The sequence below is a fragment of the Anopheles cruzii genome, chromosome 3 (genome assembly GCF_943734635.1).
Source record: "Anopheles cruzii chromosome 3, idAnoCruzAS_RS32_06, whole genome shotgun sequence".
Lineage (NCBI taxonomy): Eukaryota > Metazoa > Arthropoda > Insecta > Diptera > Culicidae > Anopheles > Anopheles cruzii.
Window position 1 is genome coordinate 19,159,233 of NC_069145.1, and position 138,136 is coordinate 19,297,368.

General features: G+C 48.9%; 16 protein-coding genes across 17 annotated transcripts in view; 7 read left to right on the forward strand and 9 right to left on the reverse strand.

The window, feature by feature from the left end:
• The first annotated feature begins 1,814 nt into the window (after positions 1 to 1,814).
• Positions 1,815 to 4,583, forward strand: LOC128272097 (secernin-3). Its single transcript, XM_053009830.1, has 2 exons — positions 1,815 to 1,883; positions 1,948 to 4,583. The coding sequence occupies exon 2, from the start codon at positions 2,127 to 2,129 to the stop codon at positions 3,231 to 3,233; it is 1,107 nt and encodes a 368-aa protein (XP_052865790.1). The 5' UTR covers positions 1,815 to 1,883; positions 1,948 to 2,126; the 3' UTR covers positions 3,234 to 4,583.
• Positions 4,584 to 18,968: 14,385 nt separating this feature from the next.
• LOC128269996 (procathepsin L-like) lies at positions 18,969 to 21,493 on the reverse strand. The gene is made up of 4 exons (XM_053007399.1): positions 21,050 to 21,493; positions 20,806 to 20,958; positions 19,140 to 19,436; positions 18,969 to 19,076 (listed from the first exon to the last, which is right to left on the reverse strand). Exons 1-4 carry the CDS (start codon positions 21,491 to 21,493, stop codon positions 18,969 to 18,971), a joined length of 1,002 nt encoding a protein of 333 aa, XP_052863359.1.
• An 11,737-nt stretch (positions 21,494 to 33,230) lies between these two features.
• LOC128269997 (cardioacceleratory peptide receptor-like) lies at positions 33,231 to 53,113 on the forward strand. The gene is made up of 8 exons (XM_053007400.1): positions 33,231 to 33,386; positions 33,679 to 33,777; positions 50,333 to 50,468; positions 51,032 to 51,229; positions 51,444 to 51,539; positions 51,618 to 51,878; positions 52,459 to 52,756; positions 52,825 to 53,113. The coding sequence occupies exons 1-8, from the start codon at positions 33,231 to 33,233 to the stop codon at positions 53,111 to 53,113; spliced, it is 1,533 nt and encodes a 510-aa protein (XP_052863360.1).
• Positions 53,114 to 56,395: 3,282 nt separating this feature from the next.
• Positions 56,396 to 76,812, reverse strand: LOC128275669 (cardioacceleratory peptide receptor-like). The gene is made up of 8 exons (XM_053014250.1): positions 76,327 to 76,812; positions 76,114 to 76,233; positions 60,853 to 60,988; positions 57,929 to 58,126; positions 57,751 to 57,846; positions 57,525 to 57,689; positions 57,163 to 57,454; positions 56,396 to 56,645 (listed from the first exon to the last, which is right to left on the reverse strand). Exons 1-8 carry the CDS (start codon positions 76,810 to 76,812, stop codon positions 56,396 to 56,398), a joined length of 1,743 nt encoding a protein of 580 aa, XP_052870210.1.
• A 26,188-nt stretch (positions 76,813 to 103,000) lies between these two features.
• LOC128272221 (phenoloxidase-activating factor 2-like) lies at positions 103,001 to 104,930 on the forward strand. The gene is made up of 5 exons (XM_053009988.1): positions 103,001 to 103,090; positions 103,165 to 103,253; positions 103,346 to 103,433; positions 103,835 to 103,934; positions 104,165 to 104,930. Exons 1-5 carry the CDS (start codon positions 103,001 to 103,003, stop codon positions 104,896 to 104,898), a joined length of 1,101 nt encoding a protein of 366 aa, XP_052865948.1. The 3' UTR covers positions 104,899 to 104,930.
• Positions 104,931 to 105,437: 507 nt separating this feature from the next.
• Positions 105,438 to 107,722, reverse strand: LOC128271611 (sodium-coupled monocarboxylate transporter 1-like). Its single transcript, XM_053009202.1, has 6 exons — positions 107,232 to 107,722; positions 107,109 to 107,174; positions 106,984 to 107,035; positions 106,843 to 106,910; positions 105,976 to 106,761; positions 105,438 to 105,909 (listed from the first exon to the last, which is right to left on the reverse strand). The coding sequence occupies exons 1-6, from the start codon at positions 107,703 to 107,705 to the stop codon at positions 105,475 to 105,477; spliced, it is 1,881 nt and encodes a 626-aa protein (XP_052865162.1). The 5' UTR covers positions 107,706 to 107,722; the 3' UTR covers positions 105,438 to 105,474.
• Positions 107,723 to 108,371: 649 nt separating this feature from the next.
• LOC128275539 (sodium-coupled monocarboxylate transporter 1-like) lies at positions 108,372 to 110,760 on the reverse strand. The gene is made up of 7 exons (XM_053014081.1): positions 110,216 to 110,760; positions 110,070 to 110,135; positions 109,954 to 110,005; positions 109,808 to 109,875; positions 109,589 to 109,743; positions 108,895 to 109,525; positions 108,372 to 108,823 (listed from the first exon to the last, which is right to left on the reverse strand). Exons 1-7 carry the CDS (start codon positions 110,699 to 110,701, stop codon positions 108,410 to 108,412), a joined length of 1,872 nt encoding a protein of 623 aa, XP_052870041.1. The 5' UTR covers positions 110,702 to 110,760; the 3' UTR covers positions 108,372 to 108,409.
• Positions 110,761 to 111,615: 855 nt separating this feature from the next.
• On the reverse strand, positions 111,616 to 113,658 carry LOC128272400 (sodium-coupled monocarboxylate transporter 1-like). Its single transcript, XM_053010200.1, has 5 exons — positions 113,184 to 113,658; positions 112,998 to 113,117; positions 112,773 to 112,927; positions 112,088 to 112,718; positions 111,616 to 112,020 (listed from the first exon to the last, which is right to left on the reverse strand). Exons 1-5 carry the CDS (start codon positions 113,655 to 113,657, stop codon positions 111,616 to 111,618), a joined length of 1,785 nt encoding a protein of 594 aa, XP_052866160.1. The 5' UTR covers position 113,658.
• A 932-nt stretch (positions 113,659 to 114,590) lies between these two features.
• LOC128275212 (ubiquitin-conjugating enzyme E2-17 kDa-like) lies at positions 114,591 to 115,128 on the forward strand. The gene has a single exon (XM_053013626.1). The coding sequence runs from the start codon at positions 114,591 to 114,593 to the stop codon at positions 115,032 to 115,034; it is 444 nt and encodes a 147-aa protein (XP_052869586.1). The 3' UTR covers positions 115,035 to 115,128.
• Positions 115,129 to 115,299: 171 nt separating this feature from the next.
• Positions 115,300 to 118,076, reverse strand: LOC128273314 (DNA repair protein complementing XP-C cells-like). The gene is made up of 3 exons (XM_053011254.1): positions 116,101 to 118,076; positions 115,650 to 116,020; positions 115,300 to 115,586 (listed from the first exon to the last, which is right to left on the reverse strand). The coding sequence occupies exons 1-3, from the start codon at positions 118,074 to 118,076 to the stop codon at positions 115,300 to 115,302; spliced, it is 2,634 nt and encodes an 877-aa protein (XP_052867214.1).
• A 127-nt stretch (positions 118,077 to 118,203) lies between these two features.
• On the reverse strand, positions 118,204 to 119,810 carry LOC128269998 (mitochondrial ribonuclease P catalytic subunit). The gene is made up of 2 exons (XM_053007401.1): positions 118,591 to 119,810; positions 118,204 to 118,531 (listed from the first exon to the last, which is right to left on the reverse strand). Exons 1-2 carry the CDS (start codon positions 119,808 to 119,810, stop codon positions 118,204 to 118,206), a joined length of 1,548 nt encoding a protein of 515 aa, XP_052863361.1.
• A 191-nt stretch (positions 119,811 to 120,001) lies between these two features.
• Positions 120,002 to 121,652, reverse strand: LOC128274662 (polyubiquitin-like). Its single transcript, XM_053012925.1, has 2 exons — positions 121,559 to 121,652; positions 120,002 to 121,492 (listed from the first exon to the last, which is right to left on the reverse strand). The coding sequence occupies exon 2, from the start codon at positions 121,472 to 121,474 to the stop codon at positions 120,326 to 120,328; it is 1,149 nt and encodes a 382-aa protein (XP_052868885.1). The 5' UTR covers positions 121,475 to 121,492; positions 121,559 to 121,652; the 3' UTR covers positions 120,002 to 120,325.
• A 1,478-nt stretch (positions 121,653 to 123,130) lies between these two features.
• On the forward strand, positions 123,131 to 127,936 carry LOC128273747 (polyubiquitin-C-like). 2 transcript variants are annotated; one of them, XM_053011781.1, is made up of 2 exons: positions 123,131 to 123,831; positions 124,904 to 127,936. In XM_053011781.1, the coding sequence occupies exons 1-2, from the start codon at positions 123,146 to 123,148 to the stop codon at positions 127,878 to 127,880; spliced, it is 3,663 nt and encodes a 1,220-aa protein (XP_052867741.1). In that variant the 5' UTR covers positions 123,131 to 123,145; the 3' UTR covers positions 127,881 to 127,936. The 2 variants fall into 2 exon arrangements, with proteins under 2 accessions (XP_052867741.1, XP_052867742.1); XM_053011782.1 differs by having other exon boundaries at positions 123,131 to 123,385; positions 124,917 to 127,934.
• A 45-nt stretch (positions 127,937 to 127,981) lies between these two features.
• On the forward strand, positions 127,982 to 129,508 carry LOC128269999 (uncharacterized). The gene is made up of 4 exons (XM_053007402.1): positions 127,982 to 128,449; positions 128,531 to 129,350; positions 129,416 to 129,445; positions 129,498 to 129,508. The coding sequence occupies exons 1-4, from the start codon at positions 128,342 to 128,344 to the stop codon at positions 129,506 to 129,508; spliced, it is 969 nt and encodes a 322-aa protein (XP_052863362.1). The 5' UTR covers positions 127,982 to 128,341.
• A 5,605-nt stretch (positions 129,509 to 135,113) lies between these two features.
• LOC128271486 (proteasome subunit alpha type-3) lies at positions 135,114 to 136,519 on the forward strand. Its single transcript, XM_053009043.1, has 5 exons — positions 135,114 to 135,239; positions 135,365 to 135,571; positions 135,637 to 135,885; positions 136,017 to 136,129; positions 136,205 to 136,519. Exons 1-5 carry the CDS (start codon positions 135,219 to 135,221, stop codon positions 136,374 to 136,376), a joined length of 762 nt encoding a protein of 253 aa, XP_052865003.1. The 5' UTR covers positions 135,114 to 135,218; the 3' UTR covers positions 136,377 to 136,519.
• A 1-nt stretch (position 136,520) lies between these two features.
• The window catches only part of LOC128271485 (organic solute transporter alpha-like protein), a 1,633-nt gene continuing 17 nt past the window's right edge, over positions 136,521 to 138,136 (reverse strand). The window contains exons 1-8 of the mRNA XM_053009042.1: positions 137,957 to 138,136; positions 137,736 to 137,887; positions 137,564 to 137,670; positions 137,365 to 137,490; positions 137,192 to 137,288; positions 136,995 to 137,120; positions 136,800 to 136,926; positions 136,521 to 136,738 (exon numbers count right to left, since the gene is read on the reverse strand). The exon at positions 137,957 to 138,136 is cut by the window's right edge and continues 17 nt beyond it. Coding sequence (XP_052865002.1) covers positions 136,644 to 136,738; positions 136,800 to 136,926; positions 136,995 to 137,120; positions 137,192 to 137,288; positions 137,365 to 137,490; positions 137,564 to 137,670; positions 137,736 to 137,887; positions 137,957 to 138,065 — 939 coding nt within the window. The 5' untranslated portion in view covers positions 138,066 to 138,136 and the 3' untranslated portion in view covers positions 136,521 to 136,643. The remainder of the gene's footprint in view (positions 136,739 to 136,799; positions 136,927 to 136,994; positions 137,121 to 137,191; positions 137,289 to 137,364; positions 137,491 to 137,563; positions 137,671 to 137,735; positions 137,888 to 137,956) is intronic.

Sequence of the window (138,136 nt, forward strand, 5' to 3'; positions counted from 1 at the left end):
GTCATTTTGTACAATAATAAATCCATATTCTTGCAGGACCGTCGCTCCATCCTGTGTCCGTCGATCGAAACCTGCAACACATTCAACGATTAAGCATAATGCTGCCGTCGCGCCATCTCTCCATTAAGAGGCAGAAGGTGGCGCCGTTTCACTTCACGACGGCACGCGCACTTCCCGTGCTTCATGGATACACACACAGCCGCACACGCAACTGCACCACCGACGCCGCACCGAGTGCCAGAGTGCGCCGCGACGCGCGCCTTCTCGTGAAGCCTCGGAATGGGAGTTTGGTCACTTTTTTCAACTTCCAGCTACTTCCAAGCATCTGCTTCCGCACCGGTTGTTGTCACCGTTAGCGTTGTCGCGCAGGAAGGTGTGTTTTGTGGCCACTTTTCCCTCACTTGACGCTTCCTGGTCCTACGATGAAAACATTCCACACACCCCCGGAACGAGGAAGGAGAGCACCGCCCTATTTAATTTGAGATTCCGAAAAAGGCACGAAGCGCACAATGCCCCACACTTTCTTCCCTCCGCAGGCTCCTCACGCCCGATAATTGCGGACACTCTTCTGGCGGTGTCCTTTGCCCTGTTTCCGAGCGCGTGTAGCGACCCCCGTGTGGTGGCTTCGTGGTGGCGTTTCCACGGCGACACGCTGTACTTTGCGCTCGCGTACGCCAGGCCCAAAGTATCGCAAGCCAATTGGTTTGCAATGCGATAAAAGCATTGGAAAACACACACTTTTGACGTTGATTTTGTTGTGCAAAATAACAATCACACAAAATTCTCCATTTTATTTTTCCGCTTGACATGGTTTGGACAGTGTTGCCAGCAAGGGGTTGCGTGTGATCCGTCAGCAACCGATAGATTCGGGTTCGATAATTTTCACCAAAACAGAGACGGTGAAAGCGGTAGTTTGGAGCATTACAGCCACCAATAATTAGTATTATTTCGTATGGATGCTTAATTTGAGTACTTCGGAAGAGTTTCCTTGAATTTTCGAGTGCCGAAGCATTTGATTGGCAACCTGAATGAGACAAAAAGTCGTCAACGATGAGATGCGTGAGATTTGTCTCTTCCACAAGGTGAGAAGAAACGTCAACTGTTAGCGGTATGAATTGAATTAGGCCGTTTTCGAAAGGATATAAAAGAAAAAATGCATAAATTCAAAACCTCAATATTAGAAGAAATAAACGCGGTTGTTGTTTATTATTGCGTTCAGCATTCGTACCAGGCAGGTCGGAGTTAACCTTAACCCGCTTTTCTCATCTCACGCTCTCTCTCACGCTGCGTGTGCCGGATTTCTCTCTCCAATCGGTGCATTATCTTGTCTGTTTGTAAGTTTGTTTTTTTTCATTTTTCAGAGTCTTTTGCCTTTTCACAGTTCACAGTGAATTTTAAGCTCAAAGTCTATAATAAAGGTAATAACAAGTTCACAGTGCTCGAGTCCGGCCTTTTCGAGCCCTCAACACTCAATTGTAGACGCTGCTGTTTCTCTCTCTCGCCCGGCTCTCCGCTCTTCGTTTCGTGTTCGGATTTGTTCGGGATTTGTTCGGGATTTGTTCGGGATTTTCAAATTCATTCTTACAGGTTTAAAGTTAGGTTCGCAGTGTCTTAGTTAGGTTCAAAAATCGGTCAATTCATAAAAACTACATTCACAACATTTTGACGTTTCTTGTTTAGGACAAATTAACAAAACATTGGTACATTGAGATTGGTACAAGCTTAAAATCTCTACAACTATAACTACAATACAACTAGGATTTGTGCACTGCGGTTGTTGAATACTACTGTGGCCCTGAGTTTCTGCATTGCGTGGTGGGCTTAGAAAACGGTGCCATTGCTCGCAAAGAAAGCGGATACGGTTTCTTCCGCAGCAAGAGTTGGTGGGTATGGTTTTTTCAAATACCGACACGCGAAATTGCATCTAATTTTCCCATTCGTTCGCAGCGATAGTAGACTTTCACCCCGTTATTGATTGGTTGGCAAAGGCCGATATTGGCCGTGTGTTCGCGACGTCAGCGCCGAAAAAGCGAAAGCTTGCGCAAGAAAGAGAGAGAGGCAACCAGGTGCACTGCGGCGAACGTGTCGGAACGAGACAGCGCACGGCTAGACGGCAAGTCGGAAAAATGTCTACCAACGGAGGCGAAACGTTCGTGGTGCTTCCGCCGTGCACTGAGTCCTCCCGGAAGCAGATTATCTTCGGGCGTAATGGTACCGGATCGGGCGACGATGTGAGCGAGGTTGTCTACGTGCCTGCCGACGCCGGCAGCGAGCCAGTGTCCTTGCCGAATGGCTGTGAAATCGAGGGAGCGACCAGCTACGCGGTGATCCTCAATAAACCGGCTGGCAGCTGGGGAGCTGAGAGTGGGTCCAACGAGAAAGCGGTCACTATAGGACTTTCGTACAGCGGCGGAGCCACCCAGGAGGGCAAAGTGTCCGCCCTAGATTTGGTACGTCTGGGACTGGAGCGTAGCGAGAGTGCGTCCGGTGCGATCGACACGATGGTGGGGCTAGTGGAAAAGTATGGCAGTGAGGACCGGAACGCACTGAAGGCAGCGTTCGTGATTTGTGATCCGGAGGCCGTATGGCTGCTGAATGTGGCAGGACACTTTTGGGCGGCGAAACAGGTCCAAGAGACGAGCATAGCGCTGGCAGCGAGTGGCTTCACGATCGGAAGCCCGTTCGATCGTAGCACGGAAGGGTTAGCTGACGGTGCAAAGGATGCCGGTGCGTGGGACGGGTCGGGTGAGTTTAGTTTTAGTGCAGCATTCGGAGGTAGTCCGGATGACGCAACCACGCGATCGTGGCCCGCAAACGAACCGGGTGCCGAGGGAGCTTTCGGGTTAAAGCAAATGTTTGAATGTTTACGAGCGAACGGCTCATCGACCGGTTCCAGTCAGGTGTCGGTGTTAACCGGAGACGGTGAGTTGCCGTGCCACTGGTTCACTGCTACACCGCTGGCCGAAGAATCCGTTTTTAAGCCGTTCATATTTACCGCGGGCGCCAAAATTTCGCCCCTCACACGAGTGCCGGACGGTGAAACGCAAACGCTACTCCACCGTCTGCACAGCAACCGGAAGTGGGAAGCAGTCGGAAGTCTGCTTAGCTCGCTGGAGGACACGTGCGTGGATGAAGTGAACCGGTTCTTGGGCGAACACTCGGGCGAACCGAGTCAGGAACTGGATGAACTGATGAAAGACTGCGTCGAGGCGGAAGTTAAGTTCTACCGTTAGAAAGAGTTAGGCTGTAAACGATCGAACGGTTGACCGCATCAGCACAAATTGACAATGGCACGATATTTTGACAAACCAAACGGTGGGGTGGAAGGATGCGTACTATTTTCTGTCTGTGTTTCAGACAAAAAAAAGAATTCGCCGGGATTCGGAGCCGCCAATGGACAAGCGGTTTGCAACGTACCGCTAAGGGCCGAATGGTTCGGCTGAGACCACATTTCTCCATGGATACCCCGAGAACCCAGGATGGAATGGAATTCTTTTTCATGTGATCTTATTTTTCGTTTGTTCGTAATGTCCCCGTGTGTGTGTTTTGTGTGGATCGTTTGTGTTTATGTATATTTTACACGCTTAAGCAGTTCCTTGTTTCTTTGCAGATCTCTAAGGTTAAGAACGGCACATACTTTTGTTAACTTTCTCATAGCATTAAGAAGAAACGGAAGCAGCGGTGGACATGATATTATCTCTCTCGATTGCGTAGATTAACTTGATCTTTTCGATTTTTTGACCTCGTAGGACTAAAATGAATTCTAAAGTATCAGCTTCTTCCACACACAAATAACTGCTAGCAATAGTTTGACAAAGTCGATTTCATAAGATTTCCTTTAGAACGACATTATTCGTATTTTTTACCATTTTTAATGTTGATTTCATCGCTTCGCTTTCGATGTATTCTCGCCATTTATGTTGGCTGTATTGTGATCTTTCACGAAAGTATTCCAAGTGATCCGTATACTGTTTGGTCTGTTTTGCATTTGTTTACGAAAATGAAATTAATTCTTTTTGGCTTGTTTTCTGGGAAAAATAGCGTTTATCATCCAGTACCGAGTTTCTCATTCCAGTGATAAGTTATAAAGTATACAACGTACTGCATTCCTTCGAACGGAGAACAGGCATTTTTTGTCACACTCACTACGGAAATGACGATAAATCTCTCCCATTAACCGACACGTAGACGAACGGGAAAGCCGTAAGTTATCCTATACGTATTATATCCAAACATTGATAGAAGCAACAAAAGGCTTGGCAGAATAATAGTAATACCGCAAAGCTGCAGGCTCTCGAAAGCATAACCAACCATTACAATATTGTAACCCAATGTTGGGGCTGGGCGCGTTGGCGAACACGATCAATAGAGAACAATAACGACTGGTAGGAAACGCAACGCACGGACCGCCGGTCCGCGCAACCGGTTTTGCTTGGAACCCGCCCAAATCGGGAAAACAAATACAAACCTCCCCAACAAAGCACCCATTTATCTTCATTATTTAAGCTGCCTGCTGTGGACGGTGATCGTGCGAAGCAACAAGATCGTCTTCATAATGAACCAAATAATAATAATACTAGTAATACCAATAAAGCGAAACAATATGTTTACCAACAATGGAGAACCAATGGCAATGGATTGTTTGTTTTGGGACTGGGTTGTGTTTCCGCAGCGACATATCACAACAGCACAGGCAACGCAGCGAAACGGTAAGGTCCTGTAGCGTGCCTTCTTCGGCAGGATTCACGACAGTTGAGAAAGAATTAATCATCCTTTTCACAAAACAAAAACCGGCACCGGCAACTGGCGGTCCGTCCCGCCTGGTCCGGCTTTCCTGTTAAGTAACCCCTTTTTTCAAGCAAACATTCCTCGACGATCATTTATCATCGGATCACGGAACTTGCGCTCCGAGGATCACCCGCTTTGGAGGGGCCAAAAGATTCTGCTCGTAATCGAGGCAAGATTACGAGCGATCAACTTCGGCCTACGGACTCATAAATTTTCGTCAGGTGGCGTGCGTGATGATGTCATCTCCTTTCGCGTCTCGGAGAACGTTTGATCCAATCCGTTGGGCCGGCCGGCCCGTTCTTCTGCAAATCTTCCGGTTTTCATTTTCAAAAAAAATTGTGGCGCCGCTCACTGGTGGTATCGCGTTTCAAGTTTGTAAAGCGTGTTTATGTTTATGCGTTTGGCGAAATAAAAATTTGTTTTATCGTTCGGCCAATGAACCCACGGGCAGTGGGTGCTTTATGCGCCGCCTCACGTAACACGTAACTAACGCACCAGGTAGTGTTCGATGAAAGAAAGTAAGCAAACGCTTCTGAGAATAGTTTTACGATCGACACACTGGATAAACTTTCGACGAGTGCTAGTGACGAAGTTGGAGCAAATCCTTTTTTCGGCCCTTTTGGATGCCTGCCGGCTAGGCGCCCCAAGCTGTGAAGTTATACTTTCCGGTCGATAGAACCGAACCGATGCGTAGATCGGCACTATCAATCCGTGGCTCACGCATCACGCATCGTTTACGCGCGAAAAACTGTAACGGTTGAGCACTTTGAATCGTTGTACCGAAACAACGCCGGCCAACGGGGCGCCGCGTGAAAATAAATCATCTATAAATATAACGAACCGTACCAAGATTCACTTTCAGTCGGATGGATGTCATCTGGGAACGATCGCACGGTGCTTGCTTCGTTACCTTTCTTACCGGGATTGCATATTGTGTAGAAACTCCCGTGGGAGTCAAACGATCGTGTTAACATCGCGCCGGAATGTGGCTCGGTTTAAATTGTGACCACTCATGCTGACATTCACGCACTAGCGGCCACTAACATCTGATTAGGCGGTCGGCTTCTTGTTTTTCTCGGTCGTTTCTTAGCAATCATTGAATGGGCGGTTTTAATGCTGCGCCGCTTGACAAAACAAACCACGTCGTCTCCTATGATCAAGAGAAAACAAGACAAACAATCGCATTAATGTCGGCCGGATGCTAAACAAAAACAATCCTCGCTCATAAAACTGAACGGTGGTTGGTGCCGATGATTTGATGGTTTGCCTGTTTATCGTAAGGGGCTACGCATTTGCTGGGAGTTGAGATCGCTACTATTAATTTATGGCCCGCCGTTTGGCACTTCGGACCACACCTAGCTAAGGAAGGAGCTTTAATCATGTCATGTTTCTCTCATTGTCTTCCTATTGCTTGTTCAAATGCTATCGGTATAGTTTAGACCTTATGTTTTGTTTTGTTACATCTTAAACGTCTTTTAAGACAAATAGTTTCATTTGTCAGGAAGAGGCTTCAATCACTCGGGCCGGAGTCGGCACATATTTTCCGTCGCGAAATCTCTTCAACGCCGATCCATTTTATCTTTCCGAACGCCGTGTTTAATGTCGGAGAAAACTTTATTGCTCCCATAAAGAAAGTAAACTCACGGGCATCGCCGCCACGAGCATTTCGCTTGTAATACGCGTGTATCGTGTGGCGGCCCGTTGAATGCCCAAATCGATCGTTAAAAGCCGGCCGCCTTTGGTGCCCGTTTGTTGTCCCCAGGAAACCAATCGCCGAGACCAAGTGGCCAAAAACAAAGCGCAATCACGGGAATCAGGGAAATTAATACCTTTCAACACCCTGCTTGAGCCTAATTGGAGCCGGTGGGGGACTTCTGCTCCAGGCCAACCGTATAGGCGATCTTCGACAGCGCAGGCAAAATTGTACGCGTCTGATCGCCATAAAACAGCAAACTGGAACGAAATTCCTTCATCAAAGGTGTTTAAATTAATGCGAGCCCCGAGTACGGGCAGGTTCAGTTAACTTTACGATCAATTCACTGATAATGACGCCCGGGCGGCCTACAAACCTTATTGGGGTTTCTTTTTATTGAGTTGCTGGCCGCCTTGCTTTTTAAAATTTGAATTTAAATTCAAACAACTTTACTTGAGCTCAGAACCATCGATCCAATCGCAAAGTTCCACGTGTGTGGAAAGTAGGTGATAATATTTATTATGCTACCTGGACGTCCTTGATTTCAAAAATGGGAAGGAAAATCCTTGTCGTGACCTTGGCCTGGTAGCCCTGTTAAAGTTCATATAAATTTCCATACAATGAAGCAATTACGGATTCCATTCCAACGGACAACGATCCGTTGGACGTACTGTGGCAGCTAGTTTTTTTGGACCTTTGGGAAACTTTTGGGCACTGATCTGAGCAAAAACGTGGTCTTACCATAATTAGTAAAAATCTTACAAACAGGCACACCGCTGCAGACGGATCTATCAAATGATTTCTTTAAATTGAAGGATTCATCTGGCATAAGCGTTTTTAAGGGGAAGTAAACCAAGGAGTATCATATGACACTCCGTTTGCTTATCGCAAGTCTTTATCGAAACACGTAAAGGTATCACATGACACGGTGCATTATCTTGGCGTTTACGAAACATAAATTGGACAATCTCTCTTAACGCCTTACGCCAAAGCACTCACTGTTGTTTCTCGTGTCCAGAACAAATCAACCTGTTGCGGACCGGAGCTGGCCGCCGCTCGTAATTTGCATTCGCATGATGCAAATAAGCAAACGCTTTATCTGCGCTAAATAACAATGTTGTTGTCGCTTTCCCGGCTCTGTTCGTCAGCGCCGCCATGCTGTTGCGGTTCCGCAGCGTTCCGCTGGGACACCACGGCTGATTAAGTGATAGTAATCTTGTCGTAAGCCGTGAAAAATTTCCACAAATCCTTCGAAGTTACGATAACGTGCGTTCCGTGTGGCTGCGGAGGCTTTTTTAATTGAATAAGAAACAACGGCCTACAGCAACCGATCGTGGCGTACGACCTTGCCGGCCTTCTTACCTGCGGTTCGGTTCGATTGGCTTTCGGTATCTTAATTATCCAAAATCAACCCCCTCCCCATCATCCCCGACGTGGATTTCAGATCCCGACCCGAACCGGACCACGGATCTCAGCTGCAAAATTGAACCTTCTTCGGATTGCCCACCTTGTGCCGGGACCCATTTTACGCCGCTCGATCGCTTGGTGGGTGAACTGCAGACTGTGGGGCGGGGGACGGGATTGCTGGATTGGCCAGTTGATTGGACCTTTTAGCGCGCAGAAGAATCATACGGACAAACTAACTTTCACGTAAGTAACATTACCGTTCGGACGGCAATGTTCGAAATATGGCAAACGACCACAAAGTTTTTTTTTTTATGGAATGCGCTTCTTTCTCTCCGATTTTTGCTGATTTAACTTCTTCATCCAATCAATTCCAACCAATAAAGCAATCCGGCGTAGGAATGGCCGCAGAAGAGACACACAAAGTCCAGCTGGGGGGGATTAAAATTTTATTTTCCCCGTATAACAATCAGAAACTAATAATATTTTTGATTATCCCGCTCGCCCGTCACGGTGAAGTGCGCGCTGTTGAGTCAGGCTTTCGGTTTGGTCCCGGGGCCCAACCGGACCGGCAAGTGGAGAGTAGCTGCACTTGTTGCGAGGTTGTTGAGCGATATATTCGCCGCCCCCGACAGGCGGTTCCGTATTTTGGCTCCTCAAAAAATAGCCCCGGCTTTAAGGAATAAATTAGATTGGCTTCGTTTGTACGTAACACGTGCTCTAATTCTAGACCGCCATGGTACCGTTTTGTGTGGTGGTGCATAATTTGTTTCGGAAAATTATAGTTCTTATCGCCCGAATGTTTGTGATAAAAATAGGTAGGAAAGCGGGCCAGCACTGTCGGGCATTGTCGATCCACTGAGCGTCATTCGACGGCGTAAGCATCGGCTGGTGACGCCTTTTTCCCAAAAAAAAACCGCCGAAAAAAGGCCGGTTTCTTCCACAACCCGCAACGGAGTCCACGGAAGCTACTGGAACCACATCGGTTGGTGGAGGCCCGAAGTGAACCGAAGATTGATTAAGCACCAGGCATGCGGTAAAAATGTAAATTTCTGTCAGTCATTTACATAAACTAGTGTATTTTACGATAACAGTCCGGTCCCCGAGGTCCAGGTGGGCCAACCCCAGCGCGATAGCCTGAACCGTAACCGAACTATGTACCGTAGACGCGGGCGCGGCAAGCGCTTCGAGGGGAAACTTTGGTCGCTCGGAACGTTTCGTGTTTTTTTTATCTTGTGGCCAGTTGCCTGTGTTTTTTTTCTGTTGGACTCCTGTGTTTGCGCTCCAGTTTATCCTTCGTGTTTCGCGAACAGCGCTTTTGGCACGCAATCGAAGATAATCGCCCAACGAAACGTGGTCGAGTCCTTTGCGCGTGGGATTGGATGAAATATAATACACCGGTCGGGCTCCCCCGTGGATCCAGTGCAAAGTTTTACGACGTTTTAATTATGGATCAATTGAATCTCGGGGCCATCCGCTTTCCAGTGGATGATCTACGGGAGACCGGTGGTCAATGCAGTATCTGCGCTGCGCACTTCGTTACCTTGTACTGGTATCCTTTTCGCAGCTCCTTCTAGATTATCTGCCAAATGACGCTCCTGTGGGTATTTAGCGAATCTCTGATGGTCGGCAGCGTGACATTCGTTAGCTGCCGGCATCGGACAGTAGCAATCGGGAGCAATACACCTAGAGGCAGAGTTGGATAAGCGAGTTCTTACGATAATTATTTTATTAAGATATATTTTGGTCCATGATACAAGTCTATTTTTTATATCAGTTTTATGGGATTTATTATGCAAACACACGGCTTGCCTTTTATTACACTTTACTAGAAAGTTTGTAGTTTCTGTTTTTGTTTGTTGCTCTGAAACAAAAGCGCTCTCTGACCGCGAGAAACGGATCGCTTAAGACAGATTGTGGTTTCATAAAACTTTAAGCCCCTTCCGCGACATCCAGTCTCGACGCACGTAAAAGGTGGCACTGCGAAGGCGTCCTGTGGCCCCGATAGTATTACATGGAACGCGCGAAGTGGTTTGATTACAATTTATCCGCCTCGGCCGTTTCGGACGTGGCTGAAAAACGAGATCACCACCGCGCGCGCCACACATTGGGACCGATGATCCAGATCCCGTGTTTGGGCACCGCACGGAAATGGGATGAAGTTACGTGGATTTTAAAAGACATAAGCACAAAATATGCGGAACATAAGCGACTTTATGGCTCCCACACGCGAGACGACGCGATGTGGTGGCGTCTTGACGTGGCGCAAAATACGCGCTTTTTGGGATACGATTTGTGGAGCGATTCGATCATCGGTTCGAAATGGCATCGACGAAGACCCGAACTCGAAGGCGAAGGATCTTGTTACGCCGCAGACAAGGCCGAGAGATAGGCTATGAGTTATTTATTGGTGTGTTTTCGGTTTACATTTAAACGAACTGTGCCCGGGAGATGACAAGTAAAATGTGGGCAAGTTCTGTAGTGCTGGGGCAGTTGAAGTACTTGATCGATATTCGGGTCCATCTATAAACTTTTCATTTAAATAATATTTGAATTAACGGCTCTTTAGTAGTTGAGCCATTCTTGGGGTCTAGAGATTCAAATCTGATTCTCCTTTGAAGCCTTTGTTAATATCTAATCTCAACACACGAACAGTAAGACTCTTCCCACAAGTTTGTGACATCGCCATCGAGTAAACTCAGAATCCCCAAATGATCACCGCAATCATGCAATAAGTTAATAAGCGTTGCTCATGCGAAAGCCGATTGCAGTAATTGGCCTTGCGGATTGCAGGTTGCAATTTCCGTCCCCACGATCGGGCGGTGTCTCCTGGGTGTAGTTGGCCGGTTGGGAATTTCGCGTTACAACCTAAGGTGCAGCTTTTTTCCGTCAAAGTCCGATTTTCTCCACTTGCCACCTGAGTTGCTTTGCCGGCCCGGCCCGATGCCGGCAGCACTTGGCGGCCCTGCGTTAATAGAAACTAATGCCGCTCAATTTGCTGCATTAAATGAACACTTGTTTTGGCGGGACGGTTGTGTTTGGTTTGGTGCGTTAGTCCGTTTTCTTTTTCACTCCCATTCGAGAGCTAGCGTTAACTGGCGTAACGAAGAAGCGTGCCGGACGCGAACCGGACCGGTTTTGGCCAAATTTGTCGCTCGATCTCGCTCGCTATTCGCCGATGTAATTGGCCCTGCGGCCCGCACCGCTCGGTAGAGCTGGTAGGTCTCAGGACCTGGACCTGGGCAGGAATTTAACACTCGCCTGACAGAAGTACCTGCCAACCGTGTGACGGTGTGTCGGAGGGTCGAGATAAAAAAGGCAAATTAATGAACCGACCAATTGGCACATGCAACCCGCTGGAGCTACTTGTTTTGGGTAAACAATGTCGTGACTATTAATTTGACGCTCAAGTGTTTGTTATGCATATAATGTGGCGTGACGGGCTCCCCTCCGGCGATAACCAACCTCAGCCCTTCTTATGCTGCGCCGGCGTTCGGTGCCCCATGTGGGTCGGACTTAACGCATAATGGGCTTGTTGGCACCTCTCGAGTGGGTCTGAGACATAATAATAAATCAGTCACCTCCAACGGCCTCTCGGGTCTTCCGCACTCTCTGGCTCGACTTGGCAGGTGCAGCATGGCGGCGAACGCAACATATTCGTGGCATTAGCAGCACGCAGCATAAAGCATGATAGATGCACTGCCGGGCGAGGGACGCAGGGCATCGTTCGCAGGGAAAGCGAATGACAAATTCATTCTAAAGCCTACCCGAGAGAGCGAGATAATGAGTCTTGAGGCTCTTAATTACGATTTGTTATTGTAAACTCGTTGGCAGTCGCTGCACGTGCAACGTCCGGCCCGGTGACGTAAAAGCCGGCTTACCCTCTGATTGCTGCTCATTAAAAAAGTGTTTTGTTTTACGTCGAGACGTGCAGAACTTAAAACACTTGCTTAATTGGTCACTGGTGGTCAGCTGTTTCATTATCGCGTGCCTTGAATTGTACGAAAGTGAGCGATTGTAGGGTCAGTTTTATTGCGAGGGCACTTTAAAGAATTCACATTAAAGAGGCCAATTTAACGTCCTTCATTATGTCTACCACGATTGATTTATTTCACGAAAGTTTCTTTAACATTTGTACAAACTTAACGGAGAGAGTTTAAGTTTGCATATAAAATTAATGAACCACGAACTTACTCGCTTATTATGGGCCAAAGAAACGGCTTTAAGACCTGCGCCCGCAGAAGAAAGCATCTCAACAAACTGCATGAAAATTTATTTCTCTTAATCCGGCAGGTCGCCCGAACAGAAAGAAAAAACCGGCATTCGCCGCCGGAATTCCAATCTCCGGAGTCGAAGCGGAGTCGCTTCGAAAGAGCCGTGTTCTGGGCTGCGTTACAGGTTTTACACTAATCAAGTGCACAGCGCAAGTGCCTCTAATCCGGATTATCTGAAATTTATGTTCCTGTCACTGGGCGCGAGTGCTGGCCCAGACCGCGGCCACCGCGAAAGGAGGGCGCAATAACCGGGCAAATTCGTGGGCAAAGCTCTCCCGCGTCCGTCTCGCGGCCGCCTGGAAGCTCTCATGCCGTCTCGTGCTATCTGTTGGTGACATTTCCTCTTTGCCCGTACGAGATGACTTATTCCTTCCTGGCCATTTCCATCGCTTTTCGCACCGCCATTAAAGCTAACGGGGCAAAAGATGCACCATTAATAAATGCATTATCGATCGAGTAAATAACTAAATTTGGGGGCTTAAAAAGCGGAGGGTAAAAAGAAGCGGCCGACCAAAAATCCGTGACAGGTGGTTGGTGCTCGCATTGCGCAAAAAAAAAGTCTGGGAGTTTTATCGCTTCACACGTGGTGCGGCCAGTTTGTTTATTCGAGTTTAATCAACTGTAACAACAGTGCCTCGGTGAGTGTTGTTTGCCTTCCATCCTTCATCCGGGCGGACAAGCCGTGGTCCATCTGGCCATTTGCCGGCGTCGGTGACACTTGAACTATGGTGCGAACGAGAGCGTGCAGAAGCAATAGCAAACAAATCCGAAAGAAAGCACAACACTCGCACAACACTTGGAATTCGCGTTCCGTGGACGGAACGGTATTTGGTTTTAGGAAGAATCCGACGTTGTTTTTAACGTTTTTGGTTTCTTTGCATGTGGTTTGATTGAACTCAACATTTTATGCGTAATGCACACGTGCAAGTATAATAAATAACCCTTCTCGATATTTTAAAGTATTTAAACGCCGGACACTAAAATGTTTGAATGCATAATGGTCTACAAGTATCGAATTTGTGATCAAATGCCTTATGAGTGTAAAAAGGATATGAAACGATCGAGGAGCTTGCGTTTTTGGGAATATTGGAACAACTAATTATTACCATCCGAAGTATCCAACCAATGATCTATTATTTAAACGTTTGACGAGTTTTTATTAGCCTGTTTCTAAATCCAGACTTAATCAGGAAACTATATCAGGAAACTTAAGTTTATGGTTTATTCGCTGAGTATAATGAAATAGAACTAATTGTTGGGTCACTGCTATGTATTGTCTGAATGAAAATGTCTTCTAAATTGTTTCTCTCTGGACGATTTTTCTGTAAAGCACTAACAGTTTTAGATATGTAACTCTACAGTATGTCTCTAGCTTTGCAGCATTAACCTCTTCCTGACAGCTAATCGTTATTAAGATATTCCCAATCCTTCTTTATCTACGTTAAGAGCAGTACTTGCACGCTCAGGATCGTAAAAAAAATCGTTCATTATAGCAACTACCTTAAAATGCATATGCCCAAAAAGAAACACATATTCAGTCATCCATGATGCAAATCCAAAAGGCATAAAAGTTGCACCAGATGGAATTCTATACAAACGTTTATTCTGAAACAGATACATTTTGATTACCTGGAAAGGGTACATTCGGTTATTCGGAATACAAGAATAGACATTTTACCTATTTTACCTAAATAATAGAAAAGGCATAAAGACCAGGCGCCTCCTTAGGCAACAGGAAGTGTGTTCTTAAAATAAGCCTAGCGGACACGCACGGATTATCACCTAAATTTTAATTGTAAAGTCTAGTCTAGTCTAGTAGGCGAAGAAACGGGAACTTATCTATTTTAGGAAAATATAACCAAAATCCTCACTGTTTAATGTTGGTTTATGACCGCCTTTTCCCCATAGTGGCGCGGTGAGAAGCAACAGGTGAGTGCGAGAAAACGCTGGCAGTGAGACCGGTAGGCGCACACGGGCGGACATGCGGTTCAAAACAAGCCGCGGGTTGCCGGCTTTTATCGGCCGTTTGATTTCCATCACCGAGTGGCCGATAGAGCGAGTGGGAGCGAGAACTTATCCGACGCATCAGAGAAAGTGGCGTGCCAGTGGGGTCAGAGAAAGCGAGAGCAACATAGCAAAGAGCGAGAGAGAGAAAGAAAGAGAGAGAGAGAGAAAGAAAGAGAGAGAGAGAACAAGACCGGCCCCGGAGTACCGGTGTGTAACGTTACTCGCGGTCTTGGTGCCGTCGTCGGTCGGATTCGCGATTCGAGCTCGAAGCGCCAGTCAGTTAGTCAGTTAAAATCCGTTTGTCGGTGGCGTCGGTTCAATATTTGGAGACATCGTAGTAGTTCCCGCGTCAAAGAGTTCGCGTTCTGTCGCTTCCGTTTACGCGAGCCGCGCGCTCGCCCGTGACCCAGTGACGACAAAGTGTTGGAGTTCCGGTGCTTCAAACCGGCCGTTTGGGTGATCGTACATTAATTGATGTAAGCCAATAGGGTGTTTTTTCGGGGTGTCCTTTTTGCCATCGTAGCAAATGTGTGCGTTCACTCCCTCGAGGACCACCGTCAATGACGGTGGCTACAGATCCGGAGTACAGTTCCGAAAAGTTACTATGTGCCCCATGTGAACGCCAGAAAAACACGTGAAGTCGGTGTTTAAATATTTTACATCTAATTTTGGGCTGGAAACTGGAGAAGGGAATTAGTGGCAACCTGCGAAGCACCGAAAAAACAGAGTGACGGCGGAAAATGGCTTCGACCGTCCCAGTCGCGTCGCTGGCACGTTGTGCGTTCTAACATTGTGCGTGAATCGTGTTTTCGGTCTCCGTCCCCTGCATGATTCGTGGTTCCGTAATGTTTGGTTCGTTTGTAAAAGAGTTTTATTTCGTTTAATTTTTTTTCGGTTCGTTTCGGTGGCAATTCGCGAGCTGCAAACGCGTGGGAATCTCCACTTTGACGTGCGAGAATCTCGCGGCGTGACACGGCGGTGGACCGACGGCGGTGAATAGTAAAACAAACACACAAAAAACGGAAAGCCAAAGCCAGATCACGACGCGAGTGATCTGGCCACCGAGCGATGTGAAACAATAAACGACCAAACATCCCTGCTGGACCGAGAGATGAAAGTGAAAGCGCCGACCGACCAACCGACCCGAGGGTGTATCATACTTTATTGGGGCGCGCGCGCGCTTTTTATTGCCTTCGGTGATCTTCGGATTTTGGCCTGATGCTATGATTTCGCTGGGTTTTTCACATTTTCCCTACCCAGCTTTCCTTGGTCCTTGCCTTCGCCTGATGATGATTATGGGGTTCTCGTGTATGCGCGGCGGGACGGCGTCGATGAGAAAGAATTATTTTTAAAAGAAAGCACGCCCGCTCCGGGAACGTCTTGTGCAGCACAACGGTGGTTCGCATTGTTTATTTATATTCCGCTGTACTCACTCACTTTCGCACTCCCTGTTTCTCTCTATCACGCGGGGAAGTGTGAATGGTGTGACATTCCTCGGGGGTCACCCAAATTCCGTGGGCCACCTCGTTACGCACGTTGCGGCCAAAGTTCAGCCGAAACACGTGTTAGCGCGCCAGCTGCACGCCGTGGGAAATCGTTTCCGTGAGCGTTTCAGTTAAGTGAAGTTAAACCGGTGGCAGTCGCGGTGTTCGTTGCGAAACCGGCGTTGGGAGGTGAGAAAATCGCGGTCGGTCGGCGAATCCTGATAATGGAGGCGCCCGGTGAAGCATGTTGGCGCGACCCGGACGAACCGATTTATGGTGCCTTCAAGGAATGTTTCCAAAACGATTTCAAACACATTCTTAATTATACCGGCGGGTCCTCAAAAAGCCCGGTGACGTGCAAATGCGCGCGCGGTGTTCAGTCAATTTGCGTGACTATTTATATTGCGCTCCATATAGCATTTGTCCTCCCGTTGCTGCTGTTGCAGCTTAGCGCCAGATTGCTGCATGTTATTCGTTTATCTGCCTTCCCCAAGTGTGCCTCGGGTGTGGTCGGTGGTCCCAATCAGTTCGTGTTGATGGTTCACGTCGACCAATGGACCCGAAGTGCAATAAAGCGGCGGCGCTTAGCGCGCGAAAAATGATATTTATATTCGAAAGGACCCGCTGCTCGCGCCTCGGGCGGCGGCGACGGCGGTGGGCGCCAGTACGAGTGATTTGCGTTTTTTCTCCGTTAGCATTATTTATAAACAGCCCCAGCGGAATAATGGTGTGCATCTCCGCTGCAGCCGGCTGGACAAAGGTTGGGTATTTTGCGATCTTTGACGTGCAAACAGAGGGACTGTCGGACGGACGGAAATATTTACATTTGGCATCACAGCCAGCCAATTGAGCCGGCAAACGGCGGCCGTGTCTATAGTATCAACCACGGCCACATCTGTACTGGGCGAATATGTTTTTGAACATTTAAACGATGTTGTCAATAAGAAGAGGGCTTCGCTCATCGTCATCGTCGTCACGCTTCGTCACGCGTCTGGTTGTTTATTTGTTTGTTTTGTTGTTTCGGTCGGTCGAAGTAAAATATTCTCTTAACTTTCCACATTATGCTTCAATTGGCCCCCTCCGAACCGTCAATGGTTGGCGCTTCCGGTTGGCTGGTGAGGCATCTTCTTTGCCGAAAGTTTCGCTCAACTTACCGGTGACGAAGGAATTCATTAAATTAATTTTCAAAGACACAAATCTTAATTTTACCTAACAAATCCAAGCTTCTGGCCGTGTCCGAAGTGTCGGATTTCGTTGTTTCAGCTTTGATCATTGGACACGGCGAGTACTGGCCTTTGTGCAAGCCGTCTACCGGCGGCTCTGGCAGCCTTTGAAGGCTGCGTCCTTGAGGGCGAACGAGGGTGCCGGTGCTATCGGAATTTCGATTAATTTCGCAGGAATGCGCTAACCGGCTTAACGTTAAATTTACTTCACACCTGGCATTTCTGGCGTCTGGCACGACGCTCGTGCGTCTGTTTGGCGCTGGAAGCGGATGCCACAAATTTACATCCATTTCCGGTACTGGGTGTCTGCAAGTTAAGGTGCCCACCATTTGTTCGGTAATGAAATTTGTCCTTCATGTTGCGCGGCAGAATACGCATGTTGTTGATAACGCGCCCACATCTTATCTGTTGCGGGTGGAAAAGCAATTCCTTGGGGGATGTTTTCATGAAACGAAGTTTCGGAAGGGCAAACGGAAACATCCTTTGGGCTGTATCCTTTTGCGTGGTGATCACTTCGGGGACTAGGGCGCCCGAATCCAGCGTCGTCGCTGCAAAGCCGTTTCTTGATATGCCCACGATATGCTTTACGGTTTTTATTGCACTTTACGGCCGCTCTATTGCGCTTTTCGGCGTCGGACGGGAGTTTTGTTTTCTTTCGAACGAATCAGAAGGCGAACCTTCCCGGGAATGGGTTGGGTAGCGCCTGGGAATCGTGCCATTTGTTTATCATGGCCATCTTGGCCATGCTAGCTAGCGAGCGGCGGAACATAAAACTTTCCAGGCGTTCCTCGGCAAACGATCATTCGACCATCGGGGTCGGCTTGATGAGATGGAACGCCATTCCGGGAAACGAAACGTAAGGCCCATCGGTGACGTCGGTACGCAATTAGAGTTTCAAATGCGACGGTTCCAAAAATTGCGACAGAAGCCCCAACGGGACTGTGGGGTTTAAGCCGAGCCTGCATCGGCAATGTGGTTCGAACCTACATCAAGCCACAGGGCCGATGTGGTTCGATCCTTGCATTTTGTTGCGACCCACATTAGATTGATTGAAGTTCATTATGTTAAATTATTCTTTAAACCGGCAGCCCGTGGGCCAGAAAAAGGATACTTTATTCGTTCCTTATTGATCCAGCGGTAGCAGTCCCAGCGGTGGAACCGCTTGTTCGAAAGGGATGCCGGACCCCTTTGGCACTTGCTGTCTGACCTTCGCAGCATGACGCATCCAGCATCCGTGTCTGCTTACGCATGGTGTGGCGTGTGCGGCTTCCCGCTGAGCACGGGGATCACTTTACCGGCCGTGCCTGGGGTGTTGCGTCCGGTTCGATAGTTGTGTGCAGATTATCAGTTTTCATCCAAAACGGCACGGCAACCTACCGGCGCTGGACGCCAGGGAACATCCCGCCGTCCCGTGGCGCACCCAGCTGGGCGACACGCTGCCGCCGTCCTGCACGCGCGGTTATATTTATAAACCTCCTGCCGCGGTGGACGATGCAACACAATGCACCACCGCGGGCCACCGGGGCCGACGCCAACGCCCGCCCGCGGACACTCGATGATAGCTTGTCAGGTGCATTAAATTATGTGCGACATGTCACTCTGCCCCGCGAAGAAGCCAACCGGGGAGGGTGGGAAAGAAAAAAAATCGTTGGCGTAAAACACGAAACGGAATCAAAAATTAATAAATAAATCCGAAAGCGGCCCGGCACGGCAAGTAAGTGCCGGCATAAATAGCAATCGGCTCACCACTCACCCGGTCTGACCTGGCGCCCCGCCGTCCATCGTGACATCTTGAGACAGCAAGCTCCCGTGTCCATAATTTACCCATTTCTTTTGTGGACGGGTCTTTTTCACGCCACCGCTCGTACATCACCGGCTGGCGGGCCGCTGTTTTGGGCCATTCCGATTTGGGGAGGCCATATTCTCAGAATACTTACTCATGTAACCTTAATTGCGGGAACTGTGGGTTTAATGCACCAATTGAGGGACCTGTTCACCGGTTTTTCGACTCCGATGCACTGATTCCTCGGATGGGTCTACTGATTCCTTTGGTGCCGGTACCTCAATTCACCTGCAACTTAGTTCCTAGTAATAGCTACACATCACTTACCGAAGACGTGTATGGGTAGTCAACTTCGCGCATTACGCCGCCCGCCTTTTCGAGATACTTCAGGGTGTTCCTGAGGGAACCACCTCCGCAGCCCTAGAAAAACGAAACCGACATCAGTGGCATGTAAAGCCTTCGGGTCTTCGCCTACAAACCTACCAAATTCCCGGTCTCGGTCGAGCAGTCCACCATCTGCTGTTCGCTCACCAGCTCCACGCGGCCGATGTGCTTCATCAGCTGCGCCGAGATGGCGTAGGCCACGCTGAAGGCGTAACAGGATCCGCAGGTTTTCTGGTTGGCCGGCTCCGTCTTGAACCCTTTTTCGCGCCAGTCCAGCTCGTCCGGCACCTCGTCGGTGGCGCTGGAGCTGACGATTTCGTCCGTGATGGTTTCGCTTACCTTGCGGTGCGTGTCCGTCTTCAGCCGCACCAGCCGCTTCCGATACTCGCTGTTGGGCTGCCGGACACAAAACGTAGGTGAGATAAACGCAATGGTTACTCGATTACCGTAGACATATGGCACGCCACGGATGCTACATCACCCGCACCGGGCCGAACAAATAATTATCTACAAGTGAGTGTTTAATGAACTACGTAATCAGGCACCCGGGCCATTCTTCTCGTCGGGCCGTCACCGGAGAACCTGTTTTCCGTCGGAGTGCTTTAAACATCCGTGGCTGTGTTCGATTCGATTACTCCATTACTACTACTACTACTTTCTCTTCCGACCGGCCGCTCCGGACCGTTCTCGAACTGGCTGCAGGATATCGCCAGGGATTCGATTACAGTTATCGTGATTGGTTTTCTGCCTCGTTTTTTGCTCACACAACTGCAGCGCAGGATTCTCAGAATCTTTCCTTCCTGCCAATCGAAGGCTGAAGACTTTCACGGGCTGCTGAGATTCACCGATGTGGAGTGCATCGAAGTAAAGTCGAATAGCAAACGTAAACACAATACCGTAGATCGGGCTACTAGACAGTGGTGCCGCCGTTGGCCATCCTGAGAACGTGCATCCTGTTGTTGTACCAATGCACGGTCCAAAGTCCGAGAAACACTTTGCCATAATTGCTTTAGTGGTAGTGTTCATTTGGTGCATTTCACAAGAAATTGTGGCGAATGGATTAAATTTAAACCGATCTGATAGCTGTTTTTGTTCACCAAAGCATAACTCTGGCATAGAAAAACTTGCCACATACACAGTTATTATTACGTTGGATCGTGATGATTCGTGGTAAGCTAGGGCCACACGCCAGTGACGATCCCACATGCAGTTTTAATTGCACTTTCCCTCGCTCATTTCATTACTACCATTTTTTACCGTTTCCGGCTGTATCTCCAGTTAAAAAATGGCAAGAATTTTTCCATTATCATTTTCTATACCATCGAGGTCGTGCTGATGGGCTGCACGCCGACATAACGCCATTTTTTACGCCATTCGCTTTTTAGTATGCAAATATTTGCCCCCGTTTTGCATGTGATGGAACAGTTGCCGCTCGGACGGTGTTTATGTAGGCAATTCTAATTGGCAGAAAATTGCTTCTCGGTGTTCTCATAAATCGGTGAGCCATAAACATTGACAACCCATTTCCGACACAGCATCAACACAACACAAAATGTGTCCGTCTCAACGGCTCTGTCACGAAGATGTCACGGCCCCACCGAATGATGGGGTTCCTCCGGATCCATTTCGGAAACATTGCGAGCCCATGCACATAAATAACACCCACGGTCGGCGTTGTTTTCGGCGTTCCGGTGAAATGCGAAAACCCCCATCAAATCAGCCGACTCGCGACGCACGCCCCGGTCTTAGAACCATACGGACTCACCATATCGGCGAAGGCGTTCGGGGCCAGCCGGAAGCGGTTTTTTCCCGCCTTAAACTCCTGGTTGTGCGTGTTGATCTCCTCCAGGTTGTCCATGTAGGCGGACCGTCTCCGCTCGGTGCGGTACTTTGCGTAGTACTTTTTGTCGTGCGATTTCTGTCGTGAGTGTTGGGGGGTTTTTGTTTTACATTTTTGGTAAAGCGGCTTCAACGGCTCCGTTTCAACAGTATGTTAAACATGTCCTTACCATGTACGAACCGAACGAATCACCGGGATCATCGCTTGCACCTGATGCTGTGGCGTTCGGGCGCGGAGTTGTTGTCGCCGGCGCCGGCACATCCTTAGCTTTCGGTACATCCTGCGCATTTCCGACGAGTGCCGGCGCGCTCGCATCCGGCTCCTCAGACTGGGAAACCACTTCCAGCGTACCGATGGCCATGGCAGTACCACAGCAAGATCGTTTCGCCACCGGTGCCAGATTCGTATCGAGCGATTGAGGATGTTTGTTCATTTCCGGCCCATCCACTACAGCGCGGGATGGTTGTACCGGCTGTCCCGGGTTCCGCCGGAAAACATCCTCAGAGATGTGTGTGGTGCTACGCTTTCGGTGACGCGACGCACCAACACCGAGCGGCGGCCAGTCTTGGGTCAACGACAACAACAGGATTAACCACACTCGTTGAATTTTCATCTCCAAGTCCGAGCGTTTAACGATCGCACCGGCCAGTGATGGTCAGTTAATTGTCTGCGACACGGCCGCCAGTTAATAAACGACTACTAGTGAACGGACGACCCAGAGGGCTTTTGGGGCCGGGTTCTAGGTGCGAGAAATGCGGTCGCAGCAGTTCGCGTCTGGGCGCGAATCGGTTGGTTTTTATTGATTGTATTGTGCACTTTATTGGTATACCCCCTTGATGGCCGCCCTCAAAACCGTTCGGAGCCAGTGCCTGAATTTGCGACCATATTTTTATGTGCTTTTTTCAAAATACAAGACGCGCTTTGGTGCAACGTTTTGCAACGTAGTGCAAATGAGGTAAACACATTAGACCCCGACGGCCAACGGCGTAGATCGTTTCCACCTTTGTCCCGTGCCCTACATTATACCGTCGGGCTCGTTTTGTTTTGACCCATTCGCTGGTTGCTACTAAGTCGACAGCGCCGTGTGCCGTGTAAGAGAGTCCATAAATGTCGACCGGGAAGGGACCGGGACCGAAGTGTGTTAATCATCAATTTTCCGCGGCACGGAAAATGGTTCCGCGAAACTAGTAAAAATAAAATCGGACACTCAGCATGACGCACGAGCCGGAGAGTTCGAGAAAACTTCCACGAACGGTCGATGGTCGATCGTTTCATTGTTAAACTTTAATAAGCGAACCCAGGATATGGCGTCGATGACTCATAGTGTTGAACTAATCAGGAACTTAGGTTAAAATATTCCGTCTTGTGAAACCTTTTTAAAAAATCCAATTAGAACACAAAATCATCACCGACCGATGTCCATCCCATCAATCCATCCGTCGGGTGTTATTATTTTGTTTACCTTGTTGAAGGTTTTTTAATATTGCCTCACCGGCAGCGGGTTTGGATTTTTCGGTTGGATAGTAACTTAATTGCTTTCGGTTGTTTCCCGGGACTTCAGGGTGGGACATCGTGAGACTAATTATGAAGAAAAGAGAGAAATGGTTCGAGAACATTTATGAACATAGAAAAGAAACGCGCCAACATATTGGAACACCGGTCACAGCATAATTGGAACGGCCGCAAGACAGGCGTGATGATGACCAGATTTTAACGGACCATTCTCGCGGAAGGCCTCGTGTGGGTGGTACATCATCGGTGAAGCTGCCACTCATGTGGAACAATTGGGAAATAAATCCACGCACGCGTGCGTGGGCTTAGGACGTGGTGAGGGAAAATAGCCGCACCGTGGAGTCGTTTAAAATGAAACCGAAACCGACAACAAACACGTCCATCGTGTCACTTTCTTCCGGGAACTGGTAGTAATTTTTTTGCCGTAAAACGCAGTAATGTTTAGACGCGTACATCCCGCAACAACAACACTCGTTGGCTGTCGTTGTTGAGTCGAGTGATTTATTGTAATTATGTATGGCTTTTGTTTACAATAACTAACATCAACAAAATGAGTGCCGACCGACCCTGATCCATCCCATCCGTGTGTCACCAACTAAACTAAGTTGAACGACTGACGAATTGCAAAAAAAAGCATATCGCCCGTCCGTTTATTCATACTCAACGTTCGATTTGCGGTCGAGGAATTAACGGTTAATGTCATTCATCTTAGGGCAAGAGTGCCTCACGCACGCTGCTCACGGCGAAGAACGTGCAGCAACATTATTACAGAAAGATTTATGAAGTGCCATTAGCACCCCCCGAGGGTACAGAGCGGACAAAGATGTTAAGGGGACTCTCTACTCGAGAAGTCGGTTGAACCCGTGTGTCCTAAAACAGATGAATATTACTTTCATATTCAGAATTATGATAATCTGTGCTCATATTTTACGACGAAGGTCCACAAAAGGCTTCTATGAAGATCTGCCAAATGATTGTTATTTCCATCGACAGTAAATGGCACCCTGCGTATCGATGGCTGAAAATCGGCCCCATCTTTGCGACTGAAACCAATTGGCGCACTGATCGTGGTGGCGCTTACGCGAAGATGTGGTGCGAAAATAAATAATAGTAAATTTATTTCCCGACCCGACCGCGCCAGTTGTATCGCTAGTGACGCCTGTGGCAGGATAATAAATTTGCTTAATGATCAATCGATCAACCGAGCTAGTACACTCTGGCGACATGGCGACTTCATTGGGGACGCTTGGCGCGGTCACGGTGCAATGTTTGCATACTAACCACAGTGCGCCGAAAGTGAACCATTTGTGTGTCGCATTGATAGTGTCGGCGAAGCGAGGGCGAAGGAAAAAAAATCAATTCCCGTAATTGAAATCAACCAGTGCCATTCATTTATTCGACCACCAACCGCCACGGAGCGCGGATGCGGATGATTTGTGGCACGCATTTCGTGCACCACATTTAATGGCCGTTCGTGCTGAAAATGGTGGCGACATCGGACACCAAAAAATCATTTCGGTGGTCGTGTCGGCGAAAAGAGCACGGCAAAAGAAGAAGCAAAATGGTAAATAAACAAATTCACGCCTCACCGTGAGCTAATTGAGTTTAATTTATGGCCATTTTGGAAGCACATTTGCGTGCCATTTCGGCCATTTCGGTGGCCGTTTGATCGGGCTGTTGCAAAAAAGTAAAAAAAACCACGGGAACAATATAAATGTTATTTTTGGTTGATCGACAACGAGCACTTGGCGCCTGATCGATGGGGGATGTTGTTTTGTAAAACATCCATTCCATTCAATGAAACACTTTAGGTGACGGGAGATCAAACAACCTGGCCGGTGTTGCCGTGAGCGCGGAAGTCATCATCTCAGAAAACGATCCAAACCAAAACTACTTCCGTTCCGGTTTAGCGCTTCCTGTGGCCGTTTACCGCCGGTAAAGAAACCGGTCACCGGCAGTTTGGGGCAAATATTTACTTTTCAAACTTCATCGGCTGGCAGCCGAACGCCAAACGTTCTTAGCCCGAGTTGGTCCGAGAGAGTTGTGTGTCTTCTTCGGAAGTTTAGTGTTTTCTTTGCGGATCGTCCGTGAAACTCCGCGTGCCAACGTGAGTCGTTATAAACCCAGCCTTCCGGTGGCGCAAGTGAAGAAGAAATGGTACTTCTACGCTACCTCGGGGTCGTAACAAAACTATTAGTTATGTCAGAACATCGCCGAGAGGTATCGCCGGTCAATGGTTGTTTTGCTTTTCGTTATTTCCACGCCGTAGAATCGTAAGCCTCAGTTCATAGAGAATCCAATCAAATCCACATCCGCGGACTACTGCCGACTGTAGTGGATCCAGTTTTCTTGATCGTTGCCATTGGCAACTCCGTGCTTCGGCTCGGTGCCGGCGTAAATAAACGTGAAAATTATGTTGCAACGTGACCCAGCGATTGCATAGGTGCTGCCAGCTCGAGCATCGTTTGCCAGGCTGATGGGCCCGACATTCGGAAAGGCCTCGGGTTGCCGGTTTGCGTGGGTAGCCGCCGTTTCCGGGTTTCCGGCTTTCAAACGATGACAGTTCAATAGAACGATTGCAATAAAGTTTTCAATTACTTTCAAACTATCCCTATCGTCCGGCTGGCCATGGGGCGATTGCTTGTGTCGAACCGAAGAAAAGTTATTCAATTTTGAAAAATGGAACCAATGCGTTTATGTATCTGCCTGCAAGAAAAAGAAATTAAATGTGTTTTGCGAACGATGTTCTTCTGAAGGTACCAACATTGGAAAAACTAATTTGAAGTAACTAATGTTTCATCATAAAACTTAATTTAATTTGAACAAAACTCGTTGTAAAATTCACAGTTTTCAGCAGGTGGTTTGTTGATCAGACTAAAAATTCTTCTGTCACCCGCGAAAGAGGAGACTGAGTTGGTCATATTTTACTTCGTTAGAAGCACTGAATCGCGAACGATCCATAGTGACACCAAAGCAATTAATATTGACGTATCTGTAATTGTAATTAGTGTTTTTGCAACAACTTATTAATGATCATTTAAAGAGCAGCTGGCACGCAATAGGCCGAATAGCGAAATCCAACGACATCAACGGTCTTCAACGGGCGACAAAGTGCATTCTCAATCCCAATTCGCCCACCTTCAACATACCGCCAACCATACCGCTGAGCATAACTCACTTGTCTTGGCACGCATGCAAATCATCGCGCAACCCGGTGACCAATTGGCACTCGGCCGATCCGACGGAAGACGGTGCTGCAGGTGAGAACGGATTTTCTCACCATCTGCAGCAGTGAGGTAACCCGGAGGGCCAACCCAAGTCGCCAAGCCGTGCGCCGTGGGGGCAGCCCCGGTGCATCCATCATGTCACGTTGACATCTGAATAGCTGTTAAATGTACACAGTTTTGAGAGCAAGTGGGAAACCGCGGCACCGCGGCCGTGCCGAAAAGGGGAAGAACCGTGGCGCAGGCAACGAAAATAAATCACCACCGCCGCGGCGCTGGGATTCGTCGGAGGTGGTGGAATTTGTGTCGGGTCGCGCGTCTCGGCCAGATTGCATTGCATCAGAATCCATTTGGGGGGAGGCCACCGCCAACACCGGCAGACTGGTATGTCACTTGCAATGCAGATTATTTGAAAGGATCGGCGTTTTTGTGTCGAATTTAAATTACAAACGTTGCGCCCGAACGCTGACCGAAACCGGACACCGGCACCATCCTGCCCCATTCGGGGATGATGACCACATCCATAAATGTGTCGGTTTTCGGTACATAAAACTGGAACGGCTGTTCCGGTTTCGGAGAGAAGCGGAAACCGTAATGACACCCTTTCATTGTGTCCCGCGTCCTGATTATGGTGGGGCGGAAAAAACGGAACACCATAAAGGCTGACGTTATAAAATGTAAAATGAAATTTAGCCTAATTAAGGTCGAGCGATAGATTCATGTCTTGATTCGTGTGGGCAAATGTCTTATTTTTGGCGTGCTGGTCCGAGCACTGTGGCGTTTTCTTCGCCGTTTGGAATGGTTAAAGGAAACTCAAAAATACCACACGAGTAATATGTGACCTTTTCGACCACCTCGCACGGCAACATACTGTGTAGAGAGCCATTGAACCTGTATCCCATAAATAAAGTCATAAATAAATCCCCAAACCTATTGTGATTTGAGTTGTTTGAAGCTTTTTGAGCAACATCAAACTCGTGGTCGATAGTTTTTGCTTCTGCTGGCGCGTCGGTGGCCAGCGCAAACACTTGTCTAGTTTTTGATTCTCCGTAATGGCATGGAATGGTGGAAAGTTTTGATTTATTTCTTCGCTATCGAGACGAGAAGACGAGAAGCAGAAGCATACGCATCGTAGGGCGGATCGTAGCTGCTTAGAAGAACCTGAAAATATAGATATTCTTGAAATACTGCAGCCAATTGGTGCAGCGATTGCAAATGGATCTCAGGAATAACGGCACGAATCTATCATTTTGCACGATAATTCATTAGTTCGATTCTGTGACGCCATCTGTATCTCCTGTTGTGGCTCCATTCGTTTGATCTACTAGTTTCGGATCGAACCCTTTCGTCTAGACGTACTTCATCAAACTGATTGTGTGGGGTTCTGAACAATGGGGTTAACAGTTATTCATCTAAACGTTCATTCATGTCACTGCCAAATTTATCGTCTAGTTTTTCCCCTTTCAGTTTTTATTTCATAATGTTAATGTATTGTGATGAAATTTATTTTAATAAAATAAATCAAAACCATAAGTTTTCATTTAATCAAATTTACACACACAGAAGAAGAACACACATTTTAAAGGCCCTTTTTAAGAACAACAAAGTTTAAGGTCAAAAGGACCATTGTAACCGGTTGAAAGGCATACGCAGCTTAATTACTGTTCACAGTATGTTTTCACAACGGTTTCACGCGTTCACCAACAGTCCACACAATCTCTCGCGCGTAAGGGCGTGATAAGTTCTAAAGGGCGGCCCAGTTGTGGCCCCGTTAGATGCGATCATACACTACCCACCAACCGGGGGACCGTCGCTCCTAATGAGCTCCGAAACAAACCTTTTCTTTCAACGGAACCAACGATGCTTCGGAGTGTGTCTTGCGCAAGCAAAGGAGCACTACCCTTTTTCCGTCCGCAATCTTTGCCACATTCCCAGACACTGCTTTCACTGAATGTGCTCGCTCTTAGCCACCCTAACCGGGCGTACTGACCTATGTGGGCGCCAGATGCTGCGAAGAAGGGCTTCTCACGCTGTGTTACGCTTTCGTCGGAACATTTTCCTAGAACCACAAGCACACGGACGTCATTCAGAACCAGTGCAGTGCAGCCTCGGCGGTTCAGAATGATCTCGGATGGTCGGTGTCATGATATGTTGGTGTTGAACTTTTTCACCACCGTTTGGCGTCGTGTTTGTCGTGGGCCACAATTGTGAAATTGTTTTTGTTTTTACTCCAACCCGGACGTGGGCGTGAACTCGAAACGGCTTACCCGGTGGAAGACCCAACCGGGTTCACCAGATATATCCGTACACAGGGCACGTATAGGCCTCGCGGGGGTCTTCTCAATGGAGCGTAGTTTTGTAAGAGAACGTATCTCCAGTCTTTCTAGCCCCTTTCCCGAGCACTAACAACTGGACATGGTTCTGATTTGACAAGCATCAGTTGTTTCGAGATGCTGCTGTCATACACAATGCTGAACGGCTGGCGGGCGGCGGCGGCCAGAAACAAGCCTGTCACGTTGCGATGAGTTGAGGAAAAGCCTAATGATGAATTGTATGATTAATGGGCGTTGATGTAATTGTGGCCGGGTACAGAAAAGATCGTTTTCCGCTCTGAGCATCAAATCGATAACACGAAACAGTGGTAAGGCCTACGCCAAAGTACGGAAAAAAACTCCCCAACAAAATGGATGAAACTTTCTTCGCCGTCTTGGGACGACGGAGAATCGAATGTTCTAGCGGCCGGCTGTACTCTAAAACAGCGCCCAGAAGAACAATCTGCCCCGGTAAACGCACGGTAGCCGCCCGCAATTACCTTAATAGGAAAATTGATTGTAAGTATCAATCAATTCCCAGTGTTTCCGTGACATACGTTCCAATGGAAATGGTTGCGCCTTACGTCGAACAGCTGCACTACTCAATGGCGTCAGTTCAGAGTGTCCAGGCAAACGAAAGACAGTCAGTGGGTCAGTCCGAAATGGCCCTCCGAAGCTGCACGAGGCAGAGCGATATGTGGTACATGAATTATTCAATTTCCGAATCAAATCTGTCACGTTGGCCCATTCGGTGGGCGGTCGGTAGGGCTTCGCTAGCGCTCTGGAGGCTGCGGCGTATTCTATGCTGATCACCAGCTCGCGCGTCCGCCTAAACGATGCCATCACGTAAAATGTGTATATGCTGATGGTGCAGAAGAAAGGGCGCTCATAACGCGGCTGTGGGAAGGGCTACAGTACGAACCGCAAGACGACCGGCGTGTCCGATCCGATGGCAAATGGAGCTGCATTAGCATTCACCGTATGCATCTGTTACGGTGTCTCGGAACCGGGCAGGTCGAGGGGGAGTGTGCTAAAGCTAAAGCACCAAAGAAAGAAACCGACGAAAGACACATTTCCTTGCAACATATGGCACAGAGCATAAGTGAGACGAGGGACCAGCGCCGAGCCCTTCGGGCACTTCGGTGTGGTGACTTTCTGTGGCGGTTACACAAAGCAACACCAACTTAGCTCTGATGGCCATCGGCAAGGTGATCGTCCGCGAAGGGTAGTTTGATGTTTTTATAATCTTTCCCACTCTGTGGCGGGGTATCGGCCGAATCGATGACCATAATGACCTGGACACACACGTTGCTGGATATTGCTCCGACGAGCAGGGAGCGTTTTGTGTTCTTATCGTGATCAATTTATCACGCTCGTGCGCAAAACTAGCATCAGAGAAGATGATGATGGTCTTAGTGTTGATTGGGCACACTTTTTCATACTCTTGGGCCGTGCCAGATCATACCGAGCTCCAAACCCTTTCGCCGTCCAACACCGACGTAAGGGATAATATATTCTACGATATAGGCTTTGGAGTTGTGAAGCGTTCAATCGTTCAGCTCATCCATCACCCTAAGATGGTCGATGCGCCTTCGATCTATCTTTAGATTGCTGAACATAAAAAATGGTATAAGTTTTAAAAAAAGGTCGCCTCAGTATGATAACTAGCACGATTGTTTTGATGCGGTTTTTATGGCAAGGCATCCTCCAAACATAATTGCGCATAATTTTTCAAATAATCGGAACACCTGATTCGGAACAGAGAACTCCACTTTGTTTTGGCCTTTATCCAGCGATCAGTCGCGTGGCTCTACCTACCACGGGTTTTTACACATTTAAATTATGTTTTAAACGACTCGATGAATTTGAAGGCATTGAACAGATAACAAGGGAATCTATTATTAGGAGGTGCCTGCACAGGCACTTGAACAGCATTGTTTGTCACACGATTGCCTTTTTGTCAGGTTTTATTTACCCTTCCGAGAAATCGAAGCCGTGTAATCAAAGGGCTTCCATCACCCACGGATGGCTTTTCTCACGGGTAACACGAAAAAGCGCACAAATTCTCGCCCCGTTTACGCCACGGATTTCTTCGTGTGCTCATTTCGCGTTCGGACCGGGCGGCCAACGGGCGTAACATAGATACATGAAATCGAAGCCTTTCGCAAACGGAACCAGAAAATCGTGACCGGGTGGGACGGGTGATTGGCTGGAGTGCCGCCCCGCCTGTCTTTCTCTCTCTGTGCTCCCCAAAAATTCCTCCAATAAGTGGTTCCCGTGACAGGTTCCGGGTTTGTGGCACGGGCGCGAAAATCGGCGGACAATCGGAATTCTTTTCGCACCACAAAACCCGATGGCCCTTTTGGCTGTCCATGGCGTTTCTTTCTCGTGCGATGAGTGTCAAGATCATGAAGGTGACGATAATTGCTTTATTGGCGCGCGGAGGGAGAGACGGCGAGAAAGCAGAAAGCTGGTTGCGATCGTAGATTTTGGCATTCCTTCGCGAAGCGGCATCCGGGCGGGAGGCGGTTGTTTACACGGGGTGCCGATCACGGGAAGGGGGATTTCTTCCTTCCAATCAGCTTCTTCGCGAGGGCCATATGGCCAAAAGTTGGCCCGCGTCCGCCAAAAAAGCGCGGCCCTTCCATATATGGGCCGCGCTCGTATTCGGTTTCCTTCTTATGTTGCCGATTTTATGGTTGATGAATTTGTTTCATTTTTACGATTGTTTTTCTCGTTTCGCTTCACACACACACACACACACGCGAAGATGCCGTGATGCGATGGCGCAAGAACCAACGTGCACGAACGGCCCGGAGGTCGTACGGCTCAAGTGTCGTAAAGATTTATTCAGTTAACCCGCCCTCGGCAGATGGGGGCCTCGCGCTTAGCGCCACGAGAGGCGTGCCGATCGAAGACAGCATTAAATTAATGTACGAATTATGTAAACGGTGCCCCACTTCACCGGCCTGCCGGTCGGCACGCCGATTTCCGGTTTATGCTCGGCACGGCGACGGCAAAGTTCGTGACCATTTCCTGCCCCACCCGGACGGGGTCACGAGCAACACCGTTTCCTGCGCTCTCTCACAGCTTCCGGATTTGGTTCGAAAAATTACGAGATTGACGGCCTGTGTGGCCCGTTACCGAAACCGACAATCGATCGACAGCTTTGCCACACGCTGGGGTCGTCAGTCACCTGACCTTTTGTTTGAACCCCTCCGTTTCCTCCGGAACTACGTGTCACGGCTTCTGTTCAGCGACTGCGTGATTAATTGCCCGCTGACAGATGAATGGAGTTGGCCGGAGATCTATTGAGTTCCGGCGGCGAGTCTGGTTTGGACGTCGGGCCAGCCGGACCAGCTGTCGGTTGTTGCCTGTCCGACACTCTAAAACCGGCAAACAGGTTCCCAACTGCTCGTCTGGCATCATTTTTCGCCTCCGGTCCCACATTGAAATGTGGAGAATCAATTTGTTACTTTTCGGAAAATGAAATTAAATTGATCATCTATCGGGGCGATGTTTTACGAGATGTTTATGGGATGTCTCCCAAAATTAATTCCATCTTAACGACCAGTCTGCCAAGGGCCGAGGGGTTTACGAGCGATCTCATCGGAGTCAATATTTTAATATCGGACCACGGATTGACATAACTCAACACTCTCGGCCGCAGCTGTAGCGATAGTAAATGATTGTAAAAATTAATTCACTGCTATGTTGCTTGAAATGCCAAATTTACCAACACAATGGATTTAGAGTACGTTTTCCATTAGGTGCCAATTAAGTGTGGCCCGACTCGAGCAGAAGATATTAAGTAATTAGCTGCTTACTATAATGGACCATAATATTTGAAATAATTTGTTTACAAACCGTTACGGGAGCTCTGAATCCCATTTTCTCGTTAACGTTGCGGACGGACACTTACTGCTCCCGGTAGCTACTAATCATTCCAAGCACTTCGCGTTCCGGCGGCCAGCAAGTGAACTGCACTTTCGGTATTGCGCGCCACCGCTGAACACGGGAGCTGGTCCATTTTATGGGTCGTTAAAATTTACGGTCGCTATAAAGAGAAATCTGGATTCTGTGCTAATCCCGCATTGATTCCGAACCGGTAATTACTCCGGCAGCCTGCTTACGCCGTGTTTGTCGCGCTCGTCAAGAGCCTACTCTGTGAGGACCCCGTATTCAAGAGGACTTTCTGCTTCTCGTGATGTTTTACACTTTGGTTATTTTTTGCTCCGGTATTTTCGGTGTGTTATTGATGCCACTCGAAAGTGACATTCGATCAATCTTTCCCAGAGCCTGCTTCGCTTGCGTAAGAAGAACCCCATATCGATCTAGCCATCTGAGCTGACGTTACCGATATGTCATTTCGTCGTTCTTCTTCGTTTAGGCAAATAGAATTCACAGCGTGGCGGTGGAAAAACGTAGCACACATGATGGATCATGGGATTTAAAGGCGCCAAGGCTCTGAAATGCAAATGTTGGGTCGCCAGGGGTTCGAAGGAATTGTAATTCGACTAATGGGCTCTCCAAGTAATACCTCAAGTATTTCTCTGGTATTCAGACAATATTTATTTGAAGAACAGTACAAAATGTACAACTTTTCATCGACGTTAGTAAGGAGAAACAGTAATCAAATTTCAAGCATCATTTTAATGATTGATTTCAATGCGGTTCGCTTTTCGCCTGTTTACCAATTTGGTTTTTCAGAATACACTTCCAAGTGCTCGTAAGCCCATTACATCGAACGTTTTTGTGGCGACTCCAAGAATTGCTCGAAACTGTGCGCCGAAGCTAATGTGTCGTTTATGTGAAACAATCATGTCCTGGCGCCCGGCCCGTAGTTGAGTGCAAATCGAAATCGAAACAATCGTCGTCTCAGGCGGTGGGCGGTGAAGCTAAAACAATGGCCACCGCCGCAACAGGTAACGACGATACAGCGAGGCCAGCGACTAGTGCAATTGCATCCGGTGGTGACGGCGACGAGGACGATGGTCCAGCGATGATCCGGCCACATTGTCGCAACGTTTGACCGTTTCACATTTTGGGTCCTTCTCCCGGACGTGCGCCGGGCAAACTGTGAAAATTACTGCAAATCCGTTCCAGTGACGCGTGAAACTGTGGAAAAACACATCGATTGAAATGAACCAAACTACCGGGAAGCACAATATTGGGTGAAAACGGCCAACAGCCAGTGGTGCAAAAAGGACGACAAGAAACTGACGACCACGATCGGTGGTCCATCGCAGTGCGCGTTGAATAAGGAATGAAACCGGCGGCCAACGGCGCTGCGAAACCGGCGATGGACGAGGATCCCGAACCGAGCGACGTTAAGGAATCGTTGACATCCGCCGGCCAGCGGAATGGCCCGTTCCCGGAGGGCACCAATATCGAAGACATTGGCCTGAAGTGGATAACGCTGAACGGGAGCGGCGAGCTCGGTGCTGACTTGAAGCAAGTAAGTACGCAATGGGAAATGAACCAAAAGTGTGCCACCGAACACGATCGAGTTGCATCAGCGGACCATTTCGATATTCGATGGAACAGGAAATGGGATTTTTGTTTTTGGACAAGCACCGTATTCCAGCAGCAAAGTTGTCGGGAAAAATATTAAAACCGTCGCCCCCCGGCGACGTGGACCAAAAACAAGGTTCTCGACCGCTCTTTCCAGGATTTAATTTCGCCCCATGGGTTTACTGGATTTGTAATTCATTTTCCACCAAACATTCCATAACTCTTTCTCCCGACAGCACCTGGAGCGGACCGAGCTGGTGGGCAACATGTCGAACGGAACGTCCGACTCGGTCGAAGGCATGGAGCAGGAAATCAACAGCTTTTACTTCTATGAGGTAAGTGGTTTCCGGTGCATCGCGTTCTGGTCCCGGACAACGCAGCACGGTAACCAATCGGGCACTTTTCAATAAAGGCTATCGACGGGATCGATTTCAAGGTGCGCACGTGAACGGTCGGTCTGCTTGCGGCTGCCGTGGGTATCAATTGGAAACATGTCGTAAATGGGAATGAAAAATGCAAAACATACCGGAACCGGATACCGGATGCTGGCGCTGGCTCGTGGCATCGTTTGCATGTTTCCGTGTTCGGTGGCAAATAATTGATTCCATTGCCGGTCTCGCCCGCGTCGTTGGCGCAGACCATGGTCTCCCGCCAGGCCTGGCCTGAGAAGCCCGAAACCCGAGAAGCCACCACCGGCTGGCTGGCTGCCTGGCAGGGCTCGTAAAGAAACGGGCTGCAAATTTATCGCCACCACCGTCTAGACCGGTTGATGTGATTTTTATCGAGTCGTGCCCCATACCGGGCGCGTTGATTCACTACTTTAACTCAAGCGCCGCGTCCTGGAATGTCCTTTCGACAGCGACAACCGAGCGTGAGGTGAGCACCGACAACGTGGACGAACTTTTCTGATCAACACATCCGCGCAGCGTCTCGTTCGTTAGTGGAAGCGAACCGGTATTTATGGTTGACCGCGCACCCTGAATCAGGCTGCCGGTTGCTTAGAACTGAGATCTGAGCAATTCTAGTCTGCCGGGCATGGTAATGGTGGTCGACACTTGTGTCACCGGGTGTCGCTTTTAGTTGGTTGCCATTTACTGTCACGAGAGGAAGCCTCCATTAAAGGGCGATCCGTCCGTATTTTTGGAGCGCATTTTAAGTAAACATATCGAAGACTATTGCATAGATTAGTTGTTATAAAAAGGGTTCTCGCAAACATAGTAGCTATAAACTAAGTGGATCATAGTTTACTAGCTCACTGTCCTGAACTCATCCAACTCTGGCATCTGGACTAATATTGACACGCTTTGCGACATCTTTTGAAAGCCAGTCACTGTCACTGCGAAAATAGTTCAACATTATTCCGTCCTAAGTTGCGTGTTTTTGTGGCCTCTAGAACGTTGCCCACTTTCAATTACTGCAACGTGCAAAAAATATCTTCCGTCTTACGGATGATGGGAGAAAAACGTTCCGCGAGATGCACTTAATAGCAGCTACTTCTCACTAACTTCTGCCACTTTTTGTAGCTATCTTTAATGTCGCTGTCGCTACCATCATCATCATCCATTCATTAGCACGCTCAGGCCGGGAAGGTGCCCCGGCAATGCTCCGGAGCATTGCAGCATTAATGAGTGCAATATCTTTCCGAACTTCTTGGCACACGTGGTCCGTGGAGGGAGGATTTAAAACCAATTTGACGCGAAACGGAGAGCCATCCTCGCGTTGTGTGTGTGTGCCATCCTGAGGAACTTTTTGTTCGCCAGAGAGCCCGGGTGAGCTTTTCTAAAAATAGAGCCAAAAAGAGTTTAAGAAACGGCGACAACTGTCTGGCGGGCGCTACAAAAAGAGCCCGGCCCAAGGGCCAACTGGAGCGTGGAATAAAAATAAACGCCAATAGAAAGGAGCGAACCTGCCCGTCTTATTGATGCCCCTCGGGTGGCGACGGAAGAAAACGGGTGACCGGAAGAGAGCTTCGGGAAAGAGTTAAACGGGCGCCACACAGTCACATGCACTGTAACAACCCGCGCCGTGGAAGTGTTATCTTATCCATTTCCGTTCTCCTGGGGGAGGGCAGAACGCACAAATGGCGGTTAGACACCGTATGAGAACGAACAAGGCGAAGGAAAACCCCCGGAAAAATGTATGAAACCCGTGTCTTTTGCGGGCGCAGGCAAGCCTTCTGAGCCACGCGCGAGAGCCAAATAAATTGCTGTCCTCTGGCGATGGCATTCGTGACGCTGCAAATGGTTGGCGAATTTTCGCCCGGACTTCTTCCGGTCGCCCGGCTCGACGCCGCAAATTGTTTCACGCTGGGTTCAAAGCTCATGTTCGGCTTTTCTGAGGGGTCTTCCGTGAACTTCCGTAAGACGTGGATCCCTGCTGCGTTCGGTGGCTGGTGCTGGTGGCAGCACCAGAAACTAAATTATGAACAGCCCAATTGTAGCCCGTCCAGGGGACGACGAATACATTGCGGGCATATTGGTTGGCTCGGTGCCCAGCTCGGTGTATCGGCAAATTTGTTTGGTATGAAATTGTTTCCTAATCCCCGGGGGTTGCCACTGAACTGAACTGAACAACTGAGCTCCGTACAATCGAGTACATTTTCTTTTTTTCGTGCCCCAGACGTGGCGACGCGGGATTGGCGGGATTCAATTTGAAAGCCCTTTTGGTGTCAAGATTACGGTTCGTGGCACCGAAAGTCGGATAAGCGGATAAAACGAAGGTGCCAAAAGCGATGCAATTTGGGGCTGGCTGCACCACAACGTCAATGCCAAAGGCCAACGAACGCATCGCCGAAAATCACCAATCGATCCGCGAAACGATCGACGGATAATGGGTATCGGGTATTCCCCTTTTTGCCCAGTCGATTCACACAGCAACGGGACAAGCGCCTTGCGTTGCAAACTACGGTGTCAATCCGGGTCGGTGGAAAAACTGCTCGCAGGTCCGCCATTTTTCTTACACTCTCAAATGGGGCACGCCACATACTGGCCGGCGGGACTTGTTTGCAGTTTTTATAAAAGATTGCACATTGCATCTTTAATGCCACGGATCGCTCCGTGGTCGGATACGAAGAATTAGTGTCACATTTGCTCGGTCGACACCTCGGCTTGGCCAATCGCTACTTGGCCACTGTGCTGGTGATTTAATTTTTGGTGCATTCTCACACGCTCAACGGTCGGCTCTAGCCACGCGCCGGTAGCTGTCCTTAGCAGCCGCTATCCAGTTTACCGGACCCGGAATGGGCAGCTTTCTCTGGGGAGTTTCTGGGGGAAAATGGTGCGGCAAAAAGTCTGGTTTCTGGCCCCCTGTGGCGGGCAATTGAACGTGTAATGGAAATTAACTATTAATAACTGTTAATATGGCGACTAATGAAGGACAGAAATTGCGAGTGTGTGCGCCTCCTGACAGCATAAATCATCGAAATTGATTCACAAACTAGTTCACCAGCTTCGGTCACACATTGAGACACAAACATAACTCGCCCAAAAGGGTATTTCGGGCAAACCGAAAAATAATTCATTCGCTGGGCAACGTTCCAAAAACGGCCAAGCTGTTGCGCGGCGTCGCCACACGCACACGCCATCATCATTTGTGCCAATGACCTACCGCAAGGAAAAAAGGACACTCCGCACTCCGGGCGAGTGAGGCGAAAAGGACGAGAAGTCGATAGGCTGCTGTGAGTGGCATTAAAATATGCGAAAGCGAAATAAAGAAAAGGCGCCCATCCGAACAGCGAATCGGATCGAACCGAATTTCTCGTGCGAACCGAACAGTGGCGGGGCCAAGCCATCGATAAGCGGGCGAGATTTGACGGATGATAGGTGCACGGGGCCGCAATGCTTGGCTTCGGTTTCGGTTTCGCTTCGATTCAAATCCAAATGTGGGACAAACCTTCTGTTTAAAGCACGTATCGTTTTTCGAGCATCTTGATTTATGTGCGAGCCCTGCCGTGACCTTAGACGCGACGCGGGCGCGTTCCACCATCCCCAGCCGGGCCAGACAAGAAGCATTGGTCATGATGGTTCGGATTAGAAAGCGTTGTTATGTGGCGTACGTAACAAAGGATCGAGAGACCGAGTGCAAAAATTAAGACCAGCACCCGGCACGGTCCGGGAGCAAGCCACTGCCAATCGTAAATCATACAACGGTTGCTTCGGAAGCAACACTTTAGCGCGGCCACTTTCCTTGGGTGGCAACACCAGAAATACTAATTCCGTGTGGCTCGGACGTGGCCGCCGCGAGCTCGGGAGCCGGCGGAACGAATTAAGATTCCTCCCAAGAGTGCAGCGGGAACCTGCACGGCATTTATTATGTTTTCGGCGTGTTCCCGACCGAACGACCCAATGCAATTGTGGTGCATTTAAATCGAACATGACCCAGCAAAGCGGCGGTAAAAACGAAGAACGATGGCGCGCAGTTTATGTTAATGCTTATGCTAAATGGTACAAATGGTAGGTTCCCGCGGTGGACAGTCAGTGGCGGACGAAATTGCGGATTCCATCCGTGCTTAATTGACATTAAGAATCCACGTTGCACAAATGGTAATTGAATTTGCAGTCCAACGAAGGGAGAGGAGGTATCGCTTAACGGTTCAACGTCACATAATTAGTATTCGATTCGATACAAATGAACGCTGCCGAGTCGCGAAAGCGAAAGATGGATTAACGCTGCTCGAAGTGGAATTGCACAGACAGAGAGACACAGAGAGAGGACCGACTGTAATTGCTGGGTGCAGATAATTGAATTCATCGCCGGCAGCCACCCCACGGGTTTCGATTTTAATCGAAGTCCCGTGGTTGGATTGCTGCTTTTCCGATGCGATTCCACCAATGAAGTGTCCGTGCCCAGTCTGGATCTCTGGATGTGCTGACCAGTTTCTGGAAGCAATAGCATTCTTCGACACCGCAACACTCCGGTCCGATCCGCTGGTCGATAACAGTTTTGGTGGACCGATTTGCCACCGAAAAGTCGAGGACTTCAGTGACGACCGGTTGACACGCTTACGTCGAATGATGATGATGATGGTGACGCTGGCTGGCTGGCTGTCTGTTTATTGCGATAACGGCGCTGGCGAAGGTCTTCGAATGTCTTGATTAAAATTGTTTGACCTATCCGAGTGCTGTGCAATGTGTGTAAATGCTGCTGCTGCGAGTGGAACACTTACGAAAGCCCCTTAATTAGTGAAACCGGTAGCAGCGAAAGGTTAATGTGTTGGACACCGTTTTCCCGTTTTATTTGTGCTCATCGAAGATTCGCCAAGATTGTTTTTCGATCGATGATGTTCCGGCTTCGACAAGCTGGATTGGGTCATTTCGTTTACTGCGACCTGTATTCGGGAGCCGTGGCCGTCTCCGATTACTTCTGGAAACTTTTGCCACTTTGTGGGTCAAACGAACAAATATGGAGGACACTTCGCATGCGCCGCTCCATTATGGAAAAGTCCGTGTGATGAATTTTTTCAAAGTTGAAGACCCCAGAGATTGACTTTCTTCGCACGCATGTTGCTAATTTGCGGTCAGCTTTATGGGCAGCAATTTGCCACGCTGATCTTTGCCAATGCCACGGGATATGCTAATGGTGACTGGGCGCAGCAATAAATCGACCAGTTTATAGATTTATTTGAATATCTCTCGGGACGGGGAGCTCGGGCGATCGTAAAACTTGTGTTCTAGGAATTATCTTCCCTTTTTTTAAAGATTGTTAATTGAACACGAACTTTAGCCACAGCCTTTGTTGGCCAAACTGGCAATAGAATAAATTAACACATCGCCCATCGCTTTACGTCACTTCGGTGGATCCTCGGCGAAGATCCTCCACAAAAAGGGCACGCGGCTGCCGAAAGCCATAAAGAACATCGGTGGAATCGAAAATTCGCTACAAATCGAACTTCAAACCGCGGTGCCCGTCGAGAGATTGAGCGTTGCCTCGCAGATCGCGCAGAGCGTTGCCGATTCAAGACGATAGGCCCAAGTCCGTCGTCCGTCTGTTTTTTTTTGCATTTTCACCCACCGCAAATGCTGTGCCGTAAATAAGGTCCATAAAGCTGCCAGCTTAGAAGCGCACCGATGGGCACCCGTTTTTTATCGTGCGCGGCCCCCAGGACGTCGTCGTGGGCCTATCAATAACCCTTCCCGTACGGCCCACTAATGGCGAAACGGGCGCCGTCTTTTCCACTGGCGCGCGATGCGCGATTATTTGGCGTAATGGCCGACGCGATGGGAGACGCGCGATACCGGCCGCTGGCAGGCCGGCTAGCTGGCCGGCTAGTGTTTAAGTATTATTTAGTGGCCGTAAATCGATTTGTTTAATCGTAGGCACGATTCGAGCCGGCTCGCTTCCATCATAGCAGCCGGCTGCTGCTTGCGATGATCGCGAGACGGGTGATCTGGTGATCCGCTGAAACAGAAGATCAGCCCCGAAGGGCCGGCACCCTTTTGCTGGCGAATCACCACGACATGCCGCCTAGAAGCCGTGGCCGTAGTAGCGGGCACGCCTGGTTGCGTCGACGACGGTTTTTCGATTTATCGCGCCGGCATTAATTAAAGCCAAAAGTGCCATAACTTCTGCCGCTCTTTAACCCGCGTGATGTAAGGTGGACCAGTCCGTGCACTGTGGTGCCTAAACGGCGGCATTCAGATGTGGTGACATAAATTGTGAATGATACACCGGACTGCACTGCTGAATGCTACGGTGCAATTATGTCGGCTAAAGCACTGGCCATTTGCAATCGACCACGGTTTCCTTAGATCTTTCGTTCTACATTATGAAGTGCATTTGGGTTGTGAAAGCAAACAAACCCTAGCACTAAATGTTGGTTTACATTCGCACAGATTATTGAGACTATTAATCCCCGAATCACACCACGGCGGACACCATTTGAACACAACCAAGAGCCAGCGCACACAAAAATGATAATTATGGTCATCATCCGACGCCCCCCAGGGGACGGGGATTCGGGACACTTGAGTTCGGTACTTGACTCGCTCGCTTGCCTTCGAAGATGAACGGATTTGACCCGCTCTCTAAGCCATTAGCGCTGGCACCCGACACACGGTCCCCATATGTGTAGCAGCTCTAGCAGCACGGCTGCTGCTGAGCTAAGCATCCAGCTTGCAGGAAGCAGGAATTATTGCCATCGCCTTCGCATCCTCGGCAACTCGGCACGAAGGAGTGAATAACGATAATCAGTAGGTAAACTTGGTTGCTCGTGCCACACTCGGCATCGTTTAACGGTGGCGCTGACGAAGACGTTCGCCGGCTGACGATGGAATCGCCGGCAGACTGTAACATGAGCACGGTGAAGCCGTAACGATGTTGTATGGACGAAACTTTACCGTGCTGTGCTCGGGATCCGGCTGCTGATGCTGGTGTAAATTCGAACGATCTCGCACTAATTACAGCATTGTCTACGGATGAATGGGGCCGACTTTTCGGCAAAGGCTTCACGCAGACCGCAGATCCTGCGTGGCAGGGTGGAGCATAATTTTCACTTTCCGCCAGTTGGGCGATAGTTATCCAGGACGATTGAGTGGGGACTTTAGCCACGTTGCGCGTTGGGCGTTTCATTCGTCTGAATGGCCCATTAAATTGTGGTTGGAGTTGAGACACTGAGCGACTATGAGCGAAGCAGTATTTACGTAGTAGCTCTTTAAAAAAAGGGCATACGATAGGTTCTGTTCGCTTTAAGTGACTGATAGGCCAAAAGAAAGGGAAGCCAAGCTAGCGGAGCTGAGCTATGCTGAAACAATGTTTCAGTAATCGAAATCACGTGCCCTGAGTCCTGTGGGCAGCACCACGAGCAGCGCACACGGGGCGATCCTCTTACCCTGTGCGTTATCCTGGGACCGATCTGTCTGGGAAAGTATTCATTTTGCGCTTCAATAAGCAAGAAATTAGACGCATCCGTTTCGCGTCGGACAACCGGACGGAGACGGACCGGGCTTCTTTGTTATTCCCAACACCACCACCACCGGTGTATGACCACCGTTTGGCTCGCCAAAACATTGTGTCCCGCATTCACTTGTGTGCGTTCGTGTCCCTCGTGTCACGCCAGAGACACATGCTGGCCACCGGCAGCCGTGGTCGTGCGATAATTCGTTTAGATAGAGCCTTTATTTAGGATGCCATTAAATTAAATGACCTCTTGCGCTCGTTCATGCGCTTCCAGACACCGCCATCGCAGCCGACGTAGCCCGTATCTTTCCATCATTTCTTAAAGACGTGGCCCGGATGCTTTGGGGGTAGCATTTTGTTGCACTAGTTTTTCCGAACAATTCCTCTGCCGGATTCATTCGTTCCCCGTACCGGAAGGGACGCCCGGAAACGATTGTGCGGGTTATATACGCTGTTTTTCGCTGCGCATCTATCGTTACTGCTGCTGCTTAGCGTCCTCGCAATAATGTCTTTCTTCCCCGGTTTTTATTTGTTACATTTGGCCAAGTCTGCGTGGCCAAGCATCGGTACTTTTTCAGCGAGTGCAGCGAGAAGAAAAAAGGAAATTCTTCGGCAGCATTCAACAAGTTTCGTACACGGTTGCACCGTTCTTGGGTCGAACGAGTTTTTCTAGTTTTCATCCGTTCGCAGCCCCGGCCATGGGGAGACGGGCAACGTATCGATTCCGTTACGCTGCCGTCGTCGTGCCGTACTTGACATTGGAACGTGTGCGCAGCGTACCACACGTGCGGGTTCGTGCTGGGTGATACATAATCGCTACATTAAGTGCAACACCCCGTGGATTACAAGTAAATCAAGCTGATTATCGCATAATAACTCAATAAAAAGTCCGATCGACCGCACGGCCGGGCCCAACGGTGGTCCGGGGTCCCTTGGGGGTCTCCATGTCCTAATCGAACTCGCACTCGCAATCGACGCTGAGTCGTGCCGCTGTCCTGGCCTGTCCTGCAAGTGTGCTGCTGTTGCAACGCCTGATCGATGCGGATTGAAAAGCAGTGGCTACGCGTTGAAAAGTTTACTTACAACCGGCGATGGATGTTTGTATCGTGAAAGAAATTCAATCAAATCTAGATGTACGCTTCATGTCTTAAAACAGGATCGTAAAAATGTGTATTAACTTATCTTGAACGTATCTCCAACATGAACAAACAGTGCGCCTGGATGTATGCAACTCCAACTTTAAATTAGAACAAGTTTAGAACACCGTTTAGAACAAGTGTAACGCGCCTGAAAGTAGGCCTTGCCGTAGTTTGATATTGATATGCAAGTGATTGAAGGTGACGAAAGGATCCTCAAGGACATAAAAACATTTTCTAATCATGCGTTTTCCACGTTCCTCTAACGTGTGAAATATTTGCGAAGAAACCCTCCAATTCGCTTCCTGCGACTTACCAATCCGAACCCCAACATCTGGCAAAGTCGAGATATCGGTTTCCTAATGCGAGAACTGCTACCATTTGCTGCCGCCACGTATGGTGCGGAATGGTTTGCCATGATCGAACCGACCCGAAAAGCGTGAGCCCTGGCCGGGGCGACGGGCCGTTCTCCTAGCCCCCGTCCGGTCGAACCGCCACACCATAACGGTGCTGATGGCCAGGGTTGGCCCCGGGCCGGCCGGCAACAACAAGCAACCTGTCCATATTTGAAACGTGTAGTCAATCAATTTGTCATAACTTACTGCCGCGATGCGCGATGCAGTACGGGATGATGATGATGGCTACGAATGCACTGCGGTTTGGCTGAATCTCTCGCTCTCTCTCTCGACACTGGAATCGAGCATCATAAATCTACACTTTGGACCGCTCGAGTGCCGCTGGTTGCAGTGCGAGACCGGTAAACAGCAGCGGGCTATTGACAGCTGCACCGTGGGAGCCGATGGTTCCTGGAGTTGCTCCGCAAGGAATGGTGCTGGGCAACTGTTCCCTATGCTTGCTAACAGTGATAGCCTTCCACGGGGGACGTACCTGCTGCTGATGCTGCTGGTGCTGCTGGTGCTACTGTCCCGGACAAACCCGGAGCCACGATAAGCAAAGTTGTGAAACCGTGCAAAGTGGGATCCATTTCGTGGAATTTCACCTCAACACCTATCGCCGCCGGAACAGGTTTCGGATGGGGAAATCGCACGCGAGTTGGGAAGCGATTCGAACGAATGATGAAGCCATTTTCTCGAGGGCTATTAATTATTTTCTCCATCCGATGGTTCAATTTGATGGCGCATTAAGGTGAGAAATGTACGCAATCGTGCGGAAGGATTAAGCCAATGCCACTGCGTGCGTTAACGATAACTCTATTTCCTAGAGAACCAGCGTTCTGCGTCCATGATTTGTTGCTTCATTACACGTCGGAACGAAACAACGGGACACCGCGTTTAGTTCCGCTTCGTACATTTCCCTCGCAGCTTTACGACAACGGGCCGGAACGGCACATCAAAATACGTTCCGACCAGTTCGCTGTTGGCGAGGCGCAAAAGTATTTGGCAATAAAATTTACGGCTTATCGCGCACCGTCCACTAGCAGCAGGGCAAGAGCAGAGGAATAAAAATGGTGCTCCTTGCCCCAAAAACTAATCCAATCGCAGGCCGCCGAAGAGTGGGCCCACCGCGCGATAGGCCCCTCGTTATAAGTTTTGCGTCGCAGCTCACTGCCGGATGCGCTTTCGGGGTGGCCAGCTTTTTTTTCGGTGCCCACTGCCCATCCGCAGCGTCCTTCTGGGTTCCGTGGAGTTTGCCGCGGAGCTGCCAGAATCCCTACGTGGCTGACCTACTTCCGTTTCCGCCTTTCTTCGACGCGGCTCTCGATAGCCGAGTCGTCGTCAGACGTCAAGCGGTTGCCGTGGCGAAGTGCCACGCTGGCCCCCCGCCACATTTGCGAGTCAGATTGAAAAGGCGACATTAAACTTATGATTGTATTTATAAGACATTGATGCCAGGGCGCGCTTTCAGAGGTCGCGCTGTTCCATCTTTCTTACTGTTTCCGTTTCCGTTTCCGTGTTTTTTTTTCTCTTCCTCGCTGCTGTTGTTTGTCCCGTGCCGGGTAAATGAATTTATTTTCGCCCGGGTGCGGCCGTTTTCACCCGAAGGGTATCTACGTAACATAAGTCATTTATTTACTGCTCCTTGGCCGCTCCACAAGGCGGCAGGCACAAGTGCGTGTCCCAGTTTCCTGTGCGAGGCGACGGTTACGGGTGTCCTGTTGGGCGTTACGCGACATTCGGGAAGATGTTTTTCTTCTCTTCTCCGTAGTTTTTGCCACACTGAAGGTTTCCGGTATCCAGGCTCCCCCCCGGCCGGCCACGGGACCTTTCTACCCTACACTATCCGATTCGGCCTCTCTTCGGCAGGCACCAGACCGTATCGCCTAACTTCACGCACATCGGCCCCGTAAGCCGAAACTGCGGGGCTGCGGGCCAAAACCAATTCCCCATTTTCATACTTTCCGGGGTTCGGCAGGCGGCCCAGGACGGGCCGGGTTCCTCCCGTATCGACCTCGGTGACAAATGGGTCGTAGTTACGGGAATTTCCGGTTTCGTTTCCCAAAGCCGATTTAGGCCAAAAGCCTAAAGGGGCGGCCGCAAAGGCCGTGCTGGCCCAGCCGTCATTGACGGTGGCGCCACCAACTAGCTTCCAACAAGCCGTGACGAAACCGGGAGTGTCTTAAGTTGGCATGTGAAAAATTGCAGGGAAATCGACCCGATTCACTGCCTACTGCGACTCGGCTGCTCGTGTGGTCAGAAAAATATACCGAAGCTGGTGCGCCCAATCGAGTAGGTGTTACATGCAAGGGAAAAAGAAGGTTTTCAGTCATTTTTTCATGTGAAGCCTTTTGTTAAGACCCTTTGTCGTTTGTTATGGTTGTCTACAGTATTTTGCTTTTCTTTGGGCAGTATTCCCAAAAGTCTTAATTTATTTAAATGAAGAAAATTAGCGATCTTGCTGAGTGGCCTGAGTTTACTAACTACATAAAATAGAATTGTATCCTGAATACGTTTTGGATATGATGTTAAATATACTGAATTATCTAACCAGCCGATGATGGTGGCTCATGCCGATGTAGCCCCGAAAGGATCAGTTTACAAAATTGACAGGCATTCCTTTCTATCGTTTGGTTCCAAAACGTTACGGGGAAATGAACTCGGCAGAGGTTACCGAATGAATGAACATATGCAACCGAGTCCAGTCAACAAGTCCACATCTCGGGTTATCTGGAGTTCCAGAATGGAATTTTTTCTCCCACCCGGGTATCCAGGTCACCCTGATGAAAGTGGTTTTCGGCGGCCTTCCATATTCTAACAATTTTTCCGGATACGTCAGCACAATACCCACACGTCGTCGGTCTGAATGTTATTCGCATCCCGCACCAATAAACTACAACTACTCCGAATTTGGGCAGCCCACCACATTTTTGTTCCTGCCACGGATCGCTGGCTGCAAATGAAATTGCGCTGTAAGTTAATAAACGGCACTGCTACGGCACCGTCCGTGGCCCACCGTCGGGATGACCGGAAGTCAGCCACCAGCCCGCCAGCCCAATAATGGAGCCCAATAATAGAGCCCAATAATAGAGCAACAAGCGATTCCCGGAAACACTCGTTTGCTCCGTTTCGTGGGGGGCGCTACCAAATTGAGGGGGAAGCGAACCCGGCCCAGAATGGGGTCAAGGAATGTTTGCCCTACCAGCTCCCGGCCCGGTGTTCCTGTGGGATAAGCGCTGTGCTGTCCCGGGTGGACTCTTATTAGACTCCCGGCACGTAGCCTAGCGCGACGTAGAAAGTTGATGAAATTATCGCTTCCGATTGGAATCGGTTTGATTTATGGGCGTCAAACGAGAGGCGAAAGCAATGAGCAAACGGGCCAACAATGTTTATTTATGTAGCCTCCATTTGGGTGGCCCCTGCAATTGGTGGCCGCTGGGAGATAAGGTGGCACGGTAAAGAACAAAAACATGTTGTCGGCTTATTGCTTGGTGCGCATAAAATTGATTGTGTCACGGAGTCCGAGGGCACGCGCTGAGGGTGCCGGTGGTTGACAGAATTAGGACATTTCGGTCCATCGGCAGGTGAGGGAAGCTAATCTGAGAGGATCTCCGCGAGCCGGGGGTCGGAGAACCTGCCCTTAGCCGTCAGTCAGGCCGAGAGGTCCTTATTGGTGTCACCGAAGTCCAAATATAAATTATAAAGCGACCTACTACTGTCAGTGCCTGTACTGTGCTCTTTCACCATCATCATCACCGTCATCATCGGGCACGTGCCTACATTGTTTGCCGACCGGAGCAATTTATTGCCCAACACCTTAAACAGCAGCAGTACGGCGCACTTTACGGTTCTCCGTATGACTCCGTTTTGTTTCTGTGCTTATGGTCAGGCACTCAGACCAAGCCCGGAGTCCTTCAAACGTCATGCAGTTGCACCGAAACGGGGTAAAAAGACGATTCCAAATTCCTTGTTTTCCGAAACGAGTGTTCCCTTCATGTTTCTAACAGGCCAGTACACGATCACCCCTTCGCCCGGTGCGGTTATGTAAAGGCGCCGTGTCCAACGCCAAAACTGTCCGACTGTTGGCCGCTGCCGGCCGCCGGTGACAGGTAGGCAGGCAGGTAGCTCGCGTGGTGCAATTCGTGTCAAACTGACATTTGTAAATTCTGTCAAATCTTCCCTAATTGGGGCCAGTCGGTGCTCGGTTGGCTCGTGGCTCGGCTCGTGCCAACGGTTACGAGGACCACGTGGACCACCGTGCCGACCGGCGTCAGTTGCGTGAGATATGCCCCACCCCGTTCCCACTCAACCTGCTGACCCGATCGGTCGTTAAATTGTCTAATTGTTTTGCCAATTAATTGACAAAAACTTTGTGTAATCAACAGACCAGGACGAGGGCGCTTGAGCGAATGGAGAAGAATGGAGTCGATTCTTCGGCCGAATTGACCGGCGTCGCCGGTCACCGAAAAGGGGTTTCTTCGGGGAAGGCGTACTTGAAACTTGTCAGACCATGCCTTAAGGGTGGATGCCGCGCACGGCACGGTCAACGTGAATCGTCCGCGCCCAGTGCAACGATCAGGTATTTTGATTCGATTAATTATTTATGAGAATGCGAAGTACCCTTTTATGGGCCGGACTAGACCGACCGTCACAGCCCGCGCCCGGCGCAAGGTGTCACCCAATGTGGCTAAATATGCTTAGCACATCGGCCACACCAGACTGGGTGGAAGCCGTTCGGAGTCGCTGCACCCGTATTCGATATGCTGCAGTCGAGCGGCGTGCCGGCTGATACGCTGCCACTGATAGGGGAGAAAGGTGAACATGAAGTAACAAGCATTCCGATCCGATTTGCAACCGGCATATGTGTGTTCAGCGCGAGATCGGTGCGACAAGTGTCGCGCCGGTGACTAATGGAACACTAAGTAGAGTTTTGTGTTGGAAACTACGCTTTACGCTGAGCAAACATGGGCCCGTTGAATATTTACGTTGCAGTGGCATTAGAGAGTCTGATTGAAATGGTCCAGCCAGGACCACCGGAGAGGACGACACGATAGAATCGAAACACCAGTGGCACCAGTAATCTGACTGCGATCGCGGTTGGTTGGATGAGAGAAAGTTAACAGTTACAGGAAACGTTGCAGTTGGAATAAATAAGTCTCCAAGAAGAGCCTGATTACGTAAAGCAGTAAGTCAAGTACAATGTTTCTTGCAACAGTGCATTAGTAATGTTTTTTTTTGTTTTAAAAATTTATTTATAAAAACACAATTTTATGGTTTAAAATACACATTAATCCCTGATCATCAATACGCTTTTGAGAACCTGGAAGGGCAGCGAAATAAGCTTCCACAGCTGTTATGCAGCTGTTAACTTATCATTTGATGCAAAACGCATCGCACACATTTTTTTTTAGGAAACAGATAGAAGTCGCCCTGGGTCCAGTCTGGCATCCAATGCTTCTGTGGCACGCTATTGTATTGTGCTGAAGAAAAACATTTTTTTCTTCTTCTGAAAATCCGGTCTTACAATAATAATCGGAATTTATTGTTCTACCAGTTTGCTAGTAATTTACAAACAAAATTCCTTTCGCTGATGCTAACGCCTTCATAGCGGATTTCTGGACACGAACTCGTTTCGGAACCGAAGAATCAAGTTCACACCACTCTTTAGCCTCTTGTTTTGATTCAGGACCCAATAGACCGAAGTCTCATCCATAGTGATGAGTCGATGCGCAAAACCACTTTATCCTCTCGAAAATGCTCTCGAAAAAAGAAAAGTCGACGATGAGCCAAAACACGTCCAAGCAAAACAGCTGTCAAAAATTGACTGATCACCTCGTATAAATTAAATTAAAAAAGGAGGCTTAGTTTTACAGGAAAATGTGTGCATTATTTCGTTTGGTGTCGTTAGCTATCGAACTGATAACGCTTGCCTACAGCATAAAACCGTAACTGAAGCCGTGTCCCAATTCAGTCGGCCCGCACAGTAAAGACCCGTAATTTCATTAGATGGTGTTTAGCTTAACGCCCGATTTCCCCGAACTCAATGCGGCACCACAAATCGTGTTTGCAGATTGCTTCACCGCGCGCGCCACACAAAATCAATCAAAATGAGACGCCTCATTTGACGTGCTGACCGCGCAATCGGCTGGTCGTTTGCTGTCGGGACTTTCCCAGGCTAAATGAAGCCGACCTTTTTGAGCCGCGCACAGAGCGGACAAAGCAGATCCTCTCGAGATCGAGAAGCAAATTGCGCAAAACAATCACCGCCCAGCAGGGCCAGCGACGAGTGCGCTGCGGACCAAATTTAGCTCTAAAAACTACTCAACACCACCCGGAGACTCATTATAATAATGATTACTTTAAGCCCCCCATGACTCGACCGAGCCGGCGGCGGCCGAGTGGGATTATGGCGGCAACAATCAAATCCTAATCCAAGCCATGTGATGGGTTTCCGTGCTCAATGAGGTGAGAAACTTCGTTAGCTGGAACTGATTTATGGCACGGTGTTTATTGCTCCCCTTTGCTCCCGCCGGAACTCCCAGTCCTCGGGTGGTAAAATTAATGCATCGCGCAATAGAACGTAATTCGATTAGTGCGACCATAATGGATAGGCGTCACCACGACACAAGTTGCCTGCTGATGGAAGTGCAGGGAATGTAATCTAGAGCTGCGCTGGCTTAGTTCTCATTGTAAGTGGTCCGGTACTTGTTTACGAAGTCGTCGAAATTGCTTCGAATTTTCCCGGTTCCGAATTCAGCTCCGTCTTCGCGGAGAAGCTCAAAACGAGACGAAGAATTACTTAAAACAAAACAAAGAGCGTGCCCCCTGGCCAAATGGCCAAAATCCGAAGACTGCTACTTCAGACAAGCTTCGGCCCTTAAGTGGTCGCTACGTCCCCAAGTGGTCGCCACCATTTGCCACTCGGTAATCGATGCTCTCGACGGCGACGAATCCACGACACCGGACGGCCGGCAAGACCGGAGCTACGTGGCAGTGTATAATGATGATCCCTTCAAACCGAGACGTCAGCTTCGAACAGGTTGCTCATTTGCACCAGTCGGCAGCGACACGAAACCCGGTGCAAGTCGCAATGTCTGGCCGTAGCTCCGAAATGGAGTCGTTTGGTGCCGACACGCCACGAGCCCGATCACTCCGATTTCGTTGAGCACTCTCGGGTGGGTCATTAGGTTTCCGGTTGGTTTCCGAAGGGGGCACAAAATGAAACGAGAAAAACCAACGTGTCGAATTGCCGTTGACGGGACGGGGCCACTTTGAAGTCGCTCATATGTGCGCTCCCGGGGCGAAGGTTAATGTACTGCAGCGGCATTCGGCAAAAAAACGAAAAGGGAACTAATTCCTGCACCGAACAGTGCCCTTTGTGGTGTGAATTTTTTTGGGTTTTATTTCTTCAAAAACGCACAACATTAAAACAAAAAAAAACAAACCTTGCTCTGGCTCCATTTCAGACTGAACAGTTTGCAGTATTATGGATACTATTCGTAGTGATCGTGCTCGGCAACACGGCCGTGCTGGTGACGCTGTTTCTCAACAAAAACCGCAAATCTCGAATGAACTTTTTCATCAAACAGCTCGCCATTGCAGGTAAGTGGTACGTTTTGGGCGCGTGAAAGTTTGTGCATAAAACGTGCCCGCGGTTTGCAAAAGGCACCCGGGTGCCCTTTCAGTTCAGAGGCGGACGCTCAAAATCTACGTTAATAGTTGACCTAATTCAAAATCCTAATTCAAACCCCCGCTGATAGAGCAGTCGGTAGTGCTCTTCGCTGTCACGCAGCTGGCCTGGGTTTCGAATCCCGGGATCGGTTGTCACTCAACCGGCCATGGTTTCGATTCCCGATACCGGCGTGACAGGGGGGTTGGCGCGGGGCTAACAATCCCGCCCGTAAAAATGAAATGTTAGAGAGAGCACCAGAGATTAACATTGTCTCTGGTGCAGGCCAAGACCGCGCAGCGGTTGTAGAGCCAAATAAGAAGAATTCAAAATTTGCCCTCCCAAAGTTCAAGAACACCTCAAGAAACAAATACGTTTTTATTTTATTCGTAACTTAGCATTTTAAATAGTTGCCCACGGGGCTTTGATAGTCGAACGCCAGCAGCAGTTGTTGGCCGCAAAGAAATAGTAAACTATTCACGTGTCCCGCCCGCAGATCTCAGCGTGGGCCTGTTGAGCGTTCTGACGGACATCGTGCAGCGGATAACGATCTCGTGGCTGGCCGGCAACATCGCCTGCAAGCTGATACGCTTCATCCAGGTGTGGGTTACGTACGCTTCGACGTACGTGCTGGTGGCCCTCAGCATCGACCGGTACGACGCCATCACGCACCCGATGAACTTTTCCGGCTGCTGTAAGTTGTCTCTCGGCTCGGCGAAAGCGGAGCGCATAAAAAGGAAACCGACAGCATACATTCTGCGGGATCTCTATTTACATGCCCACTACCGGCGGTGCCGACCTGGTTTCCTGCAAATCACAACTCCCACCGGGCGCCTCCATCGGGACGTGTTACGACTGACCGGGCGTCTCCACCGCGCCGCGCACTTCCGGCGACGGCGACCGCACAGGGAAGCGTGCCCGGAGGCTCGTAGCCGCTGCCTGGGGCTTCAGTGCCGTTTTCTCATCACCGATGTTCTACCTGTACGAAGAGCGCGTCATACAGGGTAAGGACGTCGGGCCCCGCTAGCGCCGCGGGTTTTCCATTAAATGTTGCACTATTTTTTCTATCACTCGTTACGCAGACCAGCTGCAGTGCTGGATAGACCTGGGCAATGCATTCCGGTGGCAGGTGTACATGTGCTGGGTGGCCGCCTCGCTGTTCGTCATTCCGGCGTTCATCATCTCGGCCTGCTACGTCATTATCATTCGCACCATCTGGAGCAAGGGCTCGATGCTCGGACCGACGGCACCAACGGCGGCCGCTGGTGCTGCTGCTGCCGGTGGCATCCACGGGCCCCGCGGTGGCCCACCGATGGCTGGCAGCGGTGTCAATGGCAATAAACGTGAGTATAAAGTGGGCTGGGTGAACACAAACCGGTGGACAGCCCGCCACGGGAAACGCTTACCCAACGAACGATGGCCGCTCGGTAATCGAATTCCAGTGTAAATTCAATTATGATTGGCACCAATCGCCGATCCGCTTCTATTTACGGTTTGCTTACGGTTTCGCGTTTTGCTTTGTTTGCTGCGCTTTTACAGTTACCGAGCCCCGGATGCCGTCACAGAGCGAGGCCGTAAAAAGCAATCATTTCGATAAGCCATCAATTTGGCTGCAGTACACTTTTAAAAATCATTATACGATCGCGCGGAGCGTTCAGCGAAACATCAGAAAAAAAAACAGTTATCCCATCCCGATGGGAGCCTTGTTGATCCATCAACCTGCGTCATAATTTTTCAATTCAATTTTCATCTGTTAGCATTTCGCTTCCGAAAATACATCAAGTTTGATGAATGATAATCGAACGTATTATAATAATTGTTAAATATACAAAACGCTTGTCCAATACACTCAACGAATAAAGCCATAATTGAAAGTTGAAATTGTCCAACGGTTTGAATGTTCTGTTTTCCCTTTCTTCACAGATCGAACCATCCGGAACGGTGGCTGCGCGGAGCTGGCGAGCCGTCGGGCCAGCTCGCGCGGCATCATTCCCCGGGCCAAGGTGAAAACGGTCAAGATGACGATCGTGATCGTGATCGTGTTCGTGCTCTGCTGGTCACCGTACATCGTGTTCGATCTGCTGCAGGTATTCGAGCAGATTCCCAAGACACAAACCAACATCGCGATCGCCACCTTCATCCAGAGCCTGGCGCCGCTCAACTCGGCCGCCAATCCGCTCATCTACTGTCTTTTCTCGACGCACTTCGTTCGGACGCTAAAGTAAGCGGAGCGGACCTCTTTTACCCTTCTTCACCCTTTAACACATTTCCGGTTTTTGATTATTGCAGACGATTGCCACCGTTCCGTTGGCTGCTGTCATCGGCGATCTGCTGTGCCAGCGAGGATGACCGCTCGAACCGGAACCGCTGCGGGACGATATCGAACGGCACGCGCAACCTGCGGAACCAAAACAGTAGCAGCTCGATGCGCACCCTTACCACCTCGCTGACCATCTCGACACGGCGGCCAACCGCAACGGTCACGACGCGAAGCAGCGGCGTGAGGATTAATGGTGCCAACAGCAACAACAACCTGGCCGGCGCTGCTGGCCAGGCTGGACGCCCCCTGCTCGTGTAGCGACCGGTGGGTGGTGGTCTACCACCACCCGGTGCCACGCAGGTCTACCTCGACACCGAGGGCAAGATCTTTCTCGTCCACAAGACGGCGCTCCATCAGCGACTGGCCTAGGAAGCAGGGACGCTTTTTGTACAACTAACCCCAGCCCGAAGGGACTGCTGCTCACCAGTGTTTCATCTAGTCAGGAATCCCCAGCATCAACATTACCAGCCCTCGGTCGACTCCCGAGTCTGAGGAGCGCGCCATGTACAAACCGAACCGTATTTATTTGAGCAACGTTCTGCTGGCAACATTGATGGCTTCTTGCTGTCCCCAAAAATAAGGCCCAATAAACCCGTGTTGGTGCCCGTGTGTTTTGGAAAGTTTAATGACCTCGATAAGATTTTTAACAAAGGTGTAATTGCTTAATCGCGATAGTTGGAAATATCGGATAGTTGGACTCGCCCCGGGGCGGCGACCGTCTGCCACTGCTGTACATACTTCCCAATCCAAAGGATCCACTGTTCCACTGTTCCAATAAGCCATGATAGAACTAGCCATGAATAGGGTGTAACGGAAAATGATAGTTAATTTTACCCCACAAACCACAATAATCGTAAGGCATCGCCCGCGAACCTGATCTCTGTTTCGATTATTATTCGACGCGTACCGTGCTACGCGTTCTGGCAGCCAGTAGACAACCGTTAGGAACTCGTTAGGAGCTACCAGTTTAAGCTTCGGTATCGGGGCACACGCCAAGGCCACAATGCTGCCACAATAGAGCCACAATTCCGGGAGCGGAGAACTGCTTGAAATGCGCCACCGAAGCACGTTACACGAATGGAGAAAAATGTCCTTCTATGTTGTGTGTGTGTTTCAAAAGCTGCTGATACAGAAATTTCCTCCAGCAACTGGCCCATGACTTTCCAAGGGCGTCGTCGTGGTGCCGGTAGCAAGAATTGGGGACAAACCAATATGTTGCAGTTTATGGCGTCAAGTTCCACAAGCTCCGTTAGACTGATACCGTTTATACCGTTTCTTTAAGCGCCACTGGCAGCGTGTGTGTATGTGTGTCGGAATCTGTAAAGATGTGTACAACAAACATTCTGTATACCTGTTGGCTGATATATACAAATAAAGATATACGAACACGGAATCACAGTGGCTCAAGAGGGGGTTTCTCAAATTCTTCCATGTCCATTGTTGATAAGAGCGCCGGCCACTCCTTTATGTCAAGAGCCTTCGCTCCATACATTGTTTCCGTGATTAGTGAGAAGGGTCAGCGCCAGAAATCAGGACTATTAATCCGAGTCCGGAGGCCGAATGGAGAAGCAAAAAAAATAAGCAGAACCAGTCCACCAACGAAAGTACCGCCCCGGGAATCATTCACGTCACGAACCGGAAAAGAATGACTCAGCTTACACAAATCCAGCTTCCGCTCGGCCCGGGAGGTCGTTGACCTGGCGATCCCCAAGCCGGCTGGAAAAGATCGATGGCGCGGCTTTGCGAATTCCAAGGACGCACCAGCACTCCGAACCGAGGAGTGCCTGCACTCCGCGCACTCAGTTCCATCTCCTGGCTGGCGTATCGATCGAAACCCCTTTATAAAGCCGGCGTAACGTGATCTTCCCGAGGAACCCGAGAGCCGGCTTTTGAAATGCAAACCGCCTTTTCCGCCTTTCGGTGGCTACATTTCTTTCACCCATCACATCCGCCGCATCAAATATTGCAAATTGTTTTCTGTTTTCTTTATTTGCCCGCGCCCGCGCCTGACTTCGGGTGACATCGGAACATGCAAAAGGGGTAGAGGAATTGCTGTTCGGGACGCTAGCTGAAACCTATTTGCATACCAAAGACAGAAGACGGCTCGACGGCTCGACGGCTGATGCGGCACGCAAGGATCTTACAAATTTTCGTAGCTATTCACTACGCGTGTTGGCTGCCGGTTGTGCCGTCGTTTTGTCAGATATCGGGCTCTCCACGGACGCGGTCCACTTTTCGTTCCTATGGCCACGGATTGCCTTTGGCCTTTCAGTGGCCTTTCCTTATCATGCGTCTACTTCTCGCCACTCTCGCTAGCTGTTGTTGCTATAAAATAATCTGGTGGGATTTGACCACACACACGACCGCAGCATAAATATGTAACGCGGGGCCTGTTGACGCTCGCATTCGTGTTGCAACACAACGCAACACATACGTACAAACTTAGCATAGTATACCTATACACATACAAATACACGCACACACACAGATCACACATAAATCTTATTTCTCGTCTCGTTTCCTTCCAAAGCCTACTGCGAGTCTTTAAAGGGAGTGACTCCAAGTGCTCCAAGCAATCAGTTAGCCCACAAGTTCTTACATCACAGTAGCGGCATCGGCTTTCACTCACGACGCCCATCGCGGCCTCCTCGATTGACGGCTTTTTGGCTCGCTCACGTCAAATGTCGCCCGTTCTCGTCCTGGGTCTGATTAAGTACACTAAATGCGATGGTGTCATTGACCTCGCAACTACGGCCATTTGTCTTTGGGCGGGTGCACTTTGTTTCTCAGCCCCAAGCACCGGCGAGTGTCCGGCGTTTAATCGAGCCCTATTTTTGTGCCATCCATTTTGTTGGCTCTTGCTGGGTAATTAGCAAAACATCATCGTACAACAAATGGCACGGGGTGGATCTATACTTCAGAACAGTTTTCCCTGGGTCCTAACGAGACTCGTGCCTCGTGTTGAGCCCTCGAGAGCTTCAAGCGGAGGGTGCACAGACTTTATCGTCCGCCTTTCAACGGGATGGGACCAACGAGTTTCTAACTGGTGAGAGAAAACTGTTGTTCTGAACTTCTGAACTGTGTGCTACATGCGCTGACGCTTGCCCTTTTCTGTGTTCCTGCTTCCTCTTCCCCCTGACTCCCTGCACTGTTCGTCTGCATAAGTTAAGGGTCCGATTTGCTTAGCCGGTGACCAGCATCAGGCCCCAGCATGTGATGGTGACGTTGGCGCTGCCAAGATCTTCATCTCCACCGAGGAGGAACCGGTGCTTAGCCATCATGTTTATGACGGCGGATCTGCAATCGTTTCCATACTGGCCACACTAAACGGTTTATCGCTTCCAATAATCCTATTTCTGTGCTGGGTGCAAACTGGAGAAGGAAATTACGTCCGCCGACGGTCCGACGGGCATCATCATCACCGCCCGTTCACATCCGTCAGTCGGCGCTGGCCGACGGGCCGGCCGGCGGCTGCTGGTGTCGTTTCCTTAAAACACACTCCATAAGATTAATGTTCGGGCTTGCAAACGACGGGCTTGATTACACCGCGGACATGGCCAGTTCCGTTTTCGGTCGCTCGACGATAACAACGCGCGCCGGTCGCATACAGGACCTCCGGGACACGGTCAGCGAGGTGGTCAGGGTCCGCATCGAGTCGCTGCTGTTGCGATTGTGGAACCGGCCGGTCGTCCCGTTGCCCGCCGACCCATTGCCCAGGGGAACGGTGCCGGTGTCGTGCTGTTTGCAGCACCACTTCGTCGACCAAAGCCACCGGAATGGCGGCAGCCGTCTGGAATGGGAAAGAAAGCATAGCGGTTTGAGGCAAATGATGTCTGACGGTGACGGTGGTGGTCGCCATGGTGGTGGCAAACTTTAATCGCTTTAAAGCACCACAATCGTAGCAGTCGTTTGCCAAATGCTTCGAGCCAGATGACGGCTTTCGGTCCCGAACGTAAGAACGTTCCATCTGTACGATTCATAATTCATCATCATAAATCAATAGCGTTCAGTGGGAATTGTGCAAAATGATGACGATCGTAAAAGCGAGCACATGGCAGAGATGAAAACATTTATATTCGGGGGAAAAAGAACGTTCATTCGGGAAGCCGTGCAGAACTTCGCCAAATGGGCTTCCTTTCGCAGAAATGGAAGCAAAATACTTTTGAGTTTAATTTATACATTAAAGCGAACTGAGCTGAGGCAAAAATAAGGTTATAGGTTATGAATCAAACATTAGCCAATTCGTTACAAAACTAGTTACACAGTGTTGAAGTTGATGGGCTTGTGATAACACACACTTCACTCACTTTATCATCCGGCAGACCTGCGTCGAGAAGAGACAGTAGATGAGCGGATTGGCGGCCGAGTTGAGCGGTGCCAGGCTCTGGATAAACGTGGCAATCGCGACATTGGTTTGTGTCTTGGGAATCTGCTCGAACACTTGCAGCAGATCAAAGATGATATACGGCGACCAGCAGAGCACAAACACGATCACGATCACAATCGTCATCTTGACCGTTTTCACCTTGGCCCGGGGAATGATGCCACGTGAGCTGGCTCTCCGACACGCCAGATCGGCCATGCCGTTGTGTGCTCGATCTAAAATGTAAAGAAAAAGCAAATAATTGATTGAACATCTTTTCGAGCGCTTCCAATGACAAAATAATACCGGTCGGTCCGAGGATGGTGCCCTTCGACCAGATCGTCCGCACGATGATGGCGTAACAGGCGGAGATGATGAGCGCCGGTATGACGAACAGTGAGCCCGACACCCAACACATGTACAGCTGCCATCGCCAGGCATCGACCAGGTCTATCCAGCACTGCATTTTACCTGTAATTGGAAGTGATTGGTATGAGAATGGGAACGATTGTGGCCACAGCACGACACTAACCCTGTATTAGTCGCTCCTCGAAGAAGTATATTATCGGCAGGGAGAAAAGGATACTTAAACTCCAAGCAGCCGCAACCAGCTTCCTAGCCCGACTCCCTGAAGCGTGTGTGGCAGTAAACAATGATAATGACTTCTTTGAGCACCGGTCCGCGTTAAGGTCAGACCCGAAAGTACTTACAGCAGCCGGAAAAGTTCATCGGGTGCGTGATGGCGTCGTACCGGTCGATGCTGAGCGCCACCAGAACGTACGTCGAAGCGTAGGTAACGCACGCCTGCACGAACCGTATCGTTTTGCAGGCCGTATTGCCCGCCCGCCACACCACCGTCGTGCGCCATATGTTGTCCGTCAGGACGCTCAGCAGTCCGACGCAGAGATCTGTTGATCGCGTTTTAAGCACAAGAAATCCACAAATTAGTTAAACCAACTCGAATGTCGCCCGAATACCGTTCCCTTTTCCGGGCAGACTCTCTTTTCGAAGTTCGAGCTCCGAAAGCCATTCCCATTAGTTTGCCCAATAAATTCCTCCATGCTTCCCATCGTCTAGCCACGTGATGAATAGGTGTAGGACGCGTAAGACCTATCCTATAAATCTGCTCGCAATTTACGGGTGCTTTCTTGTCCCGCACTAAGTACGCGGCTTACGCTCCACAGCTCCTTGGCGTAAGTAACGAGTTCTTCTCCGCGTCTCCCCAGTCAGTTATGACTTCTCAAACCACGGGTGAGGGGTTGAAGCGAAATGGATGGCCCTGTGGCGGCAGTCCGTTATTTTTATGGTCCCAGAAACCGGCGTGTAATTGAATGAGGTTCTTACGCCAGCGGAAAGAAGACGCGACATGTTTGTGGCGATTTCAATTTGCTTCGCTTTGCTTGGCGATTTCAATTTTGCGCGACAGCAATTTGCTTTCGCCAGCTAATGAACAGACCTCCAGACCAATTCGAAGCAAGTTAAGTCAATAAAAATCGAGTTCTCAGGTGGCACGTAATATTCTGAGCTGAGTCGCAGGTCGCGAAATTGTTGGAAATAGTTCAACAACTTAACTTCCGTGTTACTTCAAGTAAATTAAAATGGAACTTTTTCCCTCAACCAAGCCAACGCGAGTCTCGGTGAGCCTGAAAGAAACCGAATTAGGTTCCGAAATGATTCCACTGAGGAATGCGAAACTTCATCAACCGATGACCCAAAAAGGATGACCACTCCTACATTACTACGATTAAGTTTAATTGAGGGGGACAATAAAATTCGACGAAAACAAGTCCCTCTCGGACAACTTGCGTCTTCCATCGGAACCATAACCACGGAGCTCGTCCACGGACCAAAACAAATTCATTACTTCCCACGACAGTTCTTCGCCTTGTGCCACAGTTTTCGCTACGTCATCAGTTATTGAATTTTGCAATACTTTTGCGCAAGTTTCATAACTACGACTCCGATCGTGGCTTCAGGTTCCATTAGTGCGCGCTTATCTTTAATTACGCCGCCACGCTGCTTTCTCGTGTTGCTGCCTCAATCCTTGCAGCAAAAGCTGCAAGACCGTTAAGGAGGTCTCGTGTTTTTTTTTTCTCTTATCCTTCCAACAAGATGTGCATCACGACCCGTTATGCGTCTATCAAACTATTATGCTCCATCCGCAAGATATTGTGCCAGCTGCTGTAGTGAAGAGTTCTTTTCTCTATCTCTCTCTCTCTCTCACATCTTCTGATGTCCTTGTAGCTGTGCTCTCAGGCGTCCTCGGAAGCAGCGTTCCGGTTTACACAACACTGTGCAAATAGCGTAACGCCGGAACCACCCACCCATAAACGCATCCCGTTGCGCTGGAAAGACATTAAAGTGCGCACCAACCGAACGCAAAGCAGCATTTGCTCGGATGGAACGAAATGGCACCGAGAAAAAACAAACAACGGCTTCAAACAAGAGCATAATTTGTATTCATCACCGTGGTCCGTGTTTACGGGATTGATGATTGTGTCTTCTTTTTCCGTTTGTCTTTTTACGACATCGGGAGACGCTTCCTTCCTCTGTGCACACACACACACACACGAGCACATCTACTGGCATCCTTGGCCGTAAAATGGGACAACTCCCAGTTTGGAGCGGACTTTCGGAAGGGGCGAGAAAGAAAGTAAACCCGCCGCGCCACAGTGAAAGATGACTCAACTTGTGTTGAACCGCAAAACTTTGACCCTATTTCAGGAAGTGCCGCTCGCAGGATGCGTAGTTTCGGGCTTTGTCCGCACAAATTGTCCGTACGGTCTCATAAAAGCATCGTTTAAAGTAGACACGCTTCACTGCTACTGCAACCGGAACCGTCGTCGTCGTCGTCGTCGCCGGAATTGCAAGAAATTCGATGGAAGCGGAATTTATGGGCAAACTTTCGGTGGCTGCTTTATGAGCTGCTGCACGGCGTATGACCGAAAATGGCATGATTGAACGCTGTGGTGACGAACGAAATCCAACATCCGCCCAACTGGGTGGCACCAATGTTGTTTTACGAGCAAACGAAGTCGGTCCTGTGACCGCTTTCCTTAAAGCTGGTCTGATTATCTAAAAAGAAATCGAACGCCCGGCAAGAAGATTAGGTATCAGATTCGACCAACCGCCGAAGAAGTGGGGTTTTCTTTTATTTTCCCCGAAGCTCTTCGAGCGTCCGCATACGTACGAATTATTGGGGCCCAGAGATTAGGTCCCGGCAAGCAGATTAACGGGCTCGCGGCGAACTCTCGCTAACCCGGATTTGCTTCGAATTCCGGCAAAAGTTTGCGAAGTAACCGAGAAATTTTCGAATTACCCTAAGTGGAGTCCTTCTTTTCGGGAATTCGGAATAAGGAACAGTATTGCTCGGTAAGCTTCGAATCGCGTTATGAAGACAGCGGAACGGAGAATCGATCGCCGTGCATAAAGGTTTTGGATAATACGAACAACGGTCAATCCCCCCCAAAATAATCGTCGGCTTATAAATTCCACGTTTTCGATATTTCATGGGCTCCATAAGCCTGTCTTGGGGAATTCTGTGCATTTACCATTCCATTTTGTAGCGTATTTATCCGAAATCGATATTTTAGTATCAAACAAAATCCGAACCGTATCCGTACATCTTTCTTACCCGCAATGGCCAGTTGCTTGATGAAGAAATTCATCCGTGATTTGCGGGTCCTGTTCAGTGTCAGCGTTACCAGCACGGCCGAGTTTCCCAGCACGATCACCGTAAACAGCACCCACATCACAGCGAACTGTTCAGTCTGAAAATAATTAAAAAAAAATATAGTTAAATATAAAGCATTTTATTATTAAGAGATAATGGGTTAATTTCTTGTTTTTATAGTATATTGGGCAAAAAGCACAGTTAATATTAGATAGCGTATAAGTCGATCCGTTCAAGGCTTGCTTCGATTATTTTGATCTACAGGCGATGGAAGACTTTTGACGTTCGAGTTTTGACACGTCAAGAAAATGAAAGGCACAATCTAGTCTAGTCGGGTCTAATTTAGAAAGAACAAAAGTTGCAAAAGTTGACCGACAGGCTGACGTTTTCGCTTAATTTCTGATAACAGACAACTCGTCAGAAGTTAATTTATTAACCAGACTGCTACGGCTAGCCAGAAGTACCCGCTCCCTTATCCTACTATGCGGTATACTTGCAAAAACGAACATTGTATTCAATTTCTTTCATAGACAAAATCATTTTCGCAGGTGAGATAATGTCACGACATCCCCGGAACGATTATGCGGCTCCATATTCTCCAGCCCCAGGCCCAATATCCCAGATTGACTCGGTGGCAGCTGGTGTAATGCGCAAAAGGATTAATATTCATCTGCTCCCTCCGGAGTGGGGTTACTTGGGTCAGCACCACGTTGTGCCGAAGGTTCACAAGATTCACGCTCTGCTACCGCCCGGGGGTAAAACTTTCACAATCACATCATTTTAGCACACTTCATTTAACGTGTTTCCTCCTGACTTCCATGAAGGCCCAAGATAAGAGGACGCGCAAGAAGAAAAGAAAAACACGGAAACCCATCCAACTATGGCCGAAAGCGAAAGGGACAACTTTTCAGCACCCAAGTGCCAAGATGCGCGACAGGCGCCTCTTTTTAGGTCCGGAAGTTTGTCTTGCCCAAGCACAGCCACCGGAACAGGAAGTAACTGTCACAGTGCGTTCTGAAGCGCCGTGCCGTGGAAGGAATTTAATCAGTCTAATTGAAACTGATGCAATTTAAGCAGTGGGTGCTTCCGGGCCATCGAAAGTGGCGCCTCGTTCCGTCAGGGGGGGGACATTGTCGGACGTAAATGAGTTGGCTCGACGCGAATTTATGAAAATGGAGCACCAAATGGCGGGCGTCTTTAAGAAATTGAAAATGATGCGAGGTCGGGACGTTCTGACCCGGGCACGGCAGACCCAGCATATCTGGCCCGGTGTCCCAGACTCGGTCGTGTTGGGTCGACCGAAGCGGACCGAAAGCAATTGATTGAAGGACCTGCTCGTCCTGTTAATTAGTGTGGTTGGCGATAATTTGACTTGCTGCCGGTGGCGGAGAGTCCCGAACGCAGACAATACGACGTCACGCACTCTCCCCGTCCCAGTCGGATGGTCTGGTTTGGTGAGCTGGTGGTCTGGTTTCCTCGTCGTTGACCGAAATTGATGGATAATCAGCAAAAGTGGACCATGTTTAATGAGCCGTGCAAAGTGGCCGCGATGCGAGTAAGCATCTAGCACCGGGGCAGGAGCTTGATAATTAAGAGTAAGCGGTCTGCCGCCGTTACCCGGACGACAATTTGACATCCGCTTGGTTGAAGGATAGCTTCGAACACAGCATGGCGAAAGAATTCTGAAACACAGCCTTATCGAAAGAACGAAACAAGATAAATGTATTTCCCTTCATAGAAACATACAATTAATCTTATTCAGAGAAATAGGAGGAACCTTCTTGGAAAAGGTGTTCGTTCGCCCTGGACTCATTTCGAATTGCTTCCAATCGTAGCTTCCAATTTTGGTCAAAAAGCCATTCCTGTATCGGCGTAGGTTTTATCGGTGTCACATCTGTTCACTCAGCTCAATGACACCGGATGTCAGGTGCATCGCCTGTCCGCCAACGTACGCTGGTGCGTTGATTAAACATAGTCACTGTCGAATTAATGCTGTTCATTGTGGTGCAGGCGTGGGTCGAAAACAGTAATTATGGGCTGAAAAATTATTTCGCATAAATTTACGCCCCATTTGAGGGGTAAAATTAAGGTCCACGGAAACACGGGGGGAGAGAGAGAGAGAGAACGAAAGATTGATTGGTGCACCGATTTACGAACCGGACACATTTGATTGACAACAGTTATAAGCATAATTGGGAACCGACCGGTCCGAGGTTACAGAGCGCAATTATCCGGTAAATGGAACGTTACGTAAATAGATTTTGTACCGCGATGTTTATCTCATCTGGTCTTTACTGAAAGTTTGATGAGTTCTCATAAAAAAAATTTGGGCCACGCTTATTGCATCGCTTTTATTTTACAAAGAAGCCTCATAAATGTTTCCGCAACACCCGGCGCGGGTCCTGCGGCCGCAGAAGTGTGGCCAGATTGCTGGGTCGCGCGGTTTCGCTTCCGTCATTCATGCAGCGCAAGCTTTGGCAGTGGAAAATGTAATCTTCTTGCGAGCGGTCGGACCGCCCGCTGTGACCGTAATGAGCCCTACGGAGTGTCGGAACGCAACCGCGAGAGGAAACAGTTCGTCAAACTGTACCATAAGCAAAAAAGGCGCGAACCTCTCCGTCGCATCGATTTGGTCCCTTGGGACACGGCCACGGACATGCTCGGCGACAGAAAGTGCCGCCATCCCCAAGGGCGGAAGACAGCAAGCCCCTTTAGCCCATGTTCAGCAGAAAAGCCCCATCCATCTCACTGCAACCGAAGCGGCAAAATCCAAACGAAACATAACGGCGTTTGTTGGAGAAAATAGTTCGACACAAATTTCCCCCGAAGCCGGATTGCGGTTGAACTTGAACACGCCCGAAGAGTTCGCTGGAAAAAGCGGAACAGAAATTATTCATAATTAATTAAATTGCAATTCCTCAAGGGCACGAATGTCGCACTGCACGCGGATGAGGTAATTAGATGGTCAACCCTTCAGCGATGGACGCGCCCCGGCTCAGCGGCACTACGAATTCTTCGTCGGTTCACGGTCGCACCGCCTGGAAGCATCGTGGCACACCACAAAAACCGCACGGCAAACCTCCACGGGGAGTCGCTCGACCATTAACCCATTCCTTCGGCTGACCGGCGACGTCTTCGGCGTCGTGTTCTCCGTTGCCGAGAGTACCACTATATATGTCTCAATTTTCAGAAGCTGGTCCCCGCCTGCCGGTGCATCTCGGAGCGATTCTGACGAGACCATCCGTTTCGAGAAGCACAATAGACTAACGATGCCCTCCTGCCGTCCCGCGGAAGAAAGTCCGCATAACTGACCGCAGACCACAACCGCAACTCCACAAGCCACACTGGCCACAGAAATGCGTTACAAACTATGAAAGATTATTTATCGTCGGCGGTGTCTGCGGTGATATCGGTGATCACCGGTGCGCCTTCGACACCCGGCAGAAGCAAACTGTGCCGAACTTGGGTACGGTGAGGCAAAACTCGTCCGAAGAGGTTCACGAAGGGGCCCACGGAGGCACCAAACGCCACCGCGCGCGCACACGACTGTCCATAAATTGCGCGACGAGCCACAAGGAAGTAGCCAGAGAGCCGGGCAGGTTGGCGAATCGCAAGAAGTTGCCTCATTTTGGACCACGAGCCCGAGCCTGCTCCAGGGCACCACAGCACGACTGAAGGTCTTCTGGCCCGCTTTTGTTTCGTTGCCCACAAGTGCGTTCTGCGGACGAGAAACTGGAGCACGTTGTATCGTAGATCTCTGACTTTGGGTTACTGGTCTCCGCCCTTACGGAGCGCGGCGCGCGAGTGAAACAGATAGCCGATCTCCGAAGGGAAACGTAGCCCTCCGGACAACTCTGCACCGGTAAAGCGCACACCGGTGCGTAGTCTGGAGTTATTTAACCCGCCCGGCCGCATATCGTCGTCGACATCTTTCAACCCGGGCCGACCGACGGCATCATTACGGTCCAGTGTCCGGTCTCGACCGTTTGTCTCGTTCCGAAAAAGGAATCACGGATGCTGATTGAGATATAATTTGTATGCTGCTCCAAGCATGGCTTCCTGCCGAGCGGTCGTTTTTGCGCGATTCGTGCGAACTGAACGTGGACGGAAGCCGCCAAGATGCTTTCCAGAGTGAAGTACGGTGCAAACCAACGGGATGACCACGGTTAACCTTCCGGTCGCAATGGGGGGGTGATTTATTGTAGTTGATCGTACTGCGACCTGCGATTGCCACCGGATTTGCATACGGGAAAATAACCGTTTCAGCATTCCGAATTCGTCCACTGTTTGCTCGGGTCAAGTGGGTCACCGTCGTGGGTCTTATTGTTTTCCAGTGATTTTCAATTAAAATATCGTAACAAGCCTGAATCGGTTGGTGAGGTCGACTCGAGGATTAATTGAACGGAGCTACCCTAGCAATAAGGTCACGATCGCCGGCAAGGAAACCCGCTGAGGGCATGTTTTAATGGCCTTTTCAGCTACTCGCTTCTGCCTTACCAGTTACTGCTAAGCTCACGCTAAACTACTCAAAGAAAGTCCCATTTCATGCAATCACGAACCGATCCTGCTCCTTCTGGTTTACGACTTGTTTCCCAGCCACGATGGACAACATCCGATAAAGAAACTTACAGGCCGCCACAATGTTGGCGTCATTAAAGCTTCACCCGTCGATGGAGTTATCAATTACTCGGTAATAATTGGTGCCCTCACGTGCTACGTGCCACAATGTGGCGTTACAATTAAAGTCGTTAAACCATATCTTCACGAAATCAGCCGTACGGGCCAGTCGCGCTCGGATTCCTACTCGTGGGCAAAAGACCGGTCAATCGAATGGAATTGCCACGCGACTGACTGACCATCAAATGCACGCGCTGGCCAGCGGTGTGTAATTAGACGCTTGTCCAGCGACGCAGGTTCAACTCGCCATCATCGTCGTTGCAGTCACGCAAACGGAACTATACTTTGTGTAGATCGCGAGAGTGCAACACACGCCTCTGGCCCGAAACCCCTCGACAGGGCTCGGAACCGAATCACTCCGAGACGCTCTATTTTTAATCAATTCTCCATTACATAAACATAGTTTTGCCAATTGTATCGCCTACCGGGGGGCTTCCGGCGAAACACCGGTACGGCACGCCGGTACCACGTGATTGTCCGTGAGTGGGCCGCAGACCACAGAACTTTGAGTTCTGTGGTGGTGGAGAAAAGTTTTCCATGTGAAAATTTCCATCCTTAACCTCCGCACCGAGCGTGTGCGCAGCAACGTGATACGCAGGAAGCACCAGTGACCAGGAACCAAAGCGACGGGAGGGCCTTCGACAAAGGATGCTCGGTGATGCCCGCCGAGAAAGCCGATGGTGGTATCGATTATAAGTTTCTATAGGTTTGTTAAAAGTTGACCATCGGCAGCGGTTCCACGTAATGTGAAACTAACGGGCAACGGGTTGATGTTGGGCTCAGTTCGGGGGTTAACTAATTATTCGGCACCAAGAACTCAAGCCAAAGGCACCGAGCAATGAAAGGATGTGTGAGTTTGAAGTATCGTTTAGAATGTTTTAGAATTTTCCACAAAACCGTCAAAGCTTGAAAGGGGGTTGGTTTCCTTTTCGAAGTCATGTCAACGGAACCACTAATTCTCGCCAGCCTGCGGTATGGTGGCCACATCATTACTCGCTCGCTCGAAGGATGATGCTCGAGTGGAACGAGCCGGTAACCATCGATGCATTGAACTGCACACGGTGGTCGATAGGTCGCGTAACAGGTTACGTGATGCGTACGAGGCATCGCTGGTGGATTATTAGCTGATCAATCTGTTATTGTATCTGAATGGACATTAGATTAAATTTTAACTGACCACTACCCGGACCTAAATGAGCTCGTTTCTACCCGTTCCAACCCGGTTCCTGCTGCCCGGGAGCATGGGAACCTTTTAATTATCTGCCACATCTGTCCGCCCGATTGAAAGTTCCCGATTTGGCAACGATAAATTGTTCGTTACCTGACGGTTCTGGATTATTCACTACTTATGGAAATCCGAGCCCAAGTCCGGACGGCCGGTTCATTTATTAAACATTAGCACAGCTGCGGCCCGGTGCCGTGCCGTGGTGGTGGTAATGTTACAGCAATCTTGATACAGCGCGCCCATTAGCAGAAAGAAAAGGCTCTTCTGCCGGGATGGCAAGGAATGCCGTGTAAGACGAGAGACCACGCGCACCAAGTGTTGCAGGATGCACCGACGGATGATGCGTTTGAAATATTCATGAAACCCTGGCCACCGGTCCCGCGGACGATTCCGGTTCGGCGGTTCGCACTTCGGTCGCACTTACAAATGGCCACATTAAATCGTGTGGCCCGCGCTCGCGGAATACGTAATGGCGATGGCGCGGTGAATCAGGAAGTGCTGCCGATGGATGGAGAGTGTTACGCTGATTGAATCGGCCATCCGACGGCCATCCAGCATCGAGTATTCCGTGGGGCATTTTGTTAGCATTGCAAAGCGTACTCGCACGCACGGTGTCCAATGTCATGTTTACAGCACCGACTCCCATCGGAGACCCACCGGCCGGGGATGGATCTGGCCGGGCGTTAAGCAACTGTGCCGCTCCACATTCTTTCATGCGCCCAGCAACACTGCTCCGGACAATTAGTGCACGATCGAGGGTGTTTCTAATTATGTCAATAATTAGCTTTTCCCACAGAATTTTTCACACCCCGCGGGACGACCGAAGTGACGCCAAGCGCCCGCCGAAAGTCTCACCTTGAACGGTACAACACTTGTTTCTTTTTTGTTTAATTAAAGCACCTGCCATTAATCTAAAAGACAGGTGCTTTGCGACTTACTTAATCTAAAAACATAAAATGAATATAGAATAAAGAATTACGAAAATGTTGTTTAATATTTAAACGGTCCCGATGGTGCCGAGATTCCAATTAAAATCTATAACACTTTTCAGCAACCGTCTGGTTTCCAGTGTTTTCGGATGTTCGGATGTTTTCAGGCAATTTGCATAGCTCATCAACAACCCATAAATTGCTGAGTGTACAACGCATCGATTGCAAACGCAAACGTTGACTGTATTTTTTAAATTAAATTTAATTTGCAATCCATTTTGTGAAAATGTATAAATAATCCCAAGATTTTTCCTGAGCCGAGAAATTTGCAGAATATAGAGTAAAAAACTCGACAGGAGAGTCATCATAAAAATCATCAGAGGACATAATTTGATGTAGTGCAATCGACCCGTGCGGTGCCTGTCGGTTCTAGACGATTGTGTCATTCCTCTTTCAAACATTCTTTCAATTCATTTCAACCAATCAATCAAAGGTCAAGTGAACCAGTTAAGAAAATTGATTAATTTTTACGTTATAAAGATACAGTTACAAATGAAAAATTCATTGTAACCGGCGAATGTGCTGCGTATCGACAGCGGAATGATGAAACGATCTGATTGAAAGCCAAGCGGCAGCAATGACGGCCATTGTGCAGTCATAATCCGCCGCTAATGAGTGTTTCGAAACGGCATAATTCCAATGCAGGGCGTTTAATTAAAATTGTAACTCCCTTTTGCGCAGATAAAAGGGCTCCTCGGTAAAGGCGGAACAACTTCATATTTTATTTGTTTGATTACGGCAACACAGCATACCTGCACCGACCCGGCCGATGACCGGCGCGGATTCGCCTTCCCGCCGATTCATTTACAGATGATCACGTAGCCGCGATCGTGCGCATAACTCCTGTGCACCCCCCGGGCCCTGGCAGGGTTTGTTGGTTGGAATAATAATTAACACGTATCAATGTATCAAATGCGGCGGCACCGGTCAACCGGAATAAACACTCCACCAGGGAGAAGCTGGGGCAGGCAAGCTTAAAGACAAGATTCCTGAGCATAAGTCAATGCTTTAAGGAAACACAAGCCGGTTTGCAATTACGCAGGAACCGTCCAACGCCCGTTGTGCTGCACGAGGTGAGCGATCACAAACACCATTCGCTCGACTTCTGTCTATCACGTTTCACAGGTACCGACCGACTACTGTTCAGAAGCAAAAGCTGTCGGATGGTGCGCCACCGATCACCACACCGCGATCACTGCGATCATTTCCCATCGAAGAGGCGTCGAAAAACTGGCCCCATCTGGCCGTTTCACTTCACCTTTTAACTTCAACCAGCCAGCGCCACGAACCGGGAGCCACAGTGATCGAGAACGTATCCCGTTTTGATCCTCGGAACGGACGGTACCCAGAAATGCACCTGATGCCGCCGAGGGCGTTAGATTAGATCGCTTTCGCGTCAGGAAATTGCACGGCCCGCCAGACGGGCTCCCCAGCAGCTAACGGTCCACCGGAGACGGACCGAAAGTAATGAAGTGTTCAACAGATTAGTTAATTAGTTTGCCGGGGCCCGTGCTGGCCCTTTCCGTCTAAATTCTTGACGATAATGATCACAAATCAATAGACTTCAAACGCAGCAGCCAACGACGTGAGGACGAGGTTTCTTTTTGCGAACCGGACGGCATGGGGAGTGGTTCTCCGGACGTCCACTCCAGTGCGCCCTTAATTGCAGTGGGATAATTGAACAAGTTTTTGTACTGTTTTCATGAATTCCACCGGCCTCGGCAGGAGTCCCGCCGATGCCACGAATGCGTCTGACTGCGTCTGAGTCTGTGTTTTTTTCGTTCTCTTCGCCATTCGTCAAGCGCGAACGAATATGAAGGGGCGAAAAAAAAATGAGGAGCATAAAAAAGTGACAAGCAACTATCTATCCCCCCCCACCCGAGGACCGGGGACCAGGCATACCATGGGAGCAGATTGATCACACTGAACCACTTTGGCTGGCACGGGCTCGTCTCGGACGGCCCTGATGGCCCTTCGATGGGGCAAGGCACTTAACGGGTTTGCGAAAACCGTGGCCGGGCCGGACCGACGGCAGACGCAGCCCCCTTAAAGCAAACCACGAAGGGTGCTCTAAATTCCACATTTGTCAGTAGAAGTGCGGAACCATTTCCAGCGGCAAACAGCGGCTCCAATCCGTCGGCTTGTTTGTTCGTTTTTGTGTGTGATGGATTAGGAAAATGCAAAGTTCCAAACGTCGTTACACTGTGAGAAAATGAAGAATTCAGTTGCGCTACTGATTTGACCAGTTCGTCATAAGATCGGAGGAAGAGAAATTGTTAAAGTTTTGAGATTAAATCTTGAGCTCTCACATGGCCTTGGCTGCGTACTGCTGGGGTGGATGACAAATTTGTACAACAACACCAGGCGAAAGTCGCATGCCCTGTTCCTGTGGCGCACGCCACGTACAGTGAACAAATAAAACCCCCTCTCAAGTTGGCCAAGAAGAGCCCGATGTGGTCTGCGCCCGAAGCCAAGTGGAGCTTCCTCCTGGAAGTGTCGTCGGAAAGCGACATCAATTTTGCGCTCAACAGCAGCATGCTGTGTGTGGTGTCCATGCCATCGGTCGGTTGCCTCTCGGTAGCTCCCCTGGAGCATGCTAAGCAGAGAAGAGAGGCAGAAGTTGTTGAGTCGTCTTACATTAGAGTTGGCATGCAACACATATGCAGCAGCCGAACGGTGGTCCGTGGCCGAAGCCGGATTTTATTGCCACCAACAGTGAGAACTTCTGTCCACGGGGCCACACACAAGACCACCGCAAGAAACATGATGATGATGATGATGATGACGCATCGTAAATTGACTGCTGCTGCTGCTACTTTTCTGTCTCAACAAATTATCGCCCCATCATGCCAGCGTAATCGCCGGTGCATCCAAGAGTAGCCCATTTCACCTTAAAACTCGTTTCTCTATCTCTCTGTCTCTCTCTGTTTGTCGGCTAACCTGACACCCCGTGAAATCCGGCCCTGTGAAAGACTGCGGCCCCGAGATACCGAGTGCCAGCTCGCACGCCCGGGCTGAAATTCAAATCAAGATAAATGTTGAAATAATCGCCAACAAGCATGAAATCGATGAAACACTCGTATCCTCCGGGTTGTGGTTTCTACCCACCGCGAACCGGGAGTCACATACGATTAGTGTGCTACCGACCGGGTTATGCTAATTCCCAGCGGAGCATTACACATCTGCTTTCGATCTGCTCTTTCGCGGCCACGTGGAGCCACTCGGGAAGACTTCGGAATCGATGAAATCATCGACTTGAGAATTTGATAAGCGACCGCCAAGGGGCCACACGTTTTTTTTTTCTTCTTCAGAAGGCCGAATGGGCGGGCCGGGTAAGAATCTGCAAATGCAAACAGACAGCCTCACTGGCATCCCCCGACAGGATGGCTCGCTCGCTCTTCGGGGCGGCTTACGGCGCCCTTCACGGCGAGGGTTTACATTCCCTGTTATGCTGCGCAAACAACGTTGGGCCGGCGGAGTTTGCCTTCGTTCGGAGTACCAGCCAAGTCTGCGTAAGACGTTTCCAAAATGTCAGAAGCAATCAACTAAACGGTGCACAAGTCGCCAACTACATGGGTGGCCACTTGTGCCTGTTGGAAAAGGACCGTCTGGTTGTTGGTAAAACTTTCCGTTTGGTAATTAGCACGGTTAATGTCAGGCTAGTCTTGTCGCAGGCAGGTCAAACTATTCACATCGGGTTCTGGTTCAATCCTGCCTTTACCATCATAATAAATTATATTGTTTATCTAATAATTGATACAATTAAAGGTTTAATATTAAAGTCCATTTATCAAACCGGTCGAGCCGGTATTGTACTTGACAGCAAGCAAAACATAATATTAAATTCAGTGCTATCTTCGCGCTTCGGGCAAAATAGTGGTTTTCCCAATACGATTCAGCAACCGTTAGTCACGATCGTTTATCGATCGCTGCTCATAAAAGCAATCATTTTGCTTCCTCTCGAGAAGCCACATCCTCCACATGCGAGGATTATGTTGTTAAAATGTTTTACTATGCACACAATCCATTGAAATAGCCTACGAAGCCTTCCTGGCTCATCCGTGGCTTTAATTATTTTCTTATCGCACACCAACCGCGAAAACGGTTCTTGAAGAAGGATTCCAGAATAGTGGTTTGTGCCCCGGACGGTCCGAGCAGAAAAAAGGCCATAAATTTATGTTGCCAGCGTCCGGGCTCCGATCGAAGTACGCCCTAAAGGATGCAGCCTACACCTGGCCACCGGTGCCGAAGCCGATTAGCAGTGTGTTATCGGATTAGCAAAGGCAGCTGCTGGCGGCAGTTTTTGTGGTGTGGCCCGAAGTAGTCCTCTCCGGCAGCCGGCCGACGCAACAGGTCGGCATTGTCGGCCGGATCCGATGGAAGCGCACCAGTCCATTAACCGTTTTATCCGACCAGAGACACTCCCGACTGCCAAGGAACAGACTGCCGTTTTAATCCAGCTCTACGGGGCCAACGAAAATGGAACGTCCAGTAGTAGTGGCCGTACGGGAATGATTGGAAAGCGGGCGCCGTGCGTTTGCTCGAATCGAATATAACAACTTCGTCCGGTTTCTTTCGCCATTGGCTGTGGGTAATGGCATCATAGGACAAACCGATTACGGACGATATTACAGACTTTGTTCATTACCCGGGAGTCTTTATCAGTATCAGCTGTGTACGCTATAAACTATGATTTACGCCACTTGAACTGAACGAGGGACGATGTCAATATTTGCACTCTTACTACGGACACCGCCATAGTCTGTCAAGCATGCAACAGATTGAGCCCTCTTTAACAAGAAACAAAAAGAAAAACAGGTTCAACCCGATTGGTTAATTCTTAATGATTAAGAACCATTTTAATGCATAACCATGCTTTACCATATAAAATAAACGTTTGTTATTCATTCTATTCGGTTCTTGTGCATTCAAATCCAACGCCATCACTCCAACCTACGCAACGCAAGTTACGCACACCGGAAGGAGTCCCAAACGGCATGCAAATTACTTCATTTCGCCGGTTGAAACGCATGAGGCCCCGTGGCACTCCAAAGAAGACCAGGTCCGGACGGATGTTTCGTCGCGCAACGAAACGGAAAGCCTTATTATAGCAGTGGCAAGCCGTTCGATATGATTCGTACTGCAACCCTTCACCCGAGTGCCAGCGTTCGATCGTTGAACGGTAATTTAATTCATTGGCGGCACGTCGGTGGCGTCAACCATTTGGTGGCCTATTCTTTATGAATTTTAACGAGGGTTTGCAGTCTTCAGATTAAAGACCAAGGAAATCAACTTTCAGTTCCAGTCAGTTAACATGGCTAGTTAAATTATTGAAATAGAATAAATAAATAAAACACACATTTGATACTAAACGCAAAAAAATTGTTGGTACAACAATTGCACATTGAGTAAAAAGGAAAGCTGTAATAAAATCTACTATCGAAATTTCCAATAGCAATATCGCATCATATTGGCCTCTGTCAGTAAATGAAAGAAAAATTGTTTTCAGATATGGCAATTTTTCAAACCCCGTTCATTGTTTTGCTTGCCCCAAAAGCTGATCCGAACGCTTACTATCCTAATTTAATCCTTTTAATCCATTCTAGCCGAGGTACGACATACTGACTACGACTGATGGGGCCAAATAGAAAAAGGCCAAATTCAATTATCGGTCCACACACACGACCTTATTGACCATCCACCATGCCGGTGCTTCCTGAACCGAGGGGCAAAAAAAGGGAAACGTTCTCCGAAAATGGCACACATCGTGAAAAAAGGTTGATGTTCCTTGATGGATTGGACCAACCATGGTGGGTATGCAAAATGGCGGGCAGGTAATTGTTTTTCCGTGCAGCGTCCGTTCGATCGAAAGTGGTGGCCGCCGGTCGCTTTGAACTCACCAACAGACACGTGAGAACTAGATTATATTTTTCACTTCGCCATCAACTCCAATCCATCAGGAAGTGCAGGGACTACTAGATTTTGCAGCACCGAACGAACATCATGGCCCGTTGAGGGCGACTCCTGGAAATTCAAGGTTCCGCAGTCAAGCCGCGACGTTGCCGCTCACTGTCTTAATCACCGTGACCCGTGAGTGTTTGCTTCACTTGACGCGTGATAAGAAACAATGGCGTGAAACGTTTCATTGTCCACCACAACGGTAGTTGGTCGCGCCGTTTAGGCACGTTACCTGCGGTTCCGGTTTCCGGTGCTCCATCAACACCAGTGGCGTGGGGAAAACCCTCCGATCCACCGCTTATTCCTCGCTTAAGAACTGATAAGCAATTTTAATTGGTTCTAGCTGTTGCTCGCGCTGTCGTTAGTGTGCGATTTCCGCAATCGTGGCCACCACGAACTAGGTTAAGTGACTTTTTATGAGCGCCTTCAACGACGTCGATAGTGGTTTCGCCTTTCAGTTTTCGGTTGCAACCCGACGCTGAATTTCATGGAACTTGCGACGTATTTGGGTGCGTGTGTGTGTGTGTGTGGGAAGTAAAAGTTATGGCTGGCTATAAATTTCCACGAATGGGAAAATCTGGCCGCACCACGGAAGCGACGGAGCGTCATAGCGTGGTTTTTGATAACTAATCGTTTCTCGGGTCCAGCGGTCCCCCCCAAAAACCGGTCTAGTGGGTTCACCCTGTTTAGATGTCCTTGCGCACACTACGCCCCGGCGATGCACGTATGGGGCGCACTGGCGCCAGTCTGGCACGGGGAATCGTGGCCAGAGTCTTTGGGCGACCAAGTGCAAGGGTTTATTAACGTTTCAGTTTCTCCGGAGATGGCATCAAAGTCTGCAGATCGACGATTTGATATCAATAAAATTCCCTTCTGCGATGCCCTTTTTAGTGGTTTGTTTGTGGATAAATCCGGATGCACATCGACGATGGCGGATCAGCACGAAACGATTAGCCATAAAGTGGTGGCTAACGCTGCCAAAGACGATGGAGAATCTTTTCTTGCTGTTAAATTGAAATTTCAATTCATCGTCTCAGTGCTTTGAAACGGTTGAATCCGAATTTTGAATAAGGTATTTATTGAATTTATAATCACTCGATAATAGTTTTGAATGTCAAGAATAATCCATCAGTAGGGGGTTCCTGGGGCTCGATTTTTATATGATATCCATTTGAATAATATCTATCTAGAGCCATTAGAATTGCCCCCCAATTCAGCAAGCATCATTGACTACAGACTTTCGCTACCAAACAAATCCCCGATATACATTTTTCCCAGCTCCATTGCCGCTGGCCGAGATATAGATTTTTCTGTACGGTTTTCCATCACGGCTTCACGGGTGAATTCATCACCCACGGAGCGTTGCTGAGCTGATCCGGACCAATATTATGTTGCCGCTTGCCTACTTGCTATGAATCAGAAGCTTAAATTCGTGTAGAAATCCTCGAACCTTGCCGTGCCCGGAGAGGCGTCGTCCTACTAACCGAACACAATCTCTATAAATTATTCCGTCTAGACAAAATCAATTCAGTGCAGGACACTGCGTCGTGGTGCCTTCCCAGAAGCAACGCCGAACAGTAAATGCATCGGTACGAACACACACAAAAACACGTACAAGAACGTACGTAGAACGGTGGGTCAATGATAATGCCGATAGCGCTCCTGGGGTGCTCCTTCGCCGCTGGAACCTCAACCGCACGCTGATGAGCCCGACGATGCCTGGCAGTGGGAGCCATGGACGAAGGTGCACGACCAAAGCGCGCGTCGCGTTTTGCAACTTGTAAAACTTGCCCCGTCGCCGGGAAAAGCCTTTGGCAGTGTCTTCTGAAACTGGGCCCCACGTTCCGAAGCCGAAACTCTGGTTGAACTCGGGTGATAGTTATGCAAACAGCTATCGGTTGGCTGGCTGGCGGGCAGTACATGCCAAGATTGCCGGCTCTTGCCGAGCCGGCAAAATTAATGCCAGCGACTAATCCAATTTGTAGTGCCCATGTGGCGGATCAACCTCGAGTGGCGGATGAGTCGCTCGCAGATTGGAGGATTATTCAACAACGACACGTACTGGCTCGACGAAAACACGGTGTGTTCCCGAGGTGCCCGAGGAAGTGCGTAGAAGGTTATGAACTTCGTGAAGGAGACAGCCAGCTCGTCAAGCACTGGCAACGGAGAGTGCTGCAAGCTGCCGGCGTGGAGTCACTTTTATTGAAACTGTCGTGCCGTTTGAGACTTATTTGACAGGCTCTTCACAGACGAGCCTCCCGAAGAGGCTCCAATTTGGAGTTCGCCAAATTGGATGTTGACATCCTGCCGTCGGCAGGCAGACGGAAAGTAACCGTAGGTTACCGGCGCCACCTAGCGCGGGCGTAAACTTACCTCATAAAAGTAAAAGGAATTTATCTCCTCACCGCGGGTTCCGTTATCATCCGGGGCTCCATTGGCGGCCATCAGGATTGCCAGCCCGAAGCCGCTGGTCGCGGAAGGCGCTAAAAGGACCTGTAAAAATTTACGACTCCATTCGGTGAGCAAAAATGGACAGTGAGCAACCTGGCGGGGGACTCGGGGGAGGACGGAAGTGCCGATGCCTACCTGCGATAATGCCGGAGTAATGTTCATGCCAATGACATCGTTCACCGATTGCGAGCCGGCCCCGGAGTGTGCCAGCAACCCGATGGTTTCCGTTGTCCCGGGGGCTCCGTACGGTTCCGGTAACGATGTGCCAACGTCACTCCGGCTCCGGCCGCTTCCACTCCGCGAATCTTTATGGATCGTTGAGGAGCCGTTAAAAGCTAACCGAATGTCTAATTTCGTACCGTCACCGGTTTCAGGTTCAAATCTCAGATCGATCGATTCCCCCGAGCCTAGCCTGCCGTTGCGAAGCGTTTCCAGTACGTCGATGGCAGCACGCCGACTTCGAAAGCTCGCCAGGGACCCCGGCACTTCGGGACCACAGTCTGGAGTCGTCTGGAGGGTCGTTGATTCTGCACCGCGCACACTGCCGAACGGTTCGGAGGGCTCAGCATGGCACTGAACGCTGAGATGACGCAGATAGGCCCAGATGAGAATTGACAGCATGTTTCCGCGGGCAAACACCCTCCGATAGACATCTCCACGTAGCGGAATGGCTGCGCAATGCTCCCGCAGGATTATCGGACCTGCAAATGAATGTAAGAATAGTGATTACAAATTTCTAGATTTCTTCAAATAGTCTGACATTACTGGGATTTTGAAACGTAGCGAAACCGCGAGAAAACATAGAAAACAGTAAGTAGGTACAAAAAAACTCACAGCAGTTCTGTGTTTTGTAATATTTATTTAGTTTACAGCATTGGAAAAAAGTGCGGCCACTCGGCGCCAGAAATGTGTGGCAACTCATAACGCAAAGCCAACCATCCGGAATAAATATGTTTCGGACAGAATAAATTTTTGTCGTTTGCAAAAAGAGAGTAAAACAAAACATGGGCTCTCGGTGGTCGGTCGAAAAAACGGATCCACGCGAAATTTGGTTCACGATCCGGGACCAGCAATCCGGTTTGCGGAGCATACTTTTTGCCTCGGGGCCAAGCATAATTTGGCCCCGAACTTCGGCACAAGTTTCGCCGCTGCACACTCCACGTACTTGCTGAGTTATTTATGAGATTTGCCTACAAATGTTGTTTGATTTAGGTCCCATCGACCGCCGAGAGGCCAGCCGGCCGGCCGGTCGGCCGATGTTACTTTTCGCGGATGATTCCATAAATGTGTGCTCCTCGAGGCGCTGCGTAGCAACTAGTGACGTCCTTCGGCCCCGAACTATGGCCAACTTTTTTCCTACACCAAGCGGAGGCTTCCTAGGAACCGGGGCCGGTCGCCGCCGGTAGCAAAAACTTTGGCAAATATTTGCGCAACAGCACCAGTGCCAAGTATCGGTACACCGGTCACCCGAATCGTTCTCTCGTACGCCATCAAATCATGATGCATGAAGTGTGAACGATGTTTGCCGCTGTCCAAATGCACGCGAGAGTCCGGCCGCTGGTGGGGTCCCTGGTGGCCACAACATAAATCTCTCGCGATTTCCCGCGATCCAACTCGAATCGTCAGAATCGCGGCCACTCCTAGAGCAATCATAAATAAGATGAAAGATGGCGTAACAAGATCCAAGGGGAGCGGACGATACTCCGATTCATCCCCGAACCGAAGGACCGATCCAAATCGATTCGCCTCTCTGAAAACCTGAAGACCCACTACATCACGCCGCACATCACGAAACAGCATCAACCACCACCACACGGCACCACAAAATGCAATCGCAATCCTGCGTGTGGCCAATGTGTAATTACGTTTGCGACCGGCCGGCTGGGTTTCGTATGTATCGAGAAATTGAACTGAGAGTCAGGACTTCAGAAGAGCCAGGAAGGGACTAACCATTCACAGAACTGAACTATAGTATAGTAACTTGCGGACTAGTTAGTAGGACTACCTTTAAAATAATCCCTTTAATCCAATTTTTGAAACGGTTCGAAAAGTTCTTATTAGGAATGGTCAACATATTTTTCGTTTCAGTTCCTATGTCAACTAATTACTGTAAAAGGTGTCCTCGGATCGGTCTGTTGATTTTGTTCAGAAATAATCACGAAATGATCATGAAAATGTGATGCAAGAACCAAGAATTGTTTCTCCATAAATCCGACCTTTATCCGATCGTATCCTTTGTTGACAGTTTGGCCATTGGAAAGGAATTCATAATTGTCGATTTTCCACAATATTCGAAGGCAACTGGTGTCCATTTGTTTTTGGTCTTGTTTGCGGAACTGGTTGACTTGTTGGTTCCCAATAATTCGGAGAACAAAAATCACCCTTCAAAAAGGAAAACAAAGAAATTAAGATACGCCGTGGTCCAGAACTACTTGCTAACGACGCATTTGCGTGGCTTTCGCTAGAGATTTTCTCGACCTCCGACAGGGATGCTTATTTACCCATCTTCCTATCTAACAGCGCTCCCCGGAGAAGCAACGATCGGTTCTGAAGGGCGCATTCTTGCGAAAAACCAAGCCAAACTGCACCGTGACGGTCTAGGAAGAAACTTAATTGCGCATAATTTGTCTTTGCCCCGGGCACACTCGGGACGAGAAGAATAGTGCCACTTCCAATCACCGGAGCTCGCTTGCCACGACCTCTTCCTTCGCGGCAATCAGGGCAGAACATCCGGGTGGTGGTGCTGCGCAAAATATCGAGCAAGAATGTTGCGCGCATATTTAGTCAGCGGCGTGGTGCATGCAGCAGCGAAGAACGTGCCGAAGTATTTCCCAGCTCCATTTCGCAGTGCGCGCGACGCCCGGCCGCGTTGTGCTCGGAAAAAGACAACACGCGATGAGCGCCAGGAATTCGAGGGAAACATTCTCCCCCGCCAGCGCCAGCAGCGGCAATCTGCCGCTAAATTGCATGCCATTCCACAGAGTCCAATCCTGCGCCCGCCACCATTCGAACGCGGACCAGCGGGACTACAAAGTCCACAATCGCCGGACACAGAACCGATGATTCCGGAGATGATTCCGGTCCCTGGACCTGGATCAGTTGTTCGGTGAAGTGCGAAATAAATCCGGAGGTAACGTCCCGAGGGTCGCTCCATGTTGGTCGCGAAGGGTTCACAAAACAACACGTTCGCATCGTCACCGTAGTCCATCACAGTGATGGCGCTTCAGCCGACCACAACAACAAACAACATGCTTCTGTCGGTTGGCGGAAAACGAATGGCTTACAGCGTGGCTTGGGGGCGGCAAGATGATTCACGACTTTCCGACACGATTTGGTCACATTTGGTTGTTTGGCGCGCTCAGCAGTAGATCGCTTCCCATTGGCGTCATCGCAAACGACTCAATCCCGGCGCGGTTCTATAGTGGGCCAGCAATTAACCGATAAACAAACGCCCAAACGACGATGACGAGCGCAAGACGCAGTGCGCCATTCTTGGAACGCTCACCCCCTATTTTCTCCATTTCCGAGCGCGCCTACAATGCACGCACTAACCCTTACGGATCGGGCGTGGGATTTACATTTTTCCATTACACATTTCAATTAAAGTCCATCGCCCGCGCACGGACGCCAGGTTGCGAACGTCATCGGCGCAACATTCCTGCTGCCGTTGCTGTTGCTGCCGCGGAATGAAACTGCTTCACTTTGAAGATTTGCTAATTGAATAATTAAATCACGCGTGCAGCGAGGCGGTTCCGAGAAGCAGCGCTACCCGGCCATACCGTTCGTGCGCAGGTTTTTTTTGGCAGGGGGAGATGGGAGGTTTAACGAGCGACGCCAGGTCGACCGACCGGATGGCCACCGTCTGTGCGGTTGCGGTGATGTCGAATATATAAAATCTCGGTCAACAAATCGGACGTGAAGCATGCTAAACGGTGCCCGACCCGTCCGCGTTCGGAACAGATCGGATGTTGACCGCAGATCGTCGTACAGGGTGCAGCATTGCTGTTGGAATTAGTATTGGGCACTTGAATTACTGCACCATACTTTAAGTTGCCCAAAACACAGCGCTCGTTGCGACTCCAGATAATTTGATAATTCATTTGGGACACCCATCTAGGTGACATAAATCGGAGTTGTTTGATCTAGCAGTTTTCTAAAAATAAGGTCAGAATTTGATTTTTTTCGCGAAGCCGCCCACAGGTCTTGTCACGTAAAATATTAAACCAACATCAATCAGTCGAAAAGAACACGAAGGAACAGTTTCAGCCTCGGTTGTGATTGGTTTCCCAGCCAACAGAAGCACCACGTGGACGCCGAGCGCTTGCGGTACACCCTGTGTCAATAATCCGAGCGATTTGAAGCGAACCTGTATCATCCGTCGCTAAAGTCGATTCCAGGACTGCCACGACTGACGGGCACCCGGTTGATTCATACCTCTTCCCTACCGGTCATGGCACAATCGTTCGGCGTTGGCCCTCGCAGAAGCTATTTTCAGTCTTCGATCTTCGTGTACTTGGCGCTACACAGTAATCGCGTTTTCCATTCCCCGTGAGACGAGAGACGGGGTACCCCGGCCAATGTTGGTGGACTGCTGCGTACCGTCGCCGGGAGGGCCGGGGGAAGGATGACGAATATTGCAAATATACAAACAAACGGACCGGAGTGCTCCGAATGATGGATTCACCTTCGGGGAAGCTCGGTCCTCCAGGGGCCGCATCGGTTGACAGCGGGACCGAAAAGGGTCCAACACCAGAGTTTATGTAATTTATAAAATGGGACGAATGGACCCATTTTCCGAAAATCATTAGGTTCCGTTCCGTTGAAGCATTAAAGTTGGCCACTTCTGGCTAAACCGTGGAGCGTCGAACGTCCAGGATGGAGCCACATGTCATCCACGTCAAACAAATAAACAACGTTCGTTCGAGCGGTCATTAAAAGCAATCCGGCAGCCGGGAAGCCCGATAAACAATGTTTCCACCATAAACCGGGACACAGTTGGTTTAAGGCCGGCTAGTTAGCGCCCGCCACGAGGGAGAAAATTTATTATTCTTGGCAGCCAAACGTCCACGAATTTGAGGTCGTCAATCAATGGGCACGTCTTTGCCAAACAAACAAAACGCAAATTACAAAAAAATCGTCGGAGCGCGTGCCCTAATGTTTGACACTTTAGCCAAGGCCCAGACAGGTTCATCGGAACCCGGAGAGGTCCGTGTGTCGCTTCATGGAAGTGTCAGAAAGTGTTCTGGTCAAACGGAACAAACAGCAAAAACGGCTGCCGGCGGACACAGCACCACATCTGTGCCGTGTAATTTAATGTAAAAACCGCCCCAAAAAAGGCGCTGCCATGATGTCAATTTTGGACAAAATCATTACTCAACAAACAATGGCTGTCCACACAGAGCTGGCTGTGCTGGGATGGATGGGAACGCCGCCGCACCGTCACCGAATCGATCACGGCTAGCCAGCTTTTTGCGCCCCCGGTCCAGTCCAGTCCCGCGAGGTGGTTTTCTGATGCTGGAACAAAAATCGGCATCCTTCCCCAGTGGCCAGTGCCGGTGCCGGTGCAATATTGTAACTTCATCACAGACATGAGTCCCCCGTGAGTGGTGCGGTGCTGTGAAGTGAAAAATAGTAGCAATTTGTCACTTCAAAGTTACTCCGCAAACTCAACATAACCGTTGCGACCGGCAGGCAGCCATTGACTCCTGGCTGTTGCCTGTTCCGCGGTCACTGTTCTCCCTGTCAGTCTCCCGTACTCGGCCCGCACTGCGCACAGAGTGCATTGTGTAATCTGTTTTTATTAACTTTCGTCGATTCAATTACGAATGCAGATTGTTTTGCCAAAAGGCACAAGCACAAGCGCCGGAAGAGTGCGCCAATCGATCAAGGGGTCACAACAGCATATACGGCAGAATATTAATCATTTTTTGGAAACTACAAAAATCGGCGCTCGGTTCGAAATTTAATCAGTGATTGGTGCAACACAAACGGAAAGTGCTTTTACCTTGAGCACATATCCGTTGAAAGTGGTGGCGAACTGTTAACAAAAGCAATAATTGCTTTGCAACATTGTACCTTGGCCACACCAATGCGAACGAGTGTCGGGTGTTCCCAGAGTAAGACATCAGAATGGCAGACTACAAGAATGTAAAGCAATGGGTGGCGCATGATTAATTGTCATCGCAGCGATCGTTGGCAAAACTGTACAACAACTAATCCAGCATTGGTCACCGCCATTTCCCTATTGTTTATGAAAATGTCACATGCAATGCTGTTGGTGCTGATTTTTTCTCCCATTTTTTGTTGCTGTTTTGTTCCCAACAGCTCCGCGTCCTTTTTCCCTTCAACTTTCTTTTCCTCTTTCGCAATCTATTTTCCTTGCACTGCACTTTGTCCTTTAGCAGCCACTTAGCACCGCAATCCGCACTGGCCCGCGCACGCTGCCTATAAATACAAATGTCAACGAGTGCAAATTGCAGCTAATTGATTAATGTGCAACAGCAGCAGCAGCAGTCGCAGCAGCCGCAGCAAGAGCGCAAGATGCAAACGCAACACAGTCGAGTTTTTCCCTCGTTTTCTGCGGAACCATTTTTCTATCACTCCGCCGCAGGGAGGAAAGGCGAATGGCGGTGAAGAACGGCGGGACGGCAGTGACAAATTAAATTGCTGGCCCCCGGGGGTTAAATAAAATCACCACCGCCATTTATCGTTCAGCCGTGTTTTGCTGGACGCTACGCCATTGTTTATGAGAGGAAACACGCGGCGTGCTTGAGACACTTTCTCTCCGAATAAACATGGACTTTTCACCGATCATCTTAATTTTAAATCAATAGCACGATGTTGACTAATTGAGAATCGATTGCGTTGCAAGTTGTTAACTGTGTCTTAAAGCACAGAAACCGATTCAACACAGCATCCGGTGAGCCCGCTGATTCGTTCGATACAATCATTTGAAATGAAACCCCGAGCTGCCTAGGCCAACGACCAACCCGTACAATAAGGAAACTTTTCAATCTGTTGAATCACTTCGCCGCTCCATTCAATGGGTCGTTAAAAAGTTCACTTCCGACTCACGCCATGGTACCGAGGGGATAGCTGCTGGCTCCGGTCACCACACTCGCTTAACAGGACAGTTTATGTCCTCACACATTCTCCGCGTAAGTACTTTCTCGGTAATTTCCAGTGCTCCGATTTCAATTCCATACCCACAACGGCGCACTGTAGGTGGGTGCCATTCACTGGGGATATGGTTTCTCCAAGAATTTGTTTGGTGTTTCGAGAAAATCCATTCAGCCTTCGTTCCGTTGGTGACGACACATACACACGGAAGTCCAAAAAAAACAGTCCACCAATCCACTAAACAGGCCCTTAAAGAATGGCCCAACATTTTACGTGATCCTTTTTCGAGGAAAATCCCAAAAACGCCGGATCCGTGAGTACAAGCAATTGATTTAAGTTGTGCGTTTAGGAGGCAGAGCACTGGAAACAGGAAATGGGTTATCGAACCGTTCATTTCACAGCCACCCGCGTGGCTATCGGTGCTGGGCAATCCCTGACACTTCCTTGTCGAGGCCTTCTTGACCGTATTTACCGGAGCGAACCCTTGGCCAAAGCCTGTAGCCGGAAAAGGTCGTCGGCGCTACAAGCCATCAATTTTCCATCATATCCAAAACGCTAAAAATCACTTCAACCGGAAGAACTGGTTCAATGGACACGATCCACCCCGGGTGTCGGTGTTAGGCGAACGGCTACAATTTCTCTCGATTCCCGAAAAAATGGAACACATGGGAAAACGAAAACCGGAAATACAATAGGAAACAATAGCGATGCTGTCAGAGAAAAGCTGAAAGGTATTTGGAACTCTACTCCGGTACCGTTACGTTACTACTGGCCACACTACACCACGCTTGGTCGTAAGGAAACTATTGCTTCCAAAATGTTACCGAGATTGGTTCCCGAAAAAAGAGTATCCATTTCGCAAACGGTTTCTGTTAACCACATAACAATCATACCGATGCCACGAAAGAGAAAAAAAACCTGGAATAATAAAACCCATCAACGGCAGGTTGGCACGGAAATGAATCACAAAGCCGAACAACCGAAACTACAAAACGTGGACCATAATGAGCACACCAGTCAGTAGCCGCGGTCAGTCGAGCTGGGTTGATGATAAATGATGCTTCGCTGCGTTGTGAGGCCAGAAAAAAGGCAAATCGGACATCCGGAAAATGACGCCGTTTCGAAGGGTTGCTGTGGGAGGACCAAATGTGTGTCCCTAGTCGTGCGGAAGCTGCGATCCGCCGAACCGGAACAAACGGAACCGGCTAACGACCCACACCCGGCCGTCGTGGGATACGTTTTTCTCCGGATGTTTGTCGGTTTGTTTAGCCTTTATGTTGGCGGCTGGAAAAAGTAAGATCAGATTTCGGTCCTTACCGTCGCGTAACCCGAGCGAGAGGAGAACGAGAGAGAGAGCATCAGAAATGCAGTACAAAAGAAAGTAACATATGATGGTGTCCTCTGTCCCGAAATCCTTTTCTTTCGATTGACTCAAATGCACCCGTCCTCCTTTTTTCTGAGCGACACATTCGATACACATTCTCTATTCAGGAGATTTCGGGCCACGAGAAAAAAGAAGCGGAAGGAAAACAGTTAATAGCATTTTGGTATTTCGCCACAGGAAGGCGCCTTTTTCGGGGCACGAGAATTGTGAAAAATAATAAATTCATCCCTAATGGGTTCATTTTGGCAAATCGTAAGCCCGATCGCGTCCGTGGCGCATGGTTTGTCATCGACCACCCGACCGACCGGCCTTATAAAGTCAAATTTTACGACCTTCGCGCTTCCCGAGAATGTGACAACGCGTCCGTCCGTCTTTTTCGACTGTCGATATCCAGTCGGCCGGCGGCCCGGCTCAATACTTTCCTGCGTATCGATTCTTCGCATGAATCGGCGCGTGACATTCTTCGTTTGGTTTGGGTGGACTCGAAATGGTTCGTTGCCGGCAGCAACAGCCGCACACGAGAGTCGCTACGCGGCCTCGAAACGGTCGGTTCAAGAGTGGTGAATCCGGCCGGCGAAGGCGATAACCGAATGCGCTAATGATAATTTATGACAGGTTCAATGATGCTGAAAATTACCACCCCCTGTCGCCAGTACCACAGAACTCACCATTGGCGACGGCCGCTTTTGGAGCGTTTTTAGGGGAATGCATTTTGTGTCCCACTCAGCGGTTAAGAGCATCGATAAAGAGTGCTAAAGAGAGACCCAATTCTTATAATGGGCCCATTGACGAGAGCATTTGGTAGGTAAGGCACAGCATACGAATGCCCAAACATACCAACTGGCTAATGAATTAATTATGATAGCGAACCGGCAGCAACTCAGCCAACCGAGCCAAGCACTGAACTCGGTCGAGTTCGCCCATAAACAAATATTTAATCCGCAAAGGATTTTAAAGCTTACAATGTATCGGGCAAAGTTTATACAGCTTAACGGTTGTGATCGACGCATTTACTCCGATAAGCGATACAATATTTTAGGCTCGGAAAATAAATGCGAGCAATCGAGTATCGAATGGCTCATTTTATTAAAGCGGTTTAAAACGGTTAAAGAATTTTGAGGAATTTGCTTATTCCAATCCAGCTCAAAAACGGGACTCAAAAAAGTAGATGAAGTATACCTACTTAACTTTAACCAAGCTGTTAATTTTTTTTGTCGTTTGTAATCTGCAAAAAGTAGGGGAAAGGATCAAAAGGATTACTTCATAAGGAAATTCTGGTCCTGAAAAAGTAGGAAGTCGCACAGGGAACAGATTTCCGTCAAACTTAAGCAGCGTTCCTCTGCAAATCGTTCTTCTTTCTTCGATCGATCTTCTTTTCGAATCGATCTTCTTTTTTTTGGGGTCTCAAAGCGTGAAGTGGAGAAAAATCTCATATCCGTTCCCGCTATCGAGCCACAAGGAAGAGCCCATTTTTCTGACACTTTCCGGTGAGTCCTTCCGAAACTCTGCCAAAAGCGCGAGATAGGAAACTTAATTCCATACCATCGATCTTGCCACCCTTCCGAAGTAATCTGCAGTAATCTTCACAAAGCAAACAAACTTAAGAACCGCGTCCTAAAGTGCCGATCTTTGGCTCTTCGAAGAACGTGCAACAAGTGTCACGTTTCTGATCTGATCCAAGCTGTAGTAATTATCGCACCACAAACAAAACAGCGCCGCCGAGAGGACAGACGCTGACTGAAGGAACAGGCGGTATTTGCAGAACAGGAAGTTGGTCACGGAGCACACCGATCCGCCACTTTACAGTGGAGAAAAAAACAAATAAACCAAAGTCTATGTTTGGACAACAAACATAATTGATGGCTGAGATCCAACCACGGCCGCAAATTGATGATCTTTTGCCTCGTTTAATTTAACAACACTAATGTTCAACAATAAACAACGCATAGTCTTTGCGTTGCACACTTCTGGAAGTTACTTTCCCTATGCGTTTTACTTAAAACTGAAGGAACGGCCTTTGACACGTTAAACGCGGAACTCTCTGCAGTCTGCTCACGCCAACTGTAGAATATCCGTTTCGAGTTTTCGACGTTTCGAGCCAATTTCCATCTGTACTAAAGATACCCTGTCATTTGGCCCCGCCACGACAAGGATCTTCGCTCTTCCGTGAGCCCCAAAAAATGCACATTGTTTACGAACGATTCCAATTGTGACACGGTGCAGATTGGTTGCACCGTGTCCGGGGGCTTGTCAAGCTGTCAGGTGTGGAAAAAATGGGATTAGCCGGTTTCGCTTTCGGCCCAAAAAACTTCGTGTAGCGTCCACTTCACGAACTGCGTATCAGGTTCAACTAACCCCATTTTGCGCATACTCGCTTTGTGTAGTGTAGTTGCGAACAAAAAAAAAACGGTGCCCGGAATTCACGCCGGGAAAAGCAAACCACAAAATAAACCGTCCACGTTCACGGTTGTCCCGCTATGTCGTCGTAGTCACGATTCCTTGTTACCGGCAATCTTTTTTCGGGGCCGCGGTTGGCAACAGCCGAACACCCCGAACCGAGACGAACCCCCCAAAAACGGTAAACAGCGGCGACGACAAGGCCGACGATGGTGGCGAATTAATGGAACATATGTGTCATGTCGATCAGCGACCATATGCAACGCGCCGTTGCAGCTCGACATGCGTTTTGGCGTCGTAGCCACGACGACCCAGGTAATGCATCCGGGTGTGCGTCCGTGTAGGTCGGGCCAGTCGCTCCGTAGCACGATCGGCCGACAGATCGCGGAATGGTTGCGATAGGAAAATAGGGATACTGAAACGATCTGCCATCAGACGCGCAGAGCGAGACAAATGATCCCGCGAAGTGAGGGCGAAAATGTTTATCACTAATTTGGACATCGTTTTGTAGGTTAAACGTGCCGTGCAAAGGCAACCTCGAGCCGTCGTCCTGTTTTCACCCAAGACCTACTTGAGGCTTTATAATAATAAATAACAAACTAAGAAACCAATTAAAATTAACATCTGAAAAGATTTTTTTCTTCTCTCTGAGAGGAATGTTGAAAAGTGACAGCATAATTTAAAAACCATTTTACTCGATCACCCGATGCTGCCCCGAAAACGAAGAAGGAAGGTTCAATTATCCTTATCGGTTTCCCTTGCCCTCATCGCCCATCGGACCACGGGCCATGGCCCACGATGTATGGTCACACAATTAAATTAGCTTAACCCGTTGGTTGGTCGAATAAAATTGCGTGCCCAATATTTCTCCGCTATCTGTCGCTCACTCAACGATCAGTTGATTGGCTGCCCGACCGGCGGCCAGTGCTTTCTTCGGCGATTCGATCGTGCCCGGGACGTTATCAGAAGCGCCGGCGAAAGCAAAATGACCAAATTCCTAATTAAATAACATCCCTACGAAATTATTTTTAACGGCAAAAAATCGAAAAATTCCATGGCACGAAATAAAAACCGCACAAAATTGAACTGACATCTGATATCCCTGCCGACGGCCTGCAGCAGCCTGCGGTTGACGAATTTTGTATTTCGTTCCCGAAAATTGTGGCGAAACCAATCCGACTGACCTCCGGGGGCTTCGTGGTCATTCGAGAGCGAAGTAATCGGTGTCATAAGACGGTAAATTTATTTATTCGCTACACTTGCCGCGGCGAGAAGAAAATGGCCAAAATAAAGTTGACAGCTGATTGAAGCACGTGGTGCGGGTCCATTTTTGGCCTTCTCGAAGTCGTGGGTTCAATGGACCCTCACTGGGAAGGATGCAACACAAATGTGCCACAATATAAGCATCCAGCCCTGTACTATACCGTTAAAAGAAAGTTCAACCGATTAATAATAAATAAATCACGATTTTCAATGTGTACGCCAATTCCCAAATTAAACAAAATCAAACCAAAGTACAACTCAAACACCGGAGATCCAGGAAGAAATATTCACTATCGCTGGTATTAATCAGAGATACTCAACACACAGGCTGACATCCTTATAAAGCAAACAACTGACCTCATCTACTACCTTTTATAGTAATCTTGGCCCATCAATTTGGCCCCAACAGAACAGTAATACCCCTAGCAATAAAGAGACAGTGGTTTTTATGTCGTCACTGTCTGCAGCAGTTTGCGGAACTATCAGTTGTGTGGTGAAAGGTATATTTTCTCTCGCTCATTTAACCCGACGCCAACGCACAAACTCCGAGGTAAGCTTTTCGAAACAACGCATAGCAGTGAATTTTTGACATGGAATTATTTGTTGACCAAGTTTAGGCGGCAAAACGTCACCAGGTTTATCTTCTGAACCAGTCACGGGAAACGATTGGTCTTTATGCGTGAGTAGTCACTTGTTTTCGTGTTCTCGTGCTTCAGTGATAAAACCATAGAGCGTTACCCATTTCCGGAAACTATCAACGCAGGAAAAGAATACATCGCCAGTCTGAGTTCTGCAGAAAATGGAAAATCAATATCAACGGGCCACTGTCTGCCGTGCTCTGCTTCTTGTTTACGAACTCGGTTGGATTCTTCAATAAGTAGAAAAGGAGAATTAATAGCAAATAGTTTCTGCTCTGTCTGCGCCATGGTTATCAAGGAGCAACGCAATCACAATCAAACAAATCTCAATTATGATTCGCTGTGCTACTAAAGCCCCAACCACTCACAAGAACTTTCTTCATCGCGAGCGTAGAAACATGGATTCTTCCGCTAGAAGAGGTTCAACGAAAGTCAAGGCGAATTCCTTCAGATCAATTGATGTTGCCTCAACCCAAATCCAGTTGCTTTTTTGTTTCGATGCTCTCTTTAATGCCTGGGCCAAACAAAAGGAGGCTAACATGTTCAACGCTCAATCATCAACGGGCTAACAGTCATAGATGTCCGCATCCAACTAACATTCGACCCTGAAACGGCGTCTTTGTCGTCCTTATGTCCTTTCGTCCGCCCTTTAAAAGCTTTATGTTGCCCGCAATCATCCGCGATGATTTACAGCAAGCTGATGCTCGATGCTCCGTCGGAAATTAGCAAGATTAAACGGATTAAATTTTACGCATCCAATTTAAAAGCCTCGTTCCATTCTAAGCTCGTTCTACCAGAAAATTGCACCATAAACTCAACACGTGCTAATGAAGCAGTACTTGTCAGCCACTTAGTTACGCTCATTATTTTAAGCGCTAATTTTCGGAAGCACGGTCCGGATTTACACTCCGCGGTTTTTTACTCCCTCCGAACGTGGCGACCACGAAAAACAGCTGACACAGGCCAGAGCGGCCATAAATAATCCATTTCATGAATGCTAATTTTCGCGCTTTTCACACTCCACTTGCACTTCGGAACGGAAAGCTTCGTTCGAAGAAAGGATTAGACCAACGGCAAGCGGTCGGCCGGAAATGGCCAGTAGCGGCAGTTTTATTCCTTTTACTGGCGATGAATATTTTTGGACTCCGTTTTACCCGACCCCGGACCCGGGAGGAGAAAGTGGACACCGGAAAGCGGCTCGGTGGGCAAGAAATTGTTTCCATAACTAAACCATCATCATCAGCATCCGTGTGTGTGTAATGGACATCGCTTTTAACTTGTGTTCGCCATCCGGCCGTCCAGGCAACCGGACGAACGACGGCGGCAATAAAATCCAATCCCAATTCGCACTTCGACCCCGGCGGAAGCGTTCCCGTTCCTCACCATCGCCACCGGTTTGAGGTTTTAGATTAAAGCGAACGATTCCCACAGCAAAATGACGTGAAAGTTGGTTTGCGAGGCGATGTCAAGGGGCACACCACACGTGAAGACGACGACGCCTCCCCGGCATGGTGGAAACTGTTAAGAAAAGCCAAAAAATGGTTTGCAGCCAACCCGCGATGGGGGTTTTGGTTGCGCAAAGCTGACACTGCTGCCATGATGGATGCCAAACCGATATTAGCGAAATGATGATTATTACGATTGTTATGGTAATAAAATCTGGATGCCTGTTCTGTGCTCCGGCACCGTGGCGAGGCTTTGGTTTTCCCTTTGAGGTCACTTTTGAAATTTGCCGCAAGAAAGCCGGATGCCCCTGAGCGCTGTGATTGGATGAAAGTTTCCGTTCGGCCACAACCATCAGCCGGCAGCATTCCTTGATCTCATGCTTAGGTAGCCGGCACCGGCGGAAAGAACTAAAAGTTCACAACGCAAATTGTTTGTTGATACTTTTTTGCCCCAAACACGATGGAACCGAACGTGCGATTAGATTGTAAGTTGTACAACTTTGGTTCATATCAAACGAATCTTTCCGTTTTACGGGCGCTTCTATCTGTGATCAAAAATTCTGTGAACCAGCAAATGTTTGGATTCTAAGATTTCTATTTATAGCCATGTTTTTGGCTCAACCGAAGGGTCTTTTGATGTTATGATTTGCTCAAACGAAAGGTCGTCAGCATTGAAAACATTGTAACCTTTTCCGGATCAGACCCCTAATTAGACTTCAAAGTTGTTATTGTGAGACTTAATTGCATTATGTTTTCCTTGTTAGTCGGACAACAAACCGTGACGTAGAATAACGCCCACTTCAATCCCTAAATCTAATGATGTTCATTCATTAATGACTTACGGTGTAGGATTTAAGATTTAGAACTGGAGCCTGAGAATCATAAGGTAATCCAATTTACTTTTTATCGAAAATCGTTAGAAAATACAATACACTACTGTAGTATATTGTAAACAAGAAAACATAAAATTGCAGGTTTTATCTCAGTAACAGGAACCATTGGTTTGTAATGGGAACAGTGCACGCGTAAGCACCGTGAGCTTCGTCGTGCCAACGGGCCCTAGGTAAGCGAAACATATTTTGCCGAACACTTCACCATCGCGGCAAATACTCGGCACTCTGTCATCCGTGGCGAAATGGAATAGCGATCTCACCTACCACCGCCAGCGCCACTCATTACGCGCCGGCACGATATAAATATAGTCCTCTTCGGTTAAGGTGTATAAATAATTCATGCTTCATTCGACCCGAAAGGGTCGAAGAAAGTTGAACAGCCGAGCCGAGCGAGAACACTCGAGGCGCAATCGTAACTCGAAACGCCCATTAACTCGCGTTCCTGTGGTAGCGAGGCGCGAGGCAGGTTGGACAACAAGTCCTCAACATGACAGATGAAGCACTGTCCGATTAGTAACATTACCAATCACTTATCCTCGCCGCAAGCACTGGGCACGTGCGGGTGCCCATTTTGTAAGCGATTTCAATAATAAATGTGCTACTGTGCTACTGGCTTACCGACACACTTCACTTTCCGAAAATAGTCAGCAAACGACAGGGGCAAGCAAAACCGCGAAACAAGGACATGGGACGAAGGAATGATGGCGTCGTTTGCTTATCGCGGTTCGACGCACGGCGCGCAGCACGCGACGCTTGCCGCGGCGCGAAATTAATTGACCAACTCCAGCTGCTCCAGAGCCTAATTATCATAACCGGACGCACTTTGGTTTGGTGTTTCCGTGTTTTTCGGGCCCATAAACCCTCCCCGCCGGGGCGCACTTGTCGACTGTTCATCGACCATGCCGCTAGGGTCGCTGACAAAGGCATTAATCATTCTAGTCCGTGGTGGTCCTTGATTTTTGGTTACAATAGAAGGCTGTAAAAAGAGCCTTGCTTAAACCTACTCGTACTTGCTTCCGTGGCAACCATCACAACGAGGAACGGCCAAACAATAGGCTCAAGATGGTCGAGAAACTCCAGCTTCATAACTCACGTGCCTTGGAGTGTCTCGCGAGAGAAGTTTCTGTTGCTAGGCAAGCCGTAAGTTGCCGCGGGTCGCAACAGAAGAAAGCCAGAAAGCAAGATTACTATCCAAAGGGATTACTCCCTGGGCCGGAAGTGTCTTTTGACGCAGCATTTGCTCGGTCGAATACGGGGGGTAGTCGGCCGCTTCTCAGAGACTCTCGCTCGCCAGAGGGCCATTCGCTGTTATATTTTCCGTTTTTTTACGTTTCGCCAGCATCACAAGAAAGCCCTTGCTGGTGCCTTGTAGGCTTTATTATAACATCATTAAAAATACCAAAGTTCGCAGCCGAACGACTTGCGCCTGGCCCCGTTCCGAGGGGGGCCGGTGCAGGTCTGTGGCTTAGAAGCTATTCTTTACGGAACCTTTTCGCAGTCGCGCCAATCCTTGCGGCAAAAGTCGGTGGCCGCAATTTATGCTTCAACCACTTTTTCGCGCTCGTCAAACGGCTTGTCGTGCCCGGTGCGCTGCTCGCCCGTCGTCTGCCGCGTTGGGTGACGATCTGCCGTCCTGCCGAGATCTTCGTCGGCACTCCCGCGGCCGATCGTTAACAAGGCGCAACGTGTGGCGTATAATATGTTTTTTCCCCATTTGTACGTTTGATCCCCTTTTCTTGCTTTAATTTTCCCTCGTTCCCAGCTTCTCGCCGTTCCCATTTTCACCAGCCTCGGTTCGGGCCGCACCACCGTCCCACCATGTTGGTTTTTATGATCACTGTGCCACTGTGCCACTATGCAGTTGCAGGCCGAGCCGCCGACGAGACGCGCAGCTAATCATTATAATTTAATAAACGGCCACATTAAAACTTATTAAAAACACCACTCATTTTGCGAGCGTCGCCTCCGAGGGCTGCAATTATCGACTGACAGGCATCGCCACCAGTGCCGTGTGTCGATCGGATTCAGACGGCGACCACCAAACGTGTACCATATCATTACGACCGTTATTCTATCATTCCGGCGGCCCCGGCCAAACGCAACATGATGCCCTGCTGGCTGCGAGGCTCAATTATCCCGGGTATCGTTGCAACATTAATATGCTGTTTATTCGCAAACGATGATGACCCAGCATCCCAGACCAGAGGGCAGAGCGTTTACAGGACCGCTGGAGCAATCCGCTGAACATTTCCCGGCCAAACATTGGCCAGTCAAACCTTCAACACATTGTCACCAGCGTCACGTCACGACAAATTCACACTCATCGAATGTGTCCTTTGGTGGGGTGGGGAGGAATGCATGTTTGTTGCTCGCAACCCGCAACAACACGATCGTGGATCCGATCACGCCGGCAAATCTTTACGATTTGCCGTAACAGGTGTACCAACCACCTCCACCACCAGCATCGTTGGCGTATCGTAAAAGCATCACCCGTTATCGTTACGGTGTCATCGTTAAAACCCACAAAATAAAGAGGTGGAAAAAGGTGCAAATATGTGGTGGCCGGGTGCCCGTTTCGCTGCGTTCTCGAGCGGGGCGATCACCGCGAATCCGGTTTGGCGATTCGAAACGTTGTCTTTTTATGGTCACCGCCGCCGTCGCTCATCAGCGTCGGTACGGACGCCGATAAGGGCCGCACCACCGACCAGGACACCACCGACCACCACCTTCGGGCGGGTTGCATAAAATTAATCTTCAAAAACGGATAAAATATGCCGTTTTATTGCAGTTTTGGTGGCTCCGCTGCGGCCTTTGATGCACGCCTGCACTGCGCACAGCGATTCGCGACATTTGCATTGCTTCATTTACACATTGCCGAAAACCGTGGCGCACATTAAGAGGCGCTTCGTTTTTTTACCGCTCTTCTTGCTGGTGGTGAGAAATCTTATGAATGTTGAGATAAATTTTTCAATCTGCCCGTTGCGGGTCGGCCATAAACGGGGCTTTTTGAATGGAAATGGCTCGCGAGTCCGAAAACAATTTCTGGGGCTTTTGTTTGGCCGCGCAGCGTGCGGTCGGCCTTTATGGCGGAAATTAAAACGTAAAAGCCATAAATTGCACTTTTTGCTTTCATTCCGTTTCATTCGCTTTCCGGTTGCCATCTGCTTGAAATGTAAGAAATGTATCTTCTAAACACTCGCCAAGGATTGTCTTCTGATGCTGATCGCACATTGAAATCGGGGTGAAGCGCCCGGCATTCCGAAAGCCGCAAACAGAGTAACAAAGCTCAAACAATCAACCTCCAACCGGCCAGTTTCCCAGAGCTTCCATTCAACTCCCGACCCGGCCAACCCGGTTGTCCGCGGCTAATCCGACACCGCGGTGGCCGCGAAGTATTTTAACAAACGCGAAACCGCCAGATTCTTATTAATGGAAAATAAATGCATAGCCTCAGCCCCGTTTGGCCAACCGTCTGGGCCGATGGGATGGGAGGTGACTGCCGGAGGTGGTTTCGGTTTCTTTGCATTGTTTCAGACGTGAAACGTGAAATAAAACGTACTTTCCGATTGGCCACCCACCCAGGGACCGTAGTTAGCTATGCATGACCCACACCGATTACACCATCGGCATGCCGCGGTCGGCGGCGGCGTCGCGGTATGCGGCTGCTGCTGTTCTTGGGCTTTGCTTGGCACTGTCGGCACCATTCGGTCGGTCGGTCGGTCGGGGGATCTGTCAAGATCGTAACCTACAACCTACAGTTTAAGGCAGATTTATGGGAATTAAAGCCACTCGTTACGATTGTTCCGAGTTACACGCCTCGCGCACGGCTGCTGCGTGACAAATGGGACGCGCAGACGATGCTCGCGGCAACAATGCTCCCTGTGCATTGTTTCAACCGCATTTCGCGGGGCCGGGTGGGTTGGGTAATTAGGAGCTCTGCGTCTGAAGCGACCATTCCGCCGATGGTAAACACTGATATGTTGATACAATACGAACGCCAAGCGATGATTGTGGGTCTAGCTTTGACGCGCGAAATTAAAGACAACAAATCGTTTCACACTTCCTTAATTGTGCGACAAAATTCACGTGTGCTTTTAAATTAGTAGGCTAACACGACGAATTACCTTCTTTATAATGGAGCCGTAAATTTCAAAAGTACAATTTGAAAACTTGCTCCTGTTTTAGAGCATTTTTCAAATTTCGATCACCGCTCACTGGCTGTGCTAAGTAGACACCTCACAACATCACTTTTGTTCACTTTTTGATGGTTGCGAACACATGTCACCAAAAAGAACAGAACCAGCCACAAAATCCAGCGACTTCCGGTATCGTCTCACTCAACACTTTGGGAAACAATCACTGCCCTAAATCACCCTTCTTTTTCTCTTCTCACCGCTCACGGCGAGGACACACTTTCCTGTAACTTTCGCGCTGACGACCGGCTACAGCGCCCGAACCAAGCCAAGTTCTTCCGGGTTTAATTTATCGGTACATATTTCATCGCTAATTCACTGGATGACGAGTGTACAATTTATCGCCCGATTTACGCCCCCGGGCGTTGACAAACTTCCCCGGCCTCGCAGGACTCTGAACAACTTTTCCGCCCCGTCACAGGCACCACAATGCTGGGGCACTACTACCGGGCTGCTAGGATGGTAACGAGAGGTAAGTTATGTAAGGTGCGCCTGCTCACGGATGTTTACTTTCAGCCAAAACCGATGTTCTTGCCACCGGTACGATAAAGTTCGCAAATTTCGTTTAATTTTTTCGCACAATCAACGACACTTTATTACCACGAAAACCGGTGAAAAAGTCACGTAGCCGTGAGTGGCGAAAATTGTATTCATAATATTTTAAATTCTTTTCTCGACCCATCTCCATCGCGGGAGGAGGGGGGCCCAAACCAGCGAAAACTGAACGAGTTTACCGTTTTTCCGTTACGCACCGCTAACACCTGCAACACTTGTGGAATGTGTGAAAAATCGCACTTCACTTATCGCGCACCGCGGCCGGCGAGTGACACAAACAGCTGGCGGACGGTGGATGATGGACCAGCAAAACCGGCAATCAAAACGCTGCACAAACGTTCAAAACCGTTTTTTTTCGGCCAACAAAAACACTGTAACGTGAACCGTGCGTTCCGGGAAGACCGCGTGAACGTCGTCGTCTTCGTCACAACGAGAGCGAATGGGGCCGCCACGAAAGCGTCTTCTTTCCCTGATCATCCGATAGCGACTGATGATTTTTGCCCGATTCTTGTGCTCGGTTGCTCTGCCCGGTGCGCGTGGTTCACTCAATCTCTCGGCTCAGCACGCTCGCGGTGGCCGGGTCCGCACCCCGCCCGGATTTCACCGGCCAGCATCGCGGCCACTGTCCGGTTCCTTTCGGTGGCTTCCTTTTACGACGGGGCGGCGGGCGGCGGCCTATCACAACCGTAGCGGCACCGTGTTCCGGCCGTTTCCATTTGTTCATCGATCTCCAGTGGATGGACGCCACTTGTCATGTTTGGCCTTCGACGAGACCGCAGGACCTAGGCCGGTGAGAGAGCGAGAGAGAGACAGCGCAAGACACGATGATGAACTCAACTCGACGACACGGCCAATTCAATATAATTCACACAGGAAATGGGGAAAGAAAAATCATCTCGCAGGGTAATGGATTGCATTAGGGAAGCAGCAAATAGAGGAAACATCCACAGCCAGCCAGTTACGCCAGAATCGTTCACTTATTGTTGTTGACTTGTCTATCTGGCCTTTGCTGGCGCCATTTCGAATCTCCGCCGCCGCCAAAACCAAATCAGACAGAACTTAAATAAACAATCACACCCGGAAGGGGGCTTTTTCGAAGGAGTTAGGTCAAAGGTAGACACCAATCGGAACACCGGGTCGAGTTTATTAGGTTACGGTCATAAACGAATTGTTTGGTACAATCATAAGAAAGTTCGATGCTGCTAGATTAGATTGTTATTATGAGCTATTATCAGCCAGTGCGTTGACGAAACCGACGAAATCTAAAGTTCATGTCCATTCTTCTCCCGAATCCAATCCACGAATCCCTAAAATTCGCTCTCACCATTTGCGTTATTCTCTCGCGATCGGGGAAAAAACCGAACTCGCGCGAGCGCCAGCATATTAATGGAACCCGAAATTCCGAACTTTGTTTACGACAAGCGAACGTTGGCCGCGCGCCGCGATCCGGATCCGGATCGGTGATTAATTTATTGCAGCACCACGTGGTTGCTCGGGCACAGCTCGGCAAGTGAAATATTTCCCGCTGCTGAAACTTTTCACCCACCATCAACTTTCCCGCCAGAGAGAGAGAATGTGCCGGTGAATGATCGCACTCGCACGAATGCAACCGCACGAGGCCAGTGAAGCTGGCGGAAGACGTGGGGATCGTGGCATCCCTCGGCGCAACAACAACAGAAAAGGGCTGGAATGTGTGTTCAACCGTTGTTCGTTCGCACATAATTCATGCTCTCGGCAAGGGTCTCGTGCGGGCGACAGCACTCCAACAAAGCCATGTATCAACCCGCACCCGACACGCCAAGAAAATATTACACAAAAGCAACACGAAGGAATCTACTTTTCCAGAATCACTTACGGCCGCACCCGTCACGAGGGACGACAGTGTTAGGAAGGTGGAATGTCCTGGTGTGGGGTGTGCCAGATTGCGCGCCCTGATGGGGTGGCGATGCACTTGTTGATGGTGAGATTAAGATTCGGATCCTCCGCGACGCTGGCGAGTGCGCTAAAGTTTTGCTCTGAATTCTTGCCACACAAAAGCAACGACGTGCGGTGTCACTCCAACCGACCGAGAGCATCGAAACTCCATTTCAGAACGCGTGGTGGCCCGTGATGGCCATGTTGACGCAGCTGGCTGGCTGGCTGGCTAGACGCTGGACAGCGCCCAAAAATGGCAGCAACAGCATCGAGACGACGCTCGGCACAGCTCGGTGAAGAGTAAATCTCATTATGAGTCGCTTCTCATCCTCCGTTTTATGGTTGCGGCGTGTTGCGGCGTTATGTAGCGTTATTATTCTTTATGATTTCATGCTCAGCCTCAGGGCGTCCGAGACTGGGCGGGTTTTTCAGAATAAAAATGAAACTGGTTACCGTTAGCGGGTGCAACTCTTAACGAATCGCGCCTCTTTGTGTTACCATCATTTAAACAACCTCATTACATAAGTTTGTTGACTTACTTGTTACATGTCTTGAGCTGTTAACGGACTTTGAAATACTCTACGCGTCCGAACACTGCTCCTACTGAGGTGTCAAATTCCTCCACCACTTCACGTTGACGCTGATTTTGCCTTCAAACGAGGGTCAAAAACGCCAGAAGCCTCCTCAGTGAAGGGTCTTTAAAATTTATGCTTCTTGTTGCCTTTCGGCAGGCACGCAATCTGTGTGTGTGCGCAATCTTGCAGCAGACAGCTTCCATCGAGGCTGTGGAAATTATTTCACCTTTACTGCTTTGTACCATTCATTGCGTTTCAAATATTGACGATTGTGGCTCGGGCCACACTTTGCATAAACTGGAACCCACAGAACCGATGATTGCGTGTGCCTCGGCCGATTCGCTTTATTATGGTTAAATGAATTTCAAGATATGCCCGCCAGCGCACCGTTACGGTTCATCGTTTCCCAGCAAGAGAAGATGCTTCGAGATATGTTCGGAATCGCATTAAGTACTTCAACGATCAATCTCGAGGCTCGAGCCAAGCTCGCGCATGTACGTGCAAAGGGCGACACATTGGAAGTTCTTTCTTTTGGAGTCATAAATTATGATTAACAGCTTCATACGATACTTTTTAGGACGATAGCCCCGTTTTGGCAGCTGGCAATATTCGGCAAATTGACCACCGGAACAAACGGATGTGTGCCAAACAACGACCCCTCAAGATTCCCACCTAGAGATACGAATTATTTTTAAAGCGCTGCGAAAGCATTCTTCCATCCATCCGCTAAAGATTAGTTTTCTGTGACCGCGACCAATGAAAAAAACGTACCAAAACGAGTAAGCACAACATGCCCGCTGTCTCACGAGCGAGTAATTAAATTACAGCAAAGTTTATCCACTTCATAATGTATTTTGACAGCAAATTAACGTATATGGTCAACGGTCGTGATTCGAGGCCGGCGTTGCGACCACGAAACGCCCGCAGGGCAGCATCGCAACGGAGGGGACAAATTTATGATCATTACATGTACGTTTCCCCGAGGGTATGTTTGCTTTGGACCTCAAATAGCGCCTCTTGGCCGGTCGTTTTTGCTTCCTTTGCTTTCAACAAATCCTTCCACCTATGCTTCTTGAAATATGATAAACAATCTACGGCGATCACCATCATTTCCATGTCTTCCAGCACGGCCCCGGCCACTGCAACGGGCGGGCGTCATTCGCGAATGCAGTTTCTGACAGATGATTAATTAAGTCCCTGGGGTGCGGGCCTGAGGCGTTTCTCGCTTGTCGTTTCCGTCCGGTCGGGGGGTCCCGAAAAGGGCCCCGATGACTGACGGGCGACCTGACCTGGCAACGGACGGGGCTTTGAACGGAATGTAAATTAAGTGATTGCTGGGCAGCAACCAAACAGAAAACTGCGAAAGAAACGGGCGGCTGGCGGTGGGGCCACGGATGGTTTCGACATGCTCCAGCCAACAGCATAAGGCAAAAAGAAACAGGAAACCTCACGAAATACGATCATGTGCTGCTGGCGGAGTGCGAAAAAATTATCCTTTTTCTCCCGAATCTTTTCGTTTGTTTTGTCGACATTCGGACGCTCGCAAGAAACAGCGCAGGCAGACAGTAAAGACTTAATTAGGAGAACGATTGCCATAAATTATGCTCCCGCGGGAAGCGTTCCAGAAGCGTGCCCTTTTGCTTGTTCCGCGGCCCGGGTGTAGTTTTTGTGTACGAGTGTTTCGCTTCCGTTTGGAAGGTACACCCGAAGCCCACGTACGTACACGAAGCGTTTGTTTCACGCAGAAATGAACGATGAGCGCGTATCGTGAAGCGTATCTTCCGGCATCGTAGTTTCAAGCCCGCGTCTTCAGATTAATGGCGGGCGATAAACCCAAGTCCAAGGCAGATGCAGCGAAGCTGGGGACAAAAATAAAACCCATGTAAGGTGAGTTTCCGTTTACGAAAGGCCCGCGGTTTTTTTTTACCATGAAAAATTCCACAACAAAATTGGCTTTTTGAAGCTCCAATCGGTTCGGTCACGAAAACGGAGTGTACCGAACAAAGTAACGCGATCTCAAACGAACGTCATCCGGCCATGTGCTAAAAGTGTGTTCGCGGTTCCAGAGGGCAGCAATGTTTGGGGTCTGGCTGTCCTTTGCCACCCAATCCATTTATCGCCGGCGATCGAATACGATACGATCGACCACCGCTGATCTTCACATTAACGTGTTTCGCGACCGAGGGTGACAGTGTCGATAAACGTGTGCGGGGGTTTATCTCACCCTTGTACCGTTACTGTGTGCCGGCGCCGACGATAGCATCAACTTGCGGCGTCTCTGGAAATGCAATGAAAAATGCATGCGATCGAACATCCCACGCCGTGCGATCGAAACGGTGTCATCGGCTGCTTCGTAAAGGGTGCCCCTGGCTTAATTGGCTCCGTTTATTCGTCCGACTTCCGAAGCACCGAAGAGCGAAAGACAAGGACTAAGGAAGGAGGAAGACGAAGAAAAACAAGGATAAAGCGCTATAGCGTCTGCTTCCTTTCACTTAAATTATACAAAATCGCTCACGCAGCTGTCACTGTTAAAACGTTACTTCCCACCTTTATAGGTATCGGTATCGATATTTTTCTCGAGAGAATTAGATGATCGTCCTCCATAGTTTGGTAAGTGGCAATAGTCCCACAAAGACTATTTGCCGTGTAACTTTTCTTTTCTAAACCCACCCTGCAACGTTTCCAATTTAGTTTACATACTCCATATAGTCCCCGCATGAGTCCAGTTTCAATAACGACTGTTGAAACAAGAATTCCCATGTTGACTTTCGGCACCACAAAATCTTTTGTCGAACGTTCTCCCAACCCAAGCGAGGCATCCCGAAAGGATGCCTCGGGCCAGTTTTACGTCCAACGAATGACGAAAACTCCCATCATTACTGTTATTATTATTTTGTTTTCGGATTATGCTCTTTCTGCTCGTCCCGATGTGTCTGGGCGAAAATATGCTAATGCTAACGACCGGAACGGAACCTTGTTTTCTCAGCCGGCCAACCCCCAAAAGGGCGCGACGGTGGAGAGCACTCCTGGCGAACGGCGCAATCCGAGTGCAGCGAATTCTTTCGACAGCCCAGGTTTGTTGTGTTTCGATTGGTAAAGTTTCCCGAGAGGCAGGCGGTTTCGTATTGATTTCGGGCCAGATTCCAGCACCGTCTAGACTGTCAGGAATCGATGGAATCAATTAAAACTTCTCGCCGCCAGACTCCGTCACTCCACGGCGATGACGAGGGAGATTCTTTCCAAGGAAGCAATTTGCAATGACGAGCGCAACCGTGGTTCTGTGTCTGTGTCGGAATAGTATTCCTAAGGCGGCGTAAGATATCATAACGATGTGTCCAAAGGGCGTTTTGTGCTGATGAATCAGTACGACTTTTTGCTTCATCACACTCTTTGAGGCATCAAAAACGCACCACACATGAATACTCAAACAAAGAACTCGAGGCGGGTCAAAGCGGGAAATAAAAACTTCTTTTCCTTGGTCAGCCATTTTTTGTTAGTTTCTCGCGGAGAAGAAGTTCATCTTACCGAGCTGGCAGCTGGTAAAAAGAAAACCATCCCCTCCCAAAATACGCGCCAGGAACGAATTTCCGAAACATCCGAAACCAGAACGAACCGAACTATCAGCGGCAGAAGTGGCGATAAATTATGAGACCTCACTCTTGGAAGTCCGTTCGGCGCGCCACGCGATAACGCGAACGCGGTGACGACGGCGAGCGATCGCGTCCTTCGATAGATAGATAGGACACACACGCCACACGCTACCAAAAGCGCCACCATTGCCGATTGTAACGGCGACAGGTCCCGTTGGAGCCAGGAGTACCGGCTGCTGCTTCCCCTTTGACACCGTACGGTGAATCGATGAATGGAGCGAAGATGAATCAATGCTTCTGTTGAGCCGCCCCACAGCATCCAAGAGCCACCGAGAGAGCAAAAGGCGGCCCGCGAATGTCCGGCCAGCTGGCGCCTACAAACCCGGTGCCCGCGGCGAGAGAGCGACAGAGAGATAGAGAGAGATTCTGCAAAAACAAATCCGACGACGACGGCAACGTGAGCTGAAATAACAACGCACACAAAAAACGCGTGCCAACCTCCTCGCCAGTAACGCGCGCTGCCTCGGAAGCTGTCAGTGGGCAGTTGGCCAGTCGGGAATGTCGTGTAGCCGAGACACAGCGGGCGCGTTCAGCAGCTGATAAGAGCGAAGAGTAGGCGCTCGCGGATCGATCGAGGTGCAGTTTTGCGTTCAGCTCTCTGTTCGATTGGTGCGGCGGTTTGACGTTCGGTTTTTTGGGCAACTTTGCCTCGCCAGGACTTCGGTGTCCCTCTCGGTGTCCCCCCGGTCGCGCTTGCCAACCTGCTTGCGAAGGCAGGAAGTGTCTCTCGTTCGGGGTGTGTTCCGTCCAGTGGTCAGTGTTCAGTGTTCCGTCCAGTACTAGATGCCGGTACGTTCGGTGGTTCTGCTGCTGTTGCTGTGGCTTCACCAGCGCTTGCTCTGGCCGTCGGCGGCCGACGAACCAACCACCAAGGTAACGTTGATATTTGGGGACTGATCGGTGATCGCGACATTCAGTGACCATATCGCGTTCGCACCTTTTGACAGCGCTGCGGTGGCGGACTGTGCATCCTGCCGGAACTGTGCCGCCCGGTCAGTGTGAACGTGTACGATGAGGTGCATCTGGACTTTTTCAGGTAACTAACATGCCGGGGCGCGGCCACTGGTCGGAGTCAGTCCAACCCTTCCAAGCCCTAGAGACCCGCGGGTGACCCGCTTTAATTCTCAGCGTATCAAGTTTCGATCGTTCCAGCTCCGACGAGTGCCGGTTGCCGCATCTCAAGTGCTGCCCGTACGAGCGCATCGTCCGTGCACCGGTAAGACCACCCCGCTCCTAATCTGTATGGTTCTAAGCATCCCCGTTCTCGCTTCCGCGCTAGCGTAATGATAGAGAGAAGTTCAGCCGTCGGAATTTCGCGAATATTGATAAGGCCCTGGTTTGGCGAGCCAAAAAAAGAACGAAAAGTTTCAAAACAAACGCCCGTCACACCCAGACCGCGACCGGGACCACTCGCTCCGTGCATGTTCTCTGCGGCGCCAAGGGTTTCTTGTTTTACTTTTCGTTTTATGACTCAGCCAGACACAGCGAGCACCGTCTCGTGCTTTTGGCATCCGTTCAAAACACTCAGCCTCCGCTCGCGATTCGCGAAATGATGCAGTCCCCGGGCAATGGTGGTTTCCTCACGCGCTCTTTCTCGACTTTTTCCACACACGGCAGGATACGGAGGCACCGGACGAGAACGAAGTGGTGTGCGCCGCCCGGAACAACAACGGCATCGGGCACGTGGGACATCCGGATAAAACGCGCGCCAAATACGGTAAGCGAGGAGTTTTCCCTTTTTTTTAGTGAGGTCTTCCCGCTGAAAACTTTAAACCATAAACGAGTGCCAAAAAAGAAGGGCCCAAGTTGGTGCCAAGTGTAAAAAAAATGCCTTGAAGTGCAGCGCGCCGCCATCGCGGATGCGACATGCTTGTTTTGGAAACTTTTTATGTTGATCAATCATGCGCGCAAGTTCGGTCATTTGAATTGCTTGCTCCATCTCGGCAGGTGAGTTCCCGTGGATGGCGTTTGTCTACACCGCGCAGAGCGACTACGAACTGTACCTCTGCGGTGGCGTCCTGATACACTCGAAGGTGGTCATCACGATCGCGCACTGCGTCGAGAACCGGACGACCAGCGAGCTGCGGGTGCGGCTGGGCGAGTGGGACCTCGAGCACATGGTCGAGATCTACCCACCGCAGGACCGGGCCGTGCTGGCCACCGTCACCCACCCGCAGTTCTACAGCGACCTGCTGCTGAACGACATTGCGATCCTCTTCCTGGACGTGCACGTCGAGTTCACCGAGGTCGTCGGGACGGCCTGCCTGCCACCGCAGAACGCCAACTTCGACTACAAACGGTGCCTCTTTTCGGGCTGGGGTGTCGACGAGCGGGGCCGCAACTCGTCGGTGCTGAAGAAGACAAAGCTGCCGATCGTGCCGAACGGGCACTGCCAGCGGATCCTGCGCCGCCACATGCAGAGCCGCCAGTTCCGGCTGCACCAGGGGTTCGTCTGCGCCGGTGGCGAGCTGGGAAAGGATTCGTGCCGCGGCGACGGTGGTTCACCGCTCGTTTGCGCCATCCCACACTCGGACAATCAGTACTACATCGTGGGGCTGGTGGCGTTCGGATACGAATGCGGCACGCAGGGCGTCCCGGGGGTGTACGTGAATGTTCCGCACTACCGCGACTGGATCGATGGGGAAGTGGAAAAGATGTATCATGTTGATATTTTCGTTTAGTGTCGGCCGATAGGGTATGGTTAGCAGTTAGGTTCCACCCGGTCCCGTAAATGTGTCATTCCAACATCTCAAAACGCCGTCGATTTAACTGTAATTTCCATACTTCAACTTTTCACGCCCTCCTGGAACAACAATTACTGCCATTTAATAAAATAACTCGCCAAACCTACGACACCCCAGTGCAGACTCAACAGACTGTTCCGTCCGGCCAACGGCGTCCCCGATGTCGGTATTTAATGTCGCCATAAAGTTGCATTTACGATCACCAAAGCGATCGTAACGTGGTTGTGCTTGCGTGGATTATTTGAGGGCACGAAAATTTGTTACCCGCACGAGTCGGATCGGGTTTCCACTTTGTTCCCTTCCCGACAGGCCGGAGACGATTTTTAACACCAAAGGCCCAGGGTGTTGGTCCGACACTGGCTAAACGGTTCGATTTCGGGGTAGGTTGGCTTCAAGGAAGGTCAGTTAATTAGCTGCGATTATGGTTTCAATCCGATCTGCAACCGATTGGTAGTAATTTATTTTCTTAACATCCTACAGCGATTACCCGTCATCGGCATGCCGTTGCGGGTCCTAACGCTCGGGCGAAGGTTCCGACAGCTCGCCCTGTTTGTCGCTGTCTGTCATCGGTACGGCCTGGAACTTGGCGGGAAGTGCGCTGCTTTTCTGCATCCTACGAATGCACGGGGCCAACAGCTTCGGATCGATCGGCTGCTTATTACCGGACCGCAGTTTGGTGAGCAAACTAATGATCGTCCCCGTCAGGCACGTTACGCTGGTGCCGAAGAGTGTAAAGTACATGTACGACATGTGGTAGAACGACTTTTCCACCTGTTCGAAGGCACTCTCATCTATCGCGCTGATGGTGACGTTAAAATCATACGGACAGGCCTCGACCGAGATGGGTTTAGTGTCGAAAGTACGGCTGCCCGAAGCGATTGAGTACTGCGCTTTGAAGCACGTATACAGCATAACGAGCAGCCCCGTGACCCCACCGTAGAGGGCACCCTGTGGAGAGAATAAACGAGCGTACCGTAATTAGGACGATATTCCGGTTCTAACGAACGCGCTTACCGTTCCATTTACCCACGGCATCAGGGTGCCCATGACGAACAGACCGAAGAGCGGTGCCCCAGAAGCGGAACTAAGCGTCATCGTGAGCTGCATCACGGTGCCTAGGTGCTCGACCACTATCGAGAGCAGGACTGACAGCACGCCATACACCAGCACCGAACCGCGCATGATATAGCTAATCTGCCGCTCGGTCAGGGGCTGTTTGCAGTACGGTTTACAAAAGTCTTCCAGCGTAATGGCCGACAGTGCGTTTAGGGCGGACGAGAGCGAACTGAGGGCGGCACTGAAGATACCGGCCACAAACACGCCCGTCATGCCGTGGTAGGCCCCAAACGTTTGCATTACGAACAGTGGCAACAGCTGATCCTTGGCCTTGGCCAGCTGCGTCGTCAGCGGGTCACAGTGATCGTACGTCGCGTAAACCAGCAGTCCGATGAGGAAAAAAACAACGTTCACCACGATCCAGCCCACGATGAACCCTTTCAGTGCTTTGCGTGCGTCGGCCAGCGTCGGGAGGGCCAGAAACCGTTGGATCATGTCCTGGCTGGAGGACACTCCGTAGCAGAACCACACCGGCGCTCCGACGAGAACGATCCAAATCGAGTGGCGTAGCGTGGGGTCCGGATCCCAGTTTGGGGTCTCAAGCCGATCGCCGGCCAGGTTTCGCTTCAGCACCTCCATCGGACCGCCGACATCGTAGGTACCTTTGATTAGCACCGCCAACAGCGCCAGCAAAGTGATCGCTGACTGTATCACGTCCGTCCAGACTACGGCCTTTAAGCCTCCCTATGGGGTATTGGAAACAGAAAACCGGATCGGTTCCAACTTTCTACAATAACAATGGTTGATGGATGGTGCTGCACTCACTATGCTCGTGTAGAACACACAAATCATGCACACGATTGGCGTAACGACGTGTACGCTGAGGCCGGTCACTGTAGTTAAAAATAAAGACCAAATACAATCATTAGGCAGATATCTACCGCGAGCATCTTGGGAATCTCACACCTTGATTGAAGGCTAACGCGGGCACGTAAATGACGATTGGCATCCACAAAAGCTGCGTTTGGGAAGAAATAAACGATCGGTCGATCATTACCAGCATCGAGGGTGAGGTCCGTGCCAATACTCACGCATGCCACGGTGTAGAGAATGGACCCGAAAAGCCTCATCCGTTGGTCGAATCGTCGTTGAAGATACTGAGAAAGAAACGTCTCACTTTACGGTCAGCTAGTTGCCGTGGCAGTCTCACCCACCTCATAGGCCGATGTGATCTGCAACTCGTGGAACACCGGCAGAAACACGTGATGCATCGCAAAGCCCATGATTATCACGGCGAACACAATATAGCAGTACTGCGTGCCGTAGACATAAATTTCCGTCGATGTGCCCAGCAGCGAAATGCCGGAAATCCAGCTCGCGACCAGCGACACCGCCACCGGGTAGATCGGCATCTTTCTTCCACCGACCAGGTAGTCCAGGGCTTCCGAGTCTCGTCGGGCGGCTTTTTGACGGCGCTTGTGCTTCCGGTGATCGCGGTACCCGAACAGAATGCCGATCACGATGCAGATCAGCAGCATCAGCGCGAACACCAGATAGTCGGGCCATTCGAACCGCTGCAGCGATCGGTGAATGGATTCGATTGTCTGCTGTCCAGATCCAGCGTTCTCGTTCGGTACGGTTGCATCGTAGTAGGTCGAATCGGTGTACTCCTCGTCCGTGGGCTTCATAGTTGAGCCGTGGTCAGACTGGTTGACCCTGCGCACAGTTCCACTCTGTCAGGCCCGGGATCACCTCGGCTGTGCCGTTTATCTTGACCAACTCTATAGTGCCGGATCCCTTGGTCAACACCGATAAGAGTAAATTACAACGCCCGTGGCCCTTGCGCGTGTGTCGTCGAATGCAGCATCATATATTTGGGTTTTGTGTGTCTCTCTGCCTCTATCGCTCCCTCTCCACTCGAAGCATGGAAAAAATACACCACCACCGCCGTCCACCACATAGAGTCTCCAGGCCGTGCAGTAAGTAGGGGTCCGAAGATCTACTACGGGACTTATTACCAGATAAGTGATATGTTACCAGATTACATGGCACGTCCGGGGAAAAAACCGGATGAAAGTCACAAAATCTATGTCCATAGAAACTAATCGTTCGAGTTCCATTGGTACAATGCAGCTGTAAATCAGTGACGCGTGCTGATCTCATTGTGCCACAAACGGACTAGAGCTGCTGTAAATTATGTCGTCGCTCTTTTGTGGGTCAAGCGAAGTTTAATCACACGCGACGAACATGGTGGACCTAACTCCGCAGTCCGAAAAGTGGTACAGCAATCAACAATAAGCTTTTATTCACACATTTTCTTGACTACCTCTAGCGTTATACTAAGTGATCTATTTTGTACAGCCCTGCCGATGCAATGCCGGCACACGTCCGCCTACAGTTGAATATCCTTCGTTTCAAACTCGTGCAGTACTTCTGTCATATGGTTAGCCTTCTCGTCAACGTGGGGCCTGTAGAATCGACGCAGGAACGGGGCCAACAGCATAGGATCAATGTGATCCGTCTTGGAGCGAGGAAGCACAAAGGAGCACAGGTAAGCGACGACGGTGGGCACTAGCGAACCGATCATGCAGTAGTACAGGAACGAAACGTGGTGGATCGACTTCTCGCCGGGCGCGGCAGCGTCCACGTAGAGGGACCCATTTTTCGGTGTAAACTCATACTGACAGCCTGAAACTGTTACCGGTTTTTCGATAAACACAATCTCCTTCAGTGCGATGGATATCTGCGACCGAATAACTATGTACGACATCAGAGCCAACCCTGCCACTGAGCCTACGATGGCACACTGCAAAGCGAAAAACACGACGGCTGTAAGCCAGCAGGCTCTAGAACGCCCCACTGCACTCGCATACTTACGCTGCCATTGATCCTTGGGAAGAAGAAACCCATCAGGAACAACCCGAACAACGGTCCTATCGTGACGGGACCCAAGCTCATCGACAACTGCAACACAGCGCCCATCTTTTCAACCACGATCACCATCATTACGGCCAGCGTACCGAACGCCAGCACGGCGAATCGCATAATGTAACGGGTCTGCGTTTCCGTCAGCGGCTTCGACACGAACGGTTTGCAAAAGTCCTCCAGCACGATGGCGGACAACGAGTTGAGGGCGGTCGATAGCGAGCTGAGCGCGGCACTAAAGATTCCCGCTACAAACAGCCCGGCTAGGCCAGGATAGTCTCCGAGGACCTCCATCACCAGCAGCGGGACTAGCTGATCCTTTGCCTTCGCCAAACCAGTCGACAGGGGGTCACAGTCGTGATACATGGCAAAAATCAGCAGCCCATTGTAGCAACACATGGCCAACAGGATGACCGTTCCGACGAGAAACAGTACAAATGCTTTCCGGGCAGCGCCCAGCGTCGGAAGCGACAGGTATCGCTGCATCATGTTCTGGTTGATCGAGTTTGTGGACGTCCAGAAGAAGGTACCACCGATCAGCAGGGTCCAGAAGGTGTTCCGTTCCGTTGGGTCCAAATCGAAGCTATCGAACGGGCAAGTCAAAGGCATTAGAGAGGATCTAACCCAGCTTAGTTAGGTACAGTACTTTGGTGGCTCAAATCTTTGTCCGGCCGAATTTCGTTCAATGACCACGCTGAGACCTCCGACGTCCGCGGTGCCTTTGACGATCACGATAACCATCGCTCCGACCATGACGGTAGTTTGAATAACGTCGGTCCAGACAACAGCTTTCAGTCCTCCCTGCGAATGCAAGATTTTAGTGATCGCTCCACGCCGGACAGCAAGTTGTTTATCATTGACTTACCAAACTGGTGTAGAAAATGCACACCAAACAAACGATGGGAGTAATGACGTGGATGTTGACCCCTGACACTAAAACGCACATGAGTTCATTGAATGGAAAATATACTAATAAAAATCCGAACGGCGTGATGTAGTTACAGTACTAACCCTGATTGAAGGCGAGCGCTGGAACGTAGATCACTATTGGTAGCCAGAGAATCTGTCACGAGAATTGGTCGCGAGATTATTTAAAAACCCTGTCCTCCTGTGAAGATCATACATACACTGGCCAACGTGAACAGAACCGATCCGAGAAGTCGCATCCGTTTGTCAAATCTCATTTGCAGGTACTGAAGCCACGGACATGAAAAGAGGAAGAATCGTCACACAAAAATTGTTCCACAGCACGACAGCACTACCGTCAACGAACCTCGTAGGCGGAAGTGATCTGCAGATCGTGAAACACGGGCAGGAAAATGTAGTTCATTAGCACCGCCATCACTGCAACCGCGGAAATGATGTAACAGTACTGCACACCGTAAACGTAGATTTCCGTCGAGGTTCCCAACAGCGAGATGCCAGAAATCCAGCTTGCAATTAGCGATACGGCCACAGGTATGATTTTCATTTTCCGTCCACCGACCAGATAGTCCAGCGCTTCCGAACCCCTTCTGGCATGTTTTTGTCGCTTATGTTTCTGGTGGTCTTTGTAGCCGAAGAAAATTCCAATCACCATGCACACTACCAGCATCAAAACAAACACCACATAGTCTGGCCAATTGAACCGTTGCAACGATCGGCTAATGTCGTCGACACTTGGACCCGGTTTGTGTGGCACTTCAGTACTGTAGCGGTCACTGGCCCCGGCGTACGCAGTAGCGTCCAACGAGATAACTCCAGCAGTTGTCGAGGCCATTTTTAGTCAAACCAAATCAACACGAACTAGTCAGCTAGCTGCTGATCGAGGACTCTACTATTTGGACACACTTCTGCGCCGCCGAAGGTGATCTACAGAATGACGCCCATTTAGCGCGCTCCGCCGCTGGTTAAGCAGCTCTTATATTGTTTCAAGTCTGCCGACAGTAAATTATCCCCGATAACAAGCCAGATTGAACAAGCACCTGGTGAGCTGCGACAGATTGGTCAGATTTTTCCAGACACCATCAGATCCGCGGTGGCACGGATGATAACGGCCATTATCGCACCATCATCATCGCACGATGACGTAGCTGCCCGAGAAAGAATGTCCGCAAACCGGACAAGTTGGAATGGCCATAGTGTTCCGTGTACACCGTCGCGTCGCGGTCAGGATTCGGAGTGGCAAGTGATTTATGATTTATTTAACGAACCACAACACGACGCCAACTTTTATCGTTGCCAACAGAGCAGATGGAAATCGTCCCAGATTACCATTTAGTGTCACTCAACCAAACTTACCATACCGAATTCTTCGATTCGTTACAAAAGTTCTTGTGTTCACCGAAAACTGTCCCCATCCAACCTGGCACCACCCAGCAGACGACGAACTGCATTCGAAACCGAAATCTAACTGACGCGTTGGCACACAATGGGTGGCCGGTTCATCGTCGCGACTTCCTCAAACTACGATAAGGAATGTCTACATTATGCATAAGTAATCCCATTAACTTTGTTGAGTGTCCCTACAAGTGAGGAACGCGCCTACTGCAACCGCCATGTGATAAGAATGGACACTCTTGACATTTGATCACCCCACGATTAGCTTCCAATCTCTGCTTGGATAATGTGTGCTCCCCCACCCCGGGACACTGCCGCAGCTCAAGAGATGAAGACACGCACTTTACATCAACACTACAGCTGAGTGTCTTCTTTATTTGAATTGTGAATTGCCACAGTCGGGCAGGTTTGCGGAAAATACAGCTTTCTAACGAACGGTGCCAACAGCATTGGGTCGAGCTTGTCCGATTGCTGACGCCGAAGAATGGTCGCAGAGAGCGAACCTAGCATTAGCGTTACCGATGCCCCGATGAAGGTGTAAAATAGAAACGAAACATGATGCAGCGATTTACTCGCGATGTGTCCCGTGGACGGAACGGTCACGTTGTATCCCGGGGGAAGATTGAAGTCATACTCGCATCCTTCTATTGAGACGGGCTTCGTGGGGAAAACTATCTCTTTGGCTGCGATTGCAACCTGTGCCCGGATCACAATGTAAGCCATGGTTAGCAGTCCGCTTATTGCGCCTCCGAGTGCACTCTGCCAGGAAAAGAAAAAACTTTTCTCAGATACCAGACCGCGGCATTAGATATGCTTCCAAACTTACTAGTGAGTCAACCCAAGGCAGTAACATGCCCATCAGGAACAATCCAAGCAGAGGGCCCAACGAAATCGGTATGAGGCTCATCGAGAGCTGCAACACAGTGCCGAGATGCTCAACTACTAGAACCAGAGCAACGGCCACTATTCCGAAAACCAGAACCGTTCCGCGCATGATGTAGCTAGTGCACCGTTCGCTCAATTGCTTGCGTGAGTAAGGCTTTACAAAATCTTCTAGCACGATGGCCGAAAGCGAGTTTAGACCGGTAGAGAGAGAGCTAAGAGATGCACTGAATATTCCGGAAATAAATAGACCCGGGAGGCCCGGATAGCTGCCGAGCACTTTCATCAGCAACACCGGCAGTAGCTGATCTTTTGCTTTCGCCAGTCCCGTCGTCAGTGGATCGCAGTCGTAGAACGTGGCGTAGATCAGTAGCCCGTTGTAGAAGCACGTCATCAGGAGCATAATTATGCCTACCGTGAAACAGAGCAGGGCTTTCTGGGCATCCCGGAAGCTCGGCAGTGCCAGATAACGTTGTATCATCATCTGATGAATGGCGTTCTTACTGATCCAGAAGCATCCCCCGCCGATGAAGATCGCCCATATTGTGTGCCGTTGTGTAGGATCGACGCTGAAACTGAACAGTGAACGGTTAGCAAAGGACCTCGAAGCGAACTTGATGCAGACATACTTCGGTGGTTCGATTCTTCCACTGGCCATGTTCCGCTCGATCACCACTCCCAAACCCCCGATGTCGACTGTTCCTTTAACTACGATCATTACGAGTGCACCGATCATAATGAACATTTGGATAACATCCGTCCAGACTACCGCCTTAATGCCTCCCTGTTACAGAAAACAGATCGTATAACAGTTTCTCCTAAGGATTAGGACTTACGGTCATCCTTATACCTACCACAAGCGTATAGAAGATGCAAACCATGCAGACACCCGTCGAAACTATGTGCACATTCACTCCGGACACTTGATTGAACGCCAAAGCCGGAACGTAAATCACTATCGGTAGGTGAAGAATCTGGAGAATATGTACTGTTGGTTCAATCAATTCAATCGCCGAAAGTAACCACCGAACTAGCCTTACCGTCGCCAGTGTGAACAGTCCCGAGCCCAGTAAACGTAACCGTCTGTCGAAACGCAGCTGCAGGTAGCCGTAGGCGGAAGTGATCTCCAATCCTTGATAAACGGGCAGGAATATGTAATTCATGCTGAACGCCATTGCAATAATGGCTGTAAAAATGTAGCAGAACTGCGTACCGTAAAGGTACGTTTCGGTCGACGCGCCCATGACTGCTATGCCCGAAATAAAGCTAGCGATCAGAGACATAGCCACGGGAAAGATCTTCATCTTTCGACCACCGACCAGGTAGTTTAACGCCTCCGACCCGCGGCGTACACTCCGCTTGCGGGCGCGATGGTTCTGCCAATCTTTCCAGCCGAAAAAAAGGCCAATCACCACACATATCAAAAGACTGCAGATAAAAACGATATAGTCTACCAGGCCAAAGCGCTGTAAGGATTCGCTCACTTCGGCAACTGTTAACCGTGGGTAGTCCATGGTTCCGCTCAGTGTTCCACTGCAAACTGTACTAAGTAACCGATCGTACTGATAGCCCACCAGTATCCAGTCAGTTGGCCGTTTGCCGTGGCGTGCCAGCTTATTTGGTTTTGTAATCATGACAATCGGAAGACACGCTGTCAAGATAGGATGGTTTTAATCCTCCCTACTTACCGCTGGTGTGATCACTATTCCTGTCCTACGCCATGAAACTGCCATAGGGATGCATAGATGATCGGGCAGGAACGATCCAGAAACGAGTGCAACATTTGTTGTAATTCTTCTTCTTATTCGGCAACAACCGCTGAGCGGTCTTATCCTGCACCAGAGACAATGTTATTCTCTGATGCTTTCTGTAACGATTCGTTTTAACGGGCGGGGTTGTTGGTCCCGCGCCAACCCCCAATTGTAACGGCAGTATCTGGAATAGATTGGTTTTTGTTATTATTTTCACACTTATTTTTTATGGAAGGCTGAAACACATTGGTCCAAGCAGGCAGAGGAAACGGGCACAGCGAAAGCTCACAAGAGTTTCCGATAAATCTCCGTAAACCAGCAGAAAACATTCTAATAGGTGAAAATTCCAAAAATTGTTAATAATAGTTTCAACGACGACCAATTACCTTTTCCGTTGTGATCATTGCCAGCAACACATCTTGGCATCGTTGTGGTATCGTTAGTAAAAAGCTTTTAGATATCTGTGCATGGTATTTTGTCAAATATATTTAGATCGTTTAAAAACAGCCATTTCAAATTCAATCTTTTCAGTTGGCGCCATAAATCCTCTGTGTGTAATTTTGGCATTCAGTTTCAGTTTCAGCAAGCACGGCGGGAAAAGCAGCATCATCGCAGTAGCCTCCGTCAGCTAATAGTCAATCAGTAACAAGTGCTTCGTATCCGGCAAGGTTTTTAATAGTTATAAAAAGGCCAAAAATGGCATTAAAAAGAATAACCAAAGAGCTTGTGGACTTGGACAGAGATCCTCCAGCACAGTGCTCGGCCGGTCCGGTTGGCGATGACCTATTCCAATGGCAGGCAACGATTATGGGTCCGACGGACAGTCCGTACCAGGGCGGTGTGTTCTTCTTGACCATACATTTCCCAACGGACTACCCGTTTAAACCACCCAAGGTGGCGTTCACTACACGGATTTACCATCCCAATGTCAGCAGTAATGGGTCGATTTGTCTCGACATTCTACGTTCGCAATGGTCGCCTGCGCTAACAATCTCGAAGGTGTTGCTGTCGATCTGCTCCCTGCTGTGCGACCCAAATCCGGACGATCCATTGGTGCCCGAGATCGCCCGAATGTACAAAACGGATGCAGAGAAATACAACGAGTTGGCTCGCGAATGGACCAGAAAGTATGCGATGTGATGCGTCCTAACTTCCAGTCACTGTCAGCAGCATCAACCGCGGCATCCGGAAAAACAAAAGCAGCAACGTCACGAAAGAAAAAATCTCACAAAATACGGTGGCTCCGAGCGGAATTCGTTTTGGCCAATTCTATCGTTTTCATCTAATGTTCAACGACAGCGCTAGTGTAATAAAACTGGATGCATTGCGTATCTCGAGAGTTTGTTGAACTTTTTTATTAACACATTAATAGAATAACAATTGGGTGTTTCTTTCTGCAACTCTTTCACATTCCATCGAAGTTGTATTTATTTTTGAGTCTTCTTCGCACCCATAAACCTTTAACTAGCTTCACCCAATTATTTAGCACCCGTTGCTGTTTCTTTTCTTGTTTTTTGTGGTCCGCTTCTACCTGATGCTGTTCCCACGCCTCCAGTAAACGATCTTTGTGTTCTTCGCAAATGACAACACCATCAAAGATGGGATGATTTCCTCCCGCGTGGATTCCGAATCCGACCACCGCAACGGCATAATCGATACGCAGCTTTCGACAAATATGTGACAGGCCGTATTCTGCAATATTATAACAAAACTCATTTAAATATATCATTCTCATTGCTCAGGGTAAGCGCTTACGTTTCAGATGAACTGTTCCTTTCGGCAGCATGCAATCCTTAAATATTTCGATATTCCCGTACGCATTGCGAGGCACGATACCGTCGACCGGCTCCGGCGGCACGTAGTCCTCCGTTTGCCAGTAACCAAACAGTTCAAGCAAAACCTGTACACGACGCAGCTTGGATGTTACAATTTTATACGCCTCTTCGTGCAGTCTGATTACTTTCGCATGCCTTAACCACACTTCACGCGAGTGCAAAGTCTGCACGCACTCCCGAGCATAAATTGGTTCACCGTTAATGAATCCCAACGGTGGCGCATCCGGTGGGTAGATGGCCTGGAACTTTTGCAAATCCCTCTTCAGGCAGTAGGAAGGATGGTTCTTAAAACTTCACGAAAACGAACATTGAAATAGAATTTAAGTTTAGTCTGTAACTTTCTCGTACAAGTCATTCTGGTGAATACTTACTGTCCGATAGTTTTTGGCATTGGCGCACGAAATTTCAATTGACGAAACTCGCGTTGCTCCAATAGGAGCGCTTCATCCAGCATCGGAGGTTTGTAGCGGGTGAGAGCTTTCTTCAACCATTTCTCATCGACCCTTTGCCGCTTGGATTGCGCTTCATTCCGCCACGAGTAGCGCTGCGACACATCGACGATCGTTTCATCCCGTTCCCAGGCGAACACGTACGATGGTGGATCCAAGATTCGGTCAATCACCTGGTCCATACAATCGATCCCTTCCAGGCGCGCTTCGATTACTGTCCATCGTTTTTCTTGCTCCAAGAAACACTCTATCCAAGTATTCAGCTCGGGCAGACGCGCTTTAGGAATCTTGCTTTTAGTATTACCTTGCTCATCCTTAGGTGCTTTTCGTTTCATCAATCTTGATAACTTAGAAGTTTCGTTTTTGGCCACTGTTCGACATTTTCCTGAATCGATTTTGGGGAGCCGAACGGAGAGAGCTTTCTTCCTAAAAAACTTAGATGATACAATTTTTTCGACTTCAATGCCCGCCGGTGGTTGCTTATTTGAGTCCGCTACTTCGGATTTCGATGTAGCCTTTAGCCTCCAAAGGCGAGGTTTACAATCCAAACGTCCCTTTTTGATGGGCAATTCGGTTCGCTCATTTAATTCATCATCGGCACCATCAATCTGGGGCAGCTGAAATATTCTTTGGATTTCTGGTTTGCGCTTCAATATTTCCGATGTAGTTAAAGGCACGTTCCCATACCGACCATGGGCGGCCGCTGGTATGGTCCTGGTGCTACGCACATGTTTCGTTGCCTTTTGGGCAGGTGGGTGTTTGGGCACAACGTCAAGACAAAGGACTAGCCTCGCTCGGACGGTTAGAAAACGTAACAAGGTGAGGAGGCTGTAGTTTAGCATGGTTCTACCGGATGCCTCCCGATAGCGAAGCTGTTTTCCGATTCCTTGTTTGATTTTAACACCCCTTCGTTTCGGGGCTTGGCTACAAAGTTTGACATTTTTCCGAAAGTGGTCAACTATCGCTTCTACAAATTGCTGATCGATTCTCTCGATCGCCGGTAGTGTGCTGTTTTGAATCAACTCATAAAGTTCCTGATCGTGCTCGACAACACACGAGTTTAGTATTTGGTTGACCTGTATTCCATGGCTCAAAAGCAGCAAAAGGTGTACTTTGTGTTGCTCCAGATATTGTGCTTTTCGTTTTTCCTGCTCTAATCTCCTTAAGCTCTGTGCTACGTCCAGTATCCGGCCCGGTTTGTGTTGTGTGTTTGTGACGAAAATTTCAATACTACTGTTATCCTCCTCGTAATGACGTCCTCCATGATCGTTGTCCTCCACCGTTTCCCAGTTCCGATCAGCTTCATCAGGTGCAAAGCAATTCGTAATTCCTTCGATTTGTGTGAGCATTGTCGTAACATCAAACCCATCATACAATGTGTTTTGGGGTAGAGCAAATTGTGATCCCGCCAAAGCCATGTCCCGAGCGTCATTGACGGCGTTGATACGTCGATCAAACTCTGTGAGCTGTGAAAATATCTGGTACATCTTTTCGTTCCCCTCATCAGAGGTAGCGGCTGAACCATGCTCGTAGCTGTCCACCAGGTTGGACTCACCGCTTTCAATCGAAAACTCCGTTGCATGAGCGCAGATCACTGGCTTGCTTTGAAATGTTTGACTAAAAAAGGCACCATTCAAGTCTAATTCCTCAGGATCGACGAGATGATCGCCAACGCTACTAGCATCGGAATCACTGGCACAATCTGGCTCGCAGGATCGAAACACTCTTGCTTCACCTTCATTGGTATCGATCGGCGTCGGTGATGGATCATTATATTGCACGGAATTTGATGTACTACCAATACATCGTTTGATCGATTCGTATTCGGTTCCGATACACGGTTGGTCCTTTCCTTTTACCAGCAATCGTTTTAATCTCCCTCTTGGCAAAGGATTCATTTTAATCCTGATTTGGTGTAACAGCCGGCCGCATGGTTTGTTTACTTCACAGAACTACACATGTCAAATTATAAACGTCAGTGTCATACATTGTTCCAGTTCCTCTCTTTCAGCCTTTCGCTGGTCTTTATTTATCAACACTCAAGCATAACCAGCTGTTTTGTTTCTCTACTTTAGGAATTCTGTGTCCACCTTCGATCAACGGTATGTGCCAGCGGCCGCTAGTGGATTGATGAGCATACAGTTCGTATTGGAACGGTGGTTTTATCATCACCCTTCCATCCGGCAGAATAGAGAGCAACGAGTACTGATGCTCTTGCTGCCAACGTTTAAATACACCACCAAGATTGTCGCCCAACATAAATGAATGTTTGCGCATTAGATCGCGAGAGAAGAAGTCGGTTTTTGGTCCACTCTCTAGCGCAGCATACAGCAGGAACGGATCATCCTGAGACCTATGGGAAAAATTGTTGAAAGTTTGCAACCTCAATTTGCGCACATCGCCATCACTTACAAGTCCTCCGTTAGAAAGAGGAAACTATTCTCTCGGATGTACTTCATGTCCTTCGACCGCCATTTATCCATATGCTGCCTCCCGATCACCAGAACTCTTTTCTTCTGATGCACGTAATGTCGCACGACTGCTGCAATTTGTTTGGCATAGAGCACAGGATTTTTATGATTCCCCGATGAAAACGCTACGTTTAGACCGTCGATCACTACGTCGTAAGGAAGGGTTTTTCGAAGAAACTTCTGAAAACGATTAAGTTCCTCCGGTGTGGTGCGATTAAATATCTCGGTTTTGATGAGCACAGCGGCTAAGAACTTTTCCCTCAACTGCTGAAATGAGTCCTCTGAAACGACGATACTAGAAAGTGTATCCTTGCAGTGGGAACACTTCCCATGATCAGACACACGAGTTTCGTTCGCACTGATTCCAGAATCCCGGGGCAGCGCTAGCAGTTCTTTACCGATCCGCTTCGAAAGAAACACCAAGTTATCGTTTGTAAATTGCAACAATTGTTCTAGCTTTTCGGTAACGGGCTGCCCATTGGCGCGGCTCGTCGACAACCAGGCCAGGAAAGTTTCATCATACGGAATCCTTTTTTTCTGACACATTTCCTGAAGCATCACCCATCCGATGGGCTCGTCTCCGGAAACAAATGCCTTTGTTGCGATGAAGTTGTACGTGGAGCTATCCGGGATGCCACTAATCTTGATCATTTCCAGCAACTCTAAGCAGTGCTTCCAGTGTTTCGTCAGTGTAAGCGCATTTATCGCGTGTTCGCAAGTGTTTGCATCTAAAACGGCATTCTGCTCGCGTAACTCACAGTACAATCTCCAAATATCATCCTCATCTTGTTGGAGCAAGTCCCCCTCTGTTAGCCGGTAAAGTCGCAGTAATTTTCCTACTATAGCCAGATTCAACTCTAGCCCTTGCTTTTTTAGGTAATCGATGTAGGACTGCCCGACTCTTAGATTAGGGCACAGTCCTAGCACCGTACTGTCTACATTCGTGCTGGTAAAACGTCGCTCATTCAAAATGTTTGCCCTAATGGTGCTCCATTCGTCGTCGGTTAACGATGCGCTTTTCACAAGTTTAGCTTTTACCGAATCGACCACAGAGATTGCAGGCTTCAGATGTGAACTTTTCTGATATACACCAGCATAAAAACGTAAACTTTCGGCAACAAATATCCTCCGAAAATTCAGTAGTCCGGCGCCGGAGAACATTTTGTAAACAGTTTGTTGTTGTAAACAGTAAACAGCCGCTTCGCTGACAGCTCAATTGTCAACTGATGTTGCTATAAATTTTGTCATGCTATAATGTGAACCGAATGAATGCTACTGTTTTGGTTCATGAAGAGCGAAGGAAATGAACTCGATTGCTGATCTCTTTCGAAGGATAATAACCTTTTCTATCGTAAATTTTTTTATCTTTTTATTTTAAAATTCAAATTTATTAAAAAACAAACACAATTTAATTCTGCTTCTTGGTGTTTTCAAACAGCCAGAGTTGAAGTTTATTGCTTTCAAATCTACTGGCTTTTAATTAAGTCTAGTCAGACTTTTTCGATTACGTACAGTCATTCCATTTACAATGATCGGGCAGTAGAGATTCCTAGGTTGGCATTTACAGTTATCATTAAAGCCAGCCTTCTTAATTATTGGCAGCTTGGGTTTGAGGACATCTCATCCGGTATAAGGCAAGAGCAGTTGGCAGCAATCTGAATTATTTTTTCAACTAATTATTGTTCTCCTCCCTTCAGTCGCAAAACAAGGTGAACGGTAGACCCCTTTATGATACTGTACTCCTGCAGTTGACGGCCATCCTCCAACTGTTTGCCGGCAAAGATCATGCGCTGTTGGTTCGGAGGGATTTCCTCACGTTCATCGATCTGTTTCTTAACACTTTCGACCGTATCCTCAGGTTCAGTGTCCACGGCAATGGTCTTGCCAGTCAGCATCTTCACGAAAATCTGCATGCCACCCTTCAGACGCAACACCAAGTGAATCGTAGAACCTTTGATGATGCTGTACTCCTGTAGCTGGCGTCCATCTTCCAACTGTTTGCCGGCAAAGATCATCCGCTGTTGGTTCGGAGGGATTTCCTCACGTTCATCGATCTGTTTCTTAACACTTTCGACCGTATCCTCAGGTTCAGTGTCCACGGCAATGGTCTTGCCAGTCAGCATCTTCACGAAAATCTGCATGCCACCCTTCAGACGCAACACCAAGTGAATCGTAGAACCTTTGATGATGCTGTACTCCTGTAGCTGGCGTCCATCTTCCAACTGTTTGCCGGCAAAGATCATCCGCTGTTGGTTCGGAGGGATTTCCTCACGTTCATCGATCTGTTTCTTAACACTTTCGACCGTATCCTCAGGTTCAGTGTCCACGGCAATGGTCTTGCCAGTCAGCATCTTCACGAAAATCTGCATGCCACCCTTCAGACGCAACACCAAGTGAATCGTAGAACCTTTGATGATGCTGTACTCCTGTAGCTGGCGTCCATCTTCCAACTGTTTACCGGCAAAGATCATGCGCTGTTGGTTCGGAGGGATTTCCTCACGTTCATCGATCTGTTTCTTAACACTTTCGACCGTGTCCTCAGGTTCAGTGTCCACGGCAATGGTCTTGCCAGTCAGCATCTTCACGAAAATCTGCATGCCACCCTTCAGACGCAACACCAAGTGGATCGTAGAACCTTTGATGATGCTGTATTCCTGTAGCTGGCGTCCATCTTCCAACTGTTTACCGGCAAAGATCATGCGCTGTTGGTTCGGAGGGATTTCCTCACGTTCATCGATCTGTTTCTTAACACTTTCGACCGTGTCCTCAGGTTCAGTGTCCACGGCAATGGTCTTGCCAGTCAGCATCTTTACGAAGATCTGCATGATTGTTGTCTTTGGTGACTGTGAACAAGCGAAAAAAGCAGCAAAAATTAAATTATCATCAGACTAATCTTCAACCTTAGGTACCTTTTAAGTCTATCAGGAGCACAGCGTGCGTTGAGTAATGTTACCGCTTCTGAAGGACGTTGCTTGTATGATCTGATCTCGCGACTGATCGAAGGTTTTATAGCGTCCGACATTATCTATGACATAATTACTAGTCGATTGATTCGATTGATACAGTGCCAAGTGAAAACCGAAAAACAACCCTTACATTGACATTGACTCGGCTCACTCGAAGATGGCACCGTTTCACATGTGTAAGCCAATGTTCGTTTAACAACAAGATCGATTCGAAGACGTAACTGTGGCAGTTAAAGCTTCTGTTCCAGTAAAACTGAATTATCTGATCTGATGATTCTATACCATTGTTGTTATTGCACGATAATTTCCTTTAGTATTGTTAATCTATTGCTAATTCAAAGATAATTGATTTGTCGGTGCCTTGTTTTTGATTATTTGTGCTCAGAAGGAGGTAATTAAAAACTAGAATGAACCGGCTACAAAAAACGTTCAAATTTTGGAACTTCATAAAACTTTGAAACAAGATATACGCTAAACAAAAATATAATATCAATTGAATTGCTATACAAAAGTTTATGTAGAAACAGCGATTTAGAAGGACCCAATCTGTTATAGTAGTGCAATATCTTGCGTTTTTAATTTCTAAATTCATATTCTCAATAGTATTCTTCTGTCATATTGATGTAGATTTCTATTCTACTCTTATGTAATGGCCAAAACCACCAAAACAGATCATCGCAAGAACGTTTTGCTAAAACGTGGCAGTAAACATCAAACAACGCGGAAATCAATTGCTTGCTAAACAACGCCGCCCATCGTCCATTGTGCTGCCAACGTGAGTCATGTAGTGATGGTAAGTGCGAAAGTCGAATCGGTTAAAATGCGAAAGTGCGTTAATCGACAGTATCCTTAATCGGTAAAGACGAACTATAAAAGACCATCATGCCAGCACCCATTAGCTCAGTTCAGCATAGTGCCAATTCAAATAACGATCTGCACATAGGCAATCTCTAATATTGAGCTGAGAAAAGCCCGCTTTGACCTATCGCAACTCATTCGTTGTGTAATAAGAGAGTTAGTGAAAGTTGCTTGCAAAAAGCAAGGGTTCTTCTACGCCGAAAACACAAATCGTAAGTATTTTCGTATGTTATTAGCTTTCTTGTTAGGACCGAGAACGGCACGAAAGGTCCATTCAATACACGTACGCGTTTTCATCACATGCAGACGAGATCTTCATCTGGTTAAGTAAATAACACAGTCACATGCTGAGTGCAACGAATCCTTTGCCGCTACTTACGCGCCATGACCTTCTACGTACGACAACGAACTTTTATTTTTAACCACACTTCTTTCGCTCGTGACGTATTACGCCTGTACGGAGGAACGAGAATTAGCGGCAGTAGTAAAAATAGTCGAACAAAGACTCAGCGTTGCCGGAAGTGAAAGCTTCAAGCCGTTACTAATGCCAACACCATTTAAATCGGATCGTTGTTTCAATCAATCGATTAATAGAGTTAAATAAATTTCCTAACATACTTTTCTAACACACACCACGTGGTTTAATTTTGAATACAGCTTTCAAACATAGTCATGCAAATCTTCGTCAAAACTTTAACTGGGAAAACAATCACCCTCGATGTCGTACCCTCGGAGACGGTGTTGGACATTAAGGGAAAAATTGAACAGCGCGAGGGTATCGATCCAGAACAACAACGTATTATATTTGCTGGAAAGCAGCTGGAGGATGGGCGCATCATATCGGACTACAATATTCAGCATGGATCGACGATGCATTTGGTGCTTCGGTTAAAAGGTGGCATGCAGATTTTCGTGAGGATGCTGACAGGAAAAACCATCGCAATCGACACGGAACCGGAAGCGACGGTCGAAAGCGTTAAGAAGCAGATCGATGAACGTGAGGAAATCCCTCCGAACCAGCAGCGCATGATCTTTGCCGGCAAACAGTTGGAAGATGGACGCCAGCTACAGGAATACAGCATCATTAAAGCATCTACGATCCACCTGGTCCTTCGGCTGAAAGGTGGTATGCAGATTTTTGTAAAAATGTTAACCGGCAAAACGATGGCAGTCGATACGGAACCGGAAGCGACGGTGGAAAGCGTGAAAAAGCAGATCGATGAGCGCGAGGAAATTCCACCGAATCAACAACGAATGATCTTTGCCGGCAAACAGTTAGAGGATGGTCGTCAACTGCAGGAGTACAGTATCATAAAGGGGTCCACCGTTCACCTCGTTTTGCGGTTGAAGGGGGGCCAGCAGAACAACAGTCGTTGGTGAAATTATGTATCACAAACGTCCCATTTTTCTATATAAAGAAAGTGAGCAAATGAACTGAAAGGTGCAGTTTGAGTGAACTCACCATCGCAAGCTATATGCTATAAAAAGGGGCTATTCTTGGTTCGAGCGAAAAGTTCATTTGTGAATTTCGTGAAGAGCGCGCGTTGTTAATTCGTTTCTTGTGTGAAATAAAAGACTTTTGTGACTTCAAAAAAGTGCAGAATATCTGTATTACGCACAACTGTGAAAGTAAATTCGGGTGAAAGAAGTTTCTTCGTGTTTTATTGCTAATCGAAAGGTTTGTTGACCACATTTTTACTGCCAAATGCGATTTATATTCAGTGTACCCGCAAGCAAAGAAAATTTTGATTTTCAAGATGGCGCCTTGTGTGTCGCAGTGGCTTTGTGAAAAAAGATGAAATGAATCGATACGGAAGTTATTTTTAAGCGCTATTTTCGCATCAGCGTATTTACTTAATTTTACTTTCGGAAATGTGTAAATCGAGCGCACTGTACACGGTTGCATCAGCTTTTCGTCATGACAAGCAATTCATTAATGGCCTTTAGATGACTCATTGGTATTTCTAAGTTTCTTAACCTGTTTAAACTCAGCATAAAAATGTACAAATGATGTTTGTACTATTACAGAAGGTTTCGAAAATCATTTTTTGCTAGATTCTTCTAAAATATATTTCAACCAAAATGAGTTTCATGGCTTCTGCGAGTATGCGTGGCATCCGTGATCTAGAATGTTCCGATGATTCATAGCTGCGCATAGAAATACAGTGCAACGTTTTAGGCCGTTTCAAGCGAAACGGTGTCGTTGAATATCCGATTTTCGTCGTAATACAACTAGCCAAAAACCAAAAAAATATTACGTTCTCTAACATTCAAGTTACGTGGCTTCGTACACGTAAGCTTCGATTCATGATGCAACCTAGTAACAGACGTCTAATTGGATTGAAAAGAAGCTATGTGCATAATCTTCGTCTGTTTTGGACAATGACTATTGGAATATAATAATAATACATTTTGTTTTTGTTTTTGCAGCATTAAAATGCAGATTTTCGTCAAGACCCTGACCGGAAAGACCATCACCCTTGAGGTTGAGCCTTCCGATACGATTGAGAACGTAAAGGCCAAAATTCAGGATAAGGAAGGAATCCCTCCAGATCAGCAGCGTCTCATCTTCGCCGGAAAGCAGCTTGAGGATGGCCGCACTCTTTCGGATTACAACATCCAGAAGGAATCGACTCTCCATCTGGTTCTGCGTCTGCGCGGAGGAATGCAGATTTTCGTCAAGACCCTGACCGGAAAGACCATCACCCTTGAGGTTGAGCCTTCCGATACGATTGAGAACGTAAAGGCCAAAATTCAGGATAAGGAAGGAATCCCTCCAGATCAGCAGCGTCTCATCTTCGCCGGAAAGCAGCTTGAGGATGGCCGCACTCTTTCGGATTACAACATCCAGAAGGAATCGACTCTCCATCTGGTTCTGCGTCTGCGAGGAGGAATGCAGATTTTCGTCAAGACCTTGACCGGAAAGACCATCACCCTTGAGGTTGAGCCTTCCGATACGATTGAGAACGTGAAGGCCAAGATTCAGGATAAGGAAGGAATCCCTCCAGATCAACAGCGTCTCATCTTCGCCGGAAAGCAGCTTGAGGATGGCCGCACTCTTTCGGATTACAACATCCAGAAGGAATCGACTCTCCATCTGGTTCTGCGTCTGCGCGGAGGAATGCAGATTTTCGTCAAGACCCTGACCGGAAAGACCATCACCCTTGAGGTTGAGCCTTCCGATACGATTGAGAACGTAAAGGCCAAAATTCAGGATAAGGAAGGAATCCCTCCAGATCAGCAGCGTCTCATCTTCGCCGGAAAGCAGCTTGAGGATGGCCGCACTCTTTCGGATTACAACATCCAGAAGGAATCGACTCTCCATCTGGTTCTGCGTCTGCGAGGAGGAATGCAGATTTTCGTCAAGACCTTGACCGGAAAGACCATCACCCTTGAGGTTGAGCCTTCCGATACGATTGAGAACGTGAAGGCCAAGATTCAGGATAAGGAAGGAATCCCTCCAGATCAACAGCGTCTCATCTTCGCCGGAAAGCAGCTTGAGGATGGCCGCACTCTTTCGGATTACAACATCCAGAAGGAATCGACTCTCCATCTGGTTCTGCGTCTGCGAGGAGGAATGCAAATTTTCGTCAAGACCCTGACCGGAAAGACCATCACCCTTGAGGTTGAGCCTTCCGATACGATTGAGAACGTGAAGGCCAAGATTCAGGATAAGGAAGGAATCCCTCCAGATCAACAGCGTCTCATCTTCGCCGGAAAGCAGCTTGAGGATGGCCGCACTCTTTCGGATTACAACATCCAGAAGGAATCGACTCTCCATCTGGTTCTGCGTCTGCGAGGAGGAATGCAGATTTTCGTCAAGACCCTGACCGGAAAGACCATCACCCTTGAGGTTGAGCCTTCCGATACGATTGAGAACGTGAAGGCCAAGATTCAGGATAAGGAAGGAATCCCTCCAGATCAACAGCGTCTCATCTTCGCCGGAAAGCAGCTTGAGGATGGCCGCACTCTTTCGGATTACAACATCCAGAAGGAATCGACTCTCCATCTGGTTCTGCGTCTGCGAGGAGGAATGCAGATTTTCGTCAAGACCCTGACCGGAAAGACCATCACCCTTGAGGTTGAGCCTTCCGATACGATTGAGAACGTGAAGGCCAAAATTCAGGATAAGGAAGGAATCCCTCCAGATCAGCAGCGTCTCATCTTCGCCGGAAAGCAGCTTGAGGATGGCCGCACTCTTTCGGATTACAACATCCAGAAGGAATCGACTCTCCATCTGGTTCTGCGTCTGCGAGGAGGAATGCAGATTTTCGTCAAGACCCTGACCGGAAAGACCATCACCCTGGAGGTGGAGCCCTCCGATACGATTGAGAACGTGAAGGCCAAAATTCAGGATAAGGAAGGAATCCCTCCAGATCAGCAGCGTCTCATCTTCGCCGGAAAGCAGCTTGAGGATGGCCGCACTCTTTCGGATTACAACATCCAGAAGGAATCGACTCTCCATCTGGTTCTGCGTCTGCGAGGAGGAATGCAGATTTTCGTCAAGACTCTGACCGGAAAGACCATCACCCTTGAGGTTGAGCCTTCCGATACGATTGAGAACGTGAAGGCCAAGATTCAGGATAAGGAAGGAATCCCTCCAGATCAACAGCGTCTCATCTTCGCCGGAAAGCAGCTTGAGGATGGCCGCACTCTTTCGGATTACAACATCCAGAAGGAATCGACTCTCCATCTGGTTCTGCGTCTGCGAGGAGGAATGCAGATTTTCGTCAAGACCCTGACCGGAAAGACCATCACCCTTGAGGTTGAGCCTTCCGATACGATTGAGAACGTGAAGGCCAAAATTCAGGATAAGGAAGGAATCCCTCCAGATCAGCAGCGTCTCATCTTCGCCGGAAAGCAGCTTGAGGATGGCCGCACTCTTTCGGATTACAACATCCAGAAGGAATCGACTCTTCATCTGGTTCTGCGTCTGCGAGGAGGAATGCAGATTTTCGTCAAGACCCTGACCGGAAAGACCATCACCCTTGAGGTTGAGCCTTCCGATACGATTGAGAACGTGAAGGCCAAGATTCAGGATAAGGAAGGAATCCCTCCAGATCAGCAGCGTCTCATCTTCGCCGGAAAGCAGCTTGAGGATGGCCGCACTCTTTCGGATTACAACATCCAGAAGGAATCGACTCTCCATCTGGTTCTGCGTCTGCGAGGAGGAATGCAGATTTTCGTCAAGACCCTGACCGGAAAGACCATCACCCTTGAGGTTGAGCCTTCCGATACGATTGAGAACGTGAAGGCCAAGATTCAGGATAAGGAAGGAATCCCTCCAGATCAACAGCGTCTCATCTTCGCCGGAAAGCAGCTTGAGGATGGCCGCACTCTTTCGGATTACAACATCCAGAAGGAATCCACTCTCCATCTGGTTCTGCGTCTGCGTGGAGGATTTTAAAATTTATCAATAAATTCTCATCATTGAAATAACAATAAAAACCAAGCCTCTTTCATTTTCTTTTTTTTATGTTTCTTAAGAAATAATCTTGATAACTGGATCGTATGATTGTTGGTATCTCTTAGTGATGCATGTTATTGCCTGGCGGTATTTACTAAAATACGCTTTTTCGTTGCATGAAACATATCCTGGCAATTCAATCGCATCATGGGAATTGTTTCACATTTTATTCTATCGACCAAACATGCAATCCTGCTCCTTGGGCGTTTGTTTACATATGGTGTGAACTCCAGTTTTTTTACGTTGAGAAATGTCAACAGCAGTGCGCCTGTGTGTAGGAATCGCATGAAAGAAACGTCAGAGTGAGCAACAAACTTTCCGCAGGGATCAGAAAAATTGATTGTCTCTTCCGCAATTTTCAGTTGATTTAGTTGTAGAATCAGATTAAACGGTGCTCAGGGATGGCGAAGAAAAAGTCAATAGTTTGGCTTGGGTTCGACGATGAACCGATCTTGGAGAAGGATAAGGCGCTTCTGTCCTATGCAACGAACAAAATCGGAGGCCATGCGGTGAGTTCTCGATGGATGCTTACGTTGGTTTGTATAACGATCGATAATGTTTGCTCGTCTTTGTTCTGCACCTGCATACAGGATTGGCCAGCTGGTGTGGTGGATGTAGCACCGTGTGTTTTCTGTGGCCAACAGAGGCCACTGATCGTTCAAATCTACGCCCCGTTGGATGATTCTCAGTTTCACCGCACGCTGTACGTGTTTGCGTGCTTAAACGCACCATGTTCGACACAATCGCAATCTTGGTCCTGCATCAGGATACAATCGCTCGAGAAAAGCTCCCCGGGTGCGGACAGTTCTGAACTGGGTGCCATGAGGCTACCGGCAAAGGAGAGCACGATATCGTGGTGCAGCGGTGCGGACGATTGGGATGACGATGAGGACGACGCTCGCACGAACAAGGACATCAGCACATCAACCTTTATGCGGGTCGACACCAGCAGTAGCACGGGTAACGCAGACCAGTTGCTGAACGAGGAAAACGGTAACGTCATCCAGTACGAGAAGGTTTCGGACGAAGACGACGAAACTAACTCTATGGAAGCCGACCCGGTTCCGGGGTTCGAAAACCTGTACGTCGACGAACGGAATGCAAACGCGTGCGTTGATGGGCGATCGGTAGGGGCGACTGGCGGAGAGATGATTGACAACAGGCACACAGCGAAGGCTTCAGCGGAAATCGAAGGACCGGAAACGGCGGAAGTTGTCGTGGTCGATTCTCCGATGACACTGAAGCGTGATTTGATCGCTCTACTTAAACAGCCGCAGGTTGTTCCGCGTGGCTTCGAAAATGTTACACTGCGCGCACTCTATATTAGCGTCGAAGAGGAACGATCGACCGTACCGATCGTCTCCGACCATGTGCGTCAGTTAATGAATGATTACCAACGAAATGAAGAAGGTAAAGATGCATTTGATTTGTATGCAGCTATATGCTATACATGTGTACCAAATTATCATTTTCAGACATCACAAGCCTTGATAGTCCGACCGAACGCACGCTTACAACTTTATTTCACGGCTATATCTCTTCCAAGTACACTTCCAGATCGCTACTGAATCATTTTCTCCCTCACCTTCAATATATATCCTCGGGTTTTTGCGCCCCCTGTCTTTTGGTCTACTACTTTGTTGTCAACCTAGATTCCAGGAATTCTCACTTCCGCATACGCTTTCCTAGAATGCTAGTTGCAACATTGTATGTGTTCCCCGAATTCTCGTCGCAACATTTTATTTACATTTTATTATCCCCGAATTATCGTCGCAACATTCTATGTGTTCGCCGAATTCTCGTCGCAACATTCCCCGGCCCGTAACCCTGTACCGGGATCAATTGGGACAGAGTTACCCTTAGTTATTTCTAGTCTTGCTAACTTCGCCACCGCTCTTCTGAAACTACCTGTTTTAGTACGCACCCAGGCTTGCCTGATGCGACCATCCTTAGAGACAATTAATTCTTCAACTATCCCTCGTACCCAACATTTTCTTTTTTCTCCTTCTACTAGAAATACGAGTTCTCCCGTCTGAAGAGGTCTGGTTTCGCTAAACCATTTACTTCTTATGTTCAGAGTTGGAACATATTCCCGTATCCAACGTTCCCACAGAGCCCTTCCTAACTGTTGAGATCGTTGGAAAGCATCGCGTAGGGCTACGTCCAGGGGTGGGGCAGGGAGGATCTCATTCGGCTGATTCGGCGACACCCCGCGCAGGAAATGATTTGGTGTGAGGGCTTCGGCATCTTCCGACTGCTGCGAGTTATAGATGAGCGGGCGTGAGTTGATGATGTCCTCAGCTTCTACCAAGGCTGTCTGCAGGATCTCATCAGTCAGCTGCTTTCCGTCGTCCATAACCGCGAGCACCTCCTTCACCGAGCGAACTAGACGTTCCCATACGCCACCCATGTGTGGAGCAGCGGGAGGGTTGAACGTCCATCGGGTACGGGCGTTGGTCATCTCATCGGCACAGTCCGCACCGATCTCGCGCACCGTATTCGCTATCTCCTTGCTGGCCCCTCGTAGGTTCGTTCCGTTGTCAGAGAATATCTCCGAAGGCCAACCACGACGGCCGATGAATCGATGGATTGCCATCAAACATGACTGGGTTGTCAGGCCGTGTGCCGTCTCCAGATGAATAGCTCGTGTCACTAAGCAGGTGAATAACGCCACCCAACGTTTCTCCGTACGCCGGCCGATCGTCACATGGTACGGCCCAAGATAGTCCAGGCCTACGTAGCTGAACGGTCGTAGGTAGGGTGTGAGCCTTTGCTCCAACAAGGGGGCCATGCGCGGGACTTTCGGTCGGCAGCGATGTACCCGACACCACACACAAGCAGATGATACTTTTCTCACTAGTGCGTCCACACTTGGTATATAATACAACTGCCTCAGCACGTTCTTTACAGTTTGTCTATACCCATGTCCACACTTTTCATGATAGTGCTGGACTATCATTTCCGTTATCTTGTGTTCAGCAGGTAGTATTACGGGAAACCGAAGATCAAAGGGGAGGAATTTTGCCCTTTCTATTCTTCCCTCCATACGCACTAGATCATGCTCATCCAATAACGGTGACAGTTTATAAAGCGGGCTGGACCGATCAATCACCATCCACTGACTGGAAGGACGATCTTTATTCCTTCTCAGTATTTTAACTTCATCCGCAAAACACTCACTTTGAGCAACTTCAATCAGCAGTCGTTCAGCCTTCTCGTACTCTTCCTGTTGCAGCGGTGTGCGTACTAACGAAACATGTTTGTCTTTAATAACTTTACACTGTCTGCTTGTCGCTTTGACTGTTTCGATTGGCAGACCTTGCACCTTCCGCTTACAGTTGGAAATAAATCGGAACACACACGCCATTGTTCGTACTAACACTGTCCACTTAGAGATCCTATGTACGTCCACAACTGTCTCCAACACTTTCACTTCATGCAGCAGCAGATGGGCCCGCAGCTCTTCGGTTGTGTTAGCTGGCGGTAAGTCTTTTACAGGCCACTTTTGGTTATTCGTATGGCTTGTTCTACTGTGTCTGAGCTGTCTAGATAATCATCGACGTAATGTTTGTTGATGACAGCATTGGATGCTTCTGGGAACCTTTTCGCATACTCTAGTGCAGTTAGATTTTTCACGAACTGAGCCGAGTAGGGGGAGCAGGTCGCTCCGAAGGTAGCTACATCCATGACGTACTTCTGTGGTTGACCTCGCTCATCAGATCCGAATAGAAACCTTTGCGCTTGTTTATCCGGGTTCCGAATTCTTAATTGGTGGAACATTTCTTGGATGTCCGCTCCGAATGCTACTGGACCCTCCCGAAAACCACTCACTATCTTTGGCAGTGGTATAAGCATATCGGGTCCTTTTAGCAGTTCACTATTTAACGAAACACCATTCACAGTGGCTGCTGCGTCCCAAACTAAACGTACTTTTCCGGGTTTCTTTGGATTTACAACCACGTTCAATGGTAGATACCAAACATCCGAACTAGGGGTTTCTTGTAACTCCTTTCCCGTAATCTTGTGCGCATATCCTTTAACTTGATAGTCACTGATTTGTTGTTCAACTTTCAGCTTCAGCGTTGGGTTTCTTTCCAACTTGCGCTCGAGTGATCCCATTCGTTTCACCGCCATAGGATAGCTATCAGGGAAGCTTCGCGTATCGTTTCGCCACGTTAGTCCCGTCTCGAATCGCTCGCCTACCCTTACCGTCGTGGTCTCGAGGATCTCTCTAGCACGTTTCTCCTCTGCAGGCTCGGGCATTACGATTGTCGCAGGTACGTCTTCCACGATATACTGTTGTCTGATCGCATCATGCAGTTCTTGGTTACTAACTGCTGACGTAGTGTGCAGGTGAAGATAGCTGTGAACCGTCTGCTTTCGCTTTTCCGGGCCGTAGATTGTCCATCCAAGGCGCGATCGTACGCCGATTGGTTCACCCACTGCACCGACTCTCGATTCCACCGGCGCAAACAAGTCCAAATTGTCCAACCCGATCAGCAGTGTTGGTCTTCCTGTCGCGTTTGACACAGGTACATCTGCCAAGTGTTGATAGCGCTGTTTCACTTCCGCGTATCGCACGTCCTGTCTCGGTAACTGAAGCTCCGACACTGTGCGTACGTTGCTCAGTGGGAATCTATCACGAGAGCCTTGAGCTGAAATGAACAGTTCTACTTTCCGGGACTTGTCCTCGATGCGATTGATGTCGGCCGTCCATGATACTATCAGCGGCTCTACTTTGCCGTCTGCTTTCAGGTGGGTAGCGACCGCATCATCTACCAGCGTGGCTGACGATCCTTCGTCTAAGAACGCCAATACCTCCATCTGCTGGTTACTCGCATATAAGGTTACTGGCATTGTGCGAAAGATCACGGAACACTCTTCGCTGGTGCCCATTTTAGCATCCTGTATTTGCACAGTCTCCACTACGCGATGTAGCAACGGATGGTGTAGCCCATCGCACTTGTCTATTGTACATCGGTATTTTGAAAGACATGGTCCAGCTTCGTGCTTGCACAAACACACTTCACACAGGTTAGCCTTTTTCACTATCTTCAGACGCTCTGCCAGATCCTTACGCTTGAACGCGAAGCATAATTTGAGCAAGTGCCCCGGCTTTTCACACGCCCAACACACCTTTGTGTTCACAATTTTCGGGCCTTTGCTCGCCGTTTCGCGTTCAGCGACATGCACGTTTACACCGAACTTCCGTCTAGCACCTTTATCATGTTCAATGTTATTCATTTTCACACACGGGAAATCAGCAACTTCTGATACCTCTTCCATGATCTTGTCCATGAAGCAGGCAAATGCTCGTAGCGATTGATCCACTCGATCTTTCTTGAACCGTACCCAATCCAACTTGTAGGTCGGTGGAAGTTTGTCCACCAACTCTTGGACGAGCATAGGATTGTTCAAGTGTTCATTCAATTGTGCGGCTTGAATGTGGTCACACAGTTGTTTCACTACGATCCCGAACTGCAGAAAGGTTTCGAGCCTCTCTGCCTTTGGTGCCGGCGCGTTCCTAACCTTCACCATCAGTGTTCTCAGCAGCTTCTCCGGCCTTCCGAAGAGGTTTCTCAGGTCCCGGATAACGCCTGGTACCGAGTCTGGCAGTAGAAGGCGACCTCTTACTGCCTCCAATGCATCTCCCGCCAGACTGTCTTGGAGCCGCTTCAGGTTCTCCAAGTTTGAGAACCCACACACTTCCGTGGTGGTCTCAAAGCTGCTAAAAAACTGTGGCCAAACTTCTGGCTCACCACGAAATTTAGGCAGGTTGGCTGAGATCGCTTTTCTGGCCGCTAGCTGGTCTTTGGTGATTCGGCCGATACTATACCCCGGCCCGTCAGCCGCTGATGTAGCAGCCCGGAACTCCTTTCTGGAACTTGCGTCTCGATGATCTATTGGTGCCAACCGTTCCCTGTGCAGCATTTCATATTCAGCTATTTCTTGTTTTAGCTGTATCTCCTGCTCCATTAGCTCTTCTTCAGCGCTCTTCCGCTGCTCGAACAAGGCTCGCTGCGCGATGAGCTCTTCTTGAGCCTTTTTCCGTTGTTCGAACAACGTTCGCTCTTTTAGAAGGCTCCTCCGGCGCTCTTCTAGCGCTTCGTCCATTGGATCAGAGCCGCGGGCGCTGTGCATGGATCCGGAGCTGGTGTAGCTTGAGCGGGACAGTAGTGTCTTGACACATTTATCGCAGTGCCAAGCTTTTTCTTTTATAGTGTCATCCACTCCTGCGCATGAGTAGTGAGCCCACTGGTCACACTCATCGCATTGGACGTAATCTCCGTCTGTTGCACTGTTGCAAATGACGCACTTCTCACTATCCATGATTGCAGAAACTTCACAAAACAGAAACAAACTCACTTTAACTTCGTACAGTTCCGTTCACGGCTCACTGCACCCCTACTCTGTACCACGATATCCGTGCAATAACTTGGTCGCCGAGCACAGAATAACCAGACACGATTATTCTATCTCCGTGCGCCACTAAAAATGCCACGAATACGTGCAGAACTGGGTAGCTCCGAACTACAGAACACGACAAATAAAGTTTGATTTTGTTGAGTCGCGATCAACAAATAATACACGTAAAAACAGTTTTGCCAATCGGCTTCGTTATTTCTTCTTAAATACACGAACGCACGATCAAACTTTATTTCACGGCTATATCTCTTCCAAGTCACTTCCAGATCGCTACTGAATCATTTTCTCCCTCACCTTCAATATATATCCTCGGGTTTTTGCGCCCCCTGTCTTTTGGTCTACTACTTTGTTGTCAACCTAGATTCCAGGAATTTTCACTTCCGCATACGCTTTCCTAGAATGCTAGTTGCAACATTGTATGTGTTCCCCGAATTCTCGTCGCAACATTTTATTTACATTTTATTATCCCCGAATTATCGTCGCAACATTCTATGTGTTCGCTGAATTCTCGTCGCAACATGCGTGTTACGTCCAAATTCTAAATAAATCGAATTCCAATTCAAAGGTGCGTTTTGTTGATACTACTTTACAATACAAAAATTGCCAACGGATTTAAATCACCATTTTAAACTGTGAGTGGTAGCTTCTATGATGCTCTGCCGTTATGCCAGCTGGGCCACGGCTGGTGAGTGAAATCAGCCGCGGACGCTTACTCACCAACTGTCAAACGGTGAATTTGTGTTTCTCATCGCTTCGGTACGGTTGTAGTATTTCTGCTGTTTCATCCGGTCCAAGAGAAATCGTTCCGGGCTTCTGTTCGTGTACTTGAAATAGTTTACATTTTTAACAAAAATGAGTTCAATCGGAACCGGTGTAAGTAATCCGATCGGTTGTATCTGCACGTATGGCCTACGCGTTTGCGTTGAGGTTATGGGCTGTTTTGCCGTTTTCGTTCCGATTCTAACATATCTCCCGGAATTTCTTCTTCGCACCTTCAGTACGATCTGTCCGCGTCACAGTTTTCGCCGGATGGGCGCGTTTTCCAAATCGAGTATGCCGGCAAGGCGGTCGAAAACAGCGGCACCGTCATTGGCTTGCGCGGTAAGGATGGGATCGTGCTAGCGGTAGAGAAACTGATTTCCAGCAAACTGTACGAACCGGACTGTGGTTCCCGTATTTTCACCATCGATACCTCGATTGGCATGGTAAGCGAGTTCGTCCGGAAGAGCAAAAAGTGAATTTTTACGCCATTTCATACGGAATTCAACAGGCTATCAGTGGCATGATCGCCGACGGGAGAGCCGTTGTTGATATTGCTCGCCAGGAAGCGTCCAACTACCGGCAACAAAACAATCGCGCCATTCCTCTGAAGCAGCTGATTGACCGTTTGTCCAGCTATTTCCACGCTTACACACTCTACAGCGCGGTCCGTCCGTTCGGTGTCAGTGTCATTTTGGCATCATGGTCGGAGGAAAAGGGCCCGGAGATGTACATGATCGACCCGTCCGGAGTTTCATGTGTAAGTATCGATTGCTGTTCTGTAAGACGAAGCAGGCATTGCACTGCCACTGCAGCGACTAGCGTTAAAAACGATCATACCGAAGGTTCACTTTAACTTGAGCATCTCTTCGAATGTCAATGGGCTTTCAGGGCTACTATGGTTGTGCCGTGGGCAAGGCTAAGCAAACGGCTAAAACGGAGATCGAAAAGCTGAAGCTCGCCGACATGACCGTGAAGGATCTGGTGCTTACGGCGGGAAAAATGTAAGAATCGTGTTTTGCTAATTTTGTAATCCATCCAACTAATAATCGGACTTCGCCTTCGGACCCTCTTCACAGCATCTATCAGGTACATGACGAGCTGAAGGACAAAGACTTTAAACTGGAGCTCAGTTGGGTGTGCCAGGAATCGAAGGGTGTCCACAAGAGCGTACCGACCGAGGTATACGCCGCAGCCAACCGTGCCGGCCAGGAAGCCGTCGATGACGACGATAGTGATAATGAAATTTAAATCTAAGCCTTTGTTTTGTGAATTGCTTTGAAAGAGGAAATGGACACAAAAACAAAAATCAGTTGTTTGGTTTCATTTCACTTCCATTTAATCTATAGTTCTAGGTTATCCTTTCAAATACACACCGAGCGGTGTTATGGGAGTATCACATTTAAACATCGAATACACAGTTACATTATTTCAGCATGAGTGCTGTGCTATTCCTTAGCTATTTTTTTGTTCGTTGAGTGTCAATTCTCTGCGGCAAGATACCATGGGCGAAGGTCTCTATGCTTGAACGGCATTGGAAGGGGTTTGGTAAAGTTTCGAAGCCCAGCAGGACAGTACCATCATTTCAAAGGATAGACACAGCTGAAAAATGGCTGAAAGGAGAAGAAAAGTTTGTTGCAATCCCTAAATAGTGTTACTTGTTGCGTTGCGTACCATTTTTCTGCACCTGCAGTGTCAGGGGAAAGCTGCAATCGGCGACACTGCTGCTCACGATGGCAGTAATGACGAGAGGTTGTATCCGACACAATATCAACACGGCTTGCAAGACGAAGTACTTGCCCTAAAATGGCACATTTCAAGTATATATGAGTATATGAATTCTCTCGCCCGGTTCTCCACTCTACGAACCATCAACTTTAAATCCGAATACAACGGAGAAATCATTCGAACGAGAATATTCAATCCCCAGACACCGAGCAAAATGGAGGTGACTATCCATGGAACAAAGAAGAGTATGATTCGGTTGAAATTGTCCTGAAAGGCGAAAACATAGCAGAACATTAATATGTAAGCAACAGTATGAGATGGGTTGTTCATAAACTTACATGGTCTTCAACGAACACAACATTGAGTGCCAGAAAGAGAGCAGATTGAACGATCGGCAGTTGCATGATCAGTATTCGTATAAACAACAATCGATTTCTGAGCGACGGAGTAGAGAAATAAAGATATTTAAATGGATTATATTCAAAAGCAGAAATGCCACGAGGATTCTTACTTTGAAATGGAAGTTCGTTTGAGCAGCGGGATGATGCAGCATAATGGTGGCGTACGCATGGAAAACGATTGCGAATCGGTCGATTTGATAAGGGCATCCTCACCGTCGACGTACTGCATGCAAAGGCTGTGGTACAAGGGAAAAAACCCTGTTAATTGGGCACTGTTTAGGCATTTAAAAGATGTACCGAAGCACAGACCTGAACAGAACGTATGCACAAATCATAAAGTAGATGTGCATTACCGTATCGCAAAGGAAAAACGACGATGGTACGCTGATGGACACGACGGAAAACAGGGCTATCAGCTGAAAATTACAAAAATAAGCGACACGATCATACGGCCCAAATTGCCCCCCATTGTTCGCCTTACCGGATAAATCGCCAAAAGCAGTATAGATTTACTTTTAAACTGTTTCGGCGTCTGGTGCAGGATATGATATGCATTTTTGAAGAAAATACTGAACGTTGCAATGGCCAGCACAACCGTCGCTGCGATGATAGAAGCAATCGGGATGTTGATGCCTGTCGGAAAGGTAACCGGATAGTTAATGGACTTTAAATTTTGGATTCCGCCAGTGAGTCCGTTCGTACCATCAAGATATTCTTGTACCGAGGGCAGCTGATTGGTGCATTCCATCATAGCGTCGCGGGTTAGGTTTTCCGCCGAATAATCGGCATAAATCGGCTCACTGGTGTTCATTTTTCACACCTCAGCAGATCGCTTGTCCCGAGATGGCTGTGTGGTGTGTCAAGAGAGAGAATACAATAAAA

Bases quoted from the DNA above. Each gene is read 5' to 3' on its own strand.
- LOC128272097 (XM_053009830.1), top strand. From the start codon at position 2,127: ATGTCTACCAACGGAGGCGAAACGTTCGTGGTGCTTCCGCCGTGCACT.
- LOC128269996 (XM_053007399.1), bottom strand. From the start codon at position 21,493: ATGAAAATTCAACGAGTGTGGTTAATCCTGTTGTTGTCGTTGACCCAA. The intron at 20,959-21,049 runs GTAAGGACATGT...CACTCACGACAG, and splicing joins ATTCGTTCGGTTCGTACATG to AAATCGCACGACAAAAAGTA. The intron at 19,077-19,139 runs GTAGGTTTGTAG...TCGTTTTTCTAG, and splicing joins CGACCGAGACCGGGAATTTG to GGCTGCGGAGGTGGTTCCCT.
- LOC128269997 (XM_053007400.1), top strand. From the start codon at position 33,231: ATGGACGAGGATCCCGAACCGAGCGACGTTAAGGAATCGTTGACATCC. The intron at 33,778-50,332 runs GTAAGTGGTTTC...GCTCCATTTCAG, and splicing joins ACAGCTTTTACTTCTATGAG to ACTGAACAGTTTGCAGTATT. The intron at 51,879-52,458 runs GTGAGTATAAAG...CTTTCTTCACAG, and splicing joins CGGTGTCAATGGCAATAAAC to ATCGAACCATCCGGAACGGT.
- LOC128275669 (XM_053014250.1), bottom strand. From the start codon at position 76,812: ATGCTGTCAATTCTCATCTGGGCCTATCTGCGTCATCTCAGCGTTCAG. The intron at 57,690-57,750 runs GTTAGTGTCGTG...TTCCAATTACAG, and splicing joins CGAGGAGCGACTAATACAGG to GTAAAATGCAGTGCTGGATA. The intron at 56,646-57,162 runs GTGAGTGAAGTG...TTCCCATTCCAG, and splicing joins CAGGTCTGCCGGATGATAAA to ACGGCTGCCGCCATTCCGGT.
- LOC128272221 (XM_053009988.1), top strand. From the start codon at position 103,001: ATGCCGGTACGTTCGGTGGTTCTGCTGCTGTTGCTGTGGCTTCACCAG. The intron at 103,434-103,834 runs GTAAGACCACCC...CACACACGGCAG, and splicing joins AGCGCATCGTCCGTGCACCG to GATACGGAGGCACCGGACGA. The intron at 103,935-104,164 runs GTAAGCGAGGAG...CCATCTCGGCAG, and splicing joins TAAAACGCGCGCCAAATACG to GTGAGTTCCCGTGGATGGCG.
- LOC128271611 (XM_053009202.1), bottom strand. From the start codon at position 107,705: ATGAAGCCCACGGACGAGGAGTACACCGATTCGACCTACTACGATGCA. The intron at 106,911-106,983 runs GTGTGAGATTCC...TTTTAACTACAG, and splicing joins CGCGTTAGCCTTCAATCAAG to TGACCGGCCTCAGCGTACAC. The intron at 106,762-106,842 runs GTGAGTGCAGCA...AATACCCCATAG, and splicing joins GTGTGTTCTACACGAGCATA to GGAGGCTTAAAGGCCGTAGT.
- LOC128275539 (XM_053014081.1), bottom strand. From the start codon at position 110,701: ATGGCCTCGACAACTGCTGGAGTTATCTCGTTGGACGCTACTGCGTAC. The intron at 110,006-110,069 runs GTATGTATGATC...TTCTCGTGACAG, and splicing joins TTCTGTTCACGTTGGCCAGT to ATTCTCTGGCTACCAATAGT. The intron at 109,744-109,807 runs GTAAGTCAATGA...TTGCATTCGCAG, and splicing joins GCATTTTCTACACCAGTTTG to GGAGGACTGAAAGCTGTTGT.
- LOC128272400 (XM_053010200.1), bottom strand. From the start codon at position 113,657: ATGGACTACCCACGGTTAACAGTTGCCGAAGTGAGCGAATCCTTACAG. The intron at 112,928-112,997 runs GTAGGTATAAGG...TTTCTGTAACAG, and splicing joins GCATCTTCTATACGCTTGTG to GGAGGCATTAAGGCGGTAGT. The intron at 112,719-112,772 runs GTATGTCTGCAT...TTCACTGTTCAG, and splicing joins GGAAGAATCGAACCACCGAA to TTTCAGCGTCGATCCTACAC.
- LOC128275212 (XM_053013626.1), top strand. From the start codon at position 114,591: ATGGCATTAAAAAGAATAACCAAAGAGCTTGTGGACTTGGACAGAGAT.
- LOC128273314 (XM_053011254.1), bottom strand. From the start codon at position 118,076: ATGAATCCTTTGCCAAGAGGGAGATTAAAACGATTGCTGGTAAAAGGA. The intron at 116,021-116,100 runs GTAAGTATTCAC...GTTTTCGTGAAG, and splicing joins ATGCCAAAAACTATCGGACA to TTTTAAGAACCATCCTTCCT. The intron at 115,587-115,649 runs GTAAGCGCTTAC...ATAATATTGCAG, and splicing joins AGGAACAGTTCATCTGAAAC to AATACGGCCTGTCACATATT.
- LOC128269998 (XM_053007401.1), bottom strand. From the start codon at position 119,810: ATGTTCTCCGGCGCCGGACTACTGAATTTTCGGAGGATATTTGTTGCC. The intron at 118,532-118,590 runs GTAAGTGATGGC...TTTTTCCCATAG, and splicing joins CTCTTTCTAACGGAGGACTT to GTCTCAGGATGATCCGTTCC.
- LOC128274662 (XM_053012925.1), bottom strand. From the start codon at position 121,474: ATGCAGATCTTCGTAAAGATGCTGACTGGCAAGACCATTGCCGTGGAC.
- LOC128273747 (XM_053011781.1), top strand. From the start codon at position 123,146: ATGCAAATCTTCGTCAAAACTTTAACTGGGAAAACAATCACCCTCGAT. The intron at 123,832-124,903 runs GCAGAACAACAG...TTGTTTTTGCAG, and splicing joins TTGCGGTTGAAGGGGGGCCA to CATTAAAATGCAGATTTTCG.
- LOC128269999 (XM_053007402.1), top strand. From the start codon at position 128,342: ATGGCGAAGAAAAAGTCAATAGTTTGGCTTGGGTTCGACGATGAACCG. The intron at 128,450-128,530 runs GTGAGTTCTCGA...ACCTGCATACAG, and splicing joins ACAAAATCGGAGGCCATGCG to GATTGGCCAGCTGGTGTGGT. The intron at 129,351-129,415 runs GTAAAGATGCAT...TATCATTTTCAG, and splicing joins TTACCAACGAAATGAAGAAG to ACATCACAAGCCTTGATAGT.
- LOC128271486 (XM_053009043.1), top strand. From the start codon at position 135,219: ATGAGTTCAATCGGAACCGGT. The intron at 135,240-135,364 runs GTAAGTAATCCG...TCGCACCTTCAG, and splicing joins TGAGTTCAATCGGAACCGGT to TACGATCTGTCCGCGTCACA. The intron at 136,130-136,204 runs GTAAGAATCGTG...CCCTCTTCACAG, and splicing joins GTGCTTACGGCGGGAAAAAT to CATCTATCAGGTACATGACG.